This window comes from Amia ocellicauda, chromosome 15 (assembly GCF_036373705.1).
Source record: "Amia ocellicauda isolate fAmiCal2 chromosome 15, fAmiCal2.hap1, whole genome shotgun sequence".
In the NCBI taxonomy this organism is placed as follows: domain Eukaryota; kingdom Metazoa; phylum Chordata; class Actinopteri; order Amiiformes; family Amiidae; genus Amia; species Amia ocellicauda.
In genome coordinates, this window is record NC_089864.1 from 10,095,248 (window position 1) to 10,232,504 (window position 137,257).

The 137,257-nt window shown below is 38.1% G+C and overlaps 5 protein-coding genes and 1 pseudogene across 18 annotated transcripts; 3 read left to right on the top strand and 3 right to left on the bottom strand.

Moving 5' to 3' along the window:
* Positions 1–7,454: 7,454 nt before the first annotated feature.
* On the top strand, positions 7,455–71,952 carry LOC136771996 (non-muscle caldesmon). 9 transcript variants are annotated; one of them, XR_010822408.1, is made up of 26 exons: positions 7,611–7,796; positions 32,465–32,546; positions 42,069–42,172; positions 55,560–55,706; positions 57,411–57,849; positions 57,969–58,013; positions 58,199–58,246; positions 58,509–58,547; positions 58,686–58,721; positions 58,921–58,962; positions 59,131–59,169; positions 59,387–59,419; positions 59,694–59,738; positions 59,955–59,996; positions 60,213–60,257; positions 60,403–60,548; positions 60,976–61,237; positions 61,544–61,687; positions 63,227–63,270; positions 63,355–63,430; positions 63,800–63,931; positions 64,640–64,735; positions 66,636–66,722; positions 67,155–67,205; positions 68,141–68,177; positions 69,083–71,952. XR_010822408.1 is itself a non-coding variant. In XM_066724622.1 (25 exons), exons 3-25 carry the CDS (start codon positions 42,102–42,104, stop codon positions 69,097–69,099), a joined length of 2,112 nt encoding a protein of 703 aa, XP_066580719.1. In that variant the 5' UTR covers positions 7,455–7,554; positions 32,465–32,546; positions 42,069–42,101; the 3' UTR covers positions 69,100–71,952. The 9 variants fall into 9 exon arrangements, 7 of the variants coding, with proteins under 7 accessions (XP_066580719.1, XP_066580723.1, XP_066580724.1 ...); XR_010822409.1 differs by having other exon boundaries at positions 69,086–71,952; XM_066724622.1 differs by lacking the exons at positions 7,611–7,796; positions 67,155–67,205 and adding an exon at positions 7,455–7,554.
* A 6,086-nt stretch (positions 71,953–78,038) lies between these two features.
* On the top strand, positions 78,039–83,291 carry LOC136771296 (troponin T, cardiac muscle-like). 3 transcript variants are annotated; one of them, XM_066723498.1, is made up of 9 exons: positions 78,039–78,087; positions 78,473–78,530; positions 78,697–78,813; positions 79,050–79,127; positions 79,357–79,470; positions 79,792–79,904; positions 80,034–80,124; positions 81,155–81,195; positions 82,867–83,048. In XM_066723498.1, the coding sequence occupies exons 2-9, from the start codon at positions 78,477–78,479 to the stop codon at positions 82,916–82,918; spliced, it is 660 nt and encodes a 219-aa protein (XP_066579595.1). In that variant the 5' UTR covers positions 78,039–78,087; positions 78,473–78,476; the 3' UTR covers positions 82,919–83,048. The 3 variants fall into 3 exon arrangements, with proteins under 3 accessions (XP_066579595.1, XP_066579594.1, XP_066579596.1); XM_066723497.1 differs by lacking the exon at positions 81,155–81,195 and having other exon boundaries at positions 82,867–83,291; XM_066723499.1 differs by lacking the exons at positions 81,155–81,195; positions 82,867–83,048 and adding an exon at positions 80,265–81,125.
* Positions 83,292–83,334: 43 nt separating this feature from the next.
* Positions 83,335–99,337, bottom strand: dnm1l (dynamin 1-like). Of its 4 annotated transcripts, XM_066723492.1 has the most exons (20): positions 99,101–99,337; positions 96,940–97,084; positions 95,650–95,685; positions 93,268–93,314; positions 92,770–92,841; positions 92,270–92,356; positions 91,884–92,046; positions 91,297–91,417; positions 90,948–91,079; positions 90,595–90,801; positions 90,080–90,200; positions 89,690–89,845; positions 89,410–89,499; positions 88,523–88,615; positions 88,192–88,245; positions 87,439–87,519; positions 86,424–86,582; positions 85,545–85,654; positions 85,165–85,324; positions 83,335–84,838 (listed from the first exon to the last, which is right to left on the bottom strand). In XM_066723492.1, exons 1-20 carry the CDS (start codon positions 99,200–99,202, stop codon positions 84,782–84,784), a joined length of 2,193 nt encoding a protein of 730 aa, XP_066579589.1. In that variant the 5' UTR covers positions 99,203–99,337; the 3' UTR covers positions 83,335–84,781. The 4 variants fall into 4 exon arrangements, with proteins under 4 accessions (XP_066579589.1, XP_066579590.1, XP_066579591.1 ...); XM_066723493.1 differs by lacking the exon at positions 95,650–95,685; XM_066723494.1 differs by lacking the exon at positions 87,439–87,519.
* A 1,396-nt stretch (positions 99,338–100,733) lies between these two features.
* Positions 100,734–104,116, bottom strand: dnajb9a (DnaJ heat shock protein family (Hsp40) member B9a). The gene is made up of 3 exons (XM_066723830.1): positions 104,026–104,116; positions 102,997–103,242; positions 100,734–102,561 (listed from the first exon to the last, which is right to left on the bottom strand). The coding sequence occupies exons 2-3, from the start codon at positions 103,211–103,213 to the stop codon at positions 102,122–102,124; spliced, it is 657 nt and encodes a 218-aa protein (XP_066579927.1). The 5' UTR covers positions 103,214–103,242; positions 104,026–104,116; the 3' UTR covers positions 100,734–102,121.
* A 5-nt stretch (positions 104,117–104,121) lies between these two features.
* LOC136771492 (THAP domain-containing protein 5) lies at positions 104,122–107,091 on the top strand. Its single transcript, XM_066723829.1, has 3 exons — positions 104,122–104,448; positions 105,063–105,273; positions 106,118–107,091. Exons 1-3 carry the CDS (start codon positions 104,366–104,368, stop codon positions 106,970–106,972), a joined length of 1,149 nt encoding a protein of 382 aa, XP_066579926.1. The 5' UTR covers positions 104,122–104,365; the 3' UTR covers positions 106,973–107,091.
* A 9,845-nt stretch (positions 107,092–116,936) lies between these two features.
* On the bottom strand, positions 116,937–118,268 carry LOC136711105 (vasopressin V1a receptor-like; annotated as a pseudogene).
* Between the last annotated feature and the right edge of the window lie 18,989 nt (positions 118,269–137,257).

Below are 137,257 nucleotides of genomic sequence, written 5' to 3' on the forward strand. Positions count from 1 at the left end.
TTCTTTTGTAGAGCCAGTGTGGTCATACCCTGGCAGTATTTCCCTGAAGATCCTTAGAAAGCCAGATCAGTTTAATTTATTTTTATTTTCACATTCCTATCTGATGACATCATTTTGTGTGGGATTAATTTTCATGCAATACATTTCTCTGTAGCACATTGGCAGCCTGTTCCCAGATCAAATACTAATCAATCTCAAATCACTCGCACCCATATGGTTTGTAAGCCATGATTTAAGTAGCGCTACTAAATCAATACCTATTTACTCACGCGTGCATATGATGATGCCAAGGACTTCCACCGTTTGGATATGAAGGCTAGATTTGTTAAGATGGTGATGTAGGCATGGAAAGGCTATACATAATCAAAACAAGGCCCCAATCCTTTATCCCACACTACTGTTATTATTATTTAACAGAAATAAAGCATGTTCAACATTGATAGAAATATAATCCCATCCATGGTACATCATTTGTAATGTGGTGGAAAAGTCAGGGTTTAGCTTTTAATAACAAATGTCCTATTTGTCTGGCAGGTGTGAACTCACTTGCTCCCTAATGCTTAAAAGGTGTTGTTTCAGGCAATTTATATTTCCTCCACAAGTTCACGGCCGTAGGAAGGAAGCAAGTGATACACCCTTGCAAACAGGCCCTTTCACAGCTTCTCATGTCACTTTTTTTGTTGTTGTATTTAATAAAAACGCCATTGGCAAAGGAGATATTTTTATAAGGGGTTATAAATGAGAGGTCATGGCATTTTTTCACAATTAACACGGACAGAACAGGGCTTTTGGTGGACATTTGAGTTCCTATGTACTTCGGGTCTGCGTCAGTTCCTGCGTTTCCCAGTTTTATGCCTTTGCTATCGGCCGTGTCCCTGCCAAGCTTGAATTCAGCTCAGAGGAAATGAGGGCATTCAGGAAATGTGCTAAAGACAAGCCTGAATTTTCACTGCACCATTTGACACCTTAATTAAACTTACAGGACATAAAGTGTCACCTTTTTGGTACTTTAGGGTATTTAACTTGACTGAGTAGCCTTTATGCGTACTTTTTTTCCAAATTAAAATATAGATTAAAGAGTGTTATTTATTTACACCCTTCAGGGGGTACAATGGATGGCATAGTGATGCACTGGTGGCCGGCTTTGGGTGTCTGCATGTGTGGCGTTGACATGTTCTCCCTGTGACCTCGTGGGTTTCCTCTGGGTGCTCAGTGTTTCCTCCCACATCCCAAAGACATGCTGACTAGGTTGATTGACGAATCTACATTATCCTGTAGTAGTTCTGGGAGTGTGTGTGTGTGTGTGTGTTAGTGTTGCCCTGCTGTGTAGGGGCGTCCCGCCCAGGGTATAACAGTGTCAGAGTTATTAAGAAAAGGCTTACTTTCCTCCCGGGGTTTGTGCATATTATAATGGACACCTGGAGTATGGTTGTGTCTTTCCTTACATCACAGGTGTGAAATTACCTGGTTGATTGTAAAATGTTTTCCATCTTTTCACCCTTTCACTCTTTCTTCATTCCATGTCTTTCACAAGAAGTGGTACCTCGGTTGCTCTGCAAAATGCTTCAAAATGTATGAAGGAGGCTTTGGCATATTCCCATTTCTTTACTGGAGTGGATTGTGAATAAGTGCCTGTCAGTCCATTTAAACACATTCCATCATACTTCAATCACTTGGTTTTATTTGTATTTTAAGACAAGTTACAACTCTGGAGATCTTTATTTGAACTATAAACATTATTGGATAATTAGGACATAATCAAACAATATTGCTGGCATTTTAGTCAAGCACTAAATTCAGTTTTACAGTGTCTCATTAATTTGTTAAAATAGCTATAGATTAATCTAAGAAACATAACTTTTACCATTTTAACATTTACCAGGAATGTGTCTGGAGTAGAAGCATGTATGATTTAAACAGCCGAATGCAATTTGTGACCATTTTTGGAGTATACTTCAAACCAGCGGCAAGTTCTTAGTGTGCACTTCTGATTCTACTCTGTGCCTGTTATTGTGTTACTGTATTTTAAATATATCAATTTAAAAGTCAATATGAATCATTTAAGCTTCTTTTTCAGTTTTAATCTGCCAAGCTCCTTGATCTTAAAATCTCAGTTCTAGATACAACAGATAGTCTTATACGTTTATAAGCAGGCTGTGCACTACAATGAAACAACCTCACCAGCAGAGCGACAAATCTGCTATGCCGACAGACATCCCTGAAGCGCAGGATGGTTGTTTGGATGCATTTGATTTGACAGGGGCTTCATTAAGCAGGCAATGAATTGTATAAACATCCTGCAGCCTGATAAAACCTCATCTTGCCAGTATGGCACATGGATGAGAGACAGCATAGCATATAGCATGAGTGTCTGTAAGAGATTTTACTCCAAAGTTTACCTCCGACGTTCACTTTGGGAACTATTGTACGGAAGTGGAAAAGCGCCACACAAACTGCAAAGCATGAGAAATTACAGTGTTAAACTGACTCCCTATCAAAATGTGTCAGACAATATGTCCCTTTTACGAATGCCTGAGTGCAGAGACTGAAATGGAATTAAAATGTACTGCATCAAATATAATATATAGAATTGGAAAACTCAATGTCTATCTTTAGAATTGGACAGAAAAGTCTCACTCTGGAAGTGCACATAATAGTGCGGTGTATCATTTGTCACATACTTTTAGATATTATCTCAAATAGCACTAAATAACATTAACTGCATTATATATATATTATTTATATATATAATTTGGAAGGCTACTATTTAATTTTCATTGTGATGGATGTCTCAAGTGGTATACAACTAACTGCTACCAGATGCAATTCACAGTTCCCATGGTAACACAAAATAAAAACAAGTAACATAGTCAAGCCCAGGAAAGATTTGAACAGAGAAAGTCTGTCCTTAACGAATCAACAAAATGGCCAAAAATAAATGGGAAGGTACAAACCATAGTTGAGAACTGCACAATTGTTTAGAAGAAAACTAGAAATGCTAATTCCAAATGTTACTATGAAATATGATCCGTGTCTATAGTATCTGAAGGAGTACAGAATTCTCCCTGTTTCATTCTGGTTTTATTTTTAAGTAAATAATACTTTTTTTTTTTTTAACAGCTATGCAAATCATATTACACCACTTGAACCCAGAACAGTGTTGTCTGATCCTCAGCAAAGTTTGAAAGAATGACATCTTACTCTGAGCTACTATAATTAATTATTCACTGAATTAGAATGTCAATATATATTTGGATCCTTTTTGACAATATTTAATGGTCTGTAGTGTTCAGTAAGATGATCTTATGAGATACTGGATGGGAAGCACATCTTTAGCTGGTGCTTGAGAGTCAGTAACCAGGAATAAAAACTTGTTTCCCCTTAGTTTACCTCTTAAGTATTCCTTGGCTTTAAAGGTATTGAAAATAGTAACACAGCCCTTGAGAAACACTGGTGTATTTATTACTTAAGTAAGGTAATACTTCAGACGTTTAATGCCACAGCTACAGACCCACTTCTGAGGAGAGTATCCTTGCTTTTGGCAACTAGGTGCAGCAACTCCTTTCTGTTCTCTCCTCTTTACAAGAGCGTTCACTCTGAACACGCATCCTTCCTGGACAGCTCATACAGAAGTGTGTGTAATGCAATATTTCTTAAAACACATACATACAGCTTCATTACATCACTAAACACATCACTAATACTACATATGAAAGCACAGTATTTCTATTTTTACCTCTGTTAACCAAGACGCCCCACTGAGATTAAGATCTGCCTTTTTAATTCTAAATATGGTGCAGGGAAGATAAATAGTTATGTTGTATTCTATAACCAGTTTCGGGATGTGGCCATAACACTGGAGTTAACGATCTAATTAATGCTGCAGTTAATTAGAAAAGCATATTCCAAAACCTGTAAAAAAGGGAAACCGTAATTTAAGATACACAGAAAAGACTTTAGGGAGATGGAAGATGGAAAATGTAAATGGTGTGTACTTTTTTTAACATTTGGTTAATCCCAGTTGGCTTTCATTTTCCAGAAAATATATTTAGGTGTAATATTTGGTGGGCTTCCCTTCAGTAATCTGAAGTGTAACTGTTGCGTCTCTTAGAAAAGTGTTCCCTTAAACGTATTCCTTACATAGACAATGCCAGAATGTTTACTCTAAATTACACTCAGGGTTACCAGAGTTACCATCACAATGCAACGCAGCCCGACTCTATTTATACAAAGATGTCCCTCCTCACACACTGCTGATTGGTGAAGCCGGCGCGTTTGCCAAATATGTCCAAAGGTGTTATTGCTTACTCTGTTCATATGAGGCTCGGGAGTTTTTATAAACCAATCAATTCCAAAGGAACATATGTCATGAGGTCAGTTGATAAATATAGCCCAAACAATGCTATTAACAGCCAAAATAACACAATAAAAAGGTTGCTACCAACTTCTAAACATTCAAAGTCTTGAATAATCCTGTTTTTAATATTAAACTGTATGCGTCACATTTTTAGAAATGGATTAGATGTAATACTTTGGTGTTAATGAGACATAAAGCCTATTTGAAGAATCTCTGTTGCTGCAGTTCTAACTTTGTAAATGAGAAATCGCTGTTAATTAGTTATCACATTTGATTAATTAATCGTTTTCAGTTTGATTCCCAGTGTTTGTTTTATGCTGATTCTCCCCCCCCCCCCCCCAAGAAAAGTGTGTTCCCCCTGTTTTGGAATTTGAACTTCAGCTCATCTTAGTCACCAACTGATGTGTGATGAAAATTGAAAGCAGATGTGCCTCATGATATCTCCGAACCTTTTCGAACAGTCTTTAATCTTGTTATGCTCGCATGTTTTCTACAGGCATGAGTACCACTATTCTGTACTCTGGTTTATTGCACTACATTAACCTACCTTTGGTGACTGGAGGGTACCTGACTTTTAAGTCTCGTGACATTAACCAACCGTTAAAAAACAACAACATAGAAGTAGAAATGATGTTGTGCATACTTATGAATGTATATCCACTGTGCCAAAATAAAATGAGTCATCAGGCAGTGCTAAACAATGAATAAAGTGGGGCAAAACTGCAGTCCCTATTCTCTAAACAGCACCATGATTCTGTATTTTGTGTCAATTCTTTAAATAAAAGAAATAAGGACTCCATTAAATAAATCTCCTCTTAAAACATGTATCACAAACTGTAAACAAAACAGCCTCAGAGCAAAATACAACACGATTTCAGTCAGTTAATTATTAATAGCAATTCACAGAAAAAATAAATACTTTATAACATATATGTGTCTGTGTTTGTATTTGTGGGGGGGGGCACTAGAAATCTAATGCACAATAAACAGACTGAAGAATATTTGCTGTTGAGAAACAAGAATAACACATTAATAAGAAGCGCTTGTTAAATGGAAACATACCATCAATTGCTCGCACGGGCTTGCGGTGTAATGCAAACACTGTAATTTAAACAACATGGCACTGGTCATTCAGATTGAAAGGAAAACATTAGGGATGTTGATTTGTTTTCCCGTCAACCCAGGAGAAGAGAAAAAAGGTGAATTGAAGAAGCGCCTTAGGGAACAAAGGAACAAACAAAAGAGCATACTGAAAACTGAAGAGAAAAGAGCAGATCTAAGTTACAATCTACCATCCCCTCAGGTAGAAATATTCGTTTTTTTTATTCAAAACTGATTTTGGCTTCCTTGCATTTCTTTGGCTCTGATTTCTACAGCACTGTTCTTCAAGTGGATTTTCACTTTATGACAGATATACTGTAAATGTGTACTGTAATACATGCTAATGAGTAAACTCTTTAAAGCAAATTACAAAATTATTAATTTCAAATATTCTCAATCAATTTCTATCACTCGGTTTTGTAAGAATTAATTCAGTGCAAGATTCACAATATCAGAAAAGCCATTCTGGAATGCATTCTGGAATCCCCAATTAATCTCTTGAGATGTTTTTGCTGCAATCTTAGAATAAACAACTGAATTCTTCTATGGGATTATGGTCAGAACACTGAGAAGAGCATAATATGTTTGACATCATCTGGTTCTGGTGAACCTTGTTAGAACAGAGAGATGGATTGATTTCAAAGTCTTCCCGGGTACTTTATCCCACAAACCTGGTCCACCCAATGGAGACGTGGAAGTAGACATTCCAGCCAGATAACGATCCAAAGCAGACTCGCACATCTACAACCAAATGGTTATAGGAGCGTAAAATCAACATTCTTGATTAATCATAAAGATCTGCAGGCTTTCATCCAATAGGACACTTCTAGTAAGGACTGAAAGAAGCTGTTCACAAGTGCAAGCCACTCAAACTGAAGGTGCTGGAGAAGATGCATGGAGATCTTCAAAAGCTACAGCGCTGCCATCAAGGAGAAAGAAACAGTGACTGAGTAGTGGGTTGGAGTTTTGAACACTGATTCAGCCTAGAGGACATGGTAAAGATTTAATTTGATTGAACTGGGGTAAACAGGGGGATGTGTAAAGTTTGGCCCTGATTTCTATGGAGTGGCAGTCCAACGTTCACACACACACAGTCCTAATTCAGTTCAATCAACAGAAAACTGCCTCAGCTGAATCAGTTTTCAGCATGTTGTGGTAATCATAGCTTCATTTACACCGCTTCCGTAGGTGGTGGTGTTGTGAAAGCTGAGGGAAATGGTCCTTCGAAATGTAACCATCTGTGTTTTATGAAAGCCAGCGCATCTTAGAGCTTTATTGGAACAAAAGCCACACCCCAGAGATCTGCAGCACCCCCGAAAATGGGCAAGCTGTCTATTGTAATTTAAGCATTCAATAGGGGGGTTCATTTTTGGTTCGCATTATACATTCCTTTATAAAAATGAGAAGCATCACTCACTGTTCTGCAGTTTCCCTTTGTGCTGAGACTCATCCAAAATGATCATTGTTTTAGGTATGGTGGCTAGACAAAGAACAACTGTGCTACTGTGCTTTTCCACGCTGGGCTCGAGAACACTGGCTCCATTGTTGTTGCAGAAACACAAGATTCAAGATTCAGGTTTTTAGACAGACACCACAAGAGAACAAAAATACACACTGATCAAAACTATCTATATATAATAAGACTATAGCTTCACTGAATACCAAGTCATATCCAGCAAAAGACATACATAAAAAAAGCACACACACACACACACACACACACATATACTTTAGCACACATATTTCGGCATTGATCGGTGTCAACATCATCGTCCCCTTTTCATTCATTCTTCAGCACATTTTCTTATTTTCTTTTTCCTCCCTTAAGTGTTCAAACAGACAGCCCCCACCCCCCCACCCCAACCCCCTTTTCGCCAAGATTAACATTTCATATGATTGTTCCTGACAGAGGATTTACTTTCAGAGGCCCCGTGAAGGATAACCAAAAAAGGGCATGTTGCAAGACATTTTTGGCAGCATGCTCAAACTTTAAGAGCCTTTTAGGTCTTGGTTTTTGTTTGTTTTTTACAATCTGATGAAGGACTAGTGGAGCAGGCCAGTGGAATGACAGGCATGTTCTCCTAACCCACCTTGGGGTAAGAGCGGCTATGGGCTGGTATTAGACTAGACCCCGGACAATGCATCCCAGTGGTTGCCAGCTGTAAACATAAGAGAGATGTGTTGAATGGTTTTTTGAAAGGGAGGGGCTAAGGCAAGCCTGTCGTTTTATTGAATAGGGCTCAGACTGTAGTGCTATTGCGCGTCTGCTGGCTCCTGTGTCCCTCTCGGTTGCTTTCTTAGGTGTTCAAAACAAAAGCGCACATCGCCAGCTGTTCAGGTAAGCTGCATTATTCATAAGCCTTCTTGAGGTTGGACATTGCCTCCTGTCGTGGTAGACGATTCATAAAGTGGGGCAGTGTGCGGTCCTTTTCATAGTATAGCCGGCTATGTATTTTAAACCAAACAGATGTAGGGCATACGGATGCATTGAATTATTCTACACGGTTACATGCATCCAGGCGATGATCTCACAGACAGATGTGCACAGGTCGTATCGGGTGCTCTAGTTCTGTGTAAGCTTTAAATCGGCTTTAAATCACAAGAGTTGCAGGGTGTGTGATGAGATGTGTCTGTCTTGTATCCATTGTTCATGTGCAGGGATGGTTTAGGACGAGTGGCCAAAGTCGAAGAAAGCATGCGTTGCTGTACGAGAGACTTTTGGTTGCTGTTTGTTTGTGGTGTTTAACGTTATGGGATATCCTTTGCATCACTAAAATGACTTACACCCAGGGTTACTGCTGGCTGATGGCGGAAACTTGGTGAGATGCAAGTATAAAAATGTAACTCAGTTTTGGAGTTAGCACTGAGAGAGTGTGTGAGAGAGGGAGAGGGAGATGGACGAGAAGTCAAGGTGTCTCAAAGTTGCAATGTCTTGGTTTCTGGCAGAGCTTTGCAGAAGTGCCTGGTTTGGTAAGATTGCTATCAGACTAATGAGAGAGAGGGAGAGAGGGGTGGGGGGGATAGGGATTTTGTCCCAGTCCAAGGCGAGGCAAGATTAGACAGCAGACAGCCTTTTTGTGATGTGCAATCTTGATAGCTGCAAACTAGAAGCATAGTGTATAAACATGCATTTCTCAAATATTGCTTTAAATGGAAGTTTCCACCTTGATGACTGGAGTGTGTAAGTCTGATTTAGGCTATTTCCACCCCTCCCTATATTTGTAGCATGAAGTTGATTGCTTTCACAGGCCACACATTCTTTTCACATTGTTTAACAATAGGTGGTGATACAAGAGGGGATCACCTGGTACTAGTGTGGAAAGGTCGGTGTGATCGTTTGTGGACAGTGTACTTATAACAAATAGATCAACTTCAATGGAAAATGGTTGTTTCAGGAGAGAGAGAAAAAGTGACCTAAGAAATGCTGTAGCAGAATGTCTGCAGTTGTATCAAGGATGTGGATGCCTTCACGGGCCCCTACAAAAACAAAAGAGAGCTGAATGCCTGATTCATACCCAAGGTACAAGTCATAATTGCAGACAGCTTGATTTTAACAGCTGCTTCGATACAATGTACAGTTGTAGTGTATGACTGCTGGCGATCCATTATTTACAATGATATGGCCCTGTTTTCCTAATCAACCTCATCCAGTTCTGATCATCTCCCCGAGCTCACTGGTTGCAGTCTTCTTTTTGACTCTCTGTGTTTATAGTCATTATCGTGTTGAGAAACAAACTGTTCACCACCTTTGGTGAGCGTTGCATATCACAGAAGAATACAATTTCTGTCCCTATACTAATGCACCGTCTATCTTTTTTTTTTTAACTCTTGTTTATGCACAAACAGAACAAGCCCACACCTTCATGTCGCCACCATGATTTATGTAGGCACCACACAACATTATAGACAGTCTTTCGCCTCTTTTTCACATCTTGTTTTTACTTGTTTCGTGTGTCTGCATCACTCTTCTCTATCACTGTGTTGTCAGATCTTCTGTTTTTCTTATCTGATCTAAGGTTTATTTGCCGCAGATCGTACTGACTTGTTGAGCTTCTGCTTGCGGATTCCTGATCATATCTATTCGTAATAGTGAAATTGGATTCAGGTCAGGTGATAAGTTAGTGAGTTCATGACAATAGTAGAGGCTTTTGTTGAATAATATCAGGCTTACACTCCAGCCTATATTGGTTGATGTCCTGTTTTATTTCAGATACAGTTCTACTGTTGTTTTACAAACATACAAAACAAATAATTCTTTGGCTGTTAGTTTGGGGTTCTTACTGGACCAAGTTTTCTTCCTCTTACTATGTGCATTTTACTTGGTCTCCCAGATCTGGGTAAGGTCTTGGCCATACCTGTTCATGTGATGTATAATCTTGTATTAATGCTTCAGTAGTTTACAATCCCAGTCTAAGCTTGGCATGAACAATTGGTTATATGAAGCTTTGCTTGACTGAGGGGAACGACCTTCAGACACCCCCCACAACTAATCATAAAGAGCCAAGGACCTGCTGCATATGTAGTGACTGGGAAGGAAGTGGGATGCAAAACAATGAATGCTAAGGGTATGTGTTAGAAAAGGTATTTGTAGATTATCAGTTGGAAGTGGATTGGAGGAATTGGGGTCGTTTACATCTGAAAGTCAATTATAAATTCAAATTTGGGATAACAAATAAAAACTAATCAAAAGGCAGTCCTTTACGATCTACTAGATAGTGTGTAGACCCATCTCTGGCCTGCTGTGTTCTTAAAGTGGATGTTTTTTCAGCACATTTGAAGGATTTCAGGATGAATACAGTCATTCCCCCGACAACACATGGAGGATAGTCTCTCCATACTGTTCTTCATTTGCACTTGATTGCAGATGATTGCAGCTGATCCCAGAGATGTTGTACTAGGTTGATTCCAGGGCCTTGAAATGTTTTTGTGCTATTCTCCTTAAACCAATGTGTTAAACACCCAGCCCAGACATACTGCTTTGGTGCTGGTAGTGTACTGTTGGCCAGTCATGCTGCCCTTCACAAGAAACAGCGGCCCTTGTCCAAACCATGACAAATAAGTTACCATCATTCCAGTCAGTTCCACATCAACACTGACTAGCTGGGTCACTGCTCTGTGGATCGAAGCTGGTCTCGCACTGCTGAGACATCCAGACTTTCATTGGAAACAGGTAACGTAACAGTTTGCATGCTGTTGTGTGCCACGCACTGGAAGCTACAGAATGTGTGTCTATTCACATATTTTATCAGCCTTTTGTGGGACACTGCAGGCAGCTCCCTGCATACTGTTCACACCCATGAGAGCTGGCTAACGGGTTTTAGGCCAAGCATCCAGTTTGTCCTCTGCTTGCTGTTCCCTGTGGACGTTTTGGGACTTTTAATATCCACATATTTGTAGACAAATATGTAAGTGATAGAGAACCTAAATAATCTGGGGTATTTGATGCTGACAGGACAGGGCTTGTTTTATTTGAAGTCCGTTTTTAATTTCTTGCTATGTTTGCTGAGTTAACATTTAAGTGCATTCTTAAAATCTGGGCTTCAATTGGGTACTGAAACCAGTATTATCTTGACTATTTAAAACATGTCTTCATTTGTATGCCATTATTTAGTCTTTAGTCATGTTGAAAAATGATTATATTTCCCTCTAATTGTCTTTAAGGCGATAAGACGGATAAAACCACTTTACTGTGAGGCCGAGGCTAGGGGGTTTATATTAATCATCCTGGTGTCTTCTATGATTTTGTCATTGGAATGATCTCATACTTAATTCAATTAGCACATACTTCATATTTTTTCTAAGAGCAAGATATTATTGGTTTCCTTATGTGTCTTTTTTTTTAAGTTGTAGCAACAACAATATTAATTGTTTTTGGCCTACATTTTAATTTTTTTGTATTATTTCTATCGATTCCCTGGGTACTTTGATTTAAAAATAATGAAATGTGGTCATTCTAAATATTTTAATGCTTGTGTCAGTTTTAATTTGTAGCTTCAGTGGACAGTACAGATATCCTTCAATTAGGAAGCAGGTAATAGGAAAAGGTGAGGGAGGGTATTTCTACATCTAGGCAAAAGCACACTCTGAGGAAACAAGCTTTTACTGCCGGTAACATTCGAACCATATGTGGTTGTTGTTAAGCGTTTTGTGTAACATTTCCTGAGCACCGAGATGGTAAGTTTGTTTATTTTATTCATTTCATAAATATGAAGGAAATGCTTCTGAGCTCATTTTCCAGTCTCCCCTTAAAAAGATGAACACTTCTTAAAAGTACAAATATTTTAAATTCTAGTTGTTTGGACAGAACAAGGTTTTACTTAGACCTACGTAATCATGCTAGTTCTTTTCTGCCATGGAGGCTGTTGCAATCAGTTATTGTATTCTTAACTACAGCTCCATTAAATGATGTAAAATGTGTCATGAGTCTTAGGTCGTGGCATCTTTTGCTTGAATTGATATTATAGTGTTTGTTCTGGCCCAGTGGTTGAATTCTCTCTTTCTTCTTAAAATATTTGTGGTGTACAGTTGCCAGCAAAGTACATTCTTCTACTTGTTTAACTCTTTCAGTACTGCATCTGCATTTCCCCACTTTTACTTTATAACCAAACAGTTATATTCAGCAGTGTGTCACAAAAAAACACTTCATCTTCTTCTGGATTCAACCCTTCTTTTGAGTGGGTAGGAAAATAAATAAAACCACTTTTCAATAAAACAATGACAGCCATGAACTACTACTACTACTATTACTGATCACTCCATTTTTGCTATTAAACAAAATGGAGGGCTTCAGTCACAAATGGAAAGCCATAACACAACATATCATGAATGGAGTTCCACTTTGTGAAGTTAAAGCTTGTGCAATGTGTGAACAATGAGCCTCAAATCCAATTACAAGTCATTGCCCAATAGTTCCTGGTCCATTCAAAATTATATGAATACTTTATTTCTAGGGAAAGCAATGAAGGCATTTAATTGATTTACCATCCATTAAGGGACCTCACCTTTGGGTTCGATTTGGACATTTGGTATTTCTCCATCTTGTCTCGTACTCCATGGAGCAGGTTGACACTGTAGGTTAATTAACAATTGATTGACACATTCCTCTCCAGCACAAAATCTCATAACCCTTGTCACATCATAATGTTTTTTTTTTTTTTTTAACAAATATTCATGTTGACAGAGACAGCTGCAGAAGTTACACAAGGTTCAAAGTAGCCTAATCTATATCATTTGTATCCTTAGTAACTGCCTTCAGTATTTAATGGGCAAGGAGTCAAGACTTCTGGACTCATTCTCGAAATGCGAGCCTTTCAGTTTTACTTGGCTGATATGGCTTCTGTAAACCACTGGTAGCAGCACAGCCACACACAATAAATCAAACCGTATTTTTGTATTTGACCCCCCCCAAAAAAAGATACACTTCTGTATTCTGTTAAAGTGAGTCTCACATATGTTCTTTCAGCAGTCCTGGCCCTCTTGAGAATTAGCTTTTGTAATTAAACCGCATTACTATGCCTTTGTAGCATTTTTAGTATCTGTGGGTCATTCCAATATTTCGAATTCTGTTTCGAATATTCAGAATTATTTTGGAAAGAAAAACATTCTTTAAAACCTTGCGTTGCGGTTTATCATTATAGTGAGATATAATCTGTCTTGTTAGCTCTTGCGTGGGCGGGTGAATCTCTCTGCTGCGGACGTCAGAAATCTCACATGATATGCATTGCTTGCTTTAACAGTTGTTTTTTATATGTGGGACAGGGAAGGAGCACCATTTTATTGAAGCGAACCAGGCATGGAAAAAAATAAGCTAAATACTAAGTAGCTTTCTGTGAAACTTGATCTGATAAGAGAGCCATGTTTGGAAAATATGAGGAGAATGCACTGAATGCGCAGGCCTTATAAGGAACAGATTGAACCTGGTGACAGACGATGGGAATAACCTTAGGAATGTGCTGCAGCATTAGAGGCTCTTTAGTGGGTCTGAGCCGTGAGGAGGAGTCTGGAGGTAGTTCTTTTCAGTGATAACAAAGGCTTGGCATCGGCCTGGACAGGATGTTAAGAGTACTGCCCTGCGTTTCCGGAGTCTGATGGCCTTGTTGCTGGGATTAGGCTGCTGTGCTGGGTGCAAAACTTGGCTGGAAAGCTGGATCCGAGGGACAAAGTTGCAACGCCCTTTTCAGAAACGATCTCTTTCGGGATAATTCATGTTTGCACGATATTTATTCAGTTTCTTTACTTCTTTACAGCTTTTGTATGTGGAACAGCTGCCGGTTCATACATTTTTAGATGCATCCTTTAAGGCTGACATAAGCAAATACATTTGTAGTGGGAATTGTTGATTTTTGCATGTGAGAAAGTTCATGCCGATCTTTTCAATTGATTTCAAGCTCCCAATGTCAGAAATAACTCGTAGGGTGGGCCACTTTTTAATTCTAGATAGAGGAACATGGGTAATCCCATGTTCACTTTCACTCACATTCCCTGAGTTAAAAATGCAGTATGCAAATGCAGTTTACTGGAATGTCGTTGGGGGTGGTTTAATATATCGTGACAGGTCGGGCCCTGGGGTCTTCAGTGTCCCAACATGCCTACCAAGATTCTTTAGTCAGGAAAGGGTCTGAGAGAGTAATAACGAACACAGAAACAATTAACTGGTGCTGGTATTTTTCTGCCTGAGAATGCAGGACTTAAAGTCATGCTATAGCATCAGATGGAATGCAATTAGAACAATGATTCCATACATTATTATTCAATTAATCACAAATGACACACTTGTCAATAAATAAATTCACAACAGTGAACAAGTAGTAGAAATTAGCTTCTGATAATAAAGTGAAACTTGTGATGTGTGATTCACAGGCTTTTCATTCACTGTAACGATGGAAAGGTGATCCACTGTTTTGAATCAAAATAATTTGCATAATTTGGATTAATATATATATATGTGTGTGTGTGTGTGTTAAAGAAGAACATGTAAACAAAGCAATAGCCCACATTTTTATTGCAAATAGTTTCTGCAGTTCTAGATTTGGGGGATTTTACTTGTTATCCAGTAATTCTCAAATATCTCATAATGGTATGTTTAGAAAATGTTTTCATGGGAAAAAAGACGCATATCTTGTTGCTGTAATTTAAAACGACAATTGGTAACTACACAATGCATTTTTTTTATTTGTAGATGCTTAAAATATCCTCCAGGGGAAAGGCAGTAAAATAGTGCTACAGTTCAGTGGTGTAGTGAGCTAGCTGGGGAAAGTCTGTGAACCGGGGTATTCCATTGAAATGTGATTATAACAAGTACAGGAATACTGCAGACTTGCATACACTAGTTTGTGCCAAGGTTTGAAAGTATATAATGCCTTAAAGCTAAGGAGAGACTCAAAGCAATCTTAGAAATTATTTAAGAGATGGAGTTTGAATTCAGCACAAACAGCACAAAATAAAATAATGATATTGTCAAATGCTGTATACTTTCTTTTGATGTGTGGAAAAATACATTGAAGAAAAAACCCTTCCGGAACTGGTTTCAGCTTACAGTTTCGGCCTCATCAGCATTCATTGCCACGTCTTACTATTATGTAGATTGACTGCACCAAAGGTTAAGAATGCATGTTTACTAAGGAAATTGCAGATTTTACTGTGCATGGTTTGTCCTTTGTGTTTCAGTGTTTAACAGGTTTAAAATGAATTGCGTAAACGAATCACCTTCTGTGAGTTTTCTAGATAGTATTATTCACTAGATTTAAGGTGCTTATGACTTTATTACAATGAATTTACACTAATGTCCTGAACAGTTTAACTGTCAGGATTATTTGGTTAACCGGGCACCTGTGTGCTATGGGAGCGAAGTAAAGTGGACTCTGTTTGAAGGTTACACTCATGAGATGTGGCATGTTTTTGTTCACCATTTGTACATCTGTTCTGGCCCTTAGTTTCTGATTTGTGTGTTTTTAAGTGGCTTCTAAAACGTAGTTGTGTATTTGGTGTATACATACTTATTGCAACTGTAGAAGGGGTGTAACCACATCAATTTAGGAATGTGTGTTGAGATGGCTGTTGAAAATGAAAATATGTTCCATCGCTGGTTCTGCATATCACTATAATAAGGATTTAAAAAATATATATATTTACAGTAGGGTTAAAGTTAATTGATGCATCCTGACCATATGTGTGTGACCTCCTTTCAATTTTGTATTTTATAGATTTGGTTAATGGACTGTTTCTTGCACATTTATAAGGTTTGTAAAGAAGCATTTTATATGTTCCTGTAGTGTTTTATGTCACACTAACAATAACATTTGGTGGAAAATGTTTTCATACCATATTACATGACTGTTTTGACATACAAATAGTTTTAAAGTATGACCGCAATTAAAATTTATAGGACTTTTCACAGTTTTGTACTTTTAGATTTGTTGCACATTATCTTATTAAATCTAATGCGGTCCTTATGGCAGCAACAATTTTTCCTGTATTTGGTTTCCCAGCAAAGAGATTTACTTACCAAATTCAATTAGATACCAAAAATATGCCCTCGGTCTGCTAGTTTAACTTTTTTTTATGTATTATTTTAAAGATTTGATTTATCACAGCTCTTGTTGCTCTGCTACTTCATTTGGAAATTGAGCGTTCAGATTTTCCAGGGAAGACTGATTCTCTCAAATATTTTTTTACAGTGTATGGAACCTGGCTGCCTCCTTTTCTTAAAAAGATGTAAGAACACAACGCGCCACCTAAAAATGTTTCTTTTGTGAATTTTAGTCATGATCTGCAGTCAGGACATGCATTTCAGAATCCCCAAATGTTCTCTACAATAGCAAAGCTCATCTCTTTAAAGGTGAGGTGGTTAACCTGTGGAAAACAATATTAAAAATGAATACGTACATGTCGGTTTCAACTCGTGTAATGATATGCTATTTTGATTTGCACTGATGTGTCTGTCTCAACAACTACATTCAAGTGTCTGGCTACTGAGAAACATCACCAGAATAGCTGTTGTTTGTCATGTGTGTTCTGATCTGCCCATGATTGAATGCATGTGTGGAACTTGTGGAATGGCGCTCCCTAAGGGTTACGCAAACCATAGCATGAGAGATGCTAGGTGATAGTATCTTCCCATCCCTTTGTGTTCCCAAAGCATCTGCATCAATCCTGACCACTAAGTGCTCAAGGCCCTGGCTGTCGTCTGGCAATGTCTATAACTGAACCTATGGAATTGGTAACATGTAAATTGTTGGAGGTGGAACCAGAGCAACATGAAAAAAAATGTTGTGCATCAATGAATTTAACATTCAGGTGTTTAACAGTCATGAAAATATCAATGGCAATTTGCAGGTGTGTCCTAAAGAACAGCATTTGTATTTTTTTGCTTTGACTTTGGTGGTATACAATTTGGAAGTGTGCGTTCCGTAACTTTTGTGCAAAGCGAGTTATATAATAAAGCCATTCAGCATTCATTGGAAATACGGGATCTGCACAACTCTCGGGGGTGATCAGGACATGGCAATTTGAACATTCCTCGATTGTGAAGTAATAGTAAACTGAAACCCCAGATTGTGTTTATGTAGGTTCTAGCAAATATGCAATAAGTGGTTTGCTAATGTTTTGTTAGTAATACAAAATTCTAGAATTCCCCATTTTTAGAAGCTTGTACCTTGAAGCCGGTCCCCCCCGAGGAATAGAAACAATGTGGTAATTTGACTTTATATACTGTGTGTCATACATTAAACAGGCAGTCAGCAGTGGAAAAGCTCTGGTGCGGCCGTTGCCAACGCCAAGTCAGGCTTATATTCCTTAGATGGTATAAAGTGTGGAGGTTCAAGTCAATGAGCAATCATTTGCTGATGTGCAGTGCCGGGCTCTGCTAGGTGATGAATGGATTTGTCAACTATTCCAGGTTCTAATAATTACAGGAGCTGTTTGTTAGCTGCAAATCCTAATCTGAACACGACTCACTATGTAAGCAAAATTTAAAATATTTTCCAGATAAAGCTTATTGAATCATATCATATTAGGCTGTACTTTTAAGGTAGGTTGACGTTTAAGAAAAGCTTAGCTAAGAAAGCTAAGAAAATGTAGGTCATTTCAGACACTTAATGATATAATGTGTGGACAAACGTACTGAATACAAACAATTGGGGGGGAATCCCCATTCTTTGATGTTAGCAACTTTCAGTACATTCAGAATAGTTGCTTTTCAACATGTTTGGATTTAATTGCCACGCATGTACGTGCAATTAACATATTGTTTTGTTAGATTACCTTATTTGTTTTGTTTTATAATCATATTTCTGGAAATGAAATGTAAACATGCACAATGTCCCATGTAAAAATGTAAAAAGGCAATAGAACTGATGTGCAAAATGTTCAGGAAGGAGATACTGAGCTTTTTATCTGATAAGTGGAAACTCAGAGTAAATCTCTTTACAGTCACCAGCACTTTCTCGCCTCTCCTCTCCCCTAGGCTTCTAGCAGCTATACATTTCAAGTGGATACACCTTCTTAAGTGGTCCTTTCTCTCATTTGACGAACTAAAACAATCATTTGCATGTATATCTCTATGTATATGTCTTTTCTTCTAAAACAGTGAAACCACCTTCCCTGCAACCTGCCCAGTAGTAATTACCATTTGCGAACCTATTTATTCAGTTAAGTCACTGTTTAGCTATAATCAAAAGCATACACATAACTTAGGAGGCCGCTGGAGTTCTTCAGGAATGTATTACAAGCAACAGAGGAATGCCTCTGACTTTTTACCACTGTGCATGTCATTGTGTGAAACAGGGTAAAGTAATTAAATGTCCTGTTCAAAGACTAACAAGATTGTGAGTTTCCTCTATAAAACCGTGACTCCCCCAGTCACTACCTCTGCCAATGTGAGGTGTCTGAAAGAGCTACCTGACATTTAGAGACCTTGTTCAGGGTGAAAGGATGCAGAAATTGTTTTAATGTAGCTTTTTTTTTTCAGAACAAAACTGAGTTAGTTTACAAATTATCACCACACATATCATAACTATCGGCATTGTGTTTAATAAGAAATCCACTCCAGTGAAAGATTTTCTGGCACTGCCATATTGTTTTACTTTTCACAAGGCAGCTGCTATAAATATGTTGATGAAATGTTGGCTGATGTTTTCTCGTTTCACATGCCTGCCTCACCGGGGCTGTTTTGGATGCGGCTCAATCGTAGCCCTGACGCACCTTAATGGCTGAAGTGTGTGAGGTCATGAGCACACGTGTACAGGTGACATGGCCTGTTGTGTTTCCTGGTCCATTTGTATTGTGTTGTTTTGTTGAAATGCCAGAAGAGCAGCGTGTGGAATTATTGCTGGCAGCAAGACCTGACTTTTCATCACAAAATTAGTGGCCGTAGCTAATGTGCTTCTTGAATCTGTCGAGGAATAAAGCACAGACAGAAAGTAAATGTGCAAACTCAGCAAGATCTAAGAAAACATAAATGTAAGGTGTAAACCACAATGGACTGTTCGGCCTCCAAAATATATATATTCAAGGAACCACACACCCCAAAGTGGTTTATACTGCTTATAACATGACTTCTTGTCACTTGGGGAGGAGATCAATAGAACACTTTTGTATTAAAACAAAACCAGTAACCTTTAACTTATAGTAACCAGTTACTGATATTAAAATAAAATGGCAGTTGGTTGTACATTTTAAAACAATGTGGTCTTTCGAGATTTGTAAGTGTAATTTAGCTCCTTGGCTTACAAGCCCTGCTGTACCAAAATACATTTGTTGTAACTTTTTAATAGTTTGTATTCGTATAAACAATAATGCCTGTTATCATATTGAATTGTATACTCATGGTTATGTGATGCTGTTTACCCAGTCAGTGGTGTACTGTATTGCAGTGGGGAATTGAAGTGTGTAATTGCTAGACTTAATTAATGAGTTGTTATTGCTTAGCACAATGAGCATTTGTGAGCAGTTTATTAGCAGTTTATTATATAAATGGCTTGGTTGCTTGAACACCCCTAACTGTAGTTACCTATGTAGGCTGTGTGTGAGGGACCTCCAGGGATTTCCTGTGTAAGAATGGAAAACTTCGCTACGGTGGGACTATTTCATGCTTCTGTTAATTCACAAAGTAAATGACCAGTACAACTTATATCCTGCTTTCTGGAGATTTTCAATATGTCTGAAACTAAATACCAGTAAGCAAAGCCCCATTTAAGTAAATCATAATGATTTTCCCCTTGAATACATTATGGAAATGCAACATAATTCTTGCAATGTTTCTAATTAAATAGCCGTATTTTAGGGGCCTTGTCCTGAATGGTTTAACAAAGAGAACCACGTTTAATATAATATAATATACAGTGATAAAAATACAGAAATGGAATAGCCATTTTGTCAAGAAAAAAACATTTAACTTTGTTTCCATCCATGCTAAAAATGAGGAAAAGTCTCACTCCAATGTGTTTAACACTTTCTTAAAGGAACAATTAAAAAAACTAATATATATATATATATATATATATAATATATATATGACTTGCAGCATGCTGTTTCCAGTAATTCATGGAAATAAAGTCAATAGTCCCTGCCACAAGAAATCATCAGGTTTTCAAAAAGGAAAATAACATGTGTATTTCAAAGAAAGGATTAGATCAACTCTTTTGAAGAATTAAAAAAAAAAAATGCTTGAGTTTAAAATTAGACATTGGATCAATAGAGGGAAGAGAAGTCTATATAAGCGTACCTCAGCAAGTACATTTATTGCTTTGACTAGATTGCCTTGCCTGGAGGCCATGAGTTTGCTACACTTTAAACATGGCAGTCTGCCAAGCTAATAATAAGAGCAAGCAGAAATATGTACAGAATCAGATGTGTCCGTGTACAATGCTGTGGAATGAAAACGCTGAGGGCAATGGCACTCTCAGCTGAACCCAGAACACAGTGATGCAGCATTCAGACAGCAAGATGCCCATTAGAACAGGCTTCAATAGTGGATTCCCATCTTTCTGGTGTATTTTGTGTTTGTCCAGACTAAAAATAAATAGAGGAACATAGTTATTCATGTTTGCATGTATAAACACTGTGTTTATGAGTGTAACATGCTTCATAATGATATAAAAGTATTGTCTGACAAACAAAAAAAGTGAATTGATGACATTCTCATTTATTATCAATATTCTCTAAGAAAACTTAACTAGCAATTGTTAAGAATTACTAGTACTAGTTGCAGTTGAAAGGAGATGTATTTGAGCATTACAGAACTCAGTGAATGTCTGGTCTGGCTTTGCTTTCAAAATGACGGGGGGAGACAATTATTCAATCCCACACAGTCGTTCAAGGTCAGTTCTGTGAAGAGATTCTGTGTGAGCCTTCTACCGACTCCAATTTGCCAGAACTTGTAAAGACTATTAGTAACATATGGAAAGTGAAAACAGAACCGTCGGACGGATCGTATTCCATCCGCACAAATGAGAACGAAGGATAAAAAAAAAGCTCTGTAACCACGAAGGAAATGCCAGTGTCACATCTCAAAAGAACTTTGAGTTTTAATTCCATACTCTGGAATGCAGCATGTTCCATACAGCCTATATGGATTGTATGAGTAAATTCACATTTTTACAGTTGCTGCCACCACATGACTGCCTAGGTAAACATGTTGTTTAATGAGCCCTTGGGGTCACCTTGTATAATCAAGTATAATGTGTAATTTAATTTGGGCTGTAGAAACAGCAATGAGAACTTTATCAGCACCGGGTAACTGCTTATATTTCCATCTCACAACTGACTCCATCCCCAGTCATCTGCAGGGACATCTGTTGAGTGACCCTCCCTAATTCCAGTTTCATTTAACTTGTAATGGGATGTCCTAAGTAACTTAAGAATAAGCCCTTCACAGCACGCTATTAGAGTGGCTTAATTCAAATCCATCCTTTTCTATTTTCTGATGGCTTAGCATAGGCCATGAATCTAAGACTTTTCCTGGAGATATATACAATTAATGGGATGAAGACGTGAATCAATACATAAATGAATACATTTCAGGGCCCTGGTAATGTACTGAAGGAAGCCAAGAAGGGAACACGACAGATAATTACACATACTTTCCGAGAAGCATTTTGTTCCTAAATGGTTTATCTTGCACGGAGTCCTAGGCTGAGATGTATTAGAGATATACCTGCTAATTGCCTCTCGTTGGCCGCCAGCCACACATTTCGTAACTCTTCTTGCATTCCCAACCATGTCAGCATGAAAGCAAACCCCCACACTTCGAGCGCACATGTCTGAGATCCACAGCTCAACAGCAGTCTTTCAGTCCCGGCGCACTGACACCCGGACCTCACATGTCGGAGAGCAGCGAGGCGGCGGGCTGGAATGGGTTCATCATTGTCGGGAAGATCATACAAGCCCTCGGTGTCTTTTGTCGGGCCTGCGTTTGCTCAGTTCGAGGACCACAGCTCTTGTGGTCCCTTCTGGATAGTTTTCATCCATCATCCACTTATATTAAATGTAGTTGACACAATGGGTATCAATTAAAATAACAGTGAATTAAAACGGATTGCCTAAAAGACAACACTGCTTTTGTGTGGAGATGTAATTAGTCTGTCCTTATAGCCATCTGAGAGAGGGAGGGGGAATTTGCAGCTTGCTCCAGCACCCTCTCTCAGCTGTTGCTGAAGGGAGTTTATACCATTTGGAAAAATATAACATAAAATAATAATAAAAAAAAATTACCTTCTATTTTGTTGCCAAAGAATATATTTTCCTCTTTGTGCTTTATATATTTTCCTAGCATCTGTCAGCTTCCATTAGGTCTAACTAGCCTAGAATTACCTACTTAAAGAGCGACTGATGAAATGTGCCCCTAAGTGCGAAGTCCTAATGAGTTAAACAGAGTTCTGTACATACAGACACAAAAAATAAAAATGTTAATAAGTATCCAGACATTCGGCAAGTATTTGGCTCCTGCTTTTGTGGTCTTGGCTCACAGACACGCTCCGCTGAAGGTGTCCCAGTTTGCTTTCCCTGTTGCTCTGCAGTGGGCCGTCCGCATCCTCTGGCAATGTGTCATCGTATTAATTGTATCGCGTCCTTTCTATGCACTTCCCTGTCACCTCTCCCCAGGAATGCGGCAGCTAATTGGGAGGAGATCTCAGCCTGACTGTGGTGTTTTGTCAGTCGGAGAATACCTTTTGAAAGCCTTTAACACATGCTGCAGTCTGATTAAACGCCTTATGATGTTGTTTCCAGTCCTTTAAAAAGTTAGTGGGATTTAATTGTTGGTAACGACAATGGAAAACTTGAACCAGAAGCCTTTTCTTCATGTCACAAAATAAAAATGCAGTCTTTCAAAAGTTAGCGACAGGTGACTCAAGCAGTTTTGCATTAGTTTTTTCTTTTAATTTGTTTTTAGCTGGTTAAAGAAAAATCTCTGTCTATTTGTTTGTTTTGAAATACAGATTTAGTTGGAAATTAGTCATGGATCTATTTTAAGTCTCAATCAAACCTGCTGAGAGCTGTTCTGCTTCTTGTTGACACTTTCATGACATCAGTTAAGCGTGAAAGCAGATTTTGCTGCATGTCACTTGCTGTCATGGCAAGCTTGTGAACCCTTATGTTACAAGTGTTGCTGGGTTTTGCAATCCTTTGGCCCCCTTTGAATGGTTTATTTAGACAGATATGTACATTAAAATGTTGGAATAGGCTTTGTTTTGAATGCAAGACTCGAATGAGGTTTCAGTGAATAAGAATCAAGAATTTGGTATTTCAAACTTTTTCATTCTGTTTTGTCATACTAAATAATAATATCGATAACATGTCTCTTTTAAATGTGACATGGGTGTAAGCGCATATGCATTCCACATTTGATATGTATGTGTGAGTTTATATGTTATGTATGCACATATACATATTATTATAGTTGTTATTGTTAATTTAGCTTCAGCTGATATAGCCTAGTTGTCATAAAACATTCCTGATTCCAGTTTAATAGTTTGAACAGAGAAGCTACTTGTGATTTTTTAAATTTATATTAAAAAGAATATAGTACATGTTTCTGGATAACTATGATTAATCCTCCAGAGTTCAGGGGGAAACATTGGCTGTAACAATAGTTAACAATAGCTGCAAGCCTGTTCACCCCTCAACAAATCACATCTGAGTTAAAACATATTTTTATAAGGGAAACAGATCTTAGCAGAACCCCTTGCTAGAACTGCAGCGCTTTGGAATACCTTACCCAGAGCTCCAGAACCAATCTGGCATATTCCTAATATTCAAATACCACATCTATTTGACCCTGGGAACCTATATTCATCTAGTTTCAGATAATTACTCACAGATTCTCCTCCAGAGTGCAAGAGGAGGGGGAAGGAGTTTGAGTACCTATTTTGCGTATTTTAGTTGTAAGACTTCTCCATCTTTGAGGTGTTGTAATGAATACATAAAACACTAATAGAAACAGTAAGCTTAACATTTTAAAAAGAAAAAGCTTTGGTACATAAATTTGCACATGCTTCTTGGTTAATGATGAGCATATGTAGACCCATACAGCCTGCCACAGCCATTCCTTTTTTTTACACTACTGTGATATATAATGTTGGTTTCCTTCCAGGCGATACATTTTCACTTGAAACATTTTAATTAGTTATGTTTCTCTCCATTTGCTGCAATAACATTTTATTAGCAACATGGCAGGCTGTGTGCATATCGTGTGTAGCAAGAAAATGATGTATGAATTAAGTTTGAAAGCACGAAATGTAGTTCAGCCACATTTAGACGCGATGACTTAGTGGCAGGAATTACTGACAGTTGTTAACATTCCCTAAATGTTTTCACTGTGGGATATATAAATCAAACAAGCAAACAAACGGGAAGAAAAGGAGTAGTATGGTGTGTTGCAAAAGGCCTGTAGTTGAAGTGAGTTGGGGAGTGCACTAATAAGAAGCATCTGACACTTCCTTTAACAGGGGGACAGTAGACACCGACTACAATGTGGAAAATGACCTCATTAATAAAACAATCTGCAAAAGTGGAAAAAAGTTATTTCTGGAGCAGCTCTTGGACCCGTGTCAAGAATGCCCTGTAGTCCTCAATGGATGCACATACAGGTCATTTGATTAATGTAAGCCATGCTTTCACATAGACTATTAAGATGACAAACATTGCATGGTTGTGTCTATATAAGGCAGGAAGGGAAATAATAGGGACTAATGAAAACCTCTGGGATGCACAGCAGGAGCGTTTAGGTCTTTTGTTATTGTTCAAGCTGCACATCTCATACCCAACTCTTATCTGTATATGTTGTCAATGTTTTAAGAGTGAGAACCATAGGACAAACTGCTACTGCTTTCTATTTAGACTTTACTTGCAAATGGAAGATAACTGAGGTTAAAATCTATCGTTCCATCTTTTTGTTTTCATTTCCACAAAGTCCTAAATGTGTGACATGGATCTCGTGGAAATACGGTTATAGTTGTGTAGCTGGGTTAAAGCCAAAGCAAATTTACCTGTGATTTGCAATGGGTGTGACTAGATCAGAAGCTGGCAGGCACAACACAACGAGGCCTTTTCATCAATGTATCGACACACAATCAGTTGAAATGATAAATCCCTACCATCCCAGGTCAGAGAATTGCTTTTGAGAAAAACTGAATGATTATCTTACTCTGAAAAAATAGATTACTTGGAATTCTTAACATAAACATCAAAGCTTTGTCACTGAAATTCTGTTTAAAAATACTTTCCCTGATGGCACATTTCGCACTTTGTGTTGTTCTGCATATTTGTACAACATATGGGAGCTGTGTCTGTCCTCGAGCAGATCATCTCTGCTCTGTGTATCGTGGCAACAGGATACAGAAAGAAACATCAGCCTTGGCAACGAGAAGAAGAAAATGTGTCTAGGTTCTCCCAGGTCAGATAGTAGGACTAAAAAATGGTCTTTGGCATGGTGAATGTTAAGTAAAGAATTGTGAGGATATTAAAGACATTTGCAAGGATAGGCTGTGACCTTCTGTTCATCTGCTCCAGAGTTGTTTTAACTTTCTGTTTCTGACTTTAAAAAGGGGACTGTTAACGCCAGGGAGTGCTGAGCTTGTTTTCAGGAACATTAAACATATTCCTGCAATGCTGGGACTGTACAAACACACCAGTGTGCAGGTCTCTCGCGGGGGCGGGTCTGGGGGTACTTCTCTTGACATGTTTACACTCTGCTATGGAGGAAAGACGGGGTCCATAAAAATAGCCCCCATTTCATTTGTGAAGGGCTCAAACTTTAATGCCTTTCTAAAGTGGAATATATGCTTCAGCCAAAGCAATATTGTCTTGGTAGTGTAGAAGCAAACTGTAAGGACGTTTTACATATTGAGGTGAATAGCTCACTTTAGTTTTGAGTGTAAGCCCCCATTCCCATCGGTTGAGTAAAAAGATCCCTTAGATAAATTCTTGACATGAAATCTCTGCCAGCGATAGTTCCCAGTGTCCCGTGAAGGTGGTGTAAGCCAAATGTCCAGGAATTTACAGGTTAGAAAATGTGGTTTTAAAGAAGGTTTGAAACTATTTTCTGATTTTAAATATATATAATTGTATGCAGAACTATCTTAATTGGTTAAAATGAGGTAATGAAAGAAGTAGTCATTATTTTAAAATGAAAACGCAACTAGAGCCCACATTGAAGTAACCCAGAATTGAGGTTACAATCATAACTGCCATGTGTGATCCAGAATTACTATTCACTGTAACTCATCTGACAATAGTGTGAAGTGGTTAGTGATGATTCTCCAACTCACCTTTAGTGATTAAAGAGTATTAAACATGCTTATGCTTATTTTACTTGTACAGAATTGCACGAGGGCAATACGGTGACTTTCCTTAATACAAAACACTTTCTTCATGAGTAAAATACAATTCAGATAGACGGTATTGTACCAAAAATCCTATTCAAACTCTGTCGTTAGAGCAAGAGAGCCGTATCAGCCGAGATAACCTTCGGCAAGAACATACTTCATCCAAAACAGCTTTTTAGAAGAATATAATCACACATCTTCTAAGATAAGCTGATCAGATGTTCCTGCTGAAAGGCTTTTGTGAATATGTTCCCTTAAATTTCTACATCAGATAAAGAACAGCTGCAAAATATGTTCATGTCTGGCCCTCTTTTTTTCCCCTGACTAAAACCTACATCATTTTCTGAAGATAATGAGCTCTGAGTTTTTAAAGTTGTTCACATCTCTGAAGCATTGTCAATCACAGTGGTCGGTTTTTAAATCGAACACGAACCCCTCCCTAGGACAGTTTCGCAGAGCGGAGCGCCATTGCACTGTATTTTATAAACGTTTGCAGTTTGCTTCCAGGAAAATGGTTTTTCTTACCATATTTGGTAACGTGGAACAATGCCAGTAGCAGCAGTCTTTTGATGTACTGTACATGCATCCCTACATATTTTAAAGACTGTGAATTCTCATATTTTCTAATAGCTCTTTTCCTTTTTAAAACCCTTATTAGAGCAAGTTTAAAACTACAGAATACATTTAACACATCTTATTTCCCAGTGGCCCACTGCCAGATTTAGATTTAAACCATCCAATTGTATATTTGACAAAATGTTTAGGTGTCTGCTATAGTTTTTCAGTTTTTTTAAACTCCCAGCTAACCAACTAACATTGCGACATTGCCATGAAGTGAACAGAAAACAATAAGACATTGTGGTAACATACATTTGTAGACTCCAGGGGATGTTGTCAAAACATTTAAAAATCATGTTTTGCAGTTTAATTTATTTAACTGCATTCCAGAGAAAACAACCAGAACATATTATCCAGAGATCGAAAAGCAGATTTCGATATGCATACACAACAATTGAGTTGAATATGTATTGACATTTCAGAGGTGGACATATGGATTGTGCACGTTCTATTGTGTGGTTAGGATAAAACGATTCAACAACATCTTTCTTGCATCTTATTTGTCAAAACCAAAAAGGAACCTCACACAACCGGAATGAAATGTGTTAGCTGGGCTGGGGTGATACACTGGAGTGAGACCACCTTGATCTGAAGTGCTCTGATTTTCTTCTTCGATTCTATACAGACCCCTGCTTGTTTCAGTACATACTTATGAACTATGAACTGTAAGACTGACATCTTTATTATGTTTTGCAATGTTACTTTAAATATACTTTTCATACCATTTTGATCTGGAACTGGAGACATTCGGAATGGGGTACAATTGGTACTCAAATACTAAGACTTCCCATTTGAGTTCAGTTGTCTGTTTACAATGTATCCAAGCGTGCATTTGACTACTGTCTTTTTTCCACTTGTTATTGATATGTTAAAAGTTTGTCCTTTCTGAAAGATGCCTTGTGTGCTTTTTTGGTCTGGTGTAGGCAACTGTATTCCAAACCAGGACCACATTCGGTTGTCTCGACAGACCAGAGCTGTCAAGTCCCAGCCTGTACTGACAGTCAGCAAATCTTATTCATCACATATTATATTTTTGTGTTAGGAAATCTGATTAATCAAACAAGCATTATGCTGAGAAATCAGGGAACAGCTGCTTGCATAACGTGATCTGTGAGTTTGTCTTTACTGTACAGACACATGAATGTTCTGCCCTGTTATGCTCTGCATGAATGAGTTTGAAGTCTATATGATGCAAATTATATCACTAGAGCTGAAAATTGCACAAAAATAAATATTTGTTGTTGTTGTTGAGATATTCAGTGCTAGTGATGTAAAACACAGATTATTCATGTTATCACACTATGATGGTAACACATTTTGTCATGCTGTACTTTACAGTGTTGAGCAAAATCAAAATCCTTAATCCCACAAGGATAAAAAGCATAATTTATTTTGAATACATTATAAATGTTCAATTTGTTCAGTTGTTTAAATTAGTGTTTAGAGTGTACTATTCTGGGTTGGTTGCGTATCTTTTTGTCTGCGCATCAATCTTTTGCATTTTTCTAATTGCATACTGACCAGGTAAGAGTTGCAATATGTGAGAGAGATACAGAACTAATTAACCAATGTGATTCACAAGCCTTGTCTAGGAATGTGAACTAGTGTCTGGGAATGCAGGAGTCAAAATGGTGTTTTTTCTTCTTGAATGGAGGACTGACCTTTTGGGTAGTTATTTCCTGCCATGAAGATACCACCGCGACCTCAGTTAGCGTCTCACCGGTTTCTCTTCCCTTCCTATTATAGTCAACACTATTGAACATCTCTGTCTTGATCATCTCTGGCTGTGGCGTCAGATCACGGGCACAGTAAGACTACAGCGTGTTTCAGCATTTGGATATCATGTTGTCCTGAAAGTCTTGTTTTCTCATTTCAGAAGGATGCATTAGGTTTAGTATCTGTGCTAAACAGTCAAGCTGATGCTGCTTAATAAGAAATGCATTTGGAGCGGGTATTTTGGTAATGGTTGCAGGCTCCTGCAGATGGTTTTAAGATTTATTTAAGGGCAGTGGCTCTTGGCAGATTATCTGAATCCCACCACGAAGTGTAACCTGCCCTCCAACTTTCTGTACTGCACCTTCCCGCTGATTGATGTAGCTCAACCCACGGGTCACTGTGTGGTGATTCATGGAAATGTATCTCCATAGAGTTTAAATCAGGCAGTCCTACCACAGGCCTGCTTCTTTCCCACTCATATTTCCTACAGTATGAGTGTTGCCAAATAGCTACTTTAATTCAGTCTATATTCGTTGTTGTTGTTGTTTTGTGAGGAAGATGCATTAATATTTGAAAGCTCTTGTTTTACATGTCCAGACTGGTCAGATCTGATTTGGCAGCGTCGTCACACAAGCTTCAGTTATGCATCATACAAAATATTTACTGAGAAATCATTTTTATGGAAGAGGTCATTTTTTGGGACGTGTTGTCATCAGTTCGAAACCTTTTTTTAAAGATTTTTTAACATTACTTTATCATATAGCACAATCAAAGGATGCAACAAGTATTACTTTTACAACTGAATTAATACAGTCCAAATAGTCCACAGGACCTTTAAAGCCTTTTCTAATTCATCTTACATGTAACTGCTTGCCAAATGAGGGAAAGACAGCCAAAGTGTTAAAGGGGAAGCACTTGAATATCAATTTCATTAGGCTTCCATTACAATACAAACTTTAACCGCATTAATTAACAGAGCTTTGAAGAAAACAAATTAACCGCAAGAGAATTTATCAGTTTGTCAAGAACTAATTATAATAAAATAAATTACACATTGCGTACTTTTGCGTACTTTTTGTTGGCTTACACCGCAAACAAAAGATTTTTTTAATTAATTCACCTCAAAGTACACCTCACACTATCGGATAAAAATTGTTATTTTGATACAGTAAGCAAATTATTGTTTCATTAAATCAATAATTTCTTAAAATTAAGGGTGCATATGAAAACTTATATTTGAATTCCCCCGCACTAGCTATATTAAAAAAACAGAGAACTGGACCATCCCCCAGAACAGGTAGCAATCAGTTGACTTTGACCGAGCAATTTGCTCTATGATCCCAGATTTCATACTTGAATAAACATTTCCGCCTATATTAAGTTGTTGTGACTGGATTACTGTTTTCTGTTGTCCCCTGGGTTAGATCACTTTAATTCAGCTTATAAGTCCATATGGACATGCAAATCTAAACCAAACATTACTTTTCTTTTTCTCTCTTCTCTGTTTGGACCTCTCAATTAAATTCCAATGTCAATCTGTAGCTTTTCACTTCAGATAATCACCGTCTTAACTATTCATGAGCAGCTTCTTGCCAGTTTGGTAGCAGGGCAGCCCGTCTTTGACAAATGGTTCATGTTGTTAAACCAGCGAACACAAGGAGGAGGAGCAGGGCCTATTGAAGGAGTTGGATGCTTTGCCTTTCTTTCTGGGGAATTAAGGCCACAAAAGGGAGAAGCTTAGTGGAGGCACTGTGCCCGGGAGGAAAAATCATTTACAGATGTGAAAATTAGAGTTTCTCAAATCTCCTTCATGTGGAAATTATTTGCTGACTGGATTCTACCTTGTGTTGGGAAGTCTGTACAAAAAAGAAGTGGGAAATCTATAGCAAAGATGTTTTAAGTCTATACTTGGGTATGCTGAACATTGTGTTACTTTCTGTCCATTCATTGCCCATTTCTGTATTTCACAGCTTGGTGAAACTGTTGTATCTGTTTTTAGTTTGTATTGTCTCAAATAGATGATTGTGCAACCCTTATAATCAATTTAAACGTAGAAAACATGTTTTGTTGAGGCTGCAACACAAGTTCCAAAAAATTATTCTGTGATGTGTAGTTTGGATGGTCAACTAGATAGAAATTGCTTGTTCTTTACTCCAGGCTTCAGGGGGTCAATTGTAAAATGCCAACATTACGTTTGTTGGCTCCATAAAAAGTAAAACAACAACAACAAAAACTCATAAATTAGAAATGCTGCTGGTTTATACACATTTAAAGCTGAAAAGGTGAATGTAATCCTTATTCCTCCGTTGGTTCCTGCTGATTTCATTACGGGGGTGAGGAATTCCTGTTTATGAGGGACTTCAGGAAAGTTCTCCCTTTAAATGTGTACGAGTGTTTAGAGTGACTGGAATCGTGCTGAAATGAAACCGTGTCTCAGGAAACCCTGCCCAACAGATGGACTTCTGGAATGCTTCGATGCATTGGTATTAAGTCTCCAGGGTCTTAGCGATCATCAGTCTGTCACTACTGTCTTGCTGGGTGGGGCCTCTTTCTGTCTTTCTCTCTGTGTAGAGGGCCTTGGTTAGACTTGGTTATGGCAATTGTGAGAAAGCGTGTCCCAGCCAGGCCCAGTCCACTAGGGCAGACCGCCGAGGTTCTCCGGGGTCATCTGTTGTCTGTTACAGCAATTCAATCTGTGACCTTTAAGCATTTAATTTCAATAAAAGTCTTGAAAAACAGCTACCTGAAACCCCATATGGTATTACTTATGTGTTGATCTCCTTGTAAAACGCTCTATGACATTTTGAAAGGTAGAGACCTATAAATCCACGAGCAAGAGAAATGATTGTCCAGTCAGGAAGCCTCAGGAATTTTTCCCTGTTCTGCTACATTACTCCGTATCAGTTCCTAAATGGAGTTTGCTCCTATCGAAAGTTAAGGACCGTGATTTCCATGAGATTAATATTATGATCTGCAATGTGGTTTGTGAAGTACTCATTTTTGTAAGCATTACAGCATAGAGCTCCTTTAAAAAACCATTGGCCCAGCCCTGTATGTTTTGATTTGTATCACCCCTAATGCAACTGTCATATTGGTCAGCCATGTTGGCCAACAATTGGCATATCCGCAAAAATACAAAGAAATGTAATTGGTGATGCGTGTATTTTTTGGTTGGGTATGACATTTTGCTTTATGTATCTTCCCATTCACAATTGCACTGGTTTCAAGGTTGTTTGATCTCCAAAGATGTGAGGATTTCCCTTAAAAATGAGTGTGAGAGCAGAGCGCAGGATTAGGTGGAACAGGGCAACACTTTCAACACAAATCGATGACAGACAGCTCTAGAGAGCAAAACACTGCTACGAACACTCGGATTTTCAAAAATTCACATGTTTAACTTTTCCCATCCAAGCTGTGGATTTATATGAATTCAAAGGACTTGGAGCGGTGCCAACCAAAATAGCCATGTTCCAGTAAAAGCAGGCATCAGACATGCAGAGTATAAGCATGTTGGTCCTGTGGTCGCTACCATTCAATTTCAGTTTTAACACGGAGGAACATGAAACGCTCGTTGTGACACGGTCCATAACCACTACCACATATACACAGCGGCAGGATGCTAATGAGTAATCAGGGCCTGTCTGATATTAAACATGATGCAATAAAGAGGAGGCTTCATCAGTTTAGAAGAGCTTTGATCTTCCCGCACGAGTCAGCCTTCACTGCAAATGGGAAAATGCTGGAAAAGGAATACTGTGTATTATGTCCCGTTTTTAAAATGTGCAGTAAATTGAAATAAGTAGCGCTGTCTGTACAATTGTGTAACACAATCTTTTCTGGTCTTCCACAGACATCGTTGAACACTCGAGAACAAAGTCTGCTGCCGTGTGTAATTGAGAGGACCGCAGTTACTCCTAGATATTTTCTATCTGGTAAGATTTGCGCGTTCCTTTGCAGTGTTGTTCTGTCCATACTCCTTTCTGTTGACCTGCAAGACGTTATACATATATTAAAAGATGGAGGCAACTACTCGGTTAAACCTTGTATTTCTTTGATGATCCTTTTAATACATGCTTACATACAGGAGCCCTGTAAACAATGATTTTTAGGGAACGCCAATGCCAGCCTAGATTGTGTGAAGTGTATCAAGGTTTCAATCCTGGGTTTACAGCTTTGTTACACGTGGAAACCTCTCCAGTTTTCTCTTTACGACAACTACTGAATACAAATCGGCTTGCGAAGAGTACATTGCAAAGCATGTTATGAATGTAGATCGAGGTGACCTTAATTTGAACACAAATTGGATGTGACAGTGCAATGAAAATACCTCCTCAAGTAGGGCAAAAGTGCACATAGCTAAAATACCGACAGCATCTTTTAATTAAAAGAAAAAGTCTGCTGTGTGTACCAAAGGGTGCTGGAGGCGCGCCGTGCTCTGTGATACAGCAGATGCAGGTTAGAGGGTGCTGGCGCTTTTGTGTGTTTGGATGCGTCCCGCACCTGGTTGCCTGCTTAATCTTTCCACCTGATTCACTTGTAAGAACATGCACAATTAGAGAGGGAGAGCTGCTTTTTAACAGGTTATAGTTTTCTTTAATTTTCTATTCAAAAGAGTGTTGGAACTAAGGTGGAATATTATTTGCAATCAAGCCCCACGAATGCTATTGAGTTAATACAAAAATCAGAAGGGTTACAGAAGGGTCTTGAGACAAACATACAAAGAGATGTAAAATAGGTAATATCCTTGCTTTTCCACACACAATTATAGTTCCATTTTAATTACTTTGACTAAAACGCTTTTCTAAGTAAATGGACAACAGGAATCACATGATCCTTTTGTGCAATTTGGCCACTTTTGGTTTTTGAGAATACAGATACTGTGAATTTTCTATTAACCACCACTGTCTGTGTGATTTCATCTACCTTGTAATTTTCTGTCTGCATAAATATTTTACTTCTCTCAGTTAAGCAGTATAATAATGCACTGGCTGTATTTCTGCGGCAGACGTTTGCTTTTAAGGAGAATTAGATTCATGCAGACTGAAGATCAACATCGCTTGGCTTCATATTTCAGCTGTTGTACTGAGACAAGAGATTAATCATGATATTTTATAGTTTATTCCCCCCATAGTCTTTAGACCGGGATCTTTGCATTTAGGATGAGTTAATCATCATTGTCATTTGGTTTTCTACAGTAATTTGTGTAATACATATAGTACGTGTAATACAGTTAAATAAAGTTTATTTAAAAATATAACTGTTCTTTTGGATTCCATTTTCCAGCTTGGTTTGTTTTTGTAAATGGACTGCATGGCTATATCCACAGACTGGTGATGTCTAAGAAGGCTTTGTGTTTTTCTTGTTGGCTGTAGTGTACCACATAGGGACGTTTCATTTGTGGGAACTCTTATAGTTTATATTCACAAAGCCCTAGGGCTGAGAGATGGTTTGCGAGTTTTTATCTGGCAACAGCTTCACAGAAAAGCATCACTCGCAAGTTTGTGCAAAGCCCCTCCTTCCCAACTTCAACTCTTTTCTTGGTCTATTTTTACTTCTACCCTAACTTACCATACACATTTTTTCTTTATATTTATTCATTTTGTTCATGTTTACGCCATTCCCTCTCTCTCCCAGTTTTTGTTGGTAATATTGTGAAAGAAATAAACATAGGATGGGCCATGTTAAGCATAATTGCAAGTTCATATGACCTAATGAGTTCATTTTATCTTCATTCCCAAATGAGCTGTTGTGTTGCGGGGGAAGAACTGAATATTTTGATAAAAGAGCAGCACAAAAGTTCACTTTGCAAAAGTCCCCTGGCAGTGTGTTGCTAAGTGTCCAACAACTAACACAGCTGTGTGGATCTTAAATGAGTGAAAATGTGAGATGGACGCCTTCACTGTTTTGTTTTTTTCTTGCTGAAAAGCTACTGTACAGTAGGAACTCCTTTTAAAAAGAGAGAGAGGAGATATGAGAGAGCAGATTTTTATATGCCTGCATACTGGAAATAATTGTCTATAATACTTCATGAAAACTGGCCATCAGAAATAATAAAATCATATGAATATGAGTTACAGCCTGTGAAGGATAACATTATAATAATATTATCTTGAGCTGATTTGGAGCCGGGAACCGAAGTTTAGACTAAGGACTTTGGCATGCATGCATGTGCTTCAGTTACAGAACCTTGTTGGCCCAATTGGCAGGAGTGCAGATACTGGCTTTCGAGTGCATTAGTCACAATGTGCAACACCACTGTGCAGTCAGGGTTCCAGTCACAGGGGACACGGAGACACTGGGAGCTCAATTAATGATGTCGAATAGGCTTTTAAAAAGTGTATGACAGACAGGTCTCTAGATGTTTAACTAGCGAGTAATGTTTAGAAAAATAAATGTATACAGACATCCAAAAATACTATTTCTGAGTAGTTCAGGGCATCAGGGCAGTGACTTTTGTCACTCTTTCGTACTCAAGAGTCCCAGGGTCATCTGGATTCATTCCAGTTTATCTCTTAATTCCTTAAATGCACAAATTCTTATTTCACTGGTTGACATAAACAGCTTTTCTGGGTCTGTAGTAAATGGTTATATAAAGATGGGTATCAACTAATCAACTATCATCTGTAGTATTATTACTCTTTGGACCCTCATTTACATTATCTCTACACATTCTTCTGGAAAAGCTTTTTCTTTTTCTCTCAACAAAGAAATGCTGATAAAACTCTTACTATATATTTTGTTTCCCTTGCTGCAATTTCACAAATGTATTAGCTGCCACAAACGTGTATTAAACCAGTGGCCAAAATAAAGAGCCACAAGTGATGTGTTTGGCTCGTGAATAAGTAAAAAAATGCAGTTTTATTTCTTTAGAATATATGACCAGTCTATGTACAGTGCAAGCATATTTCATTATCTGGACAGTCAGACCACAGACACAGAGTTCATAATGTCTCTTGAGTCTTGTGTTGTTTAGCTGTATAGATTGGAAAACAAAACACATATTTATGTTTAAAGTCATTGGGTATGTTGTTATAATAACAGCGACTGAACTCTCTGAGGAAAACATTTGACTTAAAGGTCTGTCATTTTATGAAGTCTGGCATTTTATCATTAAGGAGTGCAGAATGTTGTTACCTCTGTTCAGTTTACAGCACCTTTGAAAATAGATTCGTATCAACTGTGGTTGGAGTCAGTGGGAAGAAAAAGATAAATCTCAGTGCAAAAAAGAGAATACAATATTTGAAAGCCCATGATGTAAAATTCTATATCAACATATCAGGAAAATATCAATGGAAATCGGAGGGTTGAATGTATTGAGTTTAACATTTTTTCCATGCTCATATCGACAGCGTTTGATGTCTCTAAGCTGTGAATCTTTTTGCTCTTATCAGACGCAAATGGAGACCCCTGATGCCATGGGAAATGTTTGTGTGAGCAGAATCTGCGGAGAGGGGAAAGGGTCTGATCGTTCCAGTCTTTTATGCACGGGCACCTTCACTAATGACTCCGGCCGCTGAGAGCCGCAGTCTAAACACTCGGTCAATATTTGCTCAGTTTAACATGAGTAATCAGAGGCACGGCTCTGATGGCAGTGTGACAGCGTTAAGTGATAACTTGGCTGTTGAAAGAGATCCAAGGGAAAATAAAGGGACGGCATGGTCCAACAACTTCAGGCCATAATGTAAACACAGAGGGCTGGCAAAGAAAGTGACAGAAAGCTCAACTTCTTTTAGACACTGAGGCGAGGAAATGAGTACTCACTGTTATTTCTCCTCCGTTAATGACATTTATTGTGTTCCTTTACATTTGTAATGCCTCCTGGATATGAATTACTATATTTCTTTCTCTCCAAAAACAGTGTTTATTTAGCTTAATTGAAAGAATTAGCTTAAATGATTTTTGCATGTATCTGTCCATCATTCAAAACATCTGGAAGACTGGTATGCATCTTGCTTTTATACTGTAGCAACATGTAAAGCCATCATTTTAGGAACTGTGCCAGTCACCCTTTAAGGACATGCCTTACTGTTACACCTGACCACAGACAGCAACCCACCATTGACACAATGAGGCTATCGATGGCATCTTGTCCACTTTGTGAGGTAAAAGTTAATAACAATACTTAGACACTTCAAAGACTGCGAAGATGAACGACACATTTTAGAAGTGTTTTTGTACTTTAAATATCATGAAAAAAACAGTAAGTTTTGGAGCTGTATCTGAATCTTAGTATTTGTTTTAAGTACTCCCCATAGTGACCTTCACCACTTGTTTATTTTTTTTCAGGGAGCTATAAGAAACAATTTGAAATGACTGAAAATTGGCTGAGAAACTGTCAGACAAACGTGCTGTAGTGTAATCTTTATTACTTTTGAGTCCACTGGCAGAATTAAGCTCCCATCAGGTCAGACTGGGTTTGGACAGATTTAGTGCTGTTCATTTATTGTGAATTCTGCAGACTTAAGACTCAAGTTATGAGTCCAGAACCTTTCAGCAGGATTAAGAAAAACTGTTCTGTGCCTGAAACAGCGAGTGATTTGAATGCCTACGGGGTGTTTTACTGTACTGCATAACCAGTTCAGACTGCATGTGTCGTGCTTATGCTCTGTGTGCGCTTTCTCTTTGCATTCTTCAATTATGTTGGCGCCTCAGAGGGCGATGCCTAGAGATTCTTCCCCCAGAAGTGATGGAGATTTAGCATATATGACGGAGGAAGAAGTTGCTGCACCAGCACTGCTGTAGGGCCCTGATTGTAATGTGCTAACTCGTAACTTTTTAATATGATTTGGAACCTGCTTTAGACGTATTAATAAGTCTACATTTTTTACAGTTAAAGAGGTGTGCGGCCAAGAAGTGATTCCACAAGCTGATTTTACTTTGTCCTCGCCCGCTCAAAATTCAGTCCTGGTCCTAGAGATTGTTTTCAAGCCGAGTACACCATGAAAGCCTCTGTTGAAATAATTTGCTTGTTAGTTTGACCTTTTTATTGTCTTGAATTCACCGGCAGTTAGAGTTAAGTTAAACAAGTGAGAGCTTAATTGAGAAACAGAAGGCACAGTGGGTTAGTCTATAATTAAAAGCACTGTGCTGTTGTGTATTTAAATTATAGGCCTCTCCCTATTTAGCAGAATATGCCTTTATATGATCCTATGAGATTTTAAATCATACCCAGTTATTCTATTCTTGGCAAGGAAATAAATTATTGATTTTAAACAGCAACTTGGAACAAATGATCAGTTCTGTCCTATATCACTTCATCAGCCTCAGTGACTGTGAGTATAAAAGTGTATGACACTTATTAAAATAATAAATGCTGGGGATTCCTGATGATAATTATATTTTACTCACATTATCTGAATAACTCCTGATTATTCTCAAGTGTAGCTTGGTCAAATTGTGTTTTTATTTCATTTACATTTTAATTTGGAATTCATATTTACATTTTTTTTTAATTCAAATGCTGTATTTTTCACGGTTTTATGGAAGTGTTCGACCTATAAAAGCTTTCAATTAAAATGCCACAGCACAAGGTAAAGAACAATCTTCTAAAACATAAGCCGACTGTAGGACAAATCATATTTGAGTTAAGTATATAGGAGCACACCCAATTATAAATCTGCAGTCTTTTCTTTGTACATCCCCCGTCTGTGGTAAACTGTAATTTTCTTGTTTAGATTGAAATAATAACACTTTCAGGCCGTCTAAGTGCAGAAAGCTTATTCCAAGGCAGTTACATTATAGTTTTGAAATGGCTTCAAGGAGAGATTTAGGAGGTGTAATCCCAGCGATTCATAGGAACAGCATCCATTAGCCGTTCTGAACTCATACTGTTACTGTTAGAAATGCTTGGGTGGTCTCCATGAGGAAGTAGTAACATGCTTATATCTATTGGATGCCTTTTAGAGATGTTATTGTGTCAAAGGTTATGTCTTTAAAATGTCTAACCTAGTTTTCCTTAGTTAGTTTTGATTAACTTTTTAACATTCTTTGAGTTATTATTACTGTAACCTGGTTAACCTTAGAACATATTTTTTTTATACACCTTAATGTGGAAAACCTCGCTGTACAGAGTTGTTTTGAGTAGTAAATGATCTGTGCTAATGCAGGTGACCTGGTGATTACAGATTTAAGGCATTTTAATGGGCAAACTCCATGTGACTTTTCTGGTTGGATGATACATTATTTCAAGTTTGTAGATTCCTCCCTTTTCAGATTAAGGGAGAAAACTGTCTGTAAGGGAACTGACTTCACTCACTGACAGGAAGCAGAGTTGGAAGCAAGTCAGCAAAGGCCAGGTCCTGGTCGTTTGAGGATTCAGCATATTAAAGCGATTGGAATGTATCATAATTATGTAATAAGGGAGACAAGATCTTTCCCTGTCATATGAAAATCTGAGAAGTGCCCTTTGACCTTGGACTCAAGAAATGCTCAGTTTACATATGGAAACAACCGGTAACCGATACTTGAACTGATTGTCAATAGTCAATGTGAATTAGCAGGATATTCTCCAAAATATACACAATTATGTTTTGAACGTTGAAGAAGGGCGGTCAAATTAAATAAATTAATCAATTAAAGCTTTATAAATGTAACCTTTAATGCATCATATTGGAACACTTATACTTGGAGATTTTCACACAGATTTGTATTATGTTTTGGATTGTAAAAAACTGTTTGTAATCAGGCACACATACACAAGGTAAAACAATTGAATATTAGTCCTAAAATATTTGACTAATACTGTTCTAATATGTTCACATACTTCAGCCTCTTAATTTTTAAACAAGTATAAGGTGACAATTCTAAATTAACTATATTTAATGTATTGATAGATTACATTTATAATCATATTTACTAAGGCCACAGTGGTCAATTATAAAATAGTTATTTTAAAATGTAAGCAGCACAAGTGTAATTGTTTTTTCTTCAGTTATCATCCTGTTTTCAGTACAGAAACTTCTGCTGTGCCCTTTGACCCTTTACAGATCAATAAACAAACAAATCAATAGCACCAGTGTTACAATGTTATGTATTATTTTCTAGTATCTTTGCCGACATCACAGAAAGGGCAGCACAGTAAAAGTGGTAAAAGTGACCCATGATGCAATATGAGACGGACGTGACAAGCTGTTTATGGATTTATTGGATCATTCTTGTTCTTTGGTCATTCTGTTCACCCTGGAGAAATACTCAGGGGCGTGGCAGTGGAGGAGGTTACTGGGCAGGTTGTGAGGATGTTAACTATGGGAAGAAACCGTTCAGACATGTCAATACATCATTAATCTAAGCTCTGGCCTATGGGAAGTAACAATCTGCCAACCTAAACCAAAAGTTGGGAAAACGAATGTGGAAAACGGCCCCATGGGGGATTTCTTAATGAAGAATTAACGCAGAAGGTGATCTGATGTCATAATTTCAGCTGAAACCCACGAAGCCCTGTTTTGTGCATTTCCCGTCTCACCACTCCCTCAAACAGGGTCCTATCTGTGAGTTGGAAAAGAACTTGCTGAGTAGTTTAGGCTGGGATGCAAGAGGAAGTCGAGGCCTCCAGCACTATGCAGGAAGCAATCCCAGAGACGGCCTTAAATGCCAGATTCCAGGCAGAGTTTAGCTAACCAGTGACAGCTCTGTAAACAAAGCAGGAACAAAAAGAGCAAGAGAGGGAAGGGAGAGAGAGAGAGAGAGAGAGAGAGAGAGGGGAGAGCAGAGCGAGAGAGAGAGAGAGAGAGAGAGCGAGGGAGAGAAACGGAGGCAGGCTTTCCCTTTTCTGGTAGTCATCGCTGTTGAAGTACCGAGCAGGAATTCTTTGTGCTGCAGCGCTGCTGGGATATAAACCAGACCGAGGAGCTAGTAGGGGTGAAAGGACGGGGAAGCGGTCCTTGGTCTCAGCGCCGCCGTAGGGAAAGGTACAGTAGGGGATTTTTTTTTTTTTCCCTCTCTCTCTCTCGCTCTGAAAGATTGCTCACAGAATCGCGCTTTATGATGTTCGGCTCGGTATCTCTTGGGTGGTCCCTTCAAGTCTCTGCATCCTTTGCTTGTGTTCCCTGTGTGTGTGTGTGTGTGTCTCTGTTTTAATAGTCATTTCTGTCTGATCCAGTGTTGTAGCTTAGCTTTTCTCCTTCTTATTTGAAGTCCACAGTTGTTATGCGTTAAGTGCAGGCAATTGTTTCACAAGTGTTTCCAAAACAGCATAAATGTGTGTGTACAGTTTTCGATAACCTTCATCAGATGTCCCGAGCTAACAGTACTTTGTGTAATTTTATAAGCAGTACAATATAAACATGTACACATTATGCTTTTTTTTAAAGGCAGAATCTGGGAAAAAGGTGAAATGCAAACTGTCATCATACAGGAAAACATACTTTTCTTGACCTTAGTTTGAGTGTCATATGTTTCAGTAAAAAAATAAACAAGACGGGCAAATCATTAAATACCTATTAAATGTAAAATAATCATGGAGAAGATTATTTTAGCTCTACTGCAGGATACGATGCAATACGAGCCCCAGTGTTTCAGAGTGTTTTCATTGTTTGTTACCCAAATTGTTCTTCATGATCTAACCAGTTTTCACAAAATAAATGGCACATCTCGAGGTCTACATAGGACAGTGCTTTAGCTCCATTCATCCTGCTATCAGCGAGGCTTACAAGGGAGGGCTATCTTGGATTCGTCCATTATTTGTGGATGTGGATATTGTTTTACGATGTTTTATGTTGTTAGGTTCCTGTAAAGGTCTCCCTCCCAGACAAGAACACCTATCAAACACAAGCAACATCAGACACTAACATGCATATTCATTCTCTATGTTAAAGGGATGTTAAAGAGTTAAAGGGAAGGGAAGAAAATGCTTTTTATTTTGTAAAGCTTGGTTTAGGTATTCCCTTCAGAGTCACCACATTGGTGGACATGTATGCAGTTGCTATGTATGTCCTATGGGTTGAGGTCTGCCATTGGAGGCCCATGGAAGATGCTGAAATCCCTCTGCTGAGGAATGCATGTGTGGTGCTGCAGGAAACATGTGGTGTGTGCAGCCAAGCAAACCGTTTGACGTCAGCTACTGCACAGCAAGGTTATTCCCAGTTACAGAAGCTAGGAAGCTAGTCTGCAGCAGTATCCCATGAACCAGGCCCAAGGGAAGCCAACAGTATCCCATACACCAGGCCCCAAGCAAAGGCGGAAGTTCCCAGAAACTTCATTGGTCGGATTAGCTGGTTAACTGAATAAATTAAATTGTTCTTGACTGGCTAGAAACGATGCTACAGGTAGTGTTCCTTGAATTAAAACAATCAAGCCAGTAAGGTAGTGAAGTTTTGTAGTGAAGAAAATAAGACGCAGTGCCTTAGCCAAAAAACATCAGTAATGATCAGATGAGTCCAAAAATGTGTGTGCCTAGAGTTTGAATGCTATGCCTTAAGGAACAGAACCTAAATTTAAATCCCTCTCTCTCATTTTAGACCTGAATTGAGACCCATCTCTCAGCACCCAACATGGATGACTTTGAGCGCCGCCGAGAGCTTAGGAGGCAGAAGCGCGAAGAGATGCGTCTCGAGGTAGAAAGGTAAGGCTCATGCCTATCTGACTCGCACACCCTGCGTACATCAACAGTCTCACTGATTACAGAGGTATTATTCATGGCGTCAAGCTCGCTGGAACCAGGTGGAACTGGAACAAACCGCAGGAATGTACTGGTACCTGCATGCAGTGTATTGTACTCTCCATTCTACAGAAGGGACTTTGTAGCAGCTTTTTATGAACAATAAATTAATTTACATGATGATGTAAATTTAATGTACTTATGGATTCAGTAAAAGTAATATTAAACACTAAATTCTATTTACAAAGTGAATTTTCCTATGTTTAGTAGATTGTGCATTAATTAATTGTGTTTTGTTTTGTTTCAAACACTGGTATAACAATCATAGCCTATAAAATCCCACCCATTTCTCTTTTACCAAAACTATTTGGTCTTCAAATGACCACTAATTGTTCAGAACTTTCTCCATTGGAATTCAGAAATAATTTGAATGCATTTGATCTTTTTTTGAATACAGCGATTAAAAAAAGGAAATGAGGTTTTTATTTGCTTTTAAATTAGTTAAAGATACATAACTCAATCATCCTCTCCCCAGCATATTTTTGGAAACACATCATTGATTAAGTTTCTCTTTTATACGTACGGAAAACAAAACTCCATCGTGTTTTGCAGTTGTTTACTTCCAGTTCTTCAAATGTAGTAATCTAATCAGGAGTATGTTATACCAGTTATACCATATCAGAGTACTTTACTTTATTCTGTTTTCTTTGTTGCTTTCGAAGCTTGTTTTTGTTATATTTAACTTGACAGGATACTGAATGCTTACATAGGCTCCAATGAGCATGCACCTGAATACATGTTTTAGTTGTGGATGTATTACTAACCCAGGCAGGAATGTATATTCATATTATGATATGCACTGTGTATATATAATGGACGTTCATATCTCTGCAAGAGAGTCATAAGCCAATTAAAATTGTACCTAAACAAATGGACTGGCTGCAAGAAGTGAATTTCAGCACAATCAGTACACAAACAGATAAGAAAGCAAATTAAATGTTGTTCTTCAGACTATCAATGTTGCTCACAGACAGCAGAACATCATCAAGTTTAGTCTTGAAAGACTGCATAATTAGCACTATGATTACATTGTGTGGTGGCTACTGCTGTCTCCGTGTAAAGAAGTGTCTTAGTCTGGCTCTGCTCTCTTTCTCACTTTCTTTGTAATGATCCTACATCCTGTGCCAGTTTTGAAGGTCTGCATTTTTGGACTCTCTTCAGGGTTTTGGCTTATTTTCTCTTTCCTAAAAAGGTTCAAATCTCTTAACCTATCTTTAGAAATCACAGGCCCTAGTCAAGGACTTTATTCCTGCCAAAGTCCAGCTAATGAAACACCTACCCCCTTCTTCGAGAGGGAATCGATCCCTGTTCTCTCTCTCTCATTATTGTATTCATTCACTTTAGAGCTTGAATATTCTTGTCTGGCCCACAGTCTAATCCACTTCAATTCATCCACCTTTGCATTTGTATTTTTATTTGAAGCATTACATTGTATGTTAAAGTTTTGCTAATGGTGTGTCCTCCATGGAGCTTGGCAATAGGAAACTTTCCACAGGGAGATTACCCATAAGGCCGATTTGCATCTAGCGTGCTTATCTGTTATAAAACAGCAGTGGATTGTAGACACAAAAGCTTGGCTCACCTAATAGTAAGACACAGGAGAATGCATGAGTTTAATAATAAAAACTATAGGATATGTATTATATTATAAGGATAGAGATGGTGGTGCTTTCACAGTTTTGCGAACAAACTATCTTTACTCTCATTTGTGTGCGCGTGTGTCCATGTGTGCGCGTGTGCGTGTGTGTGGGGAGGATACAAAGTGTGGTCAAATGTGAAATTGATGTTCTGTTTTATTATACAACATAATGTTACTGACTTCTAATTACAAAAGGAAGTGGGTGCTGGTCAATATTGAACAAGTAGACTATGCTTTTGTATGCAGTTTTCCATTGCAAATCAGCTTTTCTGGATTACCCTGCACTAAATACATTATGACCGCCCTTGTGTCAGCCTATGAATCACTTGTAATTTTGTTCTGTTCCTTTTCTTGCAGTAACAGTAGATCTAAGATCTAAACTAAGAATGTAACTACATTACAAATTAAACCTTACAATACAAAACATTACTATGCAAGGACACACTGTTGTGATTTACTGTATTGACGATTTTGTGATATGTGTTAAGAGATTTAAGCAAGTGGTTAAGCAAGTACTTGCCAAAGACTGCCTCTGTTGTATATATCACCTGAATAGCTCAACTGCATTGTTCCAGATTACTCCAAGATGCTTGGCTTTTGATTACAGATTATTAAATTGCTGTTAAATTAATAGGTTTTCTTTTTTCTATGTTTCATTGTTGAGAAATATTGAAATTAATTTGACTTGACTAAAATATCTCTTCTTAGTCAAATAAGATAAGGCAATAATCTGATGCCAATAAGTTCAAGGCAACCTTATAAAGCATGCATGTGTGATTTCACAATGACAAGCAAAATAACACAGAATGACCAAAGTTGATACTAAATAATATGTAGCAGCTTTAAATAAATCAACTGGCAAGGTCAGCTTTCTTATTTTATTACTGTTTTAAAGCATGATAAAGACAGTTCATTTAGTTTGGGATCACAGATGCTTAAAATCAATGTTATGGTGAATGTTATTCTTATTTAACATTGCCTCATGTACTTTATAATGGTTATAAATTGAAATGAATAATAAAGGAGAATTTAGGAGAGGTAAGAGTGTCTTGCACTGGTCCACCATAATGTTAAGTCTAGGGAGCTGAGAGCTGTGAGCCCCTACGTACTGTATGCAACTGCAGTGTGAACTCCTATAAGACGCTGTCCTGTATGTCCTGAGTTGCAGAGCTATTGTACAGTGGAATGTCTGCAGGCAGTTCATTGGGGTTGTTTCCTACAGTTAAGGGTTTCCCTTTATCCTAAACATACAACGCTCTGTGCTTCCATATAAGGAGTGACAGGACGCTTTGGCAGACCATGAGAGAATACTGAAGATATACAGTACTGGGTTGTGGCGAGAGACTCCTGAAACTCTGCCTCTGCAAGGACTTGGACGTCTTGCCGGCGGTGAAGGCTTAAAACGTGTCATGTTGTATTTCAGTTGGTTTTGCTGTTAGATGTTCCACACTCTGTGAGGTTTATTCTGTCCTTTGTCAGACTTCCCTGACTTTATGAGATGAGAAATGATTCCAGTTAAACTTGCAAGGTTGAGTTTCAAACCCCTGCAGAATGTCACCGATTAATTTCACTTCCACAAACAAATGTGTATTAAAGACACTCATCCACACTATAGTTATTTTAGTTGTAAGTTAGTTTGATCACCAACTACCAAATCTCTTTTGCACAAATCAAACAGACCCTGCTGAGGGACCCTTTGATATCAGTTTGCTTTTATAAACATTAAAGTAATGTGAGATCTTGGGTACTGGACACTGAAATGGAAAATAACACAATATAATTTGCCAGTTAACATTACTTCTGAGTTGTAGGCTTTTATTCTGCATCATAAGTAGCATAAGACTTGATTTCAGCTGACCGTAAACTCCTGTTGTATTTATTCCCCCCCTTTGGTAAATCGTATAATCCTTTCAATATTTTTCAGCATTTGCAATATACTCCCTGCTTCCTGTCAGTCAATGTCCAAATTGTTTGAGTAGTGTAGGATGACACACAAGCCAGCATTAACGAAAAGAGAAAGATTTCCTTCAGCTGTAATAAACTGCTTCTCCCCCATTTTTTCTTTTTAATGAAGTTGAGAGGAATACAACTGTTTCACATTAGTTCTCCCAGACAATGCTAGTTTCTTGGCTCCACTGAAATGTGTAATTGTTGACTGTCTGTGGTTGTCATTAGTGTTGAAAGCAAGATTTACATGCCTCTTCCATCTATTAAACCAAGAAGAAGTGGGGGGTGGGGGGGCAAATTTGGTATTTGGTCCATGTCTTTTGTTTCAAGTCAAGACTTTTCCTTAGGACAAGTCATTAAAGGACATTGATTTAAACCAGGCTGTTTAGATTTGGATTTGGAAGTTGAGTGTCGGTAATAGATTAAAACATATGTATCTTCCACATGAATTTATTTACACTTATTCAAGATAACGTATACACAAATGGGAGAAATGAAGTCCATTTCATTCTTTTGTATGGTTTATGTTTTTAGAAGATGTATTAATTACTGACTAAAATATTTCAGACATCAAATAATATAGTTCTCAGTAGCGTGTCATAAAACTACATGGATACCTGACTCAGTGTCCAGAGATAAGCTGAGCTGAAAGGCAAGATCCTAAGATAGAAACCACTCAATGGACAGTCTTGACGTTTTTCCATCCAGCAAGCCATGGCGACATAAATAAATATAAACGGATAAGTTAAGAGATTTAAGCTGAACAAAGGAACACTTGATTACAGAGAGAGTGGTTAATGCCTGAAGCTAAGACTTCAAACAGCAGAATAAATACAAGCTTAAAAAGAATTGACACAACTTCATTACATTAGCGATTGTGGATGGACACAAACATATTGGCATGAACTTCTGAGCCATTGCTAGCTATGTTCTGTAAAGCTATGGAAATAAAATAGATTGATTCAACCTTCACAATAGTGTTTTACACAAAGCCATGCATTGTATAACAAATACTTTAAAATATTTATCTTTTTTGTGGGGATTTACAGAAGTTTTTTACATGATGTTCAGAGCAGTCCATAGGTCTTAAGAAGTGTTGTTGACATTATTGCCAAGACGTCAGCTAATATTTATGTGGTATAACTACAACCAAATTAATTCCTAGTAAATATGAGTGTTTCTAGTAGGATCTGAATACACAGAACATTAATCCTGCTAATGTTGTAGAACTGTCAGAAATATAATCATTATGGGGATCTGGCTCGGATTCTTGATCTGTTTCAGACTTTTAATAGGAACTCCATGTATATTTATGTTCCTGGAAGACTCAACTATTGAGAAACAGGATGTAGATTTTTTTCACCCCATCTTTTAAATGTAAATATATTGTTAGAAAAAGCCTAGTCAAAATCACTTACATTTTCTGTGACAATAGTGAAGTATATTTAAGTTACACTTGGATACTTTATGCCTTTGGAAGCCACCTCATAGCTGCAGAATGAAAAATAAGCAGATAAATGCACAATAAGAGATTGGTGTACTGCAGCCTGCTGGGGGTTTAATAATTCCACAGCGCTCTCACATTATAATTAATCTTGCCAAGCCCTCGCCAGCATTTGCATATTGATTGTTCTTTTTTATGCAAAGTACTCCGTTGTGGCCTGTGTTTTATACCTCCCAGTAACAAAGGAGTGAAGGAAGTTTAGACATGTTTGAGTGAGGAGCAATGCAAATGACTGAATCCTTATGGGAGCTTCCATAAAATGACCACTACACAGTAATGGCTAATGTATTATACACTAAATATTTATATTCTTAGCAGTGCAGTTTTGAGAGACATTAATTTAAAAACTATTAGTTAGAAGGACTAACTATTTATAAAGAACGTATCGTTTTCATGAACTTACATTTAACACAAGGAACAAAAAAGTAATAAGTTTTTTATGCATTGCAGGAGGAATGTTTTTTCATTTAAATGATTCCCCAAAATTATTCCATGTAACAATTGTGAAATGGCTCTTTACATTTAGGGGGGAAATAAAATAAAAAATTATAAAAATCCTGGATTGTCCAACCTCTTTCCATGGTCTGCATTTTCTCACACTCCAGTCTGCCCTGTGTGACTTCTGCTTTTCCTTGGTCTAAGGACTGCATTTATGTTTCGTGGCTGCGTCAGGAAAAATTCTTTAGACACTCTGGAATGTTTTGACTGCTGTTCTTATTTCAGCAAAAAGGTCCAATCGGAATGTTCCAGGGCTCGACAGCTAAGAGCGCCGCGTTCGCCAGTCCCGGTCTCGAAGTTGGGGAATGCATTTTTGAGGTTTAATTAATAGTATACTAATAGTTAGGTCTTGGCTTCATTTGTTATAAATTTCAGATCCGGTGTTCCTGTAAGACGCTTTTTTCAGAGAAATAAACGGAAATGTAACGTTTCACAATTGAACGAATGCACAAACAAACCAAATATGTAGACTTGAATGCTGGAAATCATCACAACTTCGTTTAATAGCCACATTCTCAATGTCAAAATCATCTTCTGTAATTGTCAGTGGAATTCTAATCTGAACAAAAGCCCTTGACAAAAAGGTCATGAAAACAAAAATCTTGGTACAGTAGGTATTTTAAATAATCTGAAATGTGTCCATGCACTGATACAAAGTCCTATGTGGAGAAATCGCACATTAAGCTATTGCAATGTACATAACGTCAGCCTAAAGCTCAGGCCTGGGCCCAATATAAACTTCAACCCAACAGCCAGTCATAAATAATTAACCCAGTAATTCATGGCAGTTTTGCAAGGGGTACAAGCAAGAAGCCAAATCTCCAATGTGTAGATGGGCCAACAATTCTTCCAGTCTTCCGTCGACAGCATTCTAACATGACTGTGGAATTTAGCTTTTTAATTTTTTCATTGGATTGTGGGTCTCGGAGAGGGACCAGGGGGCCATAAACACAAAATTACATAAACCAAGCCTTGGAAATAAAGGGCTCTTAATTTTTCCCCCCTGTTTTGTATTCTTTTTGCTGTGGTTGTTGAAGTCATGCATTTGAGCAGCACTACAGCTGCTTTACATATAAATGGTTAATTGTACGTATGTGTTTAATTCAATCGCCATGCCATATGATCTCTGTAGCTGTCCCAGCATTTGAGAGCCACACACCTGAACCTTGTTAATTAATATTTAAGAAGAATCTCATCAGTAGGATGCACCTGGAAAGAAATCCACTATTTTCAGTATCTGATGGAAACTAGTGAACTGCTGAGCAAACTGCATTTTCAGCCTGGTTTTCAAAAGTAGCACAAGAAGTTGGTTGAAAAGTCAGTGGTATACATGTTATATTTTAAATCGGGAGTTTATGATGCAACCAGAATGAGTTTTAGAACAGATGTTACCACCAAAATACCCTTTCCCACCTTATTGCGCACCTTTTTTTTATCCTACGGTTTGTATCTTAAATATTTCCGAGAGGGTCTGTTGGGATTCTCTTGCTCTGTTTGGAAACCCTCCCTCGTGCGTCCAGATAATAAACCTGCAGCCGGGCTGGACCCTGGCGAGCGGCAGCACTTTCTCCAGGACATCTGCAAACCATTCCCAAAGAGCAAAGGAAATAATACCCATCCACGATAAATGGGCCATTCAGAGCTTTCTCTTTGCTTCATGGAACCTGGCGTGTCATCGGAGGCGCACTCGGAGAGAGGCCGTGAGGGCGGACCGGTTAAGTGTGGGTCGGGCTCTGACGGGAGCTCAGAACCAGCGTGGGAATTTCAGTGTTTTTGGTACGGCTCGCATCTGGCTGTGCAGAGATGTGCAGGGATGTGGAAGGGGTCCGTCCTGGTGGGCTTCCCATCTCTGTTTTGTTTGTCATTTTTGAGATTCTTTAAAAAGCCTCAGGGGAAAGAATAGCTTTTGCAAACTTTTGAACATTTTGGAATGGACCATTGTTGCCGGGTGGGACTGATCCTTCTTCTGGTTTTTTTTGTTTGTTTGTTTGTTTGCATTTCATATAAATACAAAAAGAAAAGCCAGGATTCTAATACATTTGTATCAGTTACATTATTTGAAGAATGTATGTGTTTAAGGTAAATATTTAAACAGAATATAGAACACAGGCACACAAGGAACTATGCAAGCGCTGAAATTGTTAATAGGTTTTTATGTCTGATTTGTGCAATATTTTTATCTGCTGCCCATTAATTCAGACAATTAAACTATTCATTTATATTAATTTATATTATGTTATACCGAGTATTGCTACTGTTTAAGTACAGTACAGAAAAAATTGAGTCCACTTAACATTGATTTCTGAACTTGGAGTGGTCTATTAATTTTTTCCAGAGCTGTATATAAGAAAAATAATTGAAACATTTGCTTATGGACTGGTCCACCTTTCATGAATCTAAAGCTATGTTGATATCAAGGGCAAATTTATATATGCGGTTCATTGAGTTTTATGTGACTGTAATGTTAAATAACAGTGAAAGTAACACATTTTTAGGCTGAGGATGGGTACAGGGCCCAGAACTTGTCTAAGTATTTTGGCTCACCACCTTTTGACTGCTTTCTTTAAACCCATGCCAGCCAGCCTAAATATTTTCTCAGGGCTAACGAGAAAAGTCCTACTTGTTTGACAGAACTCGCAGACTGTGCGATATATTACTTTGCAAATAAATGTATTGTGCTGCTAATAAAACAGGTTTCTGTCTTCCTTGCTCCTAGAAGAATTGGAATATTTCTCAGACAGTATGAGGCCTTCGGGGTCGGAAATGGAGCTGCCCTCCAGCAGAGCGTTAATCACTAACAGAGTGACTAACATGGATTCTGATGCAATGGTATTTTTCAGAAGAATGTATATAAAGTCAGATGCTCAGAGTAGTACAATTGCAATCAGACTTTTATGAGGCAATACTGAGTTATAGTCAGGCGCTTTGAAAATAATCTCTTAATGGGCCAATATTTTTGCAGAGAACACTCCGGTATTACCATAAAGAGTATTGGAGAGGGTAATCACATTTTAATATCATGTGCAAAGGTATGATAGTGAAAATGAAATAAAACTAGACCTGCCAGTCAGTGTATGGCTTCCAAGTCCAGTCTCAATACCTGAGAGGTCGGCAACCACTCCAGGAATGCCACTTTTATGTCATGTATTCATTCTTTGATTCCTACTAAGTTAGTTGGCATAAGACTTTTTGGCAGTTTTGGTCTGTATTTCAGCAAGTTTTGTCTGTTAAATTTACTTTAATTAGAGGTGAATAATGGCATTTTGGGATTAAGCATATATGGGTTTTAATGTGTGCCATATTAACCATGACATTTATGTTCTTTGGTAACAAATTATAAGGTAGTTTTGCATTTGACCTGAAGGAGAGGTCGAAGATCATCATGAAGGTATTATTGCATAGTACTTAAATTTTGTTTATATATGTGTTCTATAGTAACCATGACCCTACCATCCCTCAGTAAGTAGTTATTTGCGTTTTGCATTTGACCTGAAGGAGAGATTGAAAGTTCACAGTCAAGGGCAGTTTTGAACATCAACTATATGGTTTGCTTTATGTTTTTCATATTTACAATGACTCTATCTACATTCTGTAAGAAGTTAGAAGCCAGGAGTCAAGGCACATTTTGGTGGCCATCTTGGTATGCAAAGGAGCACCACTTTAACAAGTTTGACAGCTGTTCTCCCTGGGATGATGCCTACCAAGAATGTAGTTTGTCTAAACTGTTTTCTAGTAGTTTTTTTGGTGAATTTAATGGCAGCCATTTTGATATTACAATATATCACTGCAATTTCTACTTTTCAAGCTTACAGTGGCACAGGTTGTTGATGAAACTAGCATAATTGTGATACAATCCCTTCACCGGTTCTGAAGAGGATGATTTTGAAAGGTTTTTCGATTGAATGCATCACGTGCCGCCATCTTGTTTGATGCAGGAGCGCAGCTTTTTGGCATCCGACTTCAAGTCTAGCCAGGCTGATTCCTGCCAAGTTAGAACCTGATTAGTAACACAGCCTCCAAGCAGGAGTGGTTTAAAGTTTTGAAAAAAAAAAAAAAAAGCCCTTAAAATAACAATACCCAAAGCCAGCTAGGAATCTTAATAAGGCACAATGGAATTACTGAAAAAACTAAATAATTTACCCTGGAAGGTTGTTATGATGCTATAGTTTAGTTTAGCATGTGCAGAAAACTAAGTATTGTCCTTATGCATCATTTTCTGTGTATAAATACTCATCGTAACTCTGATGTCTGTAAAACAAATCAACTCCCAGGTCTTGCATTGAGTTCACAATTGGATGTAGCAAATGAAAAGGCATCATAGTTGATTGATTTTATCTGATTGCAACACTATGGAACATAAACATTGAATTCAAAATCAAAATGTCAACTTTAAGAGATTAACTGGAACAGACTTGGTATACAAGTTTGGGAAAGTTACTGATATTTGTAAGTCTTTTAAGTCTTTCACGGAACTGTTTATTTTCTCCCCACCCTCCTAACTAATTTAAAATCTTGGCTCTTTAACTTCCCTTCAAAGGAAAAGGGACCATTCGTTTTTTTGTGTCCTCTCTTTGTGGACCTTAGGCTGACCTCTAAGTGATATTACTCTGCATGTATGTCTCTGAAGTATTAATTGATTCACATTGTTGTGCTGTGGAACTTTCTTCGCTTTTTTTTCTTGGGTTGAGCACGTACTTATTTCAGTTCGAGAAAATGCTCTTTATATTTCAACTGTTAAATCAAGCCTGCAATTACGTAAAGACAAGAGTGAACGATATTTCAGCAGTGCATTCTCCACAACGATGTGGTTAAGATGGAGTAATGAAGGCAATTGCGACTGTTAGTGAATGTGTAATTTAAAATTCGACCCGCAACAAAATAAACAAACAAGCTGCTACAAGGAACTTTAATTACAGGGGCTGAAGTGAAGTCAGAGTTTTGCAAGATATAGGAAACATACAAGAAACCAGAAATTCACGGATTAAAAGTGAAATCTTAAACTGTTTCTCCCCATTTTTTGAATGCCGTATTGAAAGTTGACCTCTTTGCTGCAATTAAATGAAATTAAATGAGTGAAAAAGAAAATCTACACATTTCCCGAAAATATTGGAATCCCAATTCAGCTTCTACTAAAATGTAATAAACTTTATTCTGATGATCTTTGTGCATAACTGTCAATGTAATTATGCAAAGAGCAGCGTAGTCCCTGATATTAATCATGACAGATGACTACAGTGAGACAATTAAGTACAAAAAATGCATACAAATAAACTAAGACATATTATTGTATTGATCTGCTTTATGCAAACCGGCACTTTTGAAGCTTTAAAAAATAATATATTCATTATACTTACACTGTATGTTGCCTAGAGTATGTTCTTCTTAAATAGTTTTTCCTGGCAAGCGTGTCTATACTGTACCTCAGTGTGGAAGAAACTGGTGAGCTAAGGGATATTGGCCAGGCACGCTGCCAGCTAAGCGGGTGAAGGTAGGTTTGGCAGGTACAAGCTGTGGTTTGGCAGTCCTGGGTCCCATGATGCTGCTCAACTTTAAAGAGGTTTGCTGAGCCCAGAAGAAAAGAAATGTGAATATCCCCAAAGTTGCATCATCGACTTCCAGATTTCTTGAGCATTTGTGAACCGCTGTGTTTAATTATAACAACATTCTCACTGCTCACTGTCACTGTTTCGATTCTCATTAAAACACAAAACACGAAAGCGTGAACTGGGACCATTCCTCCGAACTCACGTTATCAACTTTCAGAAATTTGTGTTCGCTCTCCCTTGCAAATGTCCTTTGTTCGTATTGCCCTTAATTGTAAATATAATTTGCATACCCACTGTGTTTAATCTGGACATACAGTTGGCAAATGCATTAATACCCTTGAAAAGTCTTTTAACCTAGAAAATGCAGGTGTGCAATAGTTTTTTTCTTTTTGATAACCATTTCTGGAGATGTCTAGACATGTCTTTGACTTTTCCAGTTGTACTTTATTATGTTGTATACACAGTATAGTATAGAAGGCAGTACATAACACTGTTTCTGAGTCTTAGGGCTGGATTAAATCAAAACTTTGACCCACCCGCTAATAGAAAACTACAGAACTGTACTTGTTTGAGGCTTCATTTTTAGTAAGATGCCACTTTCTTCTAATCAGAAATGTAATCACTACGATGAACAGGTTTGTAGTTTTCTGTTAGTGGGTGGGTCAAACTTTTGATTTAATCCAGCCCTTAATTACAGCATGGGAGATTTGTATATTTGGCTGGATTACTTTATCACGTTATTTAGGCCTCTTAATGCGTTTCAGTGTTAATGTACTGAGCTGTTAACATTATATTATTAAAGCACAGTTGTTTGTAAAAGAACAAATGGAAATGATTTAATTATGGAAACAAATCTTTCATTTTTTTATTGCAGCAATGTTTTACAGCAACTGATGATTGTTCAAAGCTTCCAGGCTGACCGCTTGCTTTCTATTAAAAATGTTAGATGAATTTGCAATAGAAGTCTTCCTCTTATTACTACCCCACATTGCTTCATTTAAAAGACTAAATCATTCAATGCCTAAAAATCACAGAAAGCATATGTTTGAACAAGCGATTTTCAGTCGGTTAGTTTTACTTTTACTTAATGTGAGACCCACTACTCAACTCAGAATATCTAGGTAGCAAAACAGATTAGATTATTTGTGCTTGGACATTACAATTACGATTTAATTTAACAGTGTGCGTCAGTAGGTTATTTTAATGATGGCAATTGCTTCGAAACAAACGCAGTGCCAAATGGCATCTCAGTCCAGCTTCTGCTCTTTCCTTACTTACCAGTAGGTCCCAATCCAAACCGCTCTCAGACTGCACCTCATAGCTTCTGGTGGATATAGTTTCCCCAAAGTGAGCAATAATTTTTTTTCCCCCTGCATATTAGGATTAATATTGGAACATATCCCCTTCATTTTTCTTCAGTCTATAATTTAATAAACCATCCATAGAATGCGGTAAAATGTCGTTCCGTAACTTGTACCTGCCGTTCCTCTCTGTTATTTCAATCACATCCCCTATTATTGATTGATGTATTTATTTAGCTGGCTGTTCATTGCTCCCTCATAATCTGATAAATTAAAGGCCTGGGCCAAAAACAGTTTTCCTGCCTGAGTCTTCTCATCGTCAGCCAAGCCACAACTCAAGACACGGTTTTATCTGCTGAAATGAAGCAGTAAAAGTACAATCAGGGCTACACCCAGCCTCAGTCCTACAGTAGTGAAACCAAAAACTTTGCCAGTTGACCCTCAAGCTAGCTTTTCTGAGAAGGGGAGATTTCTTACCTCTGCCACACTGGTCAACTCCAGGAAAAACATTTACAGCTGTTATATAAGTGATAATATTAGATTTTTGCTGAAAAACAAGCCATAAAAACATTAATTTAAGAGCTCCTTTAGGCAGTTATTGTAACATTAAGATATTATGCAAAATACTCTACAAATATGGCCATAAATCTTTTTTTTCCCCTTTCTAACATCTCAACATATTTCTGTGTCCTTAGCCAGTACTAAACCCGTGGGGGAACTGGAAAAAACAACGTGATAAATAATAATGAAACATCTTTTCCCTAAATGGAGTTCAGGTCTGACATTGTTCAGTTGACACGGACAGTTGTTCTGCCGTCTGCGTCTCATTTCGTGGACTCGATTATGTGATTTTCAGGCTGGCCAATTCGAGGAACGATGACGACGACGAGGAGGCCGCCCGGGAGCGCCGACGCAGGGCTCGCCAGGAACGTCTCCGTAATAAGGAGGATGACGAGTCCACGGGCCTGGGGACAGAGAAGGTGGAGCTCAACAACACAAACAGGTAACTGGCACGGTACACAAAATAGATGGAAGTAGATCCAAGTTTGGAGCCGAGGGTTCAAGGAACAAACCTCTTGAAATCTGAGGGCTAATAAGATACTAACTTAGTTGTGACAATTACCTTCTCTGGCCTGCACATTTTCAAGGGGTGTTGGTTTTATTTAAAACTGCTTTTGTTTGATACATTTGATTTGATTTCTTCACAGTTGAGTAGTCCAGTTTGTCTCTCACATTTACATGCTCCTCTGTTCTTCATTTCAGTCATGCTCCCAATGACATCATTCAACCAATTATTAGATTACAATACAATAAAACTTAGTTACCGGCCTCTTCTTCATCCTAATGTAAAGAATGTAGATGAAAAGAAAGGGCAGATTTCATGGCATGGGATGGAATAAGGTAGAATTGGATACAACAGGTATTCAAGGTATTCAGCACCTTTGGCCTAACTCACTATAATGGCTACAGACTCAGGAAACACGGGGAAGGACTAGGCTCTGTGAATGCTGACCCCGCTTCAATAATGCATGAGAGTAACTGATCTCCTCACAGGGAATATTGCATTGGGAGTAATTGTATCCCTTGTGAGTTGAAGCTTCGGGCCTCCTCCTTTCCTGTTTCTTGTTACCACAGAATTTCACCAAACATACAGTCACTCCCAGATGCAGTAATTAATAGATCATTGCTCTCCACAGGTCAGGGTCAATCCCTTAAATGGAACACGTTGAGTTAGAAATATCTGCTTATTCTAGGACGATTATTTTCCATTCTGTGAGAGCAGAAACAGTGAGTGGATTTGTGATTTGCAGTTGAAATAAACTTTCTCGTTTGGATCGTTAGATGCCACTTAATGACAGAAAGATGTTTTTTGTTGTTGTTTGTTCTCACTTCTTATTCATATCACAAAAGATGTGAATTGCTTCAGCTCCAATTCTTATGGCTCATTCCCAATTCATAGAAAACAAAATTACCAAGTTTGTTAAAAGGTTGTGCAACTTATCCTCCTCCAATACATACTGATGTGTACAATGATTGGAAAAAAACACACACACATGGTACACAGCTTTTATTTGCTTTTTGTTCCTTGGATATAAAGGGCTGTTTTTCAGGATAGTCAATGGAAACCTAAAAACGTGATATGATGAAACTAGTATATGGTAATGATTTTCCTTTAGATTGTCTGATGGGGTTTTGAGAAGCGCATCAACAATCGTTAACTGTGAAACCTGGAATCCTGCAACTTGAATGTAAAGATCTGAAAAACAGAGAAATAATATGAAGATTCAAAGCAATTGGCAGCAATACAGTATATTCAAATTGAAACCTTAGAAATAGGTGGTGGAACTTTGTTTCCCTGGGGAAGGACTTTTCTGCTGCACTGTTCCACTCAGTTGAATGGACAGGATTTGGTTTAAACATATCCGGGAACTTTCCAGATTTGTCCCAAGGACTGATTTTCGGTGCAGTTTCACCCGTGTCTAGGGGACTAGTAGTATTGTTCTGAAACACCCTTGTTGTGTCAGATAGAAACAAATCCCGCTGAGTAACACAACCAGTTATGATTTACACTCCACAGACCCCAGATCATGCTTACACTGAGACATGTTTACTTGCCTCTTCACTAGATACAAAATCAAACACAAGTATAACCATATCTACTCAAAGTTCAAATTCAACAAAACATTTCTGTGCTGCATTATTCCAGTGTGGTGGACGAGGAGCCGAAGAGCGTGTCCGAGATCCCACCAGCGGCGTCCGAGGACGAGCAGGCTCTCTTGGAAAAACTGGCCAAGCGTGAGGAGCGTCGGCAGAGACGGCTGCAGGAGGCCCTGGACAGGCAGAAGGAGTTCGACCCCACTGTCTCCATGGACAACCACGAAGATGAGAAGACTGAGGGCCGCTACTGCCCACCAGCACAGGAGGAGGAGCAGGTGGTGGTGAATGAGAAGAAGGAGGAGGACAGGCCTTCTGAGTACAATGCCTATAAAGACAAAGAGGAGCAGAAGGTGGACGAGGAGAAGCCAGAAGAAGAGGAAGCTACCCAGGAGGAGGCCGTGCCTGAGGAGCCCCAGCAGGAGGTGGTGGTGGAGAAGGAAGAGGAGGCAGTGGTAGAAAAGCCTAGGAGATCTCACTTTATGGAGCAGGTGTGTGTCTCTTCCATCATTATTTTAGCCCTGTCCTCTGAAACCATCACAGTGGTAATACTGGGAGACAACATTAGATTATAGCACCCATATTTGTGTTTCTGTTGTTTTCTCTGCAGGAATATATGGAGGAAAAAATTAAAGAACCAAACATAACAGTGGAGGTAGATATACTTTCATACATTATATTTATATATATTCTTCTTCACACTATAGAATGATGTCCATTTCATTCGGCCAGGTTTATTACACTTGGACATGTAAAGCTCAACTGTATTTTATTATTAATTATTATTAATTATTATTATTATTATTATTATTATTATTATTATTATTATTATTATTACAGATACAGGAGATACAGGAGATACCTAAAAGTTCCATAATGAAAGAAGAGGTAAGATTTTTCTTGATAAATAATTGACTAACTTGGATTCCAGTATAATAGAAACAATACTAAATGTTTCAGTAACTTAATTAAGTCCCATATACAAATTAATACACATTTAGTGAATCTCACTGTGGCAATTTCTGCTAGATTTCACTGTATCCTCACAAAATACTATCATTAAATAATTTCACACAATAAGCATTGTGGATAAAGTACCAACTAGTGTTTAATTCGATCATCACCTCCAATCATGATTATTGTTTTACAGGTGATTGAGGTGAAACCTAAAACATCGTACAGGGAAGAGGTAAGTGTAGAGGATTTTTAATAATTAAATAAATACATAACTATATCATGCAGAAATAATGCTGTTACCCTATTTATAGTAAATAAATTGAATTCTGTGGTTTGAGTAACAATAAATATATGAATTATTATTTTACAGGTGATCGAGGAGAAACCTAAAAGGCGTGTAAAGGAGGTAAGATTATATTTTTTACAGTGATTCGTAATCTTTTTTAATAATTATGTTTTAGTTTTTTCTCCAGGATTCAATGCATCTGTATTATCACATTGTAAAATTTTTAAGATTTTTAAGATTTTAAGATTTTCTGGTAACCGAAATCAGAGAATTAATTTCTCCTTCTCCCTCTCTCCCTCTCCCTCTTATGGTTTTACAGGAGGTGATCGAGGAGAAACCTAAAACACTGTTTAGGGAAGAGGTAAGTGTAGATGATTTAGATTAATGAAATGAATAAATAACTATATAATGGGAAATGTATGCTGTTACCCTTTTTATAGTAAATAAATGCAATGATGCAATTCTGTGGTTTGAGTAACAACAGGTCAAAGTTCCAGTCATAAATACAATAATTATTATTATTTTACAGGAGGTGATAGAGGAGAAACCTAAAAGGCGTGTAAAGGAGGTAAGATGATTTTTGATAGCGATTTGTAATCTTCTGTAGTTATTTTATTTCTTGTTTTTTCTCCAGCATTCATTGTTATTGCATTATAAAATCATTTTCTGTTTACCAAAATCAGAGAATGAATAAGGTCTCTGGCCAGATTTTCCATCACTGGCAGTAAAGTCCATTTGCTGTTGTTGGTTATTATCATCATCATCTTCATTTTCATCATTTATAGGTGGTGGAGGAGAAGACCGTACCGAAGGAAGAGGTAGGTACACTGAATCAAGGACTGTATAGAAGTGCTGTATATCTTACTTACATCCCAGAGACATCCCTGTATTGTCTGTACTTAAGGAAACATAGTATAAATCTTGTTTTGGTATTTAGTGTGGCAAACGAGGCCACGTTTTCCTGTTTTTCCATTCCTGTGGATGAGGTGACAACTAGCAGTATTTCATAGGACACAAGGATGGCTATATACAGCTAATTAATAGTTATCTCTGACTTTCTTCATTGTAATTTTTACTATTGTTATTTCATAGCCGGTAATACAGGAGAAACCCAAACCATGTTTCAAGAGAAAAGAGGTAAGTTGTTTTTTGGTTGTTGTTTTTTTGTTGTAAATATAATTACATTTCAAAAAACCTGGAAAGCAAAGCAAATATGCTTTTGTAGAATGAAATAGGTCTCCAAGAAATCCAACAATAACTAGAATCATTACCAGATATTTACTAAGCTTTTCAGAGATGCCAACAATACATTTTTCTTCTGAGAATACAAGTGATTGTGTTTGTTTATTACAGGTTATTGAGGAGAAGCCTAATCCGACCTTGGTGAAAGAAGAGGTAAGAATAAATGTTCGGCTGTGCGGTTCTGATTGTAAATCCTAACTTCAAGGCTGCAGAAAACATAAAAAAAAAATCTAAGAAATGAAAATGATATATTTGTCATACTAAATGGATTCTGTTATGGTAGTAAAGGTGGGCAGATATTAAATGGCAAAAAACTATTTTCATTGCATATAGTTTAGTAAGTCATTCACAGCTGCTTTTCCTTCACAGGAGGCCAAACAAGAAAAGCCAAAAAGGACTTTCACGCGAGATGAGGTAGAGTTATGCAACATATCCGTATTTCTATAATGTATTCATCCCCGAATTCAATGTTGTGATTTTTAGTTTGGGTTGTAGAAGCATTTCTGGAGGCCCAGTGGTCTCCGGCCTGTCTCGTTTATTCTCCGATGCTTCTATGAAGGTGACTGACAAAAAGGTGACTGAGAAAAAGATAACTAAGGAGCCAGAAGTGGGCCATCGTCACAAGCCAGCGCCTGCAGAACCGAAACAACAGAACGGAGAAGAATTCCACGTGGAGAAACACAAGAAACCGGAGAGGACCCCTAGGTAAGAGACCCCTAGAGTATACAACACAGAGCTGTAGACAAACAAAATGAGCTAGAATTACCCAGCAGACACATTTGTGAAGAAATGGAATTTGATTTCACAACTTGATCAGTCTTGAATGAACTCTGATTATAAGTTAGAATATTAGTTTACTACTAAACACATGTCCTAGACAATTTATTTACTCTTCAGGTGAACATTCAAAATACTAGTAAAGCAACCAACATTTCTGTGAAGGCCTTCGCAATGCAAACTCCAGATCTGTGAGGTGCTGAGTTTTCCCACAGACAGGATGAACCTGTTCGCATGGCTCATACAATCTTAATAGCTCGAGGGCTGAGGAGCTAAGGTAACTGTAGCCAGACGGTTATTTGATAGCGGTTGCGGCAGGCTGGTGCCCCGGCTGACGCGGCCTCTCCTCTCCTAGCCGCGGCAATGTGAAGGCCAGCCCAGAAGCCGAGGAGCAGGACGCGGCCTCTCGCCAGGAGGCCGAGCGCAAGCTGGAGGAGCTGAAGCGGCGGCGCGACGAGACGGAGAGCGGCGAGTTCGAGAAGCTCAGGCAGAAGCAGCAGGAGGCCGAGATGGAGCTGGAGGAGCTGAAGAGGAAGAGGGAAGGGAGGAGGAAGGTGTTGGAGGAGGAGGGGCAGCGCAAGAAACAGGAGGAGGCAGAGAAGAAGGCCAGAGAGGAGGTAGGGGACGCAGGGGAGCCATGGGAGGTGGCAGTGAATGTCCATCAAGTCGGTGTCTTCAGAGTCTTCAAGGAGCGGATGGATCTAACTTTTTAAGTGCCGAGTGTCTAGTTTTTGCCTTATTTTGCCTTATTACTATTTTGATCAGTTTGAAGAACCACTTTTAAGCCATGTAGGGAGAAGTGAAGTGGACTGTAGAGTTGCACTTAACCATAGTGGCCATTCATAGAAATTACAGAGTTGAGAGGTGACCTTTTTCTGCACCCAGCAGGAAAACTGAACTCTCTCTCTCGGCTTTGCTTGCAGGAGGAGAAGAGAAGGATGAAGGAAGAGATTGAGAAGAGGCGAGCAGAGGCAGCCGAGAAGAGGCAGAAGATCACAGAAGAGGCTCCTGAGGGGGAGGGGAAGAAGCCATTTAAATGTGTCAGTCCACGGGGCTCGTCGCTGAAGGTCAGTGCTGCAGGGAAAGCGGTTCCTGGCTGATGTTTAGCCTCTGACCTCTTCTAAAAATAGTTGTATCTTGAAAGGAATGCTGGGAAAAAAGGATACCGGCATGACAGTGAACATCAGTGTTGTTTTTTTATTGCAGCAGCAGCAGCTGTCGATGTTTCTTTCTTAGATCTGCAGTGAAAATGAAACAGTAGAAGTTTGTGTTCGGAAAATGAATGATGAATTGTATTGTTTTTGATCCCTTTTCGCAGATTTACTTTGTCATCATGTTCACTGTATGTACTGTAAGCCCAGATGCCGGGTAGCTAAGTGTGTTGCTGCTGAAGAAGTGTGCTGTTTTGAAATGCAGTGGTTGACATATATGTGTGTTCACATATATGTATACGTGTTACTGTGCATGTTGCATACTTCGTATTCTATAGTTAGATTTCTTCAGCTGATCATAGTCTTTATATATGTCAAGTTGAGTTTGTTGTATTTCTCACTTGGCTAGAAACAGGATTAGGACAAGTTTATTTAATGACGTCACTCCAAATGTTTATTTCTTCATTTTACAATCAATTCACGTTGTTAGAAAAAAAAAAACATACTGAATGTAATTAAAATGTGAGCATAAATGGTGCTGTTTACTTCAGACATTAACTTTGGTACACAGGAAGAGCAGAATTAGCTGAATAAACTGTGCTCAAATATGGAAATGACAAAGCGTGTTTGAAATTGAGGAATTTCCTGTGAGAGCTATTTAAAGACCTCCCATAGCTCCTGCAGTGAGCAGGGCTTTTTTAAGTCTGTGTTTTTAAGGGTTTCATGAAAACTTGCCCTCTCCTCCTCTCGTTGTCATTTATCATAAACAGTGTGCGCAGTTCCCACAGCCACATTGACTTAAGTGGCCTTAAAGACTGCATTTCCTGGTACTAGAGAACATGAAAAAAGGCATTTGAAATATCATTGCATTACATTTTAGTTGGGAGTACATAAATATAATTCTGTCTGTAGAATGTGTTGAATAGATAGCAGTGGGATGAGTTACTGTTAAAACAGCATCTATTCTTTAGATAATGTGTTTGTTTGTAGGACTGAGTCCCAAGTTTCAGTGCCAGTACTGTACATTTCTGCTCAAATAAGGGCCTGCGAAGCACCAAGCTTAACTACAGCTTTGGTGGATATGTTAACTATCTATTGGCATTGTCCTGCCAACACTAACGAATCCAAAAGCCTCTATTAAGAATCTCCTTGCAGGGTTTACATGAATTGTCAAGAAAATAACAGAAAAAAATGAAGAAAGTGAAATTAAAAACTCCATTATTGTTTCATATATTAAGTTAAATCATTAAAAGCTTTTAGACGGTGTTTCCCGAGTCTCTCAAATAGAAATCCCATGTTCAGATAAACATTTCTGTAAATTGAAAATATGTCAAAAGTTTTGGTTTCTATGCCTGGGTTGTGTGTGTGTGTGCGTGTGTGTGTTTTAATTGTTAATTTGTGAACAATATTTGTTTTTCTTTTTTGTAACTTTACCATGTATATATCAATTTTCAGATTGGAGAAAGGGCAGAGTTCCTGAACAAGTCAGCCCAGAAAAGGTAAGTAATGTTGGGATTTCTTTGCTGTGATTATTGCCTTTTTTATTGCTGTTTTATCTTTTTCTCTCTCTCTCTCAATTGCAGTGGTGTTAAGGCATCACACACACCGATTGTGTCCAAGATTGACAATAAACTGGAGCAGTACACAACTGCTATTCAGGTAAGGCCTGCATATCAATACTATTGTGCATGTCTTGGGCAGAGATTTGCACTGGTATTTCTCGCAGGAGTTTTAATAATTCACTTCTGCAATAGTTACTATCTGAAAGGCTGAACTGAATTTGATTCCTTTAGTGCTTGACGGTTGCTGTTCTCTACGGTGGAATTTGAAACGTGACCTGTAAATGAAATTCATCCACGGACCATTAAAGACACCACAGGGAAATTGTGTGTAATATCAGCCACTAACAATGTCACTCCCATCCATTCAGTACGAGAAGCTTTTATTTAAGACTTACTGTCAGTGGTTATGTTTGATTTGTGTCATTTGGGGCCGGTTAAGTCAATATAAACTTTCTTTTTTGACCAGAGCAACAAGGATCCAAAGCCACCGAAGCCGGGTACTGCAGACCTGCCCGTGGGGGATGTCCGCAACATCAAGAGCATGTGGGAGAAAGGGAACGTATTCGGCTCTCCTGGAACTGCAGGCGGGCCCAACAAGGTGAAAACTTAAATAGAAAATGCACTTTTGACCAATGCCTATGTATTTTCGCCCTCCTTAGATTTGTTTTAGGTTGAAGACATAATACGTAGGCCATGCACTGTTGCTCTGCCACACCTGCTTTGATGATCCCCTTGTAAATATCAGTTTAAAGATGAAATAAGTGTGGTAAATTAAATTATGACGTGTGTGAGTGTGAGCTCCAGATTTGAATTCTTATCTGGAGGGATTTGAATACTTGGCATTAAAACTGATTTTTAGTTTTTCTAATTTGCCTTTAGGGAAATTCATTCAAACTGTTATGGGTTAAGGAGTACAGCACTTCCTTGAAATCAAGAAACAATCCATATGTGTGCTATTGGTGTAAAGTGTTGTTGAATTTTGGTGTTTTGTAATTATTATCATCATCTATTATTCAAATACCTAATAATTGTATCCAAATAACCAAATCATGGCATCAATATTTAGTTTTTACTGTTCTTTTCTCATTGGTGTGTCAATCTCTTCCATTATTCTTCAAATACAAGCTTTCCCTTAGATATGACAATTGGTACAACCTACTATAAAATCTTTTTCACTTCATTATTCTTCATCATTGCTTAATGTTAAGTATCTTAATTGATTACAACCACTGAATCACATTCATAACGACCCTGTTGGTGGTAATTTTCAACTTCCTGATTTTTCACTTTTCTGTCTTTCTCGCAGGAGGCAACTGGGCTGAAGTTTGGGGTTGCCAGTCGCATCAACGATTGGCTCAACAAAACTCCAGAAAGTGGCAAAGCAGCAGGAGGAAAACCTGCTGTAAGTAAAACCCTTAGAAAAGTACAATAATAAAAATAAAAACTGTAGGTGGGGATGGTAGCAAAAGTAGCAAAAGTTAGATGGAGGTGCAATTGATTATGTAGTTAAAGCAAGAGTCACAACTCAATAAGATTATGAAAATATTTACCAATTTGTTCATAATTCCTGAATTTAAAAAACAATACATTGGTATAGTGTCACATAAATCTTTCAAGAATGTAATTGAAATATCTCTTCAAGAAATTTAAATGTTTCCTTTTGAATTAGTCACCTGATGATTACGGCAGCAAAGTTAGCATGGAGGTTAAATATTTATGAGAAATGGCCTAGAAGAAGCAGTAAATAGCTAGAAACAGAGCTTATTTTCAATATGCATGTACACAGCAGCATCTAGTGGTGATTATACGAGATATTCTACTAGGTGTATCGCAGAATTTATAGTCTTTTTAAAATCTATTTTGGTCATTCTGCCGTTTAATTTCGCTGTGTAAGTATAGAAGCAGCAAGGTGGAAAACCAGACTAAACAGAGCACGCTTTGAACACATTACATGCACAATATCAAAAGATGTGACAAAGCACGGTTAGCTGTTTAGCTGACATCAGTGTGCCAAATATCTGAGTAGTATCTGCATATGTAAATGGTTGCGCTAACTCCTATCATCAAGGTCAGGCATGTCCAGATTTAAGCCGTGCCTCAAGTCTGAAGGAGTAGAGTTATGGCTGATCTTTGAACTGATCCTGCTGTAAAACGCAGTAGTACTGATCCGTTTGTTTGTGTTATACAGCACAACTGCTCAGTGTGTTTAGACATTAATAGCCTCTGTTATTTCTTAGTGTCGTGCTATGAAAATGTAGGCAATCAACCTTTAAACATCCCTCTTGTGGCCAAATGGAGAATAATGCACATCCCATACAGTGCATGTGTACAGTATATAACAAAACAGTACAGGCACCTATTGTAATTGTATTTTGTTTGGTTAGTTATTTAGATATAGATGATACACAAACCAAAGTCTAACAAAAAGAAAGAATATTATCAGCAATACTTTCCCATCCCCGTTTTAAACTGTACACATTGAAAAGTCATACACAGTAACTGCACCTAAATCCATTTACCCCGTATTTAATGGAAAATGTTTGAAAATGAATGTATTTACTGAAGATATCTCTGAGATTTGCATCGTTATAAGAGCTCCACTGGTTGGAAATGCATTTTATTAGCAAAGTGTGGTTTGCCTCTTAACTGCTAAAGTGTTCCTCCTACTTTGGAAATTGACTCCTTAATTGAAAAACCTTTCCTTCTGTTTCTTTCTTTACTAGCTCTGTATTTTCCTCCTCCTCAGTAATCAATCTCAAGCTTCATTCTGCCTGGAGCACTAGATTCCTCTGTCTTCTCCACTTCTCGCTGGTAACCTCTTTCTTTTCCCTGCAGGACAGGTACTGTATCGCATGTGAAGTGGGCTTTTAGCTCTGAAATCCTTTTGTCCCCTTTCACTCCAGTAGCTCTGCTCCTGCTTTCCATTAAGTTATGGTCCTACGCCAGGGAGGACTCCGATTCTGTAAACTGTGCTGCTCTGTAGTATTATTATCTTTCTCCTATGACCGTAGACTCTTGGAGAGATCCAGTAGAATGCAAGACGTATTTGATTGTGGTTAAGATTAAAAGTGACATATATGTCTAAATTCCCGGGGGATAACTCCCACCAGTATAACTCCCACTTCACCACTAAAATACATGTTATTGGTTATCCATCCTCGTTCCCCAAATATAATCCCATGTCTATCTGTTAATTAATAACCCAGTTCCCCACTAAACTGAGCACTCTCAAATGCTGTACTGTCAGATTCTATAGCTCCCACAAGAAGCTCATACTCACAGATTTCTGCTCTCTGTTTTAGGACTTGAAGCCAGGCGATGTAACCAACAAGCGTAGCTTATGGGAAAACAAGGCCACATCCCCTGACAAGTCCAGCCCCGCTGCTAAGGTAAGACCACAACACACGATGACAGATATCTGTATTTGATTGTAAAGGTGGTAATGGAAATTATGGAATGTAGTATTCCTTGGATTTGATTATTTTATTGTGCCAAATGCAATGCTAGGTTTTCAGACACTGCAAACAAAAATGAATGGTGTAGTAATAGGTTTTATTATGATCTACTTATGTAAACTGTTATAAACACAATATTAAGGGAGAATAAAAATTGGAAATTATGAAAAAAAGAGAAGGATGGTGGTACCTAAAATGTTTTTTGTGTTTTTTATTCAGTCATGTCCTTCATATGTTTCACAATCATGAACGGGTTGTCTACTACAAGAGAACTGAGAAATCCAATAAGAAATATCATTCGGGAATAACACTAGACTGTGTATTTTTTTCCCCCTGTGTTTGTTTGTTTTGTTTTGTATTTGTAAGCCCTCTCTTAGCTAGTTGACATCGCCCCCTTAATCTGGATGAGCAAAAGAGGTAAAGCTTTTGAACACCCCAAACTTGACGTTCACAACACTAAACACCAGTGAAGGATGATTGTTATGACAGTGTCAGAGTTACAAAAGAGATTTATAAAGACAAAATTACAAATAGAAGAAGTGCATTGTAAATTAGCCCTATTCAAATTCTAGTTCCCCATCTAAGACTGTAAGACATTAACTTCAATCACATCCCACACCCTACGTATGCATCTGTAAACGTGGCTATCATTAGTGACCATAACAGAGTTCCAGATTGATACACAATTGTCCAGAGTTGTGCTAGCACCTTTATGAGGGCTGTCATTGGGTTCAAACAACTGTAAAAACCTAGAAGCATCAGTTTTTCCGACACCCTTGAACAACAGGATCTCTAGAACTGTTGGACTTTAATATGAGAGCTTGACTAGTAAAAGTCTAAAAGATAACTGGACATTTTAAAACCAAAATACAACCATTCTTGAATGTACTCAGTGGGACTAGACATACCACCTCTCAGATTCACATTTAAGTTTGCGTGGAAGATACCTTTGATTGTATCTTTAGTCCTGGGCTGTTCCTGTTTTATTAAAAAGCATGTGAAGACCTTTGTAAGTTTACAAGATGGAAACAGGCTGGAGTGAAAATCAAATCCAATCTTTTCCAGTGGTTGTGGGATCTGTGGCATGCTGGGCACTGTTTTTGAGCACCTCCTCCACCTTACACACCCTGTTATGCCTTTGTGTTTTTAACAGGGAAACTGCAACTGCACTCTAATCTAGGGACCTTTAGACTGCTTGTCTGCAGTAATTTGAGAAACCTCCAATCGTTTAGAAAAAGGGTAGAAGGGTGCTTTTAAATTCTATGTAAATGTGGGTTAAGGCTCTCCTTTTTTCTTTCCCTTTCCTTCCCTGTTTTGTCCTGTCCTTTGGCGTCATTGTTATACCTCCGCAGATGACAACAGGAGGCAAGAGTAAATCAGTTACCAATGGTAAGTGGCAACTGTCATCTCAGTGGAAACTGTAGAGTCAGGGCCTGGCATCGAAATGAAAGGCCGAAATGGTCTATTTTAAATATACATCCCTGTGCGTGGAATAATAATATCTGCCGCCCAACAGCTGAGTCCCGTCTTTGTGTCCTTTTATGAGTTAATAGTGGAGCGAACAAAAAGCTCAGACTTTCAAAGGACAAGGTCTTAAACGTCACGCTTTGATTTAGTTATGCATCGTCCCCGTTGATTAACAGCCGGACATGTGGCTTCACACCCATATTTACAAACTCGACACTCGCTGCGCAGTAAATCAGTTGAGTTTGTGTGGCTCGTTGGGTAAGACCTTTAAAATGTCAGTGGCACATTGCCCTCTCTATATATAAAGTACCATGGCTGGGTGCGTGCTGTCCATGACCTACTGTGAGCTCCCAGGATGCCAGGCGAGTCTCTTTAATGTTTCGCTCCCACTCCACCTGCACCCTTTAATATCTCGATCTGAGCCAAGACCCCAACGTCTGCGTGCTGAGCCTCCTGGCAGCTGCTTGTTTGTCGCATTACAGCCGCGGGTCGAGGGAGATTAGCGGGGCATTGCGCACGTGGCAGCGACAAAGCGTTGAATGCTGTGTGAGGCTAGCTGAGGTGAGCTTTCACAGCACAAGCAAGGTAGTCCAACAGTCCTGTGTTCAGTATTGCAAAGCAGACGATACCATACCCTTAATTATATGTAAATATTGTTTCCATTTGAAGATTAATTGTTACGTTATTCAGCTGAAAGCACTGAAAGTTGTATTGCTATTTTGGAAATCATGAGTGAGAAGCATTAGTATACCTGGCGTTTACAGTTGTGACTCTTTATTTAACAGTAATTCGTTTAAGACCTCTAATTGATTATTCTTCTCTCTCAGCAGGAATGGGACACTAACCTTACAAACAACTTGAGAAAGCTGGAACCAACAAAGTGCTAGACTATCCCGTTTGCTATGTATATTTTAATACCAAAAAAAAAAGATTTTTTTTTTGTTTTGTTTTGTTATAGCCCGGGAAAAGAAGAAAAAGGAAAAGCGATGTATATTAGCACTGTATTTAAAGCCCACGGTTTTATATGGTCATGTTTAAAGTATACTGCCTTTGCACAAGACCTTGTACTTTCTTTAGAAACTATGCTGTGAAATTTGAACTTTTATATTGATATAATTTTTAAAATGATAATTTTATATTAAAATGCAGACAAAAATGGAAAGCGAATATATACTCGGCCTCTGATGCAGAATTGTGTAGTTGTTGTTGGTTGGGCTCGAACAAAAAAGGGCTGTACCAAATCCGCCATCTAGAAGAAATCGTGACTAGGCATTGTGTGTGTCGTGCTGACCTGTTTTCGCTATAAAAGGAAGATTCTGCATCACTCTTTTGCTGTCAAGATTAACCATCTTGTTTTAGTTAATGCATCAAGTTTATAATTCTAGCAAGGCTACATGCTAAAACTGGGTAAAATGTTAGGTAATAGCGGTACTGATTATAGTGATTGACTTAATAATGAATATCAGAATGACTGCAGTGGTTTTAGCACACATGCACTCATCGCTTTGAGATGTTTAGCTTAAGGACACTTTCTAACGGTAGTAGAATGCTCTAATATATGTTAGTACATATATTCAGTAATAAACATTTACATTATAGCATATATCACAGCTTATTTGAGATTGTTCACACGTTTTTATACTCAAGACACCTACCAACCAATAGAAGCATTTAGAAGAATAAAGGAAACAGGAAGTGTTTGAATCATGAAACTCACCTTTATAGCAGAATTGTACAACACCTTTTCCCCCACTGAGCTGGATATGGTGCAGTTTATCTTTGAGAACTTGATGTTCAGTTAACTTTTTTGGTTATTCTGCAGAGAGAGAAATTGGCAGTTTTCAATAGAAAAGTTGAAGCATTTGCAGCACTGCCCGTAAACAACTCTTATGCAACTGACAACTTTTCTTTCATGAAAGAAGCAAGTGACATGTGATGGCCATTGTGAATGCATGGAGTATGTGGTCTAGAGTGCCCCAAACATTAAAGTCCTAATCCTGACAAGGCACTGTTTACATGGTGCCCCTAGTCTTCAGACTAATTTTGTAATGCCTGTGACTGCATATATCTACTGGCATGAGACCATATACCATTTCCATAATATATAAATGGTCTAGAAACAGTATATAGCACTTGTTTTGACAATCTTAAACCATTCATTGACATTGAACAAGTATCGCACTAGGTAGTAACGGCCAATACACATCAAGATTACTACAGTATTCTAGCAGTGATACTATTAGTGTTAGAGCAAGCAAAGTCAGGCTTTTGTTTTAATATTACAGTAACACACAGTCCTTTTGCTTGGAATGGAAAAATGCTGTAAACTACAGTGTTCTGAAACTGAACTAAAGTTTTACAAGGCGATTTCCTCTATTATATATATAAATGTTGCTCTGAAAGAGGACATCTCAATAGTAATTTGTGCCATATCCAGACCTGATATTTTTATTTTTCTTGTGAGGGAACAAAAAAAAAAAAAAAACTTGCATGTTATATAAATTATTAACTTTAATTGTTAGGATATTCAGTATCCCGACTATTTAAAGGAAAAAAAAGTCTTATTGGTGTCACATTTAAAATCGAGACCTTAAACTTATAATGTGAGAAGGGAAATATAGAATGTGCTAGTGTTTCACATTGATAATGTCACTATATTATTTTAACCTGACTGATGAGAATATTCTTTCTCACTGTATCATGAACAGCCCAGAAGATTAAAATACTGATTCAAATTCTAGGGATCAAAATATTTTGAAAAATACTACCGTCCGAAGGGGAAAATCTTCCTAAATTATGTTTTTGAAAGTTAATAATGTGATATTCAAATGTTTAAACAAATACTTTTCGACTAAGATAATGCATAAAGCATTTATTGTGGATTAATATGGCTTCGGGGTACTAATTAATTATATGTTTAAATAAAATAAATGTTGGTAATGCTTAATTTGAATTGGATACACTGTACTGTTTACATCATCTTCCAGAATTACACATTAAACTAAAAATAAAAAATATCTGAATTGCATTCAACCCAAAGTATAACTATATGCATATATTCTTAATTATTGATTGTTTATTTGCTACAACTATTGCTACAATGTATTTTTAAATTTTACCATAACTAGCATTATATGATTCTAGGGGAACAAGTAAAAATAACAGTACAGTTTGTCACATTTCTTGACGCATATTATTTTTGTGAGAGTTATTCTTATACATTGCAATTTTGCATTTTAATACTATGCTGCGTTTATGGCATGACTGTAAATGCTGGATAGCGACCAGTTCAAATTATGTATTATCAAATATAACACTGCAGGTGGCACAGGAGTTGAACAATTCATCAAAGTTCACCCATGCCTGTGCCAGCAGGAAAATAAATAAACGCATACATACATTTTGTATTTTATTCTATTAAGCAAAGAAGATCTAGCCCAAAGAAGTTCTTCGGAAGTGTTTAGAATGTCATTTGAAATTATTGTTCTACTTTGTTTTTGTTTTTTTTTGTTTACATTTTATAAACGCACTCAACTATTGTATAGGGACAAAACTATGCAAATTGTCTTCACGTCGTCTGCCATTTTGTAAACACTATGGATATGTCTTTTGTAGTGTATAGCTTCATACAAAAAAAATGTTTAAACTATGTATCATGGAATCTGCAACCACAATAAACAGATAATGTAAAAGACAATTAGGCTTCAAGTGTCTTTTTAATATGCAGTTCTATTTTAACTTTGATGGATATACACACAAAAAAGACATTTATTCTGCAGTTTAACATCTGGTTGTGTGCTTTATATTAAGTTCAATAATGTTGGGGCAAGTAAATGCAAATATAATACATTAATTGGGTGCTGGGGTATTCTGCTCGGCCTGGCACATAAGTAATGTTGTAAGTCTTGTCTTTCTACCAATAGAAAAATAGACGTAACGCTAATACTTATAAGAGTAGATTTGTTCCAGAACAATTTCACGAACACGTACAGTTTTCACCTCACTGCTCTACAGTCTAACAATAGACGAAGCCTTTATAGAGGCTATTCATAACCACACTGTCCAATCAGCAAAGCAAATGTGTCACATGAGGAGGAAGGAAAAAACTTTTTATGAGAACATTAAGCCCTGAATCAATGTATTTGAATTCTGCACTTCAAAGGCGAGGAACACCAGCGAAGCAGGTAAGGGCTGCAGCCACAGAGAGTGATCATGCTTTTCCAGATCTGACTGTAGCTTTATACTGGAGATTAACTGTGTGCTTTGGGCACATTTATAAACAAACACAGTTCAAATGTAAGCACAATTATCTGATTGTTTTTAATGTGATCATATAGCATATACAAGTTTGAATTGTTTTGAATTGCTTTTAAATCTTTCAAAAACATACTGGTATTGCATGAATATTTATTAATTATTTAATATTTTTATTATAGGTGGTAGCAGTAGCACTACAGAACGCAATTACTGACAAATTTATAGTTATTACAGTTTCCACAGAAGCCTGAATTTGTGCCGAGAGCTGCTAGTCTGAGGTGGTGTAGGTGATTAAAAAAATGAAGTTGCTTGCATGTTTTAAATCCTGGTCTTTGAAATGACTACTGGTTTAAATACAAATTGTCTGCCAATACAAACACACAAATATATAAATCATTAAGGATTATGCAGAACAAAAACTTTGCTGTTCTGAAATGACAATGCCCTTTCTATAGGTATGGTGAATTTTGAATTATTTGATTTGAATACAGCAATTACTAACGATTAAAGAATTGTGATTAATGTGTGAAAATGCTTCTAAGATCGTTCACAGTCATGATGAAAATGGGACCATGTTGGTGCTAGTGTAATCATGTGCACATTTGAGGTGTTGTTGAAATGAAATGCCTGATGACACCAAACGCTTTATTGTAGGATACCTTCAGAATACGTTTTGAAGGTCAAACCACCAGTGTTTCTCAATGCTCTACAAGGGGGTCATAAAGTGGTCAGAATTAGAACCGACCAGAACAAACGCTGGTCTGATTTATTGTCTCGGTGTGTGGCACAGCAGAGGAGAGCAGCCAAGTTGAATTGTGTGGATGTGTGATTCACACCTGTTCTCAATTCTGTTCGATTACTTTCAGAAATAGCATCCTCACAAAGCAGGCGTTCAGTCTGGGCAGAACAATGTGTTCTCCTCTACCAATTTGGATGTCTGTTTTTTTATGATAGTAATTATTTATATATGTAAGCATTGATGTTTAGATGTTTAGAGTCCCTCTTGAATTTCAGATTCAGAAGAAAATCTAGTAAGAAGCAGAAGCCACAGTTTGTCCCAAAGTCAATGCATGTGGGAGTGAAAGGGATCCATGAAAATAAAATAAAACTATCAACTGTCCCATACAAGGGAGAAATACTTTAAATTCAAGTAAATATTAAGATGAAATAATTAAATACGGAGTTATAGCAGGTATAAAATAAAGCAGAAGCCCTCAGGTCCCACAGGTGGGGGAAAAACACAGAAAGCTGCTGCAGTAATACAGAGTGACACATTCCCTGTGTAAGCATGCTAGGTCTGGAAGCTAGATTTCACTTGGCCAAGAGTGCATCTTACAAAGCCAGCAGGAAATTGTTGGAGATTAAGTTAAGAGATGTTTAAAGCTGAGGGCCCCAAGGCAGTTCTAAAGAGTGAATGCAGTGTTCCAGAATTATATACATTCTGAGCCATATAAAGCTGTTTTTACTTTTTCCTTATTTATGAACATCGAACTGAAATTATCTCATCTTAAAATATAATGAATGGACCAGCTATTACTTGTTTGCCTGCTATATGTCTATAAAGCTTTAGGAATAAGAACAATATGTCTGTTCATGAACTAGTATTGTTTTTCAGTGATGGCAAATGTTCACCCTAGTGTGCATTGCTATTGTCTAGACTTTTTGGAGCCCCCCCGTTATCTAGTGCACAACATTTCTGGATTCATTCAGTTTGTCGTGTTTATGGCACATCCTAAACTCTCTACTCTTCAATTGACAAATCGACACAGAAGAGGTACATGGAGTTTGTGAGACTGCCATGAATCATAAAAGGCTGCTATTACTTACTGTCTAAATTATCAGGGAAAGCCATCACCTGCCCACTGTTGCCTACAGTACAAACACATATACAGCATACAGTGTAAACCAGTGTCCGTTTCTAGAATACGTTAATAGTTACTGGTTGGATTTATAAACCCAGACCTGCCAACCAGAGCTGAGATTCCCGTGTAAGATACCATCACCTCTATAACCCAGCAGTTCAAATTACTGCTCCAGTGTGTGGGATAAGACAAGCTGGGCAGACTCTTTCCCCATGTGGCTGAAAGGGCTTCGTGTGACACCCAATACTTTCGAAGTGACCTGGTTTAACTGTGGATATAATATGCCACAAAAACAATTGCAATTGTTCAAAGACATTCTGGCACAGAAGAGCGAGAACAGAGGATTGACGTGACTTGTGCCCTACATTTCGAGAATAGCATGTGCTGAGTGTGAAGCCAGTCAAGACGAGGCGTCAATGGGAGGGGAGGTATATCTCACAGTCACGGATCAGGAGGTTTCTGGCCTGCCATGGTGGTCACTGCAGCACAAGGAGAAACAGATCCTCCTCAATCTGGACTCGGACTTCGGATGGAGTCCGGTGCTGTGTAGGAGCCAGCAGATGCCTTTTCAGGTTCACTGCAGCTTTTGGAAAGCATTAGGACCAGCAGAGGACAAGGGGGAAGGATCAGTCCCCTAGGCTAAACTGGTGCTGGAACTAATAAAAAACTGCTGGACGGATTATTAACGGGGGCTTTTTGTTTTCCTTGTAGAGCAGTATTGCTTCCTCACAGGACAGCTGTATAAAGGAGTAGCATATGTGTAGCACGGGGAATAAAATCAGACACACAAGTATCTCTGCTTTGTGTCTATAGACGCTCTCCACAGGTATGAACCACTATATCGCCAGAGAATAAAGAGTGGGTGTGTGTGTGGATCAATTATCATGGTTACACACTTGGCACAGAGAGGACTGTGCACTCAACATCTAAGTTGGATGATCTTTGTAAAACGAATGCAAAGGCAAAGCAAATAAATCCTGTACAAGACCCCTCAAGACCTATTCAAATGCATTCACTGGAGCTGGTGTCAAATCCCAACACGGGCACCCTGCATACATCCTTCACTGACGTATCCTCCCGTGGCCTTGACCTCAAAAGCAGTTCCATGAAAGGGCAGCTCCATGTACATCACTAGGCCAGTGTATTTTTACAAATGTCAAACCTTACAGACTTACAGGCCTTTTCTTTTCAAATGTATAGGCCAAAGGAATGCAATCTAAAACCCTGAAGGACATGACACTGAAAAAGGCTCTCAACCAGAATGCCCTGCTACGGCTTCAAATAGGCATTTCTTACATTTTTCAATAGACACAGAGAATACAGCACATAAACAATAAACCCCCAGCTGCTGTCACTGTTTTGTAACCTCATTATGATCTATTCTGTGTTCGCCTTTCTCTGTCCAGATTGAAGTAGTGCACCAAGATGGCAGACACAGAAGAAGTCGTGGAGGAAGTGTTGTAAGTATATCATATTGCCTCTTCTCATGTTGTTTTAATAAATGTGTGCATACATGCGGTGTAAAACATATTTCATGAATTGTATGTAACCATTAATTTGTTCCTCCTTATTTCCAACAGGGAAGAAGGTAAGACCTGTTAAAGTTAGCTGGAATGTATGTTTTATATAATTTGTAATATATATTTGTATTTATATAAATTTGCAATGTGTATTTACTGACCATGAATTCTGCCTCCCCTATAGAGGAAGTTGCAGAGGAAGGTAATGTGCGTTTGTGTGTGAAGTTTTATACTGTTTGTTCAGTGAAAAGTAGGACCATGTAAGCTGTGCCATTAAAACATTAACATAGAATTTCTACTATCATTATAAATATTAACCCTAATTAATGAATCTATTTTGCATTCTATCTGTACCTAATGATACCAAAAACAGACACTATATTGTCCTGTCTGCTGTGTATGAAAGGTGTGCTTTACAGTGCTGTCCAGTAGATATTACTAACATTGGATTTATTCTTTATAATATCAAAATGTATTTTTGTGAATAATCTAAATTATATTATTCAATGTCTTTTCTCATCTCATTTATATTGAATTTCATGGAAAAAGAGGAAGGTACGTGCCAAGTTTGGTATTATTATTAGTAGTATTAGTAGTAGTATTATTATTATTAGTATTAGTAGTAGTATTATTATTAGTAGTAGTAGAAATGTAATGTTTACAAAATTAAATAGAAAGACACTTCTATAAAGAAACTGCTTCATGTGCTTTGGTACCTCCCACTGACTCAAATTGTGATACATTTTAACATCAACAACTCCTGGCATTATAAAATGCCAGCTCAGAGTAACTTATGCCACCCACATTGTTTAGTGTACTTTTAAATAACTAACAATCTCTGTTAGTCGTTATGCTATTTAATTCCTCATGTTGGCTGTTCATTCTGACACTTAGATTAGGAACTATTTGCATCATGTGTTTTGATTTATTTAAAGCACAGGGAGTTATTTCAATAACTGTGTCTTACTTCTGCACTTTCATGTTTCTTGTTTGTAATTGTCTTCTGGTGACTGATAGAAACCACAGAAGAAGCAGCAAAAGGTATTTTCTTATTCCCAACTTTTCTGTTAACAAGTTGGCTTTGATTGAACTAACAGAGGAGCACATTGCCTCTCCACCAGTACGCCCATTCTGTTGGACACCTTATTCAAGACAATCAGGATTTCATGACCGGTATTTGCTTGAAAACGATCCTGCCCACTGTGACCGATAGGCTTTTAGACTTTCACAGGAATTCAATGCTACTTATTTCTGTGGTAGAAAATAATGTAACACCCATGTGACATAAGTAATTAGGCTCACAGTGTATGGTTTTGTTGTTGTTGTTGTAGTTGTAGTTTGTTTTTAGTTAAATTAAGATTAAAAAAAGACAATCATACTGGCAAGCATAACTTACCAATAAGTAGCATTTTCACTGATGTGTTTCTGTTTGTGACTGAACTTAAATTATTTCCAGACTTCATGCATGACAGCAATAAGTATAGAGAAACATGCTAATATCTCAAATTTCCCTTTTTTAAAATTATATTTTATTCATTTTTTGACAAGCAGAAGCTCCTCCTGGTAAGCTTTTGTCAATATTATTTAAAGAAAGATGTTGTTTTCTCCAGCTGATGAATTGTCTATATGTCTATAACTTAAGGAATTAATTTTTACCATCCAAATAATATTTTAAATGTATAAATATCCAATATTTACAGTATTATTTAATATTTAATGAAGCTCCAGCCTAAGTTAATTTGAAGCTCTATTGTATGTTTCAAGTAATTTGTCTGATACATATTTTTGTTTTGTTTTTCACTTTTATTAATTTCAGTTGAAGAAGGTGAGTGTTTACATTTTCCGGTTTAAAAAATGTATTTTACTATAAATCAAATTTCCCAGCCCATATATATATATTTTTACTATGGTAGGAAGGCATCAATGGGAAAAATAAACAAGGCACTGAATTAAATTCATAACTTTTGTTTCCCTACCTGTACTTCCATGTAATAAAAGACTTTACATTGACATAAAAGTAATTCCGAAAACACATAATACATTTTAAATCTACACCCCCTGCTGCAGATACAGCACACTAGCCACAATATCATAAAATTACTCTATCCTGACACCAACATGATGTGTCAAATGTAATTATTGTTTTCTTATCTTTTATTTTGGATTAGCAGATGAGGCAAAGCCAAAACCAAAGTAAGTACTGGTCTCATTCAGCAGTAATTAAGCATAACACAATCCGTAAATTAAATTAATTCATATTAATGTTGTCATTCACAATTCAGTACTTGTAAGTTATAGTGTGTGTAACAGAGACTTTTATTAATATATACTACTAGTCTACCTAATGGACGTTTTGTAAATACATTTCTTATGAATGTTAGGTTGTCATATTTTGCACTACTCCCTGTTACAATGTGAGCAGTGAATTTGCTAGCTATATACCTCGAGTTATGTCATTTTTTCTAAGAAAACAAAAATAGATTTGCCAAGAACTTCTCTTACAAAAGTTTTACAATGATGTTTGCTGGTCCTGCTGCGTTTGATAGTGTCTAACCCCTCTGTGTTTTTCTCTCAAAAGGTTCATGCAAAACATTACACCACCCAAAATCCCTGATGGAGAAAAAGTGGATTTTGATGTATGTATTTTTTATTGCAGTTTATCAGATTATCTCCTTCTGTTTGTCACAGACACTCTTTATTTTGGTGGGGGGTAGGTTGGCAAATCTCTTCATCACTATTTGTCGAGACTCAGCATAGAATTTGTGAAACTATTGTGAAATCTCTTGGTTACGGTGATTGCAGGACATCCACAGGAAGCGCATGGACAAGGACTTGATGGAGCTACAGACCCTCATTGAAAAGCATTTCATAGACAGGAAGAAGGAGGAAGAGGAGCTCATTTCTCTAGTAAACAGAATTGTAAGTCCACTTTTCATACGCTGTAGATCTCATAAAGGAACTGAATGAGACATAGCCGATCCTCCATTTTGTTTTGCTCAGCTTTTTTCATCCAGACACTTGTGAAAGGGTGGTGTGCCTACAGCATAATACATATACTCATAATACACAAAACAGTAAATAAAGTTTTTTGTTTCAAGAAATTAGGAATAATGTGGAAGTAACTGTCTGTGGTTTCTATGGGGGGGTTTCTGCAGGAGAAACGTCGCGCTGAACGAGCAGAGCAACAGAGGATCCGTACAGAGATGGAGAAGACGAGACAGACAAGGCTAATGGTGGGTGATTCTGGGCCTGAGACAAATAATACAGGACCACTTAACATTACTGGTGGGTTGGACAGGCTAAAGATGGACTACTCCCTTGGGTATGTATAAAGACCTCAGCTGGAGAAGATAGATTCGAAAGATCCCATGAGAAGACACATGAAAGAAACAGCTGAAACGTATGAATCTCCAATGTTGAAATGATGTTCCAGTAAAGGTGACCCTCCTTTTGACATGACAGGAGGAGAAAGCCAGGAAGGAGGAAGAAGACCATCGCAAGAAGCATGAAGATGACTGTAAAAAGAAGAAGGCTCTGTCCAATATGTCCTACCAATACGGGAGCTACCTTCAGAAGGTAAGCGGAGAATGTCTGACAACCATCTGAGGTGTATTTGCTTTAGTCGGGTGAAAAACAGACCATTATGTCATTGCTTTGCACTAAAATCCCTTGCTGTGTAATCTCTATACAGGACTATTCTTAAAACTGGCTCCTTATTCAAAAATAAAACCAATTAAAACCAAAAGAATCCACTAAAGATATGATCCTAAACCCCGGAGTGGATTTAGACCAGTTCGCATAGTCAGTGGTTTGTTTCTTATGTTGCGAACGACGATTCGGTGAACTAGTCGACCTACTTTGCTTTCAAAAGACCTATTTCTGTTCATTCGTTTCTAGGCAGAGGGACGCAGAGGTGCGAAGAAGCAGACGGAAAGAGAGAAGAAGAAGAAGATTTTGGCTGACAGGCGCAAAGCCCTTAACATTGACCATTTGAATGAGGACAAGATAAAGTGTGTGGTGATTCTCACTTGTTATGGTGATTCAGGCTGTGTTGTTTCTCACCTGCAGCTCTGTGAAAGAGTCGATGTAGTTTGGATCATTCACAAATTACATTTTTGTATTATTATTATTATTTACAGGGAGAAAATAACTGAAATCTGGCAATGGATGATGCAGCTCGAGGCCGAGAAGTTTGATCTTGGTGAACGGTTCAAGAAACAGAAGTATGATGTGAGTTGTTTCAAACAAATGTAAAAGTTAGTAGCCTTAATATTGGATGTTTTTATTATTATTATTATATTGTTTTATTTCAATATATAGGTTTCCTAAGGGAAATTGTAATTTGCTAATGAATTATTATTTGGTTTCAGCTTCCCTCTGCATTAAATCCTGGAAGACACACACTGACCTAAAGTGTAACAGTTCCAGCAATTAGAAATGATTGAGCAATTTCATGTTTTTATTATTTTACTAAAGCTTTGTTTAAAGCCAAAATAAGGCCTTTGGCAAAATGCATTTTCAAGAAGAAAGTTGTTGAGAATGTTATGAACTCAATATGACCAATCATATTGCTATAGTGATGTTTTTTTAAGTATTGTTCACTTTAACTGTGTTTTTCTTTTCATTGTCTCAAAATAACATTGCGTTTCCCATTTAAGGCCACATTCACACGTGTTTTTCATAGTCAGTTCCAACGCTCAATAAAAAGCAATGGTTGAATTGCTTTTGCCAAATGTACTTTACATTTACTGGACCTGACAACTATTTTGAGCAATTATGAGATTGCTACATGTTGTCCTCTTTGTAACAAGGCAGAAAAAAAATGTAAATCAGTCTGTACTGCAAAATCATATAAAAACAGGGTTGCAGAAATGTCCCCATTGTCTGTTGCTAACTGCAAAACATTACACATAAAACAAACAGGTTCATTAGCTTCATGTCTTGCTACTGTTCCAGTCTGTGAACTGAAAGTGAGGACTGACAAAGGTTATCCTCCAAAGGATTAAAGGAGTCCACTGAGTCCCTTGTGTCTAAGTTGTGAATTGTTGTGATCACTGATTCCGCTGCAGGCCCGAATCAATGATCAGATGAACAAGTTGTAAGTAACTGGTGTGAATGTCTTGAGCTGATTTCACAATAAACTTCCCTCCTCAAGGTGGCTATGAACACACAAACGTCTGTCCATCCCAGTGGATTCACTACCTGGTTACTAGCTTGTTCTGCGACTTCTTTACAAAGCTTCCATGTATGTCTTTTACAGATTAATGTGCTTCTCGCTCGGGTCTCTGATCACCAGAAGTAGTAAGTACTCAGGTCACACTGGTTATTTCCCTGCCTTTTAAAGGGCCTGAGACGGGTGTTTTGTTCTGGACTGAGATGTCAAGGCTGAAACACTGCAATCTGATACACTGACTCACATTTTTAGGACAAGTACCGAAGCACTCAGTCTGTAAATCCATCTCAGTCACACAGTCAATACTCACGGCTCGGCTGCAGTTTCGGTGAGTCCGGGCCACTGCTGTTGTCCTGACAGGCCTGAAACATCTGCAGCCCACCTCCTCTCAGCAGGCCCTTTAAAGCCACATGCAGAGGACGCCTCGTTCAAAATGAGGTCCAAGCATGTGATCATAATCTGTCCAAAACAACAGAAAAGGGAAATTATTAGGATGGGCTCTGCAATGCTACATCCTAATTGTGCCAGTTGACCCTGTGGCCTCTCTGTGTCTACCCCATTCACTAGGGTCATTCCCTGCTCTAAAACCCATAGCTATAGTCATAGAACCTTGCTTGCATTTACACTGAAGGTGCAAAGTCTGGGATATACGTTTGTGTTTGTGTTTTTATTATACTAAATATTACTCTGCATGATTTGTTAATTTCACTTCTTCACTCTCATAAGGAAAAAAACTTTTGGTCATAGCTGTATAATTAAATTAGGCTAAATGGTTGAATATAGTGTTACAATCCCTTACCTTTTGGGAAGATCTCTCTCTCTCTCTATAAGCTTTAACAAGAGTACAAACAAAATCAGGTGCCGAGGATTAATACATTATTATTCATTATGAGATTAATTAACCTCATATGCTTGTTCCCCACCTTCACCACTTTCTCGTTGCATCTTTGTGATTGTCTTGTTCTTGCACTATATTTGCATGGTGTATTCAGAGTGGGGTGATATGGCTTCAAATATCTGTGATATCTACTATGGTAATTTTGTACATTATTGTTAATAGCAGTCTACTTAATATCTACATCTGATTTGGGATTTTACTAAATCTGTTATTCATTCACCCGAATAACTACTTCAATACAGTATGCTACTTGGGACAAACGGTAATATAAGTGAATACATATAGAGAATGAAATGCCAGGTGTGCATTTAGCACTCTATATTCCTTATAACAATTAATAAAATGAAATATAAGACACTCAACTGTATTGAATATATCCAAATGACAGGAAGCACACCAGGGTCTTCTGTGGACACATGGGGATGACTAACACATCCCCATCAAAAATGGCTTCATGGCTAGTTGGAGATTCAAATGTAAAATTAGTATTTGGGGACCCCTGGTGGCCAGATAAGCACAAGAACCATAAGAGGAAAATAATTATGTATTAGTAAGGATCAACTGATAGAAACAATCTTTGGAACACTTATTGTGTGTTTAGGCCACTGTAATGGGCTGTTAAAAACACTGCAGTGAGAATAAAATCTTAAAGTGTAATTTAGTCTTACTTTCTTTAAGGAAGGCAACCACATGAGTGAAACACACTGGTTTACACATCCAAACCATGAACCATTAAAATGCTCAAAGCCCATGAATTTCAAGTGAATTTAAAATATAGTCTTTATACTACAAATTACAGAAACATGAGCAGCACTGGGCAACGTAATCCACTTTACACTGAATGCTTTAGGGTGGCCACAGACGCCGAGATATTCAGCTCACATCCATTTTCCAATTTCAGCAGCAACAAAGGAGGCCGCGGGAAAGGAAAGGTGGGCGGCCGATGGAAGTAGATGGATGGTTGTGGCCAATGGAGGAGCGCTACACAGACTGGAGAAAGGGTGGATTACCGGAGGAAAGATCTGTACACCTTCAATCGCAACATGGAACAACACTGTCCACAACTGTAGAACGCACCCATTGCTTTCCTCGTTTGTTTTGTACTTTTCACGTATATACTGTGCGAATGAAGCAAGCACTTGATATATGTGGGGAGTATTGAACTATACAGAGATTAGTGGTAAATGTATACTTGCGTTTCTTTTGTTTTTTAAAGCTGCAGTTTGTTTTTAACGCTTGTTCTATATAGATTTCTTTAGTTTCTAGAACATGCAATAGATGTGCCATTAAAGTCTTTACAATAATAAAAAGGTATTTGCTCTAAAACCTGTTTTTCTTCGTCAAAATAATTGCTATGAAATTAAGACCATTTCACCCTGTAAGTTATACTTTATTAACTTTAAAGAAAAGCAGTACAATACACGCATCATTCAAATCCGTAAACTCAGTAGTGATAATGGAAGGATATCTGAGCTCTTGATAAGGAGTAGTGGAGTAAGTAGTTCTCTTGAAGCAAAATGTGGCAGGTGGGAAAAACACACACATAAAACTAAATCCGACATGCAAAAGAAAGGGCAAGAACAAAGACAGATGGTGAAAGAGCACTTTAAAACCCAGAGTAACAAATGCCAGTCTGGGTTTAGGTCCTATTGTGCACATCAATTTGGTCACCGGGCCGTGCGTACGAGCTGGTTCAGCTCTCATTACGGAGAGCTGAGGAGAGGGGGGAATTGCTTCTGCTTAGTTCAGGTCACAAGGCCTTAACGGCTCATTAGCAACCGCCGAATAAATTTCATGGTGTAACAAGATTGAGACTGTAAGGGGATTGAGAGTGAAATCACACAACGGCAGTGAAAAAAAAAATATTTAAAAATTCTGTATGGGTCTCCTTTGCAAGTCCATAACCACAGTAATGAATGATAGCATCTTCTGTGCACCTCGTTTCAGGTTTCAGGCTACAAATTCACAAGTCATTATATTAAATTTACTCCGAAAATATATCCACAGACATGTCTCTGTGTAAAGATGCGCCACTTTCTTGCCATGCGCTCCGTTCTCCTGGTTCCTACACAGTCTAGCAAAGACATCTGTGCCAGCACACCACTATATCATCAAAGCACACCCTGTTTGGCATGAAGCTAAATGTCACCTCATCTGTAAAAAATAAACAAAACATCTCAGTCTTTTGACAAATTATACAACTTTCAAGAATCAAGGTCCGGTAGCTGCTATGAACAAACCTGCAGCATGGTCTCATTGTATTGGAAACTATTTGATCTAAAACATTACGGTTTTCTTATAGCTATATATATATTTCTTATAGCTATCCTATAGCTTTTGTGACCCACTGAACCATTTCAACCACAATTGCAGTTTTAAAAGTATCATGGAGCTACTGAATGCTTATCTATATATAAGATGAACTGCATACACATTTTTGCATTATGAAGTAAAAAAACAAAACTATTTGGATTCTCTAGAAATCAGTCTTATTTACTGAATGAAGGTTGTACGTGATCAACCCAAATCACACTGCACAGATAAGTTTATTATCACTTTTAATTTAAGCTACATAAGAAAAATCGCTTTCATTGATAAGCCACACTACAATGAGACTTATATTGTATATGGACTGAAGTATGAACCCATTTCACAGGACATTGCTGATGTAGGTGAAGTATGATATGCAAATAGCCTTCATGTAGCTGAGAGTTCGTAAATAAAATGATGCCCGGCACACACATCAACAACAGTGCATTTTCAAGTTGGCCGTCTCAAAGTCAAAGACATCCTCGACAGACGGGATTCTGGGATCTTCACCACAAGTGCGTCTCTCGGATCTCGGCGATGATCTGACTGGCTTTCTGCAGGGCCTGAGGAGGAGAGACAGTTAGAGATGTCAGAGCACAGGCTTAAAATGGCTCTCCGACTGATATCTAGCATGCTAGAGAAAATAAAATAAAGATAAGGCTGTCTTCTCCTAGTCTCCTGGTCAAAACTAATCCTGTTTCAACAGCTTTCATCTCAGAAAATTGAACACTTTGCTGAATCATCCTGGCTTCAAATTATACAGATCTGATCAAATAGGCTTTTTTAAACCACAAATTGGTACGGCTAATAAAGTAATCCTTCAATTCATGTTTTCACCGGGACAGTGGATAAAAAAACATTAAGCTCCCCCGCAGCTTGGAGAAGTTACCTTCAGCATGTCTGCCGCCTCGTTGCGACGCTGGGCCATGTCCTCAGACTCTGTCAGAAGGTCATCGAGCAGCAAGGACTTGTAGAGTTGTCCCACCAGCTCACTCTGCAAGCTGTCCTTCACGTGGTTGACCAGGAAGTGCATCACCGCTTTTGGCACACTGCACCCCACGGGAAGAGGCAAGACAGATACAGTCAGCACGGTGCCTGCCTATTTCACTTATTTATTTCCTCCACCTGCATGCAGTGTTTCGTGGTTAGGTTGCAAAGAACGCTATGGCCTGTGACACAAGACCTGGTCTTGAGTTGGGCAAAATGTAACAGATATCCTCTGGTTGAGTCTCTAAGGGAATGAAGCAAGCAGGTGATAGGATACAGTACCTGTCCTGGATGTTCTTCCTGACGATCAGGAAATAGGACTTGATGAGCCGTTCGATGACCTCGCAGTCACGCTGCTCCCTGGCAGAAAGCTTCCTGGACACTGGCACTGGCTGAGAGGACAAAACCACAAGTTAATGAAGAACTAGCATTTATAACTTGCATATATATTCATCATTGGCCTATGTCAATCCAGTGCTGGATGAAGACCTTCCATCTGTAGCTTTCCTTTCCTACGTCACGTCGGCAAAGTTTATTATTTCAGAGATCGTCTTCTTCCATCTCTTGGGATCCATTCGATAGCTTCCTTGGTCCATCTTTGATCTGTTTCTCTCGCACTATGTCCGGCACATTGTCACATGATATCTTTTGCAATGATGTCACATTTTTGTTTGTTCTCAGATCTATTACTTTCTTTTTCTATCTCTTCTTGTTATTCCAAGCCATACATCATTCCATGCTTCTTTGTGCATTTAGTGACTAGGTTTGACAGCCATTAGAGATAGTACATCTCTATTATGTTTCTCTTTTCTTCATCAGTTCTCTTGCTTCTTGAGAGATCTTTCGAATCGTGTTGCAATGTGTTGAGTCCTTCGATTCCCGTGGTGTCGCCGTTTTTATTGCACTGTGATGATGCAAGTAGGTCTTGTTGGTCATGAAGTACACCAACTCCTCTCTTCAATTTGAATTTGTACTCTGCATGACAATATCTGACGTTCATTTTGTCAATTGGCTAGTTTTCGAAATTTAATAAAGCTCGAACTGGATATCAATGCTAAAATGACTAGAACAGCTTTTTACTGGGACACACTACTACTGGAAGAAATGCATCAGTTTTAGGGGAAGTGAAGGCACAATATCAGTTTATAACAGCTGACTTACCACATCTAGCAAGTTGACAGCATGGCCTTTCTGGGGGCTGGCAGGGAGTGAAGACTGGTGTTTGGTCCTCTCTTCGGATGTCCAGTCTTCTTTTGACGCTTTCAGCATCCCTCTCCAGTTTCCTGTGCCTGCCTCCTGGTCCCCCTGAGCCCCGGCGCCCTGAGGACAAGAGAGAAGGAGGCAGGCACTAGTTACAAGTCTACAAATACTACTTTCTCAACCGGCGTCAGCGTGAAGAAAAGGAGCATGCAGCATCCTTACGCTAGGTGTTACAACAGGCATTTGGGAGAAGACATGTATACTTAGCCTCATTAACTCTCAAATAACCCTTATTAGTTTCTTGCTCATTTTTCACAATATTCCAAAGGTTGTTCGAACTTTGGTCCATACCTTTGTGTTAAAAACTAAGAGAGCAGTATATAGACCTTGTCAAGTACTTAGGCTCGGATTGAACAGCAGTGCAACTAATCTGCCCTCAGAGCTTCAATAGAAGAACACAACTCTGTTTGAATTTCTAAATACTATAACTGCCCCTACATATTATTGTGTTGCAAGAATAAAAATCATTCAAACTCAGACTGATCCGATACACTGGCAATCGCATGCCGAGATAAGGGGAGATTCTAGCCTTGGTTTCATTTGCAAGGTTCGTAAAAGCAAGATGCATACAAAATTGATCTTTGCAAATTTATTAAATAGATTTTTTAAAAATCCTCAGGCGTTTTATCAAGACGAGCACAAGACTGCACGTGGTGATATGCATGCAGCTGTGACGAGTTACAAGCAGGCAGCGGAGTGACAGTTGTCATGCAAGATTTTCATTAAAGAAGTCGTATCTGTAGTTTGGCAAGAAATAAACCAAACATCAAGCACGGAAAGTGGGTGGGGATGTTTATCAAGTAACTGCACCTACAAGTGGAATACAATATCACAAAAGAGGGAATGGATTAAAAAAGCTGGAGGCATCAAACCACACTGCAGAGCATGCAAGCATCAAACTGCAGCGAGGACAGACCTTAGCACCCTCCGCCTCCACCGAAGGGGCAGCGGGGGGGTCTAGAGGATAGAGAGACTGCCCACCAGGAGCTTTAAAGGACTAAAGAAGGGGTAAGAGATGGACATCAAAGCAAAACAGACCTGTGGTGGCAATCGCACAAAAGGAAAAAGACCTAATACACAAAATGTAAAGTGTGCCTCCTTTGTCTTGTTTGCGAGAGGATCAGTCTAAAAATATTTTGTCTTTTTCCCCCCTAGTAAAGAAAGTAGAAGACCGTTGCTGATTTCAGTCTCATTTCTAGGTAAAGAAGGGGAATGTAGGAATGACTGACCAGATGAATGAATAAATGCGGAGACTTTAGTGACCTTGTCTACAGAACCACTAACTGACTAACAAAAGTAGAGCAGAACGGCAGAACGAAGTAGAGAGGAAAAAAGAATTCATTCTTGTAGCTCTCCATTTCTATGAAGACTCGAAGTGAAAGAGCATCATTACAAGACCCGACACAGACGGGCATAGAAACCAATAAGCAACCCATCACAAATGGTATTCCTTTGTAAACCATAATTACCATAGTAATCATGCAGTGGGAAAAAACCCACAGTTAAGACTAAAAATAAAAACAGCCCATTAGAACTGTGATGTGTAGACTGAAGAGAAAATAATAAGGTATGATGAATGAAATTATTTTCTCCACTTTGCTGCCGATGTGTGTGACGGCAGTGAAAGAAAATATCACTGTGTTATGAAAAGCTCAAGTGGAGTTTATACCTTATCACGGGGCACTGCAGACGGTAACTCTCGCATTCGGTTGCGTCTCTGTTCCTGTATGAACAAGGATAAGAAAGGTGAGGCATGAAAAGTCATATACAGTAAATATAAAAGTACTAATATGCCTCTTCATTAAAAGAGCTGCCAATCTGACTACGTGTGAAATACAATAGTGGGTTTGCACACTGTTGTTCTTTTCTTGCCTAGTTGTTTCTTTCATTACATTTAAGCTGTCATGAGAACTATACTTTGCTTATGATCCTCGCTTTGTAATCCTTACGTGTCTCCAGGTTGACAACAGACATGCACTATTTTTCTCCGAGATACTCACCTCGATATTGTTGTTCATTAGTCCACAGGCATCAGCAAAGTCAGGGTGCTTGGTGTTGATGTAAGCCAACTCAATCGCCACCAAGTTATGCACCTGGAAAAACACACCAGCATCAGTCGACGGCGGTTTTCCCTCGCTTTATTGTGACACAATGTTCATAGTTTATTTTTCATGAGAAATCAGATAACCCGAACTTGAAGAAAGCTTAGGGCATACAGTACACAATATACAGCTCTGGAAAAAATTAAGAGACCACTTAACATTGATTTCTGAACTTGGAGTGGTCTCTTAATTTTTCCCAGAGCTGTATAATACTGTTATAAATAATTATGAACATAGGAACAGAAAGAAGTTGTACACAGTATAACTTCCATTTTAGAAAACACATCTTTAAGCATCTCAACAAATACAAATAAAATACTATATGATGCTGTGCTACACTGATTGAAAAAAGGGATTGATACTAGGCCTAGAATTGATTAACTTGAGTCTGTAGGTTCCAGAACATAATATAAAACATGAAAAAGAAAGGCCACAAAGTAGACAAAATATACTCAAATCACAAAGAAAAAATAAATGTTGGTAAAGTGAATATATTCAGATGCACTTCCAGCATCCAATAATGTTGTTGGCAACATGCTGAAGTGATGGGTGAAATTGTTTTAGCAGTACAGGTGGTAAACACTGACAGATCCAGACAACCGTGATATAAAATTCAAGACCACAAATTCCAGTGTCTGCTGAAGAGCCTTAAACTTAAACATGTAATGAAAATAACATGCCATGATTTATTTGATTATTTTATATTATTCAATTCTTTTTATTTCTATCTGTGCATCTCAGGAGGCAGGGATTGGGAGTAAATGGAATAGAAGTGAAGAACTCACCATCTCATTGGTAACGGGTAGCCTTTTCCTGAGCAGGGATGTGACCACCTCTACGATGGCATCATGGAGCTTTGGAAATCGCAGCAACTCCTGAGGAGGACAAGGAAATACTATTAGAGCATACTACAGACCACAGCTACTCAGTCAGATAAAGGGTTTGGAATGAACAATTGGGTTTGGAATTGAACGTCAACATTCCACTGCTCAGACGCGGTGGCCCATGTTGGCAGGAATGAGGCGTGTATGTTTCTGCGCCTCTGTGCCCACCGGCCTGGCATACCTGGGTGCTGTAGTTGCTGCAGTGTTGGATGATCCTCTGCATCTCCTCGTGGACCAGCTCCACGCAGCGCAGACTGGGCTCCTCCAGGCGCTTCACCTGCCGCTTCACCAGCAGTTCAAAGGACACCTCAGGCACAAACAGGGCGGGGCGAGGTCCCTGGACATCATCGAGAGGCACAAACACACATGCACGTTATAGTCACCTGGACACTTATTAAATGCACTTGAATCACCTTCTGCAAAGAAAGTTTTCAAACTGGGAAATTGACCCACGTGAGGGGTTAGAATTGTGAAAGCAAGACAAACAACCATTACCACTAAATGTAATAATTTTACTTTCTGTAAGGAATGTCACGCCACTGTCATATAAAAACAACTTGGCGTTACTCACCGTGGCATTTCTGATAGCTGTCAGAACGTCTATGGTTGTCAGGCCGCCTAAGGGATCAACCGATTCTAATGTTCGTCCAAAGGTTTCGTGAAAAATGTAGCAGATTCGAGCCCCGCCACACCTGCAACATTACAGGGCAAGTTAATAAGTATGAGATCAATCTGTGTGTGCATTTAAGATGTCAGTTTTCAGTCTATATTTATTTGTTACGACAAAAAACCCTTACCAACATTTATAGCAAATGTACGGAACTCAGAACAAGGTAATAAAAAGTGAGAGGATAGAAAAGATATCACTTCAGATATAGATCTCATTTTGTTTGTGTGGTACATGATTTTGGCATGTCACTCTGGCATTGGAAAGAACACATACAAAAGGTGTTTTTGGAGAAAATATATCACTAACTTACTTTCAGATTAAAGTAAACTTGGCACTCTGCCCCACCACCCCTCAAATTGCCAAAAAATAAAAATAAAAAGCCCACCCCATTTTCACCAGATCCTGAATGGACTTACAGCTCCGTAGTCTCAATATACTTGGCCGTGCCCTCGATGGTGTTGCAGTACTCGGTGGCGAACTTGGTGATGAGCTGCAGGAGGGTCGCGCTCTTGTCTTCCACAGGTTCTCCGTAGCTGCTGAGCAGAGACTGGTACTGGGCCGCCAGCACATTGATTCTGGTCTTAAGTTCAGGCAGGCAGTCTCGAATGTGGTGCATTAGTAACCTGCAAGGCAGAACCTCCTGTTAGAGTCAGGAAATCCTTTTGAAGGTTAATTATACTACACAGATGGGGGGAGATGACCAGTAATCAATGTGTACGAGATCAAACAGTACATAAACATAGAAATGAGAGATTAAAAAACAGATTACCTGTTTAAAGTCCTAGCCAAATATTTGGTGCCATTCCTGTTGGCAAGAGAGGGATACTTCTTCTGCAGAAAGGCATATTCATCACGAATAGCGTCGGCCACAGATTTTTTATTGTTAATGTCCAACTGGCTCCTACAAAGGAATAAAGTGACACTGTGATGACCTATTCCTTAACCACAGACTGAAAAAAAATGTATATAGATTAAACTTTGAAGGCTGCATTTATATGAGATTACAGATTTCAGGTTTATGCGAATACCTTAGGACCATAGAAGAACCGATTGACTTTCCAGGACGTTTTTCAGAAAACGAGAGTACAACAATTAGCAAGTGGCAAGTTTATAGGTACCTATTGACAACTCCTATTATACCCAGTTTGACTGGAATGACTCGACCCATCAACACATCCATGGCATCAGTCCCTGCATCCATCAAATCCAGTTTGGTTATAACAGCCAATGTCCTCCGTCCTACAGAGAAAAGCAGTTACACAGCAATGAGAAACAAACCATATGCAAAACAATCTATCAGTCACTTAATGTTATCCTGAAAGCAGTGTACTGTAATTAACCAATTCATTAATAAACAAATAACAATTAATAAAACAACATTATATACGTCACTGGTTGGTATTTGAATACAATGCATGCTTTCAATTTAATTCACTACATTCACTTAATGTTTTCGATTGAATTCTGTTGCTGTCATTTTGTAGCCTTGGAAATGAATCACACAGAACTTGATATTCTTTAAAGGATAAATGAAATAGGGTATTACTCATTACTAATTTCTCAGAAGCAATTATCACTGAAATACAGGATTTTAAATGTAAAACCTGGTGTGAATGTTAAACAAAACATCTACACAGTGGATATGTTTATGTTATGAATTTCTAAACTGTGCCGATGTATACTTTGCTCGGAGGGGAATGCTTACCATCAGGGTCCACCTCCCGAGCTACTTTGAGTGCCTCCGAGGTGGCCATGTCCGTGTTGGCTGCGGTCACGGCCAGAATGATGCAGTTAGGGTTACTTATGTGCTTCAGGATGAGGTCACGGATCTGGATCTCAATGTCTTTGGGTTGGTCACCCACAGGGACCTAAAAAGGGAAAACACAGGCCCATAAAGGTGACTTTCACTTGGTGTTAATGGCTCCTTTAGGTACATGAGCAAAAGTTAAAATGTCAAGCTCTCGACAGCATTCAGACCAAACATTTTGTGACCCTACAACTGACTGCTGAAGGAATTAAAGCACATATAATATGGTGGCCTACATTTATATCCCTGACACGCTGATAAGTATCAAGTTAATGCGGCCGTACCTTTGTGATTCCTGGTAGATCCACCAAAGTGAGGTTGACCACATGAGGAGAGAAGATTTTTAGGTGGATTGGCTCATCACTGATACCCTGAAGGATGGAGAGTCAATGAAAGATCATTCAGCAACCACTAGGAAATATTTTCTTCAAATACAGGCCAAATAAATTGGTATTTCATGGTTTGTTTCTGTATCGAAGTATGAAGTAGATTCAACCAAGACTTTGTATCATCTTAGCAGTTTCATCAGCTCAGCTTCATTTCAAACTGTAGGAGTGCATTTACCTTCACATGACAAACATTTAACTGGATAGAAACTGCTTTACTAAAGATTTTCAAAGATATCCTAAGGAAAGTTATGTAGTTCTTAGTTTTAAAAATAACAATTTGTTTTTAAACTTCCAAATAATAAAGTAGCTACAAAAAAAGAACATTTCCATACAAGCTAAACTAAGATAAATATCTTCATAAACACAAGAGGCCACCACTCCCATGCCCAATTCACCTTGTTATTGCCAGATATTCTTTCAGTTTCGGCTTCAATCTCTTGTCTGATATCATCAAAATCTGTGTAGATCTGAAGCAGACACAACACAGAGACATTCTGCATTAACACCAGGGCAGATAAATAGCATTATTCCAAAGAGCATGGGACAGCCATGCAATACCTTGCCACTTGCAATACCTGAAGTAATATGAATAATTAACTCATCTCATTTAGGGACACTTGAAGATAAAAACATGTTTTGACAAAAATATAGCAACGATAGTAGTAGTACAAAAAGGGGCAAGATCGATTTCACTGAAGACAACGTGAATTAATTAAACAAATTCGTTTTGTATGATGGTCCCAAGAGAAAAGTAGTAAAACTACAGGGAAAGCAATTTAGAAAATCAATTGATTAATTAAAATAGTTTAAAATGTGGGCATTAATGTTAAGACATCATAAACAAAGTAATAAATAAAGTTAAGCAAAAAACAAACAAAACCAGTAAAACATACCTTATTTTTCGTGTGTAGAAACTTTCCCCACTCTTCGCTTTCCACACCTGGGGGAAACAATAACACAATCATTAACATCATTAAGGTAGAGAACCAACTGTTACACGCGCTCACTATCTGCCACCTGTGCCATTCTGTAAACAGAGACGAACCATCTACCTGTATGGACCTCTCAGGTCAGCGTCAGTCATGTTTGTTTTGCACAGATTCATTAAGTTATAGTAAACACACATTGCACAGGCACCTGATCCAAAAAACGATATATGCAGGTTTGTTTCTTTTCTGGTCTTCAGCCAATAACTCTCTACAATAAAGACATTTAAAAAAAAACTATAAGTTAAATGGGGGGACAAAAATAGTACATAAACATTTGCAGAGAAAAGGCAACTAATGAATTACACTACAAAACACTGCTGTATGAACATGAGTTACACAGTGAACTGTATAATACGTGATGATCAGTAATTACATTTTAAACTGTAGCAGATTCAAATTGAAATGAATTGCATCATGACACTTTCCAGCTGTGCTGTGCAAACCTTATGTACAGCACTTCTATGACAGATAATATTTTAATTAAGTTAGGATTACATTACTCAGATTGTTTCATTTGTTCAAGATAAAATGAGAACAGTTTGGAAAGTGTTGAGGTTCTCTTTTGCACTTTATGCATAAAACCATATTATACTTTTCTTTCACAGGATACCCAGTGTATTTCTCGTTTTCCCTTTCGTTAGAGATTCTAATAAAAAAGCGTGTAAGTCTGTAATTGAATAAAGCATGATATGTGCATCCTATGTCAGAAGTGGATTGCCAATATTGAAAACAAACATTTCAAATAAATGCTTTTAAAAGAGAACCAAACTTCTTCTGCGATACAGCTGTGATACCTGGTAACCTATTTTGAACATCACAAAACAAAAAGGGGAATTCCACTTGGTAGAACAAACTAGGATACAGAATCAGAATACCTACAATAAAGCACAATATGGGAAATGTAACTAAATGAGGCAAGTAGAGTACGCATGCAGAAGCTTAAAAGCATTTTTCTAAGCAGTGCCTTTAATTAATGCGCCATTCCCAAGCACACATTACAAAAATATACTTAACCAATGCAATGTAGCTTAACACTTTAAAGTGTAAAAATTACACTTATAACTTCCTCCATGAGTATAATTTTGTTCATCAACCCTGTGGTAGATTCTAAATAAGTCATCAGGGTTGTCATTGTCACAACAGTGGGAGATGGACATTGAGGGAGTTTACATGTGTGTTTTGACGTTACTCAGGACAATAAGCTAGAATCAAAGATAAAATGACCCTCTCCCTCTTGGGGTTTACATGGCTTTAGTTTATTGCACTCGTGACGAGCTGCTGTTTACCTGACTTTATGCTAATTAAAGGCAAAGGAGTGAATTAGGTCTACGTTCAGCTCTTGCAGTGTTTTTGCAGGAAAATGCCAGAAAGGGTGGTTTACACGCACGAGAACAATACGCTGACATCACCAAATCCATGGCTGTCATGTGACAACTGGGTGCAGCTGTGGCATGTGCCTCGCATCTAGTTGTTTACTACTCCGTTCTACTGATCTTACTCAAGTGGCTTTTCAAGTCTCTGATGGAGGTAGCAAGCCATGAATATAAATGTTTTATAAAGTTAGGATTATAACACGATGTACAGTAACTGAACAGTGCAAAACAGGCCCACAACCATAGAAAATAATGATAACACTAAACAAAACAAAAAAAGCTTTTCCGCAATTCCATTAACATGACATACACCATAACCATGAAATGTCCATCAGCAACTTACTTTACCTTAAAACTCACAATAAACGGACCAGCTTCTTGCACTTTTACAATGCAGTCATTTAAGGGTATACAAGATTATCTTTGAAGCGTTTACACGTGAAATGTGGGAATACATGTGGAAGTGGATGTGTTTTTTTTTTGTTTTGTTTTTTTAACGTCATTTACTTGAGTATTTGGGATTGACCCTGTCCTTCTCTGTGGCCGTTTCTTCTCCTGTGTTTTCGGGACGAACATGCACACGCATCACCGCGTCACAGGTTAAAAAAACTGCATGTAAACTCCCCCACTGTGACTGTAGTTCCAGCCCTGTGCTTGCCCAACACTAGAAGCATTTAACTAATCAGCTCTGCTCGAGAGGTGGGTTTGCATAGCCTTACTTGCACACCAACAGTGCTGCTGGACAAGCATTAAAAGCATGGAGAATAGCAGGGATCAACATCTAACAGCTGTTAGACCACCAGGTGCGGCTTTTAATAAGAATCATTGGAAGAGAGGTAAAGACACAACAGGGAAAGCAGTGAAGGGGCACGCAGGGTGAGGAGACAGACAAGAAACAAAAGGAAGAGGAGACCTTGGAAAAGGCGCCCATTTTTCCATGAGTTGGGGTCTGCAGTTGAAGAGAAACAACAGAGATAAAAGGGTTAGATACAGCATCTGCACGGGCATACCCAGCAAGGCAGTCTGGAGTTGTGCTGCAACAATTACTGTGTTAGATTAGTTTAAGAGCTGCATGCTGAAGGCAGAGACTTGTATTTTGATATAAATCCAAATGAACCAACTACCCACTCATAATGCAAATCTATACTAAATATGGGTTATACATTTTCTTATTTAGTATTCTCCTCACATCTCCATAACCGCTTTGAGAGAGAAAAATGTACTGAGGGACATGAAATAATGTCTAACACTCCACGACATACATCACATTTGCCTATTTGTGCATTATTATCAGACGTTCCCCATATGTACTAAATAATATACTTTTAAATAATAAAGCCAAAATGTAGATTTAAAATGAAGCACCCTATGGTTAATCAGCACAACATACCCTCCTCAGATCTTTTCTAGTGAAAGGAGGATACACTGACCTGCTGTTATGCACCCGAGACCACTTGCTCAGCAATGTCTAAAGTGCATTTTTAATGAGGAGGGAGTTATCCATTTGAGCACAAATAAATAAAATATTAAATAATTAACCAACAACAACTGGGTGTCGAAAAAAAGAGGCACTAACAAATTATGGATGCGCTTACTCACTCTCTTCCTCGCTCTCTGATTATTAATGCCAATTTCTTATTACTAGGCAAGGACTGATTTATTTGTTTCTGCAATATAATGAACTTTGGATGAGGTATTAGATTTAGGTATACATCCCCTCGATGCCAATTCTCTATATCTGAAAACCGAGTTTAATTTATTGTTCTAGTAATACAGGCAGTATGAATAGGTGGACTGCAAAGGTACATTTTCTCATTGCCTATTCTCCCATACTCCTATTGTAAAGCTTCAGGGGGTTATTGCAAACACTAAAGTACATGATGTACACACCATTTTAAGGAAAGTCATTCCTGACAAAAATGTAGTTTTCCCAAAGCCTGAACTTTCCTGATGAAATTAGATAATGTGTGTGAAAAAGCTATTAAACAAAACAAACTCAAAAGGGCAGACATTTTCACAGAACACACAGAGACAATACACAGTCTGGCATTTTGCCACAGAGAGGCCTTTTCCACTGGCATATCCGACACTCTTAAGACTCTGCCGCACCAGGCTGGCTCGGCTAGGTTCCGGCTCGGTTCAGGGTCCGGTCAGATGTACCAGTGGAAAAGGAGCCGTTAGCAATATATGTAGTGAAAGGTACCATTCTCTTCACCGGTTTTCCTGCGGTCCTCGGCCGCGAGGTGGACAAGCTGCAGGATGAGGGGCCTGCGCGTTACGATCCCTGTGCCACGGGGGAGGAGGTCTCTGCCCACCAGACTCTCCAACACCGAGCTCTTGCCACTGCTCTGGAGGGGGGAAAAGCACGGCACATTGGCACACAGACACCTGGATTCACACTTAACAGCAGTCACGGCCAAACACAGCCTCATTGAGACACAATCCCAAAGATGTGACGGATACCTATTACCATCAATGGCTAGCAAAATGCAATTTAGAGCAATGTAGACTTTAATGAGTTATGCAAAGGTCTATTTAAACTATTAAAATATATATCAGGGAAGTGACCTGAAGGAACAAATGGATGACAGTTGTGTTTTCATTTTATCATAGTAGTGCTGCATCACCTTTATTCAAGGGCATCCTGCGTTTGACTGCAGTACTAGTTCTTATCTTACATATTCTGCAGAATAATAGTTTTTTTTTTTCTTCCCCTGAATTTCCCAGAAACAAAAGATAAACCAAGAGATGCATTTTGTATAATTCTGCCCATGTTCAAAAACAAATAAAAGCTAATTGACTAACACAAGATACAGTGTTGATGACTTTAATAATAATTTCAACCTATTGCTTTAGCAGGTTTTGGGGTTTACAGTGAGGCTGAACATGAACAGAGAACCCCTGTCCAACTCAAATACTTTTGTTGTTGTGACATCTTTGCACAAAAAGGCCTATCCGGAAAAGACTGTCTAACCAGCGATTGTGAAAAAGCCCATATTAGCCAATGAAATCTCCTCAGGCTGTGCATAAGTAACTCAAGGCCAAGCCACTTCAACTGGGAGGCATCTCATGTCAACACAACCATTTCTACAATGTATTAGATACATTCCAGATGCAGCACTTCCAATGTACACATGGGTCATTCCAGCCTACATTGAGGAATACCACAGAGGCTTAGCTTAATTTCTGTGTGGTGGATGAATTTATATTAATAGGCACAAGGGGATTGTTTTCCTTCTCTACTTCCAAGTTTCAAGACCTGTCTGAATGTAACCGTTTCAGTTTTAGTAAGATATAGACATAGTGTTGTTTGTTTAAAGTAGACAAACATGGTTCAAAAGCATAAATAAAGGATAATAAAGGACAGATTAAAGGAACTATATTTCCGGTGTTAAATAACTAACTTCATGCTTTGTATTTTCTTTCTTTTTTCTAATAATGGGCACATAGGTTAAGCACATTGAACACATGAATACAATGGAGAATTTTTCTGCATGCTTACTGAAAACCCAATACTTAATGTATGGAACAAATTAGCAGGCACCGTTGTGGAGGCTAACATTCGTCTTGAAACTTCAAAAGCAGACTTTAAGGCGCAGGAAGAGAAGATCAGAGACACTTCTTGTAAATCAAATTATGCTTATGAAAATCATATTGTGGGCAGCTATAGATAATTACATTGCCCAGAGCACTGAAGGTCAATTTTAAATAATAAGGGTTGATTAAACGGTTTGTTTGCTTCCTGCTGCAAATATAAGAAACAAATACAAACAAATCATTGCATACAGAATGGGCCTGTTGTATGTGGGGGCATGCACATTATATAAGGATGCTAAATGTATATGAAGTGCCTTTGTTTGTGATTGTTTTGTTTGCCACAATTGCCACAGCTCAATGTCATATTAACCTTCCTGTCACCAAACTAAAATAATAATTGTATTTATTACCTCCATGCTGTTACTCCAGGCCCCTTATCTGGGGCTGATTGGAGCAGCTCCCTCCTCTTGTCACTTTCAGTTTTCACTGCAATGCTCTGGTGCATCACAGGGGTTTGGGATCCCAACAATAAAGTCAAAACTACCCCACACACACATGCATTGCACGGCAGGGGACAGAGCCAATATTGAGCCCTCTCGGATCCCTGCCCTTCTCTGGGTATTGATTCCTGCGATAGCCTCGACACTACGTTTCATTTTCACATTCATTGAGATACTAGTACCTCGGTGGAAGAAAATAAAAACACGTACATGTCTTACCCCACCCAGACATAACTTGGAATACATGCACATTTTGAATTGTGTTATATTGAAGACGCACAACATTGATATAAACACATAATGTAGAGCACTTGTGTGTCGTTTTACCTGTGTCCCCACTACTGCAATCTGCGGCAACTGGATAATATCGGCTCCCACTGTGTTGAAGACATCCTGCAGTTTGTTTATTACAGGGATAAGCGCCTCCATGGTTCAAGGAAACAGGGAGTGGAGAAAATGAATGGATAACCCGGCTAAACACAGGCACTGAAAGTCATCCAATGTCCCTCACACAGCCACCATTTAACCAACCCGGCCCAGGGAACAACTGCAGTACGCTTTGGGGGGCGGTGCATTCTGGGAGCTTGAGTCCTTCGGGAAGGCATCGCTCAAATCCGCATAAGGAAGTGAACTGCAAATCCCAGCGGCAACGGGACATGGGAAGTGTTCAGAAATGCTGCCGCTTAAAACGTGGGAGGTGTAGTTCTTAGTCATGCATTGTCATTTAGAAACTAGACCACACCTTCCGCATCTATTCATAAAGTCTGTTTGGCATCTTTATAAGTAATGGGAGGTAACTCAGCAAAAATATGTAAACGCAAATAAATAAACAATGAACTGTTATTCAGAAGAATCCCCTTTACTATTGCATTAGCGCTGTTTTGTTAGTTTCGGCAGTGTGTTTTTCAACCTGCAACCTGTTTCCTGTGAGCCTACCCTAGGGAATAGTCTTGATAATCCTACTATGACTCCTATAATGCTAAATAAAGCCACATCAAGAAACCAGCTTAAATCCCTGACTCAGATGGGTGGTGAAAATGAACTGCATTTTGAAAGAACTCATCCTCCAATTAAAATTATAAAATGGTGTCAGTCTGGTCTACAAATGCCCCATTATGAACCAAAATGGCATGCCAACTCTGTGTTGTATTTATGAATGGTAATACGGTTACATTAAAATAATAATAATATAAATGTTACAATATATTTTTATTTTGATTGGCAATTAACCATTTATACAGCTGGGTTTTACTGGAAAAATCTAGGTAAAATACTTTGTTCAAGGATACAACAGCAGTGTGCCCCACGCAGGAGTCCAGAGCCCTGACCACTACTCCGTACTGCTGCCCATTTCATAATTAATTAAGTAATGAATTAATTGAACAGGTAATGGTATAGGGCACAGCAGTTGAACAATGCAAATCTTAATGTGATGGAATCAAAGGACACTTACAACATCAAAGACCATCAGAAAGACTACAGGCTACAAGAAAGCTCACCAGCAGACAAGACCATAAAGATGGTTTAGAGCAACAGGTGTGAAATTCCATCTCTCGCACATAGAACACATGGAAACTGAACTTCCTTCATCTCAGATTGTGTCACATTATACTCAACTTAATAGTCCTATGTATTTAAAACTTTAAAGTACTAAGAAATATTTGAAATACAAATGAGCACTTAAATAATCTGCAGCTTATTTTGGAAATCGAAAGCTAGACAACACTAAGGGCTTGAGGAACTGTACTGCAAAAGACAGGGGAAACCACTAGTTAACAGTTCTTGTACCACATGTACGCAAGAAGGAAATTAGACATGTTGTATGGTACATAAGTTCAGTAAAATTGTTAAAGGGCTTTCTTGTAAGTTAATGTATTATTGTACTTATTAAACGAAGACTTGTTAAATTGTATATTTGGAAATGTGGGAGCACTGACTGTACAAAAGACAAGCTGAAGCATTATTATATTCAATTTATTTATTTTCCAAACAAGAGCACCCAGAATCTACAACTGTCAAGGTCTGTTAAATGTAAATTTCATCCATAGGATTAAAATAATGAAAGTGCAAGACATTTCAGCTGTACATCAATTCCACGTTACTATAAAGCCAGCAGTAACACAAGCAAAAGCAGACAAAAATAAGTACAGAGACGAAAAGCTGGCTAGACATATTGCACATTAGATACTGTAGATCAAAGATAGGTCTACAAAAAGGGTATGAGGTAACAGAGTCTATATGTTAATGTATGTTAAACACCAGGTGATTACAGATGGTCTCTCTTCATTCGAATAGCTTTGTAAGTCAGGGTTAACAACAGCAATATTACAATATGCCATTCGGAGTGCAAATACTCTCCCTTTCCCAAAGATGTTGAAAAGTAACAATTTTCAAATATTATTTCCTGCAATATCTAACATGATGAGACACTAATCTTGAAAAAGGGACCAAGTCAATAATCAGCTGCTATTTAAGAGTTAACAGGAAAACATATATCTATACATAAATAAAACTGAACCAAAATTCTAAAACTCTTACACTATATAATGCAAGCATTCCTGAGTATGAACTGGTATGGAAGAGCCACACATTTCAGCAAAATGAGAAGTCCACAGTCTAATCTTTCAGATGCATGTTAATTGTATCCCTGCCTAATTAACCTTTGAATAATCCCTAAGGCAGGAAATACAAATCTCTATATTATCCTGCTAAGTCAACACAAAGACAGCAAGATGTCTAGGGCAATCAATCATCACAAAATATTTTTACATTTCAAAACAGCTTGAAATTGTAATTAGTAGACAGTTTTAGACAATAGAATACTCAATGTTTGCACAATAGGTTAATTGTGATGTAGCACAACATAAATTGGATTGCAGCTTTTTGGATAAAATCAATCAAATTTACACGGGTCATGTTATGTTTGAACACCAGCAGTTAAACTACATGTTCATTTCAAAAAGGCTACACAATCATATGTGTTGGACCCTCAAGTCTTGGAGGTATATGCATTAACCTTGACTGGAATTCCAAAAGGTAAGTGAGGGAACTATATCTGACATTTATTGCTTGTAAGCAGAATCATTTTTATTGCATTTGCTGCATATAAAAAAAAAAATCTAATCTTTCAGCATCTTCTATGCGTTTTATTGTGAAAATAATTATTGTCCGGTTTAACACTATCTATATCAAATCTACCCACCCAAAGATGAAGGACTTCAGTCATGTCACAGCTGTAAATTGTTAAATTAAGCTTATTCATTAAAAAACAAAAAAACAAGATGAATGTTAACAATCGAACAACCAGGCTGGAGATCAAATCGTTCGTATTGCGCCTCCATTCCGGTCTCAGGAGCCGGAGCAGTCTGTGTAAGTGGTGACCATGTTGCCCCTGCGCTGCGTGACAGTCCTGCACTGCTGCTTGGCCGAGCCCTGGAACCTGCTCTCAGTCCTCACCGTGTGCCTGCGCGTGCCGTCAAACCCGCTGAACGTAAACATCTTCTCCATGTCTTCAAACATGTCGTCGAACAGCCCCCTGTTGAAGGGCATGTCCTGGAAGGCTCTCTTGTGGGCTTCCTGCTGCGCCCGGAAGTGGTTCTCAAAGTGCTTCTTATGATGACTGTGGTGATTCTGCCCAAAGATGTCAAAGTCCATGTCATCAAAGTTAAAGTTAAAGGGCTGCTCAAACTGTGGTCCGCGTCTGCCACCTGTACCGTCGTTGGGGAAAGACCCAAATCTGATCTGATCATACTGTCGCCTTCTTTTCTCGTCTGAGAGCGTCTCGTATGCTGGAAGAAAAGAGCGTGAAGACATTCAGAGACATTGGTAGACATTTCGAAATGACAAAAAAAGCTAATCAGGCTTAACTAACAATACAGAACATCTTCTAGTTTCCCCACAAGATTTAAATATCATCACCAAGACGTCAGTTTTCCAATTTCCTCTGCTCATAATGTAGTTTTCCACATTCTAGAACTAATCGCTTGTATTTTATTTGTATTATATCAACACATGCACACACTTACTTCCTGTTAAAGAGCTGACGTTACTTACAAAAGAGTAAACTATTTAAAAAAGCATATGAAATTAGGATTGAAGATACAATCCCCGAACAATGATAAAACTATTCCCACAGTGACACAGATCATTCCACTGAAACACCTGAAATCTGGCCCACACACAAATAACCCCCCTCTGGAAAAGCCTGTTGTGTATCATCTCACCTTCTGCAATTTCTCTGAACTTCACCTCAGCATTCGGGCTCTTATTCCTGTCTGGGTGGTACTTCATGGCAAGTTTGTGAAAGGCCTTCTTAATCTGGCGCTCAGAGGCGTCTTTTGGCACCCCGAGGATGTCATAGTAGTCCTTTTTGGCCAGGATTAGTTCAGAAATCATTAAAATCCAGACGGCAAATGTTAACGCTGATTGGGCAGTTGCCATGTTGCTAATTACCCTGGAGAGATGAAGCTCTGGAGACAAACACAGGAGAAAGAAGGATAGGGGGAAAAAAGTTAAGTATTTTAGGTTAATCAAAACAATGTGCAAAGGTTTTTAAATATTGAGTTTTCATTCCCTTGCTCATGCAAATTAAAAAATAGCATTTAGCAAAAGCCAAAGGACATTACTAATGCCAGTGGATGAAGCAAGCAGGGAGTGAACAAGTTATGCATTTTCTTCTAGTTTCACGCACACGAAAACGTCACATTGTCGCGTTCGCGTAGCGCAGTTGTCCGCAGTTCTGCGCCGAGTCTGCGCTGCGCAGCCAATGGGATCGGGGCGCTTCTGCACATATGCGCACAACTCTGCGCTAACGAACTGTAACAAATCGGAATATGATGCAATACGCTACTTCAAAGAAAATAACCAGATAATCGCATGCAGGACACGGGCAGAACAAGGCTACGTCATCAAACGCAAGAAGAAAGAAACGTCACCCACCGGACTGCATCGGACACAGCCCGGGCGGAATGCGAGAGAAAATATGAATACGACTTCAGCTTTTCTGCGTCTTTAAGTGCAGTCTGGTTGATTTTAATATCTGTAACTATTTCAATACAGCGCTTTTTTTTTTTATCAGCCTAACTTGGCTGCTGCCCGGCAGGAACAAAACATCAGCAGACTCGCACTGCGCAAGGAGGCAGTAACAACCACAAAACGTGACAAGACGCACATCCCCCGCGCAGTATACCTGGTGGAGGGCGTCATCTGGGTTTGAGCGCCGTTTTGCGTGTATATATTGTCTCTTAAGTTACCTTATTCAATGAAGATCCCCTCCGCGACGAGCACTTGACGCCAGTGCCACCCCTGCTTGCTGACATTCCACTCCGCGCCGCTGCATTCCAGAACCAGAACACCACGAAGCGCGATCCCATTGGCCGCGGCGGGGCCACGTGACCCGGGCGGCGCGCACGTGGAAGGCTGTTTGTAGTCCCGCCCGCCTACAAACACACGTCATCACCCGGAAGCACACAGCCTGGCGAGAGGAAGTGTGTGCGAGAGTTCAAGCGAAGGCTGGACACCAACAAAATAAATAAAATATAAGAATACAGTCAACTTTATATGAAATTGAGTGCATGAGATCCAGTTTGAGTTATGCCCCGTTATTGTGCTGCAAAACTCTGTAAAAACCGAGGAGGCTTGCCTTCGAAAGACAATAAGAAAATTAGTTTCTACCCGTAAGTTGTGCTTTTATAAACTGCCGAGTTGAGGGGGAAAAAAAAAAAAGCATCCACAGGCAATGGCATGTAGCGATTTACGTTGTCATATTTCATTTATTTACAGGAAAAATGTTGGCATTAAGCGTTATTTGAAATAAGTTAATGTACAATATTTGGTAATGTTATTTTCTGGGAGGAAGTATAAAATTCAGTATGATATATGTAGAAATTGTTATAATATCAATATTAATAATAATATAATCTGGAATAAATAACACATTTGCATTTAAAAAAAAAGCATGTGCAAACCCAGGAGAATATAATTAATTGGATATGGAATGAGTGAATCTACACACTAAAAACAACATTGTGCTCTAGCTCGACGTCTTATAGACCGTTTTTAATGCAATATATATGCAACACTAGCTAACTAACAACATGCAATTAAATACCCATTATGTCTTCCATGCATATATTGCATTTGTTGGGTCATGCCCATTATTAACATGATCCATAAAGTATAACTTGTATATGTCAGTGTTGTATGCAAATATGATCAGTTTATTCTAACTAAATAGGAATCGTCTTCTATTGCTACGTGTGTTTTTCTAACCTGTATATACCTTAAAAAGGTTCCCATTGCAAGACCACCAGCGTCTGCAGCAATGGGTCATTAACATGAGAAGGGAGGAGTGGACGCCGAGCAGACACCAGTACTTGTGCAGCGATCACTTCACGGAAGACTCCTTTGACATGCGCTGGGGGATCCGCTATTTGAAGCACACTGCGGTGCCTACAATTTTCCCCTTCACATATGACCGACATGAAGCACAATCCATGCAGGTAACCACTGCAACACTGTTTGAACTTAAAGAAGTGATGCAGTCTATGCATTTATACATGTGGTTATCGTAACTGTAGATTCACTGTAATTGCAACTTGATTGAGATCTTAGAAAAAGATAACTAAAATAACATATAGACAGTGTATATCACTATCGGCCAATATTGATCCACTGCGGCATGAAGGCCTTCTGAAGATGTGTCCACTTGCTTCAATCTACAGCTTCTCTTTTCCATGTCACGCCTGCAAGGTGTATCATGTCATCTTCCCATCTTTTATGTGGTTGTTTTATTATTATTACTATTATTTTTGATCTCTTGGTATCCATTCAGTAGCTTCCTTTGTCTATCTTTGATCTGTTCTTGCAATGTGTCAGTCCATTTACATTTTAACCTTCGCACACTTTCAATCATGTCACATTTTCATTTTGTTCTCAAATCCATTTATTTTTCTTTCTCTTCTTGTTATTCCAAGCAGACATCATTCCATGCTTCTTTGTGTCGTCCAGAGTTTCTGTATAATTTTTGCATTAGGTGACCAGGTTTCACAGTCATAAGTGAGCACTGGGAGTATGCATTGATTAAATCCTTTTCTCTTCAGGCAAGTGGGTAGATTTCCTTTCAACGGGGTGCTGTTTCTTCCAAATGTACTCCATCCCATTTTCACTCTTCTTTTGATCTCATCCGTAATATCTCCATTGGCACTGATTCGTGTTGATCTTCAATTTTCATAGATTTAATTTAGTTCATTTTAAGTGCAGTTTCTTGGTTGCATTCTTGGTCTTGAAATGGAAGCTGCGATGCATATATAAACCTTCTCATCCTGTTTTTTAATGCTTTTGCAGGATGAATGGAACAGACGTCACACTAAAAGGAAGCCAAGGCCTAAACAGAAGACTTCTGATATCAAAGACACTGATACATCTATCCGACCTGCTTCACCCCTGAAGAAGAAAGCACTCATTTTGAAAAGGGACCATCTCAGAGAACACCTGGACAGCCCTCTTCCCGAATGTGCGCAGGAAAAGGACGTAAAAGCTGTGAAAACCGAGTCGGATGGAAACGTGTGCCAGATCAAGACTATGTTTCTCATAGAGGCTGTGGAAGGAGTATCGTCCTGTGAGGTTTTTGATCTCAATGCTTCAGTGGCAGAAACCACAGACAATTCCCAGCCTGCAGATGAGCAGCAAGGAGGAGAGAGGACACTGGTAACGCCTGCGTCTCCTTCTGGGAGTGTGTCCAGTGAAAAGCAACACTGTCCCGACACAGAGTCGCCTTTGACAGTGACATGTACTGAAACCTCGGCTCAGTGCAGTGCAGCCGAAACCTCGCTTGAGCGGCTGGACGTTGCCATTACAGAGACGATTAACACGCTCCCTCTAGGCCTGCAGAGTAACGTCTTAGTAGAGACTGGAGAATCTGCGGAGATTGAAATAGAACCATGTAGCGCCGACCACATTTTACTGTATGAGCATTCATACTCTAAACAGGACATGGACAACGATCACCTGTGGAATAAGATCGCCAGTCTGCACAACAAAATAACCCAGCTGGAAAAGAAAGAGGAGAAAACCGTTGCGAAAATTAACGTTCTTGAAGGTGTAATGATGCATCTGAAGAAGGAGAACATTGTCTGTGAAGAGAAGCGCAGAGCTCTGGAGAACTACTTCACGTCTCTTGAGTTTGCTATGGTGGAATGATCTGAACCTTCAAAGTGTCCCAGCTATGAAAAGACAATGAGGCAATGTTCTCTGGTCGTGACGTACCCACATTCCCCCCCCTGTAAATTATATATAAATAAATATGAAAAGGTAAACAAGTCAAAGTGTTGGGCAGATTGTTTAGTACTTTTACCCCTTATAAAAATGACACATTTTAGATTGAAACTTAAATTGCAATTTGAATGATGCATATATATTGTTTTAAAGATCTGTTGCACAGACCTCTTTTATCAATGGTGTGACGCAGCTTGGGGTTGTGTGCATGTGTCCAGGGAGCCGGGTACTGTATTTGAATAGATCTCAGTGCTTTGCCGAGGCTTTAAAACAAAATAAAACCTAGCCCTGCTCATCATCAGCTAAATATAATGAAATTAAAGCATGTCCTTTTTGAAATCCACACAAGAAGCCTTACTAGAGAAAAAATCTCAGGATAGAAGTGTAGTCACAAGACAAGAGGTTGACCAGATTACTTAATTTATATTTATATAAAAATATGCAAAAAGTGTAATCATGTTTTTTTTATTTTATATAAAACCATTGAAAGGCATTTATTAAGTGATCAGAATGAGGTTTTAAACGGAGGGCTTGGTGGACCCCATTTTGTAAATACCTCTGCTCAGAGATGTTCATATATCCACATGGTGGCAGTGTTTTATAACAACATTAGAACATTGGGTGCCAAATTCAAATGGACAAGGAATGGCTGAGAACCATTCATTATTATTGAGAGACAACATTTTTTTTGTGTGATTCATTCATTGGTTATTCTTCATTTGCAAATTATAATAGCCATTCATTTTTCCTCTTTGCCCCTTTCAATGTTAGAATGATCTATTCATTCCAGTGGATGTGTCAAATAAATACTTATATTTTAGGCTGTAAATTAATACTTTTAAAATAACTAAGCCAGGCTATTTATTTTAATAATGCCAATTTTATATAACAGCTCAGATGGAATAAAATTCAGAACATACTGAAGTTCCTTGGAGCCTTATTCTCAATCCCAAGGAAAAAAAAAATGTTTGACTATCTCCTGGAAATTTAGATAACAGCACTCTTGCACTTTCAAGAATGTATGTGTCAATGATTACTGTGGCAAAGCATTCGGTTGAGAATATTGCGTGACCTATGAAGAGATCTGTATTATACAAGTATTAAAACCCAACTGTGTAATTTTCTGAGTAACGATGGCACCTTAATTGTAAAAGCACCATAATAATATATTTACACTCGCCTGTAAAATAGCCTCATAAAGAATAAGGCATTTGTTACTAAGCAACACACTTACCAGCTTTGGCACATGAAAAAGTGGACGCCTCAGCTGTTGATATTAAACACATATATTAGCTAGGCAAACTACATTCAGTTTTTGCACCAATTTAAAACCAACAAAACAATCAATATCAGATAATAATAGACATTGTAATAGAAATAGTAAAAGTGAACTACTCTGCAGGATAATGGCGCCATGTCCATGTGCTGTTTCATTTCAAGCATTAGCCCATGTAGTCCGTTTTTATCCTTATTCTACGTGCATCAGTGCTACCAATTGTAATTCATACGTATCTGCGGTTTGGTGAGCTGGGTTTGATCAGAGAGGTATCGCCTATATGGAAATTCAGCCTACATGCAAGAATGCAAACAGTTCAGAAGGCCTGGTATAATGTTTGTTACGCATTGGGAACATCGGGAAGAACTATTTTAATTTTCAAGTTTAATTAAGTAAGCTAAAATGTTTGCACAGCTGCTGGGCCCGCATAATAAGAGATGCTCTCCTCAGCAATACAGCGCACCTGACCCACCGCTGTTCAAACATACGTCTCTGTCCACATTGCCCGGGAGATGTACAGATAAAATGTGCGAAATGTAGACGTTTCCCGATTTCACACATCTGAATACTTTCAATTAATCAGAAGAAAAGATCTCAAATTCTGTGCTCATGCTTATGCATGGATTTAAATATATCATGCATTGCATTTACTAACATGGAATTATTATTTTTACTGTTTACAGTGTGTGGTTTCAAACACAGAATATAGAATGCTACCTGCATACTTGTTCCTATCATTAACTTCATAAAACAAGTTTTTAGTCATGTCCATTGTACAATTATTCAGCTTGTTACTGACAGGACCTTCTTGGCCTGGTCAATTTGTATAACAATTGAATGGTTTGTATCAAGGGTTACCTACCCAATATAAGATGCCTGTGAGGATAAGACTATTGGAACCTAATCCCCACTTTGTGGATTGGAGGCAGTGATTGGGAAGAGTAATTCAAAGGGGCAAAAGCTGGGAAAGGGGCCTGCTGTGTTACGTATCTTTGGGTGAATGAGATGTGAAGTGAGAGCCTGGGGTCTGTCCTCCTCCCGACTTTAACTTTAAACTCCAATTTGTACACTGTTGCTTATAGCAAATATTCCCCAGGCAAGCTGTGTTAGTTTCCTCTGTGCATTGTTTCTGTCCTATTTCATCTTAGATTGTTACCAAGACCAGCAGCAGCCTTGGGGCAAGATATAAGGGTGAGTTTCAAAGACAAAAAAAACAGTTATTGCCAATGACTGGTGAAAAACATGTGTCAGTATTAATATGAGAATAAAACCTATCAATATTAGAAGACAAAGAGCTTGACTTTCCAAAATACAGCTTAAAATTGGAGGTCATTTTTTGACCATAGAAGAAGGCATCTTTACACACAGAAATTGTTAAACCTAATTGAGCCATATTTACAGGCATCTGTAAAAAGATACATATTTTAGTTACATAATTGTACATTTTGTATAGGTGTTTTAAATAGAAAACAATACAATGGAACCGATCAAGATATGCAGTTACAAATGTACAAGGCAGGGGAAATAATAAGTGGAGTGTAGGAATATAAATAACTATTGAAGAGATAGTATTTGAATAGCATTTGGTGTTCTGATTGTAGTGAATGAAATGTGAAAGCTGTGCTCCTTGTTCTGATGTTTGCTTTATATTTATATATATATATATATATATTTATATATCTCCTAATGTAAGACAAGCTGCAGTTTTGATGTTTGTAATTAGTAAATTTCCTCACAGGGTGGTGCGTGGGGAGAAGAAATACAGGGATACAATAGATGCTCCACCAGATGAGTGGAATGAGTTATGTTTTATTTTATTAGTTAGCATATGAATCATCATATTTTAATTTTCAAATATGCCAGTTTCAATGGGAGGTCCCTACCCGGCAAAAGCACAGTAAAGTGTACAGTGGTGCGAAACAAGTAAAGGGGCTAATGGCCAATTACTGTGTGTGTTACTCTCAGTTTCAAGGTGAGGGACCTCATTTAATTCCCACGCAAGGTCTGAGTTATTGGCTAGTAGCTCAGTGGCAAAAAAGAGCAACAACGCCTTTGTGCAAAAATCTATATATTTTTTAAATTCCCAATAATCAGGACAAGGTCACTATAAAAACAAATAACTACATTTTACACACAAGACAAGGTAAAAGCCTAGGGGTTGAAATTAAGATTTGTGAGTGCAATGTGCAACATAAAAATTAAACAGCAATAATAATAATAATAATAATAATAATAATAATAATAATAAACATTTAAACAGTACAAGAAAACTTTATTCAGTCCAAAATGTGCACAACCCACCTATCAACCATACATAAAATAATCAATAAACAATTAAACAATATTTAAAAGGCCAAGAATAAAACAATCAAGAAGGCATATGCATCCTAATAACGAGTTAATAATTGCCCTCAAAGAAAATAATCCGAGATGGGAGAGACTCTTAAAGTTGCAGAATATAAAAACTTAATTAAAAGCGCCTAGTTAAATCCTACCGTGGTAAAGACAACTAAAAAAAACACCATCAAGTATACTGTGGTAGCCTATAGCTTACGCAGATTTCCGCAGGTCTGCGCTGCTCCACCAATTGGATGTTCAAAGTTGTACATATGATAGACTCGATCTGGAAGAGTGTTAAAGACTTTAGTCCTTTACATTTTCATAGTGACCATAATCTGTGTTGACATCAAAGTGCAGCAATACAACATGAATGAAGGCAAATGTGTTTATTTTCATATTGATATGATATGCATGATGTGGATATAGAGAAAGGGACATCAATGAGACCTAGAGACATGAAAGGGATATCTGGGCTATTTGATGCAGCAATTGAAAGGTCTGGGTCTCTACTTTCTACCAAGCTATGAAGCAGCAACATTTAAAATATTTCATATATATTACATAGCATTTCATCTGTGTTTTTAAAAATTAGAAATAGGCTGTTATTCAAATAGTATTTTGTCCAAAGGGGGTTAACAGGGCTGGTTGTAATACCAAATTATTTCCCTGGGGACAAACAACAACCTGTCATGCTAAGAAAATAAATTGCACTCAATAAGAAAGATTGAATCACCATGGGAACCAGAAAGGGCCACCACATCCCAGCGATATCCCGTGTAACAGGACAGAGGTACCAGTGATGTCAAAAACATTGAATGAATTCTGTAATCCTGAAACAACTTTCATAACAAAAAAGGCTGGGCAGACATTTAGATTGAACCAATTGTGGAGACCATAATGATGCTGTAGTCTCAAGGGAAAGGAAATGAACATATTTGAAGAGAAATGTAAAAACAAAATCATCTGGGATTTGTTAGACAAAATGATTAATATTATGAAAAAGTGTTGTGTTGAACAGATCGTTTCATTCATATTGCATTGATTTTTAAATGCATTCTGCATGTTTAAACTGCCATGTTTGAGAATAATTTATCCAGAATAAGTGTTCTCCATGGCTGGGTTTACATAAAGTGTCATTGAAAACATGGATGGTTACATGGCAAATCAACTGCCCATCCCTCCTGTTGAAACTGCTATCTGCTGGTGATGCATAACACAAAATCTCACCGAGGGTCTCCATACATAAAAAGACTTTGTGCAGTACATTGTGGAATTTGCAGCTAGTTGAGTCCTTATAATATGTTATTTACTTTACTTGTGTCTTTGTTAATGTTATCTACAACAGTTCCAAAAGGGCATGCAGTGCAGGACCAGACCTGTACTTGTGCATTTCTAGAAACAATAATGATTTCCTGGCTAATATGGCTCACATTGCTAAATACCATGACAAGCAGTTTGGGAACGCATTCCATGGTGACTGTCAAGGAAAAGGGCAGTCTGCCTGTATGCACAGTGCAAAGTAATGACATTTGACAGGTGCTAGCAACAGATTTGATTCTTTTTGAGTGTGAATGAGGGATCTGAAACTTCCATTGGAAAATGAATGAGAACAAGTGACAGATGAATCATGTGAAATCAGCTTGCATCAATAGATTACTATTTATAAACACGGCAGGACTCTGAAATGGCTCTGTACTACACATCCTGACTATTGGTTGACAAATGAGGAGAAATTATGCCTTTGATCCCGTTTGCTACATTTTCCATGACCTTTTAGCTTTATAGAAAATAGTCTTTGCCAAGATGTAACTCTGTTAGCAGATCATTTAAACTGCATTTTTATCTTTTAAAGAATATTTAATAAAATAAACCTGCGGTCTGTGTTGTCTCAGGGGATTTTATGAGCATCATCATTAACATGGATTACTTGTTTTTTGTTTTGATGAGACTTTACTTACTGAATAAACCCCTAACCCCCATCCCCTCCTGCATCCAGACCAAATCATCTCATTAAGATTAATGAATCAACATTCATTTAAAATCCCAGTGAATGTTTCTTTGAAACCTGAGTATTCAAAAACGACAACCACTATTTAATTGCAAATATTTCTGTTTTAAAGGTTCTTATGTATATTCATATATTTGATATGATTGGAATGGTATTTTTTTTTAAATGTCTTTGTAATATAAAACAAGAACCATTTGCATAGTGTTGTTCTTTCATATTGCCATTCATCAAATTTTGCTTTTGTATTAGTCAAACATTTAATACTAGCTTTAAACTATCAGTTAATGCAATGCTTGTCACAAAGTATGGCAACTGCAACAGTTTAAAGTCACCTTGAGATACTATGTTCTTTATTTTATATTGATTTACAAGAATTTACGACAGGGTTATTATCCTTGTGTTTGCGTGTGAATTATAGACACTTGGTTTGATTAAATGTGACCCTGCATCACAAAACCAGACATAGGTTGCACTGTTTCATTTGACAGTAAATGTCAAAAACCTCTTTAAATAGGTCTGCCTTCTTTCAATGTCTATTTTAGCCATCACCCTCAGCCTTTGAAGTTATAATCTCAATTCAATCACAGAGTTGAGAGTAAATCTTTTACTAGAGTTGTTTTTTAATTTGTATCTATTTTTCCACTTTTTACAACATCAAACTAGCTAGGTAATTACTGTAGCAGGTGCATTGATCTGTATCAGTTTTAAGCATCTTTTTTATGGCAAACAATTCTGATTAAAAGCCTAAACCCTCATCATATCTTGGTGATTTAACTAAGACACAGTCATGGATTACAAACACTAATTACAGCTTTAACAGAAGCTCGGGGCAGCCCAAAGAAATCTCTACAGTAGGCAGCCCTATTGATTTTATTTTGTTAAAAAAAAAATCTTCATCATTAGAGAGATGACAATTTGCTATTTAAGACAAGATGGGAATCTGCAATTTTATAGTGAGACTTCTGCCTTGTTTTCTAATGGAAAGTTACAATTACTCAAGCAGTCTTATTATTTTGTATTATTATTACTTTTGCCCACCACAACCTCTCCTACAGATGTATTATTCTGCAGGTACTCCAACCACAAGGCAAACCAGGGACTCTTCCTCAGGGGGAGGGGGGTCTGAGTATTTAACTTGTGAGAAACAAAGCAGACCGGCTAATCACAATGAAACAGCCAGCATGAACTGCAGGGTTTGCATGCAACAGCCTGGGAGACTACAGTATGTATCTCTGCCCTTATGATGAAGACCTACTCATGCAATTTAGTTCATAAAGGGGATTACTGTGCCTGAGACCACAATGAGAGGATTTGGAGCACAAACGACAGTTATATCACTACAGTCATGACTGGCATGCCCAAGGCAACACTGAATGGATGGAGGTGGTGAAGGTTTCCCCTTGGCTTTATAAAGCAATAAAATGCACAACCGCCTTCCCCTCATTGGAATCGAGGGAACCATTATAGTGAATGGTTTTAAGACACTTGTCTTTATGAGAGGCAGTAAACCAATGCAATTAGTGTGGTCTTCCCTTGGCTTAGATTAGATTTCAAGAACTTGCATCGCAGGCATTAGGACAGGCTATGGTCTAGTGTTTAAACCAAGAATATCCTGTTTAGAAGCTACATGAGGTGAGCCTTTGAGGTGGATCTGGTTGAAGAATGTGGCACAATTAAGATACATTGAAGCTGGATGAAGGCTGGAATAACAATCATGTTTGCACCTGTACATGAAAAGCTCCACATGCAACTTTCCTTACTCCTTGCTCCAGCTTCCTCCGATCACACCAGTGTACATGTTGTCTGAAGACCCTCTCATCAATTAAATATGTTTTTATTTTTTAAACCAGTTTTTCATTTCAGCTAGGATTGTATTTGTTTACACCAGGCATCTTCTGCATTGCTTTGAGTCCATAAGAACGGCACCCAAAGCGTGAAAGTCAAGGCAAGAAGTGACACTATGTATTAAGGGTCTACAGCTTATTGCAAGTCTTTCATATAAGACCAATGGCTCAGGGAGCATGCAACTTCCCATTTATTTCAAGAATCACAATTTTAAACAAAAACTGTTTCTATATATATGTAATATAAAACCTAAGCCATAGTTTAAGCTGGAAAATTGTCATTTTCAGAACTGACAACAGTAATATATGTTACACTCCATATGGTATCGAATAACACATTTGGGTCTTTTGCTGTACTAGTAGATGGTCCTCTGCAAGTGGTAATTCTAGAGATTAATATAAACCTACAGTGAGAAATAAATTGCCACTTTAAGTGTAGATATTGCTGAAGTTCATGTACGCACACTTCCTAGGCCAGGCACTGAAATAGCGGGTGATAATGACCCACAGTTTGCCATTGCAATGTAGACGTAACCCAGTTGGAAACCTCAACTACAGGTCATAGCTTTGATCTAATATATACTTTCAGGCACAACATATATTCAGTCTCCCTACCCCACTTCCACAGCTTCTGTGTCTTGATTCTCCTGAATTTCACACTGCTTCTTGATCCATATATATATAATCATGTTAAACCGATGGAGAAAACTGTCATGGTGAATGATAAAGAGCGTGTGAGTGTGCCATTGAGGCAGGTCCCTCATGTTTTTAAGCTGCAGAGGATACTTGTTACTGACATTTCCTGCAATGTTTTCTCTTTCCCTTATGCAATTCCAGTTGCATGTACTTTTGGAATTGTGTCACATGGGGTTTGTTGCATACCGCCATGTAATTTGGCTCCTTCAGTCCTAATCCTCTAGCAGCGCAAAATTATTCTGCTTTTTTTCACCCACCTGTCAAACTCATCACCTCATATTTTAATGGGATTACATTTAAGCACCTAGGGAGGAAAGAGCATCAACTTTAAAACCTGTTGTTCTTAATTCAGCCTCAGTGTAGATGTGTCATCATCATTTTAATGCACACAAACTGCCTTTTACCCACTAATCACCATCCCAAGGGTGACACATTTTGTTTACAAATATAATTATATTGTTTCTTTATAAAAGTGTCTTCTATTTTTATACCAAGATAAGCCTGCATATTACCAGCGTTGTGTTTTGCCCTTTCAGCTGTGTTTCTTTTCACATAATGTTTTCTCTTCGACTTGACCACCATGACCTTAATTGCCTATAACGATTCAACACCTGAACACCCAAATATGTGTAACCTTTCCTCTGTCAGAATAAGTATACACCAATTATTTACAAATGAATGAGCTATTTAGTTTGAAACCAAATATAAACTAATAATTCTGAAGATCCTGCCCTTAAAACTTCTGCAAAACTGATGTTCTCCAGATCTCTTCATCATGCATTACTTTCAATGATGACTGTCAGTTCAAAACGCCCTCTCAGGTTAATGGCAGTATAAAATTATAGTTGTTTTAATTCACTTTTAATAACAGTGTTCTAACTATCTAATGAGTGTCAGTTATCTCAGTAATTACACAGAAAATAACTCACACTGCTTCGCGAGGTGTCGATGTTAGGGCAAAGAAAATCAGCACTGCTGAATTAAATTTTCATGTTAATAGTTTTATGTCTTGTGAATAAGATTAAATGTTTCAAACATTTAGGTAATGTAAAGGAAACAAAGCTAGGCACATAATTTGACATACTAGACCACCTGAAGTGTGGAAATGATTTCCGTAAATCTCTCTCAATTATACTTATCGCATATAGTTTTCTGAAAGTGAGTTTTGAATATATCCTCTAATGTGCAGTGGAAATTACCATGACAATTTATAACCCAGACTCATTACACACTGTAATCATTTACAGTCTAGTAGTTTTAATGAATCATTGAGCGATGGAATGCCGATAGAGACGGGTGGGGTAAAGGGAAATGGAGATAGATTCACAAGTTTTAATCCATCTGACTTGTTGCAACTTATTCAATTACAACTCATAACAATCATGAATGGGAATTGTTGGTTTAATTGGGTAGCAGGTTTTCAGTGCATTATCTAAGACGTGTATCTATGAACAGGCTTGGTAAATAAATATATAATATTAAATCCACAATAGAATAACTTAATTTACAGTAAACAAATAAAAACATACAAAAGTTTAATACTTACATATTTGTGTATGTGTCTTGTGCACTTTCAACTAGTAACAATGTGTTTATGTATTAAACATTTGATGCATTCAGACAGGCATGTTATTTTCACATTACTATCTTGGTGCAATGAATATCCTAGTATTACATTGTTAGCTGTAGATTAAATGACACAGTCAATGCATATTCATGACAAAACTAGCTATAGTAAAGGTAGATCCAAGGGTTTGTGCAGCTATTCAGACTTCACAGCAGCATTATTATGACAAAGACTGTACCTGGAAGATTATAGAGAGAGAGCGAGAGCGAGAGAGAGAGAGAGAGAGAGAGAGAGAGAGAGAGAGAGAGAGAGAGAGAGAATTTAAAATATGTTAAAAGACTACATCTGTCTTTTCAGTCCTATATTTTAAGGAAAGGTAATATGCTTGCCAAAATTATAATGAAATAAGTATGTCAACTTGTCATCTTGTTAAAAACTTACATTTTAGATACTGTAAATGAACTATTTACTATGTTAAACGTATGTAGTAGTATTACATAGTAATAATCAACATCATCTTCACAACAAATCTCTTTATTAGCCTAATTCCATTCTGGTTTGATTTCTCAGTTTTGTTTCTAATCTGTATTTGTCTGCTTACTTTGTGTCAGCGCATTACCTGGGGCCCACACAGACCACAGCTGGACAACAAAAAAGGGGGTCCAGCATATGGTGTACATGACAATGATGACAAAAGTAATTTTGATTGTTTTTAACATGGTTGTAGATATACACTTTGTGGATGTTCTTGCTCTTTGGTGTCCCTCGTTTGTTGTCAACTGATGCAAAGCGGGGGGGAGGTTGCTGTAGAAGTGAGGTCCGGTGGGGGGGGTGCTGGTGAAGTGAGGTCTGTGGGGGGGGGGGTTAGTGGTGAAATGAGGTCCGGAGGGGGGCTCAGCTCATGGAGTGTTTACAGCTTCCTAGAACATTGTATCTCATTAGTAAAAGAGGTGCTAATCAACTGTGAAAACACCTAAGTTCCACCAGGTTAAAATAAATTATCCCCCAAGATTTACCCCATACAAATGTTGCCCCCCAATTTCCCCCTGGTCACTTAAAAATCCCCCAATCTGGCAACAGTGACCATGGGTTTGCACACGGCATTATAGCGGTCGATGGTCATTGCAACTTTCATGTAAGTAGAAGCAAACATCGCCACAACTTGAAAATACTTGACACCTCTGCAAACAACAGCTGAGCCATTGAAACGATAAGTGATCTCCCACAGGAGTTGTGGCTGGACTTGAAAAAATTTCACCACCAGGTTGGCAAGACTCAAGTGCAGAAGGAACACGTGTCCATGAATTTATTTTGCGTCGTCTCCAAAGGGCACACAGCAAGAACATGTTTCCAAAGGAAGCCAGGACATAAATAACTGCCAGGATGATAACTTTAATGAATGCAAGCTGTCCATTTCCGTCTTCACATGCGAGCTTGTCCTTTCTCTTTGCATGCTCAGTGCTCCTTCTGCAGTTCAGCCCCGCAGTCATGCTTCTTGCCTTGTTTTATATTTGCTTAGCTTTTGCAATGGAAATAGCGTGGTGCTTAAAATGTTGAAGTCCGCAGTTTTATGTAGATGTAGATTTTAGCCTGGGCCCATATGCCTAAAACATCTCAGAATTACTCCTAGCAATCACGCTAAAAGTTAGTTTAGGAGTAAAACTACTCCTCGCTCAGAGTAGGAGGTAGAAGTTGTGGCAGAGAGCAGCCAGATGGTTTTGCATTGGATTATGTAATTTAAAATAAATACAGAGTTGTTAGTTGTTAGTTTTTTAGTTAATCAATTAAAATACAAAGTTAAAATGGATTAAAATACACAAAACACACAACAGTAACAACCAGCGAGCAGTGCAGGCGAGAGGATCAGCAGTGGGGAGTCTAGAGCCAAAGCTTTCCTTCCCTTTCCCTTTCCTTTCCTTTCCTTTCCTTTCCCTTTCCTTTCCCTGTTCTCACAACTCAGAGGGGAGAACACACATTAAAACGTGCAGATGTGAAATGCTCTCCCCGTTTCACACTACTGATTCTTCCGTTGTACACAGGAAATTGCCCACAGGTGGAAACACTGGGGTATATTCATGAAGGGTTTCACACAGATTAGTTATTTCAGACACTTTTTCTGTATATAATAAAATACAAATTAAAGTTAACATGCATTTCTCACCTCACATACAGTTTATTGTGAATATGCTTTGTATGAGTGGATTCATTTATTTTTGTTAAAAAAATACTCGCATATAGAATCAGTTTGATGTGAAAACCTTGATCAAAATAGGCTAGCATTGATTATATAGGCATAATCATTGATTATGAATGTGGGGTGTTTTGGGGGTATTTGCACAGTAGTGGGGAAATCAATACATTATCTCGGGTGCTGTTAATGCCATTGTGGTTTGATGTACAATTCTGCTGATTGGAGACTGTGATGATGGTCCCAAATCATCACTGCTACATTGATGCATTTTCCCTGTGGCCAGACCCCACAACATTGTCACCACCTTTATCTCTGCTGACAGTGCCGCATTTCTGACACTGGCAGAAGAAATGGCATTTCTGATTTGATCAGTAACCAAGAATATCCAATTTCTGTCCAATCTATCTTGTCACAATAACTCTCCATCACACCGCAGTAAATCATTCATTCAAAGGATGCAGGGCCAGCACCATGGACAGATACTGTGCTACCAAAGCCCTGTTCTCTAGACAGCACTTTGTCGTGCTTGTTTCAGAACTAGGAACTGTTCTCCACACACACATCTGTGTCAGTAGAAAAATGCCTTCAAAAGATACTGTCATGCTTTTAACTGAGTTTGGTAAATAACCTCTGGAGCTTCTGTCCCATGGGGAAATCGTTTTGATGTATAAATAGTATGAATTACGTCTAACAATACATTAAGCCCGTGATAGGGTACAGATTTGTATTTTGCAATTCAGTTTTTTGGTGGAAAGGCAGCTACATGAATATCCCCTGAGCTGTATTTAATTTCAGAAAACAATTATCACTTCACTGGTCCACTCAACAGTCCACCCACACCGTTTATTTTACATTTGGGCTCTGGAATGGGCAAAGTGACATTTTCTACAATTATGACATATTTAAGTGTAGTGTGCACATAAAGGGAATCCGAAGGGAAATGGCAGTGTTTGGGGTATGGCTGTCTAATAATTATTGGTGTTTCCAGGTTATGTTGAGTTGAATACAAACACGCAGTTGAATACTGTGATCTGGGGTTGCAGAGTTTGAGTGACTGCAAGATGTTTTGTAAAAACACAAAAGATCTCTGATTACTAGAGTAAGAAGCACTTCTAGTGTAGGCACCAGTGTAATTATAAATAAGCAATCTGACAACCACAATTTTAACGGACAGTGCCAGAAGGCTGATGGAAATTATACAAATTATTTGAGTCTGCTGATTGACATGTAAAGACAAATAAAACTGTGCACATCGATGGAACGAGTCTCTAGGTAATCACTTATTTACAGAGTCTTATCAATACCTAACATTATACTTTTTCCTGCTAACCGTGCAGTGATTCTCTGATTTAACGATAGCACATAGGGTTTTTTGCCTCTTTTGTGTAAAAGAAAGGCGTCACTCTTGCTTCTACTAAGTTCCTTTTTGATCTGGAACCTGGTAAATCTACAGTGTTATCAGACATCAAAGCTTTGGCCACAGGCTGACAGCTAAAATGAATATAGTTCCAATCTTTATCACTAGGACCCATTACACTAGTACTTTTTGACTTTTTTGAACATCAATAGAGCACCAAATAAGAACATGAATCCGCTAAAGCTAGAGGGAAATGTCAATCCTTGACACAGATAATGTAAATAAGATAATTTTCAAAGGTCATACATGTATGTTACTCTGCTCCAATGTGACTTTAAGCCTACACAGATTCCCCTCAGAAAATCAAGAAGGTAATACTTTTATTGCTGATGGTTTTGTAATTTGAGGGTCTGCTTATTGAAATCCATTTAATATAAATGGTAGCCAGATGGCCTGTATACCTCATTTATAATAAAATATTTAATTATGAATATTGTTTTGCTTTTTCTTTATCAATTCAAGGACATTTAAAAGATCAGCAACACTGACAGCTACTTTCACAGACCCTGATTAGCATTAATAACATTGGGTCGTCAAACATTTGTGCTCATTACAGGATCTTGTTGTATGACATAGATTGCATGTGGTGATTGGTCCATCTGTGTCTTCTTTCAATTAACAATGAGAAAACCGCATGAGATGCCAAAGATAGGCAGCTTCTAACTAAATATTTTCTGTCGCTGGGTATTAATGAAAGACATATGAATGAACTGGGATATTAATAGATAAATAATAACTTTAAAAAACCCTTTGAAGTTAAATACCTAGTTTTGAACCTTGGATCAAATCTGAAATGAGAACTATATGGTACAATCTCAGTTGGGAAGTAAATAAATTAATATATACAAAATAATTAAAATACCTCCATCATGCCACAGTATAAAATCTCACCAATAATCCAGCGATGACTCAAGACACATCTGTTCAGACTTTACTTGTAATTTAGCAGTTTATTCCCCTGAGCTTTTCAGTACTCCTGTAGTTTTGCACTCCTGTAATTTTTCTGGGTTACTGTGCTTTCTCTTTTGCCCACTCCCTTTGGCTCATACCAGTACCTCATTGCATCATGTCTGCACTTGTTACCTCTTGAACTATGATGTATGCTTTGTATTTTATACTAATTGTATATGGAATCTACATTTAACTTCTGCACTTTTGTAATTTTGTAGTGTATTACTGCACTCATGAATGAGGGTGCCTGCCAATAAATAAATCATAACAATTATTATATAATAATTATATTGTAAAACTAGATTATTGTTGTTTTAATTTAGGTTTGTAATGTTCTAAAATGTATTTGCAACAACATATACTGAAGCACGTTTACCAAAAGCTTTTGATGGCTAGTCTAATATTTACTGTAATCCAATGTGGTCCAATAACCCTAGACATTAATTGATTTTCTGTATTTTCTTTAAACAATATTTTATTTAATTCACTACAATTACTAGGGTTATATTCCTTTTAAGGAGTTGCCATCTGTACATAAAAGTGGAATTTTAAATCAATTTTTATTTTGCAGGAGCAACCATACTGTATAATTACTAGCAGGGCTCCATTGCTCTGATTTAATCTTCCTTGTAATCAGTCTTTGCAATCTGCTGTGCACAACAGAATCAAGAGCCTTCAATTATTTAATCAAAAAACACAGAATTGCTTCCTGAGTTGTGTGCCAAAGCAGACATATAATTGAGTTTCAACTATTGGAGCAGTTATCCTGCTAAGTGAGATAACTGTATTTACAGGACCTGCACACTGAAAAAAAAGATTAACTTATGATTTTGATATTTGCAAGTTGTTGCTCTTATTGTAAACTCTGCTCACAATAGCAGGCTATGATATCAATATTATTATTCTAATGCTCGTAATTGTAGTTTTCTTTCAAGTCGAGGATACTACAGAAAGGGGGAAGGGCCTATGTGTCATTACCATGGGAGAAGTTATCTACCACAACTGCCTATTGGCTACTGTATCCTGTCACTCAAGCAGCCCTCCCCTGCTATGTGTGTAAATTACAGTAACTGGCAATCACTGGCAGCGATTGGCAAAAGAATGAAACAATTACTGGGCGAAGAATGTCAATCGTACATATACCTTGTTGTGTGCTTTCTTCTAGGATTTTGGCGGAGGATTTTATTGGCATTTGTGACTCAGCTTTCCGGATTGATTTGTCATTTCTCTTTGACAAGCTTCAGTGTTTATATGCAATCATGCACATCCTCTAGAGGCACAGAGTTTGTTTACTGGAAAAACTTTGGAAATGTAATCAGAAAACTTCATAGGTTGTTGAACTGATATAAAGAAAGCAATTGTACTAAAACAGAGCAGTTAACAGTAGCGTTACTCTCATGAAAAGCTAATATGAAAAGCCATTGTGAGAATTGTTCCCGCAGTGCAATTCAAAGTTTTGTGGCCCCTTTATTGGCGTGGACCTAAGCGATATGGGCTACCTTCCTCCTCATTAAGGCTCCCAGTCTTAAAAGCAGAATAGGATAGAACAGAGTAGGGATCCAAATTACTATCATTTAATACACTGCATTGCTGTGGAAAATAACTGGTTCATAAAGCAATTTACTTTGTAGAATTTACATCTTGTAACACATATCAAAAAGGGATGTAGCTGTGGTTTTGCATCAGGAAGCACTACAAAAAATATTGTAAATGCTTGTCTACCTTTATAATAGCTGTGCTCTACAAAACAGAGTATGGGATCTCTGGTGTATGACTCTATCCGAGAGTCAGCGCTTGTAGACACATTAGGAAATGACACACAGCGATGCCACGTTAATTAACAGAAATGAGGGCAATGCAATTTCTGTGCACTTAGGATTATTTGGCCAACTACTGCCTCTGAAATTGTCTTGTAAGTTAAAGCATCCCATTCCCCGCAGACCTTGTGAAATTATTTACACGATGAAGTTGAACCAAGGAAGTCACACATCAAACTGTACGCCTATCTCTAAAAGTTGACATTTAATTAGTTTTTCCCCAAGCTAATAATTTTTTTTCCTCACAGCTTTCTGTAATTTAGCCCTTTAAAACATGAGAGAGTAAAGTATGCATAATAATTTGACATGATTCATTACACCAGAGGGAAGACGTATGAAATGATGTGCACATACATGTCCATAACTATTTGGACAGTGACACAATTGTCACCATTTTGGCTCTGTATGCCACCACAATGGATTTGAAAGGAAACAATCAAGATGTGCTTTAAGTGTAGACTTTAATTAGAGGGTAGTTACATCCAAATTGGGTGAACAGTGTAGGAATTACACCCACTTGTATAGGTGGTCTCCCAATTTTAGGGGCTCAAAAGTATTTGGACAAACTGAGTTTCAATACTTGGTTGCAAATCCTTTGCAGTCAATGACTGCCTGAAGTCTGGAACCCATAGACATCAGCAGATGCTGGGTTTCTTCCCTGGTGATGCTCTGCCAGGCCTGCACTGTAGCTGTCTTTAGTTCCTGCTTGTTCTTGGGACGTTTTGCCTTCAGTTTTGCCTTAGAAATCAAAACAAACCAATCAGAGAGATCACACAAACATTAGGTGTGGCCAAATCAACTGTTTGGTACATTCTTAAAAAGAAAGAATGCACTGGTGAGCTCAGGAACACCAAAAGGCCTGGAAGACCACGGAAAACAACTGTGGTGGATGACAGAAGAATTCTTTCCTTGATGAAGAAAAACCCCTTCACAACAGTTGGCCAGATCAAGAACACCCTCCAGGAGGTAGGCATATCTGTGTCAAAGTCAACAATCAAGAGAAGACTTCACCAGAGTAAATACAGAGGGTTTACCACAAGATGAAAACAATTGGTAAAGCCCCCAAAACAGGAAGACCAGATTAGAGTTTGCCAAAAAACATCTAAAGAACCCTTACAGTTCTGGAACAACATCCTATGGACAGATGAGACAAAGATCAACTTGTACCAGAATGATGGGAAGAGAAGAGTCTGGAGAAGGGAAGGAACTGCTCATGATCCAAAGCATACCACCTCATCTGTGAAGCATGTTATGGCATGGGCATGTATGGGTGCCCAGGGAACTGGTTCCCTTGTATTTATTGATGTGACTGCTGACAAAAGCAGCAGGATGAATTCTGAAGTGTTTAGGGCTGTATTATCTGCTCAGATTCAGCCAAATGCTTCAAAACTCACTGGACAGCGCATCGCATCAAAGTGCAGATGGACAATGACCTGAAGCATATTGCGAAAGCAACCCTAGACTTTTTTAAGGTGAAGAAGTGGAATGTTCTGCAATGGCCAAGTCAATCACCTGACCTGAATCCAATTGAGCATCATTTCACTTGCTGAAGGCAAAACTGAAGACAAAACGCCCCAAGAACAAGCAGGAACTAAAGACAGCTGCAGTGCAGGCCTGGCAGAGCATCACCAGGGAAGAAACCCAGCATCTGCTGATGTCTATGGGTTCCAGACTTCAGGCAGTCATTGACTGCAAAGGATTTGCAACCAAGTATTGAAACTCACAATTTAATTAATGATTACATTATTGTTTCCTTTCAAATCCATTGTGGTGGCGTACAGAGCCAAAATGATGACAATTTTATTACTGTCCAAATATTTATGGACCTAACTGTATATCCCTTTAGTTTAAGATGGGATTCTTCTGGAGATTGAAAGGCTTTTGAAAGTTAAATAAATGGAATAACTTGGTTAACAAAGATATCACGATATGCTCATGGTTTTCCTGCATGTAAATAAAGTACAAATAATGTTTATTATGTTTACTTTTGAGAGTAACAAAGAACTAGTGACACACTGAAACAGAGCTGATTTTAACTGCTGTAATGGTTAATACAAAGAAGACTAAGTCTTCATACAAAACAGGCCAAAAGTATACATTTTCTTCTCTCTTCTGTTATAGTGATTAGGATTAGCCTTGATGCTGAAAACACTTCCTTCGATATTAAGGTGTTTTTGTATTATTCAATATACTGTGCACATGCATCTCTTGTTTGCTTAATGAAATACTTGCTACTTGTAGAGGCTGACAAACTAAGCTGTTAAATATAGTTGTATATAATATAATGGAGGTATAACTTAATATAGCCGTCAAACGATGCCATCATTTTGAGGACCATGCTATTCCTTTCTAAAACATAATAGATTGATATGCTAATATGTCAAGTGTCATGTTTTTGTGTTTGATGAGGCACTTATCCAGCAGTTACAGTTAATTCTCATTTCAAACTACAGTCAGTTGAGACAAATGCTCCGATACAGACCGTGCATATAAATTGCCTTTACAAAACTAGTTGAACATCTGTTGTGTTCTGTCTTCTTAATTAAAATATTAATGTATTCAGTTTTCTTCCCCACATTGCTTGAGTTTTACTTCACTAAATATAGGTAACTACTTACAGCGTTGATTAGCTGATTTGTAGACAGGTGTTTAATTGCATCTTCAATTTAAATGCAGACTGCATTTGTATTAAAAAAACGTTCGGCTAGCTGGAACACCTGTTTTCATTAGTCAAGAACCTGATTAAGTGATACTTTCCATACATGAAAGCATAAAAAGCATACAAAAAATATAGGTTTTAGTACTACAGATGTTTTCATATAATTTATCAATCAACCGAAAAGATAATCCTGGATTTAAATTATCCTTAAGCAGTTCTGAATGAGAAGTATACATTGTGGGTATGCATTTTCAAGAGTTTAATTGAGCTTATCTTAATGTGAATGTGTTTGATTGATTATATTACATACATTTTTTATATAAATGTAAAACTCGGTGTAAGAAGAAGGCAAGAAAAGAAACCACATAGAAGGGTGATGTTAACCGGTTTAATTTCAGAGAATCTTTATGCCCATGCGTAGAAGAATAAAATACTCCCTTGAAGTCATAAACATTTTATTTAAGAACATCAAAATATAATACATTGGAGGTAAATGGTTTACCCTTTGTCTTGAAAGTGAATCTTAAACAGGCTATAATGACAGCAAAATCATGCCACAATTATTGAGTTTAACAACCTAATTCCCTGTCTAGAGATTCAGTGATAGATTTTGATTATATTTTTATACAAGGATAATGAAACAAAAGAAAAGCACTTTGTTTTTATTAATATACACCAATGTGGGGGATTATTATATCAATGGCACTTGTTCACATATTATGGATATTGGTATATACAGCTACATAAAGATTGATACATTTACCAAATGGTGTTAATAGATAATCAGGAATCTCTGGAAACTCCATTCAGAAAAAAAAAAAACTACTGCTACACTATCGTTTCCTCCAAATCTGGATGTTATTGTGTTAAAATGAAAGATTAAACATATAATATTGTCTCGCTTGTGAGAATTGAGATATTGCCACGGGGGAAAGGTTAACAGCAATGTGTAACATTTTCTTATATAACAATATTGTCTTTTCGGTTTCAATAATGTAGAAATGTTATTTAAAAAGTTATGTAATGTATATATGAAAGATAAACTAATAAACGTATCAATGCCACAGTTAGAGACAACTTGACACTTATGATAGATTGCTGCAGTTACCCCTTTTTGCTTGGATATTTTACTTGTTAAAGGCATTTGATTTCACATACCTTTAGCATTAGTGACATTTGTTTCTGTTTGCCTTATGGTGAAATTTGACCATGCCTTTGATTGATTGATTAAGATTTGATTTGAAACTACAATTGAGTATAAGCAAGTAATAATGTGAATTTAATAGACAAGAAAATTACAAGGATTGAAAAATGTGTTGATGATCCTGTCTTTAGGTAGGTTAAACAAATCAATGATGAATCACCCTTGAAATAACTATGGATTTGGTAAGCAGTGAAAGTAAAGCCAGAGCTGTAAATATTCTGACCTCCCCTGTGTGCCGCAAAACAAACAAATTATGTTTACATTTATTCTGCAACCATAACAAAGCAGTCTCAAAGAAAGAATACATTATGTATTTCCTCAAACACTTTGGTTACATTTAAAATGGCAGCTGAAAAGGGATAAAATGTTCGGTAATATTTAATTTGACAGCTTTAACATTTAATAACAGGTAAAAGTGCATATTTAGCGCTTCATTGTTTTTTGTTGAGGTAATCATTATACATTCATGTAATAACAAATATAGACATCAATAACAACAATATTAATAATTTCAAGGATGTATATATTATAGTTGCGTGATGTTCAATGTCTGGTTTACCTTCCAAAGACAGGATTGAATTCACTCATACATCTGGTGCTCTTAAACTGAATCATTATTAAGAGGTGACCCTCTAACCTGGTATATGTTATCAGTGGCTTCCTTATTAAACACCCACACAGCGCATCCATTAATCAGATTTACCATTGTGTTTAACCGCTCTCTCATTCCTTCCCTGTTATTCATCTGGTATTGGAATACTTTTTTTCCCCTCCTTTTGTTGTTTCTAATATATATTTGACACCCACCTCATGACTCCATTTAACTATTTTTGTTTCAGGATGATATGGATCTGATATGGCAAAACCTTTTTCACAGGGTCACAATTCTACTTTATTAGGTCAACAGCCCGGTCGCACACACCTAATGAACCACAATAGTATGGCTGTCAATCTAAAATAACCATAGTTTCATAGGATTATGAATATATGTATGAGATCAGAATACTGTATTGGATCTTATTATGGCTCTTAATAATTCTAGATTTAATATTTGATGACTTCATTTCATTGCCTATATATACAAGGTGACTCAGAAACCTGGCCTTTACTGGTATATAGTCACAATTCTAGCAGGCTTTACTCTTGAGCTGTTGAGATTAATCCAACTAAAGGGCAGTTATGGGAATGAATTAATCATTCATAAATTCACCACGCAGTAGAGGAGAGGAGCTTCTGTTGTACTATAATTATTGTGCAGCCACAGAGAATATTTTATTTTATATATTGTAAATGTATTCTTGAACACTGTCTAACATGTAGCAAGGCGAAAAGCACCAATACATGTTTAGGAATGCAGAACAGAAATTAAGAAGGACTGATAACTATGGGCATCCTATAAACTAGTGAAAACATACCTACAATGAGGGAAAAAAGTATTTGATCCCCTGCTGATTTTGTACGTTTGCCCACTGACAAAGAAATGATCAGTCTATAATTTTAATGGTAGGTGTATTTTAACAGTGAGAGACAGAATAACAACAAAAAAATCCAGAAAAACACATATCAAAAAAGTTATAAATTGATTTGCATGTTAATGAGGGAAATAAGTATTTGACCCCTTCGACTTAGTACTTGGTGGCAAAACCCTTGCTGGCAATCACAGAGGTCAGACGTTTCTTGTAGTTGGCCACCAGGTTTGCACACATCTCAGGAGGGATTTTGTCCCACTCCTCTTTGCAGATCCTCTCCAAGTCATTAAGGTTTCGAGGCTGACGTTTGGCAACTCGAACCTTCAGCTCCCTCCACAGATTTTCTATGAGATTAAGGTCTGGAGACTGGTTAGGCCACTCCAGGACCTTAATGTGCTTCTTCTTGAGCCACTCCTTTGTTGCCTTGGCTGTGTGTTTTGGGTCATTGTCATGCTGGAATACCCATCCACAACCCATTTTCAATGCCCTGGCTGAGGGAAGGAGGTTCTCACCCAAGATTTAATGGTACATGGCCCCGTCCATCGTCCCTTTGATACGGTGCAGTTGTCCTGTCCCCTTAGCAGAAAAACACCCCCAAAGCATAATGTTTCCACCTCCATGTTTGACGGTGGGGATGGTGTTCTTGGGGTCATTCCCCCTCCTCCAAACACGGCGAGTTGAGTTGATGCCAAAGAGCTCGATTTTGGTCTCATCTGACCACAACACTTTCACCCAGTTCTCCTCTGAATCATTCAGATGTTCATTGGCAAACTTCAGACGGGCCTGTACATGTGCTTTCTTGAGCAGGGGGACCTTGCGGGTGCTGCAGGATTTCAGTCCTTCACGGCGTAGTGTGTTACCAACTGTTTTCTTGGTGACTATGGTCCCAGCTGCCTTGAGATCATTAACAAGATCCTCCCGTGTAGTTCTGGGCTGATTCCTCACCGTTCTCAAGATCATTGAAACTCCACGAGGTGAGATCTTGCATGGAGCCCCAGACCGAGCGAGACTGACAGTTATTTTGTGTTTCTTCCATTTGCGAATAATCGCACCAACTGTTGTCACCTTCTCACCAAGCTGCTTGGCGATGGTCTTGTAGCCCATTCCAGCCTTGTGTAGGTCTACAATCTTGTCCCTGACATCCTTGGACAACTCTTTGGTCTTGGCCATGGTGGAGAGTTTGGAATCTGATTGATTGATTGCTTCTGTGGACAGGTGTCTTTTATACAGGTAACGAGCTGATATTAGGAGCACTCCCTTTAAGAGAGTGCTCCTAATCTCAGCTCGTTACCTGTATAAAAGACACCTGGGAGCCAGAAATCTTGCTGATTGATAGGGGATCAAATACTTATTTCAAACATTAACATGCAAATCAATTTATAACTTTTTTGAAATGCGTTTTTCTGGATTTTTTTGTTGTTATTCTGTCTCTCACTGTTAAAATACACCTACCATTAAAATTATAGACTGACCATTTCTTTGTCAGTGGGCAAATGTACAAAATCAGCAGGGGATCAAATACTTTTTTCCCTCACTGTAGTTACTTGATTGACCTGAGACAGAATGAATATGATGTAATTATATATATATATATATATATATATATATATGTATATATATATATAGATATATATACATATATATGTATATGTATATATATATATACATATATATATATATATATATATATACATATATATGTACACTCACCTAAAGGATTATTAGGAACACCTGTTCAATTTCTCATTAATGCAATTATCTAACCAACCAATCACATGGCAGATGCTTCAATGCATTTAGGGGTGTGGTCCTGGTCAAGACAATCTCCTGAACTCCAAACTGAATGTCTGAATGGGAAAGAAAGGTGATTTAAGCAATTTTGAGCGTGGCATGGTTGTTGGTGCCAGACGGGCCGGTCTGAGTATTTCACAATCTGCTCAGTTACTGGGATTTTCACGCACAACCATTTCTAGGGTTTACAAAGAATGGTGTGAAAAGGGAAAAACATCCAGTATGCGGCAGTCCTGTGGGCGAAAATGCCTTGTTGATGCTAGAGGTCAGAGGAGAATGGGCCGACTGATTCAAGCTGATAGAAGAGCAACTTTGACTGAAATAACCACTCGTTACAACCGAGGTATGCAGCAAAGCATTTGTGAAGCCACAACACGTACAACCTTGAGGCGGATGGGCTACAACAGCAGAAGACCCCACCAGGTACCACTCATCTCCACTACAAATAGGAAAAAGAGGCTACAATTTGCACAAGCTCACCAAAATTGGACAGTTGAAGACTGGAAAAATGTTGCCTGGTCTGATGAGTCTCGATTTCTGTTGAGACATTCAGATGGTAGAGTCAGAATTTGGCGTTAACAGAATGAGAACATGGATCCATCATGCCTTGTTACCACTGTGCAGGCTGGTGGTGGTGGTGTAATGGTGTGGGGGATGTTTTCTTGGCACACTTTAGGCCCCTTAGTGCCAATTGGGTATCGTTTAAATGCCACGGCCTACCTGAGCATTGTTTCTGACCATGTCCATCCCTTTATGACCACCATGTACCCATCCTCTGATGGCTAGTTCCAGCAGGATAATGCACCATGTCACAAAGGTCCAATCATTTCAAATTGGTTTCTTGAACATGACAATGAGTTCACTGTACTAAACTGGCCCCCACAGTCACCAGATCTCAACCCAATAGAGCATCTTTGGGATGTGGTGGAACGGGAACTTCGTGCCCTGGATGTGCATCCCACAAATCTCCATCAACTGCAAGATGCTATCCTATCAATATGGGCCAACATTTCTAAAGAATGCTTTCAGCACCTTGTTGAATCAATGCCACGTAGAATTAAGGCAGTTCTGAAGGCGAAAGGGGGTCAAACACAGTATTAGTATGGTGTTCCTAATAATCCTTTAGGTGAGTGTATATGTATATATATATATACATATATATGTATATGTGTATATATATGTATATATATATACATATATATTTATATATATTTATATATTTATATATATTTATATATTTATATATATGGCGACTTTACAAGGGCCAAATTGTGATGGCTAGACGACTGGGTCAGAGCATCTCCAAAACTGCAGGTCTTGTGGAGTGTTCCCGGTCTGCAGTGGTCAGTACCTATCAAAAGAAGGAAAAGCGGTGAACCGGCGACAGGGTCATGGGCGGCCAAGGCTCATTGATGCACGTGGGGAGCGAAAGCTGGCCCGTGTGGTCCGATCCAACAGACGAGCTACTGTAGCTCAAATTGCTGAAAAAGTGAATGCTGGTTCTGATAGAAAGGTGTCAGAACACACAGTGCATCACAGTTTGTTGCGTATGGGGCTGCGTGGCCGCAGACCAGTCAGGGTGCCCATGCTGACCCCTGTCCACTGCCGAAAGCGCCTACAATGGGCACATGAGCATCAGAATTGGACCACGAAGCAATGGAAGAAGGTGGCCTGGTCTGATGAATCACGAGTTCAAGGTGTTGACTTGGCCTGCAAATTCCCCAGATCTCAATCCAATCGAGCATCTGTGGGATGTGATGGACAAACAAGTCCGATCCATGGAGGCCCCACCTCGCAACTTACAGGACTTAAAGGATCTGCTGCTAATGTCTTGGTGCCAGATACCACAGCACACCTTCAGAGGTCTAGTGGAGTCCATGCCTCGACGGGTCAGGGCTGTTTTGGTGGCAAAAGGGGGACCAACACAATATTAGGCAGGTGGTCATAATGTTATGGCTGATCGGTGTATATATATATCTTTTAAAAATAATTTATCAGCGAATTTATCTAAATCATACGGAGGTAGGAAGTGTGCCTTACAAATTCTTTCATGTGATCATTTATGTGTTGTGTATTTTATGTGGACTGCAAATTTTAGCATGGTCTAAGGGGTTTGTCGACATATTCCAGAAGAAAAGGTTGCTTATATATCCACTATTGATGCCTTGAAATTGAATTCTGAGCATTCCTGTTGTCTACGAAAATAATCTTCTGTGTCAGAGAAACTGAGCAGAATTTGCACACTGGTGAGAACAAGCACTTTCCCCCAGTGTCCTTCTCTTAATGCCTATAATAACGTACACTGTGCAGTCTGGAAACCTGCATTTCCACATGTGCTTGAGAAGTGAAGTAAATGGTCTGACCATTATCTGGTAATTCGGGAACACAAATGCATGAGGGACCAAGATGTATCTTCTGTAACAATGCTTTAGTTTAAAAAAGATGTAAACCTAGAAGATACATGTGTTGGTTCTTCTCATCACTATACATAAAACCATACCTCTTAAATGGAATAGGTTAAGGGACTGGAGGCCATTATTTTGAAGTATTTTCTATTTCTTTCTGATGTAAGTGATGTATGTTGAATTTGGCTGTGTGTATTAGGTCAGCATCCTGAGCAAACCCTTCAACAAAAAGCCAGCTTCCAGGGGACATTGTTTGATGCCATAGACATTACTGATATTGCTTCTGTGTCTGTGTGTATCTGTACTACGACTGATTGTGTACTTGTGAAACTGTACAACTCATTTAATCATACCTATTTTCCAAAGACATTTGAAGCTAAACCAATACAACCTTACCTGAACTGTATTTTCTGTTTCTTTTCAAATTATGTTTTAAGTAAATTACAAATTCAAAATAGGCTTCTGTTTGCCAATTCATTCAGTATGCAATACTTATCTCTTAATTCAAATTAAGTCAATTAAGTCAATAATCCACAGAAATACCTTTGCTCAATGTAATATTTACCCGGAGAATTGCTCATTAGATGAAATGAGAAGCATGGAACGCTAGCCATAGGCAAACATATATAATATATTGGTTCTGTAGACTAACTAAATATCAGAAATTAGTTTAGTGTACTGAAATGTACAATGATAGATGTTTTACCGGTTGGCAGCAACAATTCTTGCACCCTGCTGAAGGGAAAATACAGCCCACATATGCAGCTGACAATTACTACAGCTCAGCTCAAGGACTTACATTAAAAAATGATAACCACACAATTTCAGGACATACGTATCATTGTCGATTAATTATGTTTTGGTGCTGACTCCCCAAACAATGTTAGCAGAGATTTAAATCATTCAATAAATAAATAATCAAACACAACTCCATTATGTAGGCTGATATTTTGTTGATTGTATTAATTAAGTATGTATTTTCTGTTTCAATTTTCATCACCATTACCATCTGACCATATCGATCCACTGCTGGACGAAGGCTCCCCAAGATGTTTCCACTTGCTTTGATCTACAGCTTCTCTTTTCCATGTCATGCCAGCGAAGTGTATGATTTCATCTTTCCATCTTTTATGTGGTCGTCTAGGTATTTTTTCATCTCTTGGGATCCATTCAATAGCTTCCTTTGTCCATCTTTGATCTGTACTTTTAATGTGTGTGGCCCATTGTCATTATAACATTTTCACTCTTTCAATGATGTCACACATTTTTATTTGTTCTTGGATACATTCATTTTTTTTCTGTCTCTTCTTGTTATTCCAATCACACATCTTTCCATGAGTCTTTGTGTCCTCTGCAGTTTCTGTAACAATTTTAATTAAGTGACCTGGTTTCAGAGCCATAAGTGAGCACTGGTAATATGCATTGATCAAATACTTTTCTTTTCGGGCAAATGGGTAGATTTCCTTTCAACGGTGTGCTGTTTCCTCCAAATGCACTCCATCCCATTTTCACTCTTCTTTTGATTTATTGCATAATATCTTAGATTTTCTTATATCAGCTTTCTTAGATTTATCAAAGCTTTTAAACATGACTGGTTTTTCTCGGCTTCATTTTAAGTGCAGTTTTTTTGCTTGCATCTGAGAGTCTATTAAATTGAAGTCTTTAGGCGTTTTTGCAAAAATGAGAATATACAATAAATGACAATGACTAAGTTTTTAAAATCACATCCAAGGAATTCAACTTGATTCCTTTTTCTTCCCAGTCCAAAGTCTTGAACACTCATTGACGTACCCCATTGCAGATGTGATGTTTTCAGTGTTTTAGTGAGTCGGATTGTTGATGTAGCATTGTTGTAGACATATTTAATAAGAGTTATAATTTTCCTCAATGTTTTGATTCCTTAGAGCCCTGATAATAGAGTTTATATTGAATCAAATGCCTTCTCACACTCAACAAAGCCCGGGTGCAAAGAAGCTCATATTCTCTGCATCTTTCCAAAACTTGTTATACAATTTGAATATGATCCATCGTGTTTTATCCACTTCTGAATCCAGCTCACTCTCTTGGTTGGGCAAAGTCCAGAGTGTCTTGAAGGCGATGTGTTACTATCTTTGTAAATACTATGTATAAGTTGGGAAGCAGACTAATGGGCCTTTAGTTCTTCAGATCTTCTTTGCCTCCTTTCATGTAGAATGATGGTTGCGTTGCTCCACTTATCTGGTATTTCTTTAATCCTGACACACTTTTAAAAAAGTTTTGCAAGAATCTTCTCCATTTCTTTTCCCTCCTTTGTTGGATTTTCACTGTGATTCCAACATCTCCAGGTGCTTTTCCATTTTACAGCATATCCTACTGCTTCTAGAATATCTAGTAATTAATTGAGACTTCTTCTTCTTCTTCTTCTTCTTCTTCTTCTTCTTCTTCTTCTTCTTCTTTACTGCTGCTATCACTACTAAATAGGTTTTTGTAGCGCATTTAGTATTCTTAATTGTTCTGCCAGAATCATTTTTCAGGGCCATGCTTTGATTCTTTCCTATTTGGAGATATTGTTTTGTATTTTTGATGTTCCCATTATTTTCAAACAGTTCCTTAATTAGGTTGCTGTAAAACCTTCAGTGATACATTTTCATACTGTTATGCACGACTCAATGTAATTAACTTTTGACTTGGGGTGTTAACTGTATTTCACTTCTCTTCTTTACTTCAGAAGAATATATATATATATATATAATTTTCAACAATTCTACTTCCACAATTAATATATTATATATTTTTAGGCAACATAATTAGTATAACTCAAGGCAAAACTTGATATTTCTTTTGTGCTTTGAAGCTGTATATTTAACTTTTAAATTACATTTTACTTTACACTGTATGCTGAATACCCTCTGATCTGTAATGCACATTAATGATTCAGAGTAATTTAAATACTTTTCAAAATTGTGAGACATTACACTTTACGCCTGGAAGCTTTTTCTTTTATCCACAATGCACATAGTCAATGTCATTCCTTCCCTAGGCAGGACTAAGTCACATAAATTGGCATGGCTGTCATAAAAGGATAATCACTTTCTTTTCTGAAATACTGGCAACAAGTACAAAAACATCAGATAAGAGATTATGGGGAGATCTGTGGACTTGCTTTTTTCTTTTCTTTCTTTTGAACCACTGACAATGAATTTGATATTTTGAAAAGCTAAGGTATAAACATCAATTCTAGTGCAGTCACTCTTATAAATACAATTTCCAGCATACAGTTTATTTACTTTTAATTTGATTCTAATTCCATTCAACATATAATATTAAAACTACAGACTGAAAATATAGAATAACTGTAAAAAAAAGACCTGATATAGAAATAATGAAATCAAGGATTGATATAAAATAAATATATGTAGAGAAAGTAGCCAAGATTATTTACTTTAAGAAATATTAGTCAAACCCATTCCCAAGCTATATCATTTTCTTCTTGTAAGGTACAGTTAAAACCTACAGGAATGAGGCCTTTGAGGTTGAGTTGTCCTTCCCTTCTTGTAAATGTTGTGCTTCAAAGGTAAATGTATCAGAAAAAATACATTCTGAGGCAAACGTGTCAGATAAATCTACATATATAGACTGCATTTTACTTTTTACAACCAATTCTGCATCAGATCTGTGACCGTTGAAGATGTAAGGAATGAGCACAATTAACATTTAAGGTTTATCTGTTTTAGCTTTTGCAGTTTTTGTTTGTTTGTTTTACTCTAAAACCTTTTACTCTTCATTCAATTGTTATCAGTCTGTGTAATGTAGTGCTTTGTTGTTAATAGTGCACCAAAGGGGTAATTTAATAAGAAGTACAATTCTTAGCAAAATAAACTGAGCTTCGGTTAAGAGTCTGTCTAAGCTTCCAACAAAAGAACTATAGTTCCCTTTATGTATTGGATCTGTCAATCCTTTAAAAACACCTTTATTTTCACCTGTGGAACTTGATACCCAACCCCACATGCACGATATAATAAATAAAAAAAAATAACATTACTTACTCAGTAATATTTTTTTCCCCCAACATTGTTAATGGTTTCTGTTTTTTACTGTCTTCAATGCGCAAAAAATAACATTATAGTCAAACATTATGATGAGCTCCTATTGACTTCTAGACTGTTGAGATCATTCAAAATACATCTAATCGACTTTTAAGCTCAAACTGATTCAGACAAATCCTCCGCAGGTGGCATTCATTCCACACTCCACACATGTGGTTACATCTCCAAAGAGTGTTACACAAGCAGCGCTGCTGGACTGAAAACAGGATCCAGAGTGGAGCTAATAAGCAGACAGTCAACGGGGGGCTCTCTATCGGCTGTGGTGGTCTAAAAGCCTGGCTCTGTAATTGTGGAAGTCATTACCTCATACAATTTCACAATAAATAGTTCTTCCAAGAATTGGATCATGAAAAAATTAGTCCATATGCACAAACTCCTGACCTGGAAGCAGAAAAGGCCACAGATTGAGTAGTCTGTCAGTCTATGTTGGTAAGATTAAATAGTGAGGGATTTGCTTGTAGTGTTACAGATATAAAGCGATTGAGTATAA

Coding starts and splice junctions, on each gene's coding strand:
- LOC136771296 (XM_066723497.1), top strand. CDS start 78,477: ATGCAAAACATTACACCACCCAAAATCCCTGATGGAGAAAAAGTGGAT. Junction 78,814..79,049: donor TTTCTCTAGTAAACAGAATT/GTAAGTCCACTT, acceptor GGGTTTCTGCAG/GAGAAACGTCGCGCTGAACG. Junction 79,905..80,033: donor TTGAATGAGGACAAGATAAA/GTGTGTGGTGAT, acceptor TATTATTTACAG/GGAGAAAATAACTGAAATCT.
- dnajb9a (XM_066723830.1), bottom strand. CDS start 103,213: ATGGCAACTGCCCAATCAGCGTTAACATTTGCCGTCTGGATTTTAATG. Junction 102,562..102,996: donor GTTCAGAGAAATTGCAGAAG/GTGAGATGATAC, acceptor CTTTTCTTCCAG/CATACGAGACGCTCTCAGAC.
- dnm1l (XM_066723492.1), bottom strand. CDS start 99,202: ATGGAGGCGCTTATCCCTGTAATAAACAAACTGCAGGATGTCTTCAAC. Junction 93,315..95,649: donor AAATGGGCGCCTTTTCCAAG/GTCTCCTCTTCC, acceptor TGTTTCCCCCAG/GTGTGGAAAGCGAAGAGTGG. Junction 92,357..92,769: donor GAATATCTGGCAATAACAAG/GTGAATTGGGCA, acceptor TCCATCCTTCAG/GGTATCAGTGATGAGCCAAT.
- LOC136771492 (XM_066723829.1), top strand. CDS start 104,366: ATGCCCCGTTATTGTGCTGCAAAACTCTGTAAAAACCGAGGAGGCTTG. Junction 104,449..105,062: donor AAGAAAATTAGTTTCTACCC/GTAAGTTGTGCT, acceptor TACCTTAAAAAG/GTTCCCATTGCAAGACCACC. Junction 105,274..106,117: donor ATGAAGCACAATCCATGCAG/GTAACCACTGCA, acceptor ATGCTTTTGCAG/GATGAATGGAACAGACGTCA.
- LOC136771996 (XM_066724622.1), top strand. CDS start 42,102: ATGGATGACTTTGAGCGCCGCCGAGAGCTTAGGAGGCAGAAGCGCGAA. Junction 60,258..60,402: donor GGACTTTCACGCGAGATGAG/GTAGAGTTATGC, acceptor GCTTCTATGAAG/GTGACTGACAAAAAGGTGAC. Junction 64,736..66,635: donor CAGCAGGAGGAAAACCTGCT/GTAAGTAAAACC, acceptor TCTCTGTTTTAG/GACTTGAAGCCAGGCGATGT.